Raw genomic sequence first — 121896 nt, 5'->3', positions numbered from 1 at the left:
CCTCCTCTACCCATCCTCTCCTCTACCCATCCTCCCTCCTCCCATCCCCTCCTCTACCCATCCTCTCCTCGACCCATCCTCTCCTCTAACCATTCTCCCTCTACCCATCCTCTCCTCTACCCATCCTCCCTTACCCATACTCTCCTGTACCCATCCCCTCCCTCTACCCAACCCCTCCTCTACCCATCCTCATTCTACCCATCCTCTCCTGTACCCATCCCCTCCTCTACCCATCCTCCCGCTACCCATCCTCTCCTCTACCCATCCTCCCTCTACCCATCCTCCCTCTACCCACCCCCTCCTCTACCCACCCCCTCCTCTACCCATCCTCCCTCTACCCATCCTCCCTCTACCCATCCTCCCTCTACCCACCCCCTCCTCTACCCATCCTCCCTCTACCCATCCTCTCCTTTACCCACCCCCTCCTCTACCCATCCTCCCTCTACCCATCCTCTCCTCTACCCATCCTCCCTCTACCCATCCTCTCCTCTACCCATCCCCTCCTTTACCCATCCTCTCCTCTACCCATCCTCTCCTCTAACCATCCTCCCTCTACCCATCCTCTCCTCTACCCATCCTCCCTCTACCCATCCTCTCCTCTACCCATCCTCTCCTCTACCCATCCTCTCCTCTACCCATCCTCTCCTCTACCCATCGTCCCTCTACCCATCCTCCCTCTACCCATCCCCTCCTCTACCCATCCCCTCCTCTACCCATCCTCCCTCTACCCATCCTCTCCTCTACCCATCCTCCCTCTACCCATCCTCTCCTCTACCCATCCTCCCTCTACCCATCCTCTCTTCTACCCATCCCCTCCTCTACCCATCCTCCCTCTACCCATGCCCTCCTCTACCCATCCCCTCCTCTACCCATCCTCCCTCTACCCATCCTCTCCTCTACCCACCCCCTCCTCTACCCACCCCCTCCTCTACCCACCCCCTCCTCTACCCATCCTCTCCTCTACCCATCCCCTCCTCTACCCATCCCCTCCTCTACCCATCCTCCCTCTACCCATCCTCTCCTCTACCCACCCCCTCCTCTACCCACCCCCTCCTCTACCCACCCCCTCCTCTACCCATCCCCTCCTCTACCCATCCCCTCCTCTACCCATCCTCCCTCTACCCATCCTCCCTCTACCCACCCCCTCCTCTACCCATCCTCCCTCTACCCATCCTCTCCTCTACCCATCCCCTCCTCTACCCATCCTCCCTCTACCCATCCTCTCCTCTACCCATCCTCCCTCTACCCATCCTCTCCTCTACCCATCCTCCCTCTACCCATCCTCTCCTCTACCCATCCCCTCCTCTACCCATCCTCCCTCTACCCATCCCCTCCTCTACCCATGCCCTCCTCTACCCATCCCCTCCTCTACCCATCCCCTCCTCTACCCATTCTCCCTCTACCCATCCTCTCCTCTACCCACCCCCTCCTCTACCCACCCCCTCCTCTACCCATCCTCCCTCTACCCATCCTCTCCTCTACCCATCCCCTCCTCTACCCATCCTCTCCTCTACCCATCCTCCCTCTTCCCATCCCCTCCTCTACCCATCCTCTCCTCGACCCATCCTCTCCTCTAACCATTCTCCCTCTACCCATCCTCTCCTCTACCCATCCTCCCTCTACCCATCCTCTCCTGTACCCATCCCCTCCTCTACCCATCCTCCCACTACCCATCCTCTCCTCTACCCATCCTCCCTCTACCCATCCTCCCTCTACCCACCCCCTCCTCTACCCACCCCCTCCTCTACCCATCCTCCCTCTACCCATCCTCCCTCTACCCATCCTCCCTCTACCCACCCCCTCCTCTACCCATCCTCCCTCTACCCATCCTCTCCTTTACCCACCCCCTCCTCTACCCATCCTCCCTCTACCCATCCTCTCCTCTACCCATCCTCCCTCTACCCATCCTCTCCTCTACCCATCCCCTCCTTTACCCATCCTCTCCTCTACCCATCCTCTCCTCTAACCATCCTCCCTCTACCCATCCTCTCCTCTACCCATCCTCCCTCTACCCATCCTCTCCTCTACCCATCCTCTCCTCTACCCATCCTCTCCTCTACCCATCGTCCCTCTACCCATCCTCCCTCTACCCATCCCATCCCCTCCTCTACCCATCCCCTCCTCTACCCATCCTCCCTCTACCCATCCTCTCCTCTACCCTTCCTCCCTCTACCCATCCTCTCCTCTACCCATCCTCCCTCTACCCATCCTCTCTTCTACCCATCCCCTCCTCTACCCATCCTCCCTCTACCCATCCCCTCCTCTACCCATGCCCTCCTCTACCCATCCCCTCCTCTACCCATCCTCCCTCTACCCATCCTCTCCTCTACCCACCCCCTCCTCTACCCACCCCCTCCTCTACCCACCCCCTCCTCTACCCATCCCCTCCTCTACCCATCCCCTCCTCTACCCATCCTCCCTCTACCCATCCTCTCCTCTACCCACCCCCTCCTCTACCCACCCCCTCCTCTACCCATCCTCCCTCTACCCATCCTCTCCTCTACCCATCCCCTCCTCTACCCATCCTCTCCTCTACACATCCTCCCTCTTCCCATCCCCTCCTCTACCCATCCTCTCCTCGACCCATCCTCTCCTCTAACCATTCTCCCTCTACCCATCCTCTCCTCTACCCATCCTCTCCTCTACCCATCCTCCCTCTACCCACCCCCTCCTCTACCCATCCTCCCTCTACCCATCCGCTCCTCTACCCATCCCCTCCTCTACCCATCCTCCCGCTACCCATCCTCTCCTCTACCCATCCTCCCTCTACCCATCCTCTACTCTACCCATCCCCTCCTTTACCCATCCTCCCTCTACCCATCCTCTCCTCTACCCATCCTCCCTCTACCCATCCTCTCCTCTACCCATCCCCTCCTCTACCCATCCTCTCCTCTACCCATCCTCTCCTCTAACCATCCTCCCTCTACCCATCCTCTCCTCTACCCATCCTCCCTCTACCCATCCTCCCTCTACCCATCCTCCCTCTACCCATCCTCTCCTGTACCCATCCACTCCTCTACCCATCCTCCCTCTACCCATCCTCTCCTCTACCCATCCTCTCCTCTACCCATCCTCTCCTCTACCCATCCTCCCTCTACCCATCCTCCCTCTACCCATCCTCCTCCTCTACCCATCCTCTCCTCTACCCATCCTCTCCTCTACCCATCCTCCCTCTACCCATCCTCTCCTCTACCCATCCTCTCCTCTACCCATCCTCACTCTACCCATCCCCTCCTCTAACCATCCTCTCCTCTACCCATCCCCTCCTCTACCCATCCTCCCTCTACCCATCCTCTCCTCTACCCACCCCCTCCTCTACCCATCCTCCCTCTACCCATCCTCTCCTCTACCCATCCCCTCCTCTACCCATCCTCCCTCTACCCATCCTCTCCTCTACCCATCCTCCCTCTACCCATCCTCTCCTCTACCCATCCCCTCCTCTACCCATCCTCTCCTCTACCCATCCTCTCCTCTAACCATCCTCCCTCTACCCATCCTCTCCTCTACCCATCCTCCCTCTACCCATCCTCTCCTCTACCCATCCTCTCCTCTACCCATCCTCTCCTCTACCCATCCTCCCTCTACCCATCCTCCCTCTACCCATCCCCTCCTCTACCCATCCCCTCCTCTATCCATCCTCCCTCTACCCATCCTCTCCTCTACCCATCCTCCCTCTACCCATCCTCTCCTCTACCCATCCTCCCTCTACCCATCCTCTCCTCTACCCACCCCCTCCTCACCCACCCCCTCCTCTACCCATCCTCCCTCTACCCATCCTCTCTTCTACCCATCCTCCCTCTACCCATCCTCTCCTCTACCCACCCCCTCCTCACCCACCCCCTCCTCTACCCATCCTCCCTCTACCCATCCTCCCTCTACCCATCCTCTCCTCTACCCATCCCCTCCTCTACCCATCCTCTCCTCTACCCATCCCCTCCTCTACCCATCCTCTCCTCTACCCGTCCCCTCCTCTACCCGTCCTCTCCTCGACCCATCCTCTCCTCTACCCATCCTCCCTCTACCCATCCTCCCTCTACCCATCCTCTCCTCTACCCATCCTCCCTCTACCCATCCTCCCTCTACCCATCCTCTCCTCTACCCATCCCCTCCTCTACCCATCCTCCCTCTACCCATCCTCTCCTCTACCCATCCTCCCTCTACCCATCCTCTCCTCTACCCATCCCCTCCTCTACCCATCCTCCCTCTACCCATCCTCTCCTCTACCCATCCTCTCCTCTACCCATCCCCTCCTCTACCCATCCTCCCTCTACCCATCCTCTCCTCTACCCACCCCCTCCTCTACCCACCCCCTCCTCTACCCATCCTCCCTCTACCCATCCTCCCTCTACCCATCCTCTCCTCTACCCATCCTCTCCTCTACCCATCCTCTCCTCTACCCATCCTCTCCTCTACCCATCCCCTCCTCTACCCATCCTCTCCTCTACCCATCCTCTCCTCTACCCATCCTCTCCTCTACCCATCCTCTCCTCTACCCATCCTCCCTCTACCCATCCTCTCCTCTACCCATCCTCCCTCTACCCATCCTCCCTCTACCCACACCCTCCTCTACCCATCCTCCCTCTACCCATCCTCCCTCTACCCATCCTCCCTCTACCCACCCCCTCCTCTACCCATCCTCCCTCTACCCATCCTCTCCTCTACCCATCCCCTCCTCTACCCATCCTCCCTCTACCCATCCTCTCCTCTACCCATCCTCCCTCTACCCATCCTCTCCTCTACCCATCCCCTCCTTTACCCATCCTCTCCTCTACCCATCCTCTCCTCTAACCATCCTCCCTCTACCCATCCTCTCCTCTACCCATCCTCCCTCTACCCATCCTCTCCTCTACCCATCCTCTCCTCTACCCATCCTCTCCTCTACCCATCGTCCCTCTACCCATCCTCCCTCTACCCATCCCCTCCTCTACCCATCCCCTCCTCTACCCATCCTCCCTCTACCCATCCTCTCCTCTACCCATCCTCCCTCTACCCATCCTCTCCTCTACCCATCCCCTCCTCTACCCATCCTCTCCTCTACCCATCCCCTCCTCTACCCATCCTCCCTCTACCCATCCTCTCCTCTACCCATCCCCTCCTCTACCCATCCCCTCCTCTACCCATCCTCCCTCTACCCATCCTCTCCTCTACCCACCCCCTCCTCTACCCATCCTCCCTCTACCCATCCCCTCCTCTACCCATCCCCTCCTCTACCCATCCTCTCCTCTACCCATCCTCTCCTCTACCCATCCCCTCCTCTACCCATCCTCTCCTCTACCCATCCTCCCTCTACCCATCCTCTCCTCTACCCATCCTCTCCTCTACCCATCCTCTCCTCTACCCATCCTCCCTCTACCCATCCTCTCCTCTACCCATCCTCCCTCTACCCATCCCCTCCTCTACCCATCCTCTCCTCTACCCATCCCCTCCTCTACCCATCCCCTCCTCTACCCATCCTCCCTCTACCCATCCTCTCCTCTACCCATCCTCCCTCTACCCATCCTCTCCTCTACCCATCCCCTCCTCTACCCATCCTCCCTCTACCCATCCTCTCCTCTACCCATCCTCCCTCTACCCATCCTCTCCTCTACCCATCCCCTCCTCTACCCATCCCCTCCTCTACCCATCCTCTCCTCTACCCATCCTCTCCTCTACCCATCCTCTCCTCTACCCATCCTCCCTCTACCCATCCTCTCCTCTACCCATCCCCTCCTCTACCCATCCTCTCCTCTACCCATCCTCTCCTCTACCCATCCTCCCTCTACCCATCCTCTCCTCTACCCACCCCCTCCTCTACCCACCCCCTCCTCTACCCATCCTCTCCTCTACCCATCCTCTCCTCTACCCACCCCCTCCTCTACCCATCCTCTCCTCTACCCATCTCTCCCTCTACCCACCCCCTCCTCTACCCATCCTCCCTCTACCCACCCCCTCCTCTACCCATCCTCCCTCTACCCATCCTCTCCTCTACCCATCCCCTCCTCTACCCATCCTCTCCTCTACCCATCCTCTCCTCTACCCATCCTCTCCTCTACCCATCCTCTCCTCTACCCATCCTCCCTCTACCCATCCTCTCCTCTACCCATCCCCTCCTCTACCCATCCTCTCCTCTACCCATCCTCTCCTCTACCCATCCTCTCCTCTACCCATCCCCTCCTCTACCCATCCCCTCCTCTACCCATCCTCCCTCTACCCATCCTCTCCTCTACCCATCCCCTCCTCTACCCATCCTCTCCTCTACCCATCCTCTCCTCTACCCATCCTCTCCTCTACCCATCCTCTCCTCTACCCATCCTCTCCTCTACCCATCCTCTCCTCTACCCATCCCCTCCTCTACCCATCCTCTCCTCTACCCATCCTCTCCTCTACCCATCCTCCCTCTACCCATCCTCTCCTCTACCCATCCTCTCCTCTACCCATCCTCTCCTCTACCCACCCCCTCCTCTACCCATCCTCCCTCTACCCATCCTCTCCTCTACCCATCCCCTCCTCTACCCATCCTCCCTCTACCCATCCTCTCCTCTACCCATCCCCCTCCTCTACCCATCCTCCCTCTACCCATCCGCTCCTCTACCCATCCCCTCCTCTACCCATCCTCCCTCTACCCAGCCTAAAACCCCAGAGAGCAAGCAATGGACAGGCAGCAGCACAGTGGCTACAGTATGCCACTACCAACACTATGACTGTAGGCTATATTTGATTGACTGTAAATGTAATGGTTTTCGGGTAATGTTCGTACCAGACATCAATCTACCGTCTGAAGGGAGTTTGTAACCTACTTACCTGTCCCTAACCCTAACACTTGACCCCATTCTCGTCCTCATTGGTAACTGAATCTAAAGGTAAGCCAGAGGTAAGTCACAATTATGTAAAAAATGTATTCCCAGTGTTGGTTGTCATCGACCAATAAAATGTGACTTTGTTACAGTACAGGGGACATAATTTACTGTACTCAGAGCTGTGATTCAACCTATTTGATTTGTGTGTCATTCGACCAATTCAAAGAGACCTCATGAATCATTCAACATTCCAGAGATGACACCCACCGGGGTGGCCCAATGGCAGGCCCCCGGGGGCGTTTCCTCCAGGCGTAACGTAACGGGAGCACGACGTCGTCCTCCAGCGGAGGAAAACATGACGGACGGCTGACTGGGGACTGGCTCAGGGAAAATAGCAGCTTGGAATTTCACGCCAGGGTTGGAATACTTTTTTGGTCTACATGTTTTGTTACAAGCACAAATCCATCCATCTGTCGTCTTGGAATTGAGTTATAGTAATCTTCACGTAGCTTCTCTTCTCACCGGGGAGGACACCGAATCCTGTTAGCTGGCGGTCCGGATAACTATTTCCGCTGTGTTTTCTATGTTATGATGGCTAGCACTTGCTAGCTGATGGCTGGGACCGCTGCAATGCTAGGTGATCATTAGCCAGATCGATTTTTAGCTCAACAGTTTTAGTGGATATTTAAAGGTAAGTAGCTTTCACACATGTTAGCTACTCCTTTCAGTCATAGCAAGCAGGTAGATAACGAACTTAGATATGCTAGAAGTAGCAACATGGGAATTCCGATTGTTTCGGCGGCTATCTTGCAGACGAGCTAGCTAGCTAAGTGTGCGGTAAACCAGCCCGTTTTAAGTTTCCGCTAGTGCTTTCTGCAAGCTAGCCGAGTAGCATGTTATGGCTAGCTTTTAGGTTTCACGTTCAAGTCCCATTTATTTAGATATTGTCTATCTAATTAGGTAGTTAAGATAACAAGCTAACCATAGCGAGATATCCATCATTGGCTGAAGCCTAGATTGAAAGTAACGTTAGTTAACTACACCTGGAAGTCTCCCCATTCCGTGTCCGTGTGGACCTATCCCAGGTTATCTATTCCTTTCCTTTAGCTAGAATATGTATTCCATTTCTAGCTATCTACTGTTCGCTAACTAGATATGTAACTGTCAAGTATTGTAACTCGAAACGTGACAGATAGTAAGGTTAATCACTGATTGTGCGACATATGTATGTAGCCAGTTGTAGCGGACACCACCAGTGGTGCCAGCTTGTCACTTCTTAGAGTTTTTCAATGGGACTCGGTGTTCTGGAAATCCGCCCACAGTGACGCCAGGGGACAGCCCTGTAACGTTACCTCAGGCTGTTTTCTCTACTGGCTAATCCAGATTTTATATGACACTTTTCGCTAGTTATATTAGTCAAGAAGACTATTTTATTGCCAGGCTATAGTCATCATATGGATCATGTGTTGCTTTGCTAGGTGACAATGGAGCGAGTTATCTGGCCATTTTCTATATTGTTTTGCAAGGATAACGCATGATGGGTCCCGTACAGTTACTGCTCTGGACCAGATGGACCATGGGTCCCGTACAGTTACTGCTCTGGACCAGATGGACCATGGGTCCAGTACATGATTCACCTGCTGATGATTAAACAAATCTAACGGTCTTCTAGCTAAATTGTAATACCGGTAGTATAGTTTCAGATTTAGGACGTGTTCTGGTGTGTTATGGTGTGGTCTACCCCAAGGAATGTAGAGTGGAATGGCCAAATGACGATCCGAGAGCCACAAGCTATGATGACAGTCTTGCGTTTCAGTTGTCGTAATCCAAATAGAGTAGTCTTGCCATAGCGGTCCTAGAACAGTTATTATGATGTGGATTTGCCCATACTGTATGTGTATCTTTTCACCTTTGTCCATGTGTGTGTTGTGACATATAAGCCACAGATCCTGCAGAATTTTGGGTGAGTTCTTTGCAGCAGGCAGCCCCACTGCTCTCCCTCCAACGTTGCTTGTAACTCTGTTCCTTTCTCCTATTTAGGTTTTTCGAGACAAAGGATAAGGAATACCTGGTTTTGTATTATTCTGGAACGTTATTCTTCACTACATTTACCAGCATGCACAGCGTCAGATGTGACAGCCACAGCGGCAGAGATTCCACAAGTCTTCAATGTGTTTTTTCTGGATGTTTTTGAAGGCATGTCGCCGCCACCGCGAGAGAAACCGCTGACTTTGGATTGTACCCCATTTTCTATTTTTCTGATCAAATATTAACTATGTGTCTACGCAGCAACTTGGATTTGTTTGGATACATTTAAACTTTCAAGTGAGTGAGACGGAAATCGACAAAAAGGAAACACCAGCACGGGACAAGTAAAACACAAACGATCCTTTCTTCTAAAGAAATATCATGGCATCTGTGTGGAAAAGATTACAACGTGTGGGGAAACATGCGTCCAAGTTTCAGTTCGTGGCTTCCTATCAGGAGTTGATGGTGGAATCCACGAAGAAATGGTTAGTTGGGACATTGACTACACACACACACACACACCACACACAGGAACGGCTAGTATTGAGTAGTGTTTAGGTAAGCAAATAGACAGTAGAGTTGGGACATAGCCTACAGATATGTTTCAGTAGTAGCATGCCCTGAGCCACAGGCATTCTAACACGCCTAACAGGCCTGCGATCCGGGACAGATGTTAACGTGTTGGAGAATGGCATGACAAAAATGCCTGTCTAGAGAGAGGAGAGGAGAGGAGATGGGAGGAGAGGAGATGAGATGAGAGGAGAGGAGATGAGAGGATAGGAGAGGGGATGAGAGGATAGGAGAGGAGATGGGAGGAGAGGAGAGGAGATGGGAGCGACTGTCAGAACAGTTTATTGTGCTCTGAGGGGTGTGTTTGACTCTCTTCTCCAGAAAGCCTCTCAGAGGGGTGTGTTTGACTCTCTTCTCCAGAAAGCCTCTCAGAGGGGTGTGTTTGACTCTTCTCCAGAAAGCCTCTCAGAGGGGTGTGTTTGACTCTCTTCTCCAGAAAGCCTCTCAGAGGGGTGTGTTTGACTCTCTTCTCCAGAAAGCCTCTCAGAGGGGTGTGTTTGACTCTTCTCCAGAAAGCCTCTCTGAGGGGTGTGTTTGACTCTTCTCCAGAAAGCCTCTCTGGGGGGAGGGGGGTGTCAGAGAGAGATGTGTTTTCCCATGGCTGAAGTCAGTCTCCTCGCCTCTCTCTAAAACCTCCTCACGCCTCTCTCTAAAACCTCCTCTCTCCTCGCCCATCTCTAAAACCTCCTCTCTCCTCGCCCATCTCTAAATTCTCCTCTCTCCTCGCCCATCTCTAAAACCTCCTCTCGCCTCGCCCATCTCTAAAACCTCTCTCCTCGCCCATCTCTAAAATCTCCTCTCTCCTCGCCCATCTCTAAAATCTCCTCTCTCCTCGCCCATCTCTAAAACCTCCTCTCTCCTCGCCCATCTCTAAAACCTCCTCTCTCCTCGCCCACCTCTAAAACCTCTCTCCTCGCCCACCTCTAAAACCTCTCTCCTCGCCCACCTCTAAAACCTCCTCTCTCCTCGCCCACCTCTAAAACCTCCTCTCTCCTCGCCCATCTCTAAAACCTCCTCTCCCCTCGCCCATCTCTAAAACCTCCTCTCGCCTCGCCCATCTCTAAAACCTCCTCTCGCCTCGCCCATCTCTAAAACCTCCTCTCGCCCATCTCTAAAACCTCCTCTCGCCTCGCCCATCTCTAAAACCTCCTCTCGCCCATCTCTAAAACCTCTTCTCGCCCATCTCTAAAACCTCTTCTCGCCCATCTCTAAAACCTCCTCTCGCCTCGCCCCTCTCTAAAACCTCCTCTCGCCTCGCCCCTCTCTAAAACCTCCTCTCGCCTCGCCCCTCTCTAAAACCTCCTCTCGCCTCGCCCCTCTCTAAAATCACATTGGAGGAAAAGATCCCAGGTCAGACAATGAAAGTTTGTCTCAAAAGTATTAAAACAAACCAGCATGCTTTGGCATATTACCTCGACTAACCTGCACCCCCGCACATTGACTCGGTACCTGTACCCCCTGTGTATAGCCTCCACATTGACTCGGTACCGGAACCCCCTGTATATAACCTCCACACTGACTCGGTACGGGTACTCCCTGTATATAACCTCCACACTGACTCGGTACCGGTACCCCCTGTATATAACCTCCACACTGACTCGGTACCTGTACTCCCTGTATATAACCTCCACACTGACTCTGTACCGGTACCCCCTGTATATAGTCTCCACACTGACTCGGTACCTGTACTCCCTGTATATAACCTCCACACTGACTCGGTCCCGGTACACTCTGTATATAGTCTCCACATTGACTCGGTACCGGTACCCCCTGTATATAACCTCCACACTGACTCGGTACTCCCCTGTATATAACCTCTACACTGACTCGGTACCGGTACCCCCTGTATATAACCTCTACACTGACTCGGTACCGGTACCCCTGTATATAGTCTCCACATTCACTCGGTACCGATACCCCCTGTATATAACCTCGTTACCGTTATGTTCATTTCTTGTGTTAGCTATTGATTGGTTAATTTTTTTAAACTTTAGTTTATTTAGTAAGTATTTTAACTATTTTTTTTTAACTGCATTGTTGGTTAAGGGCTTGTAAGTAAGTATTTCACGGTAAGGTCTACTACACCTGTTGTATTCAGCATTTCACGGTAAGGTCTACTACACCTGTTGTATTCAGCATTTCACGGTAAGGTCTACTACACCTGTTGTATTCGGTGCATGTGACTAATTTGGTTATGATATGCCTTCATCTGGGTATTCACTGTAAAGTCCCTCAGTCCGCTTTCAGAGAAAGTCAATCCAGAAATCTAGTCATTTGTTTACCACAGCATTTCCTGTCTCCAAAAGCCACAACCTTTCTCTCAACTCAATTTAAGGGTTTTATTGGCATGGGAAACATATGTTAACATTACCAAAGCAAGTCAAGTAGATAATAAACAATAAAAATTAACAGTAAACATTACACTCACATGCTTCTCTCTCTATCCCCCTCTCTTCTCTCTATCCCCCTCTCTCTTCTCTCTAGCCCCCTCTCTCTCTTCTCTCTAGCCCCCCCTCTAGCCCCCCCCCCCCCCACAGACACACACACAATTAATACAACCACTCCCATCAATTGTTTTTTTTTTTTAAAGCAATGAGGCTGATGCAACAGATCAGAACATTTTAGCTTAAAATGTTGATGAACTATTAGGGTATTTCTTCACATAAGCGCAGCAATGCGTACACGGCAGTAGGCTATAATCGCAGCAATGCGTACACGGCAGCAGGCTATAAGCGCAGCAATGCGTACACGGCAGCAGGCTATAAGCGCAGCAATGCGTACACGGCAGCAGGCTATAAGCGCAGCAATGCGTACACGGCAGCAGGCTATAAGCGCAGCAATGCGTACACGGCAGCAGGCTATAAGCGCAGCAATGCGTACACGGCAGCAGGCTATAAGCGCAGCAATGCGTACACGGCAGCAGGCTATAAGCGCAGAAATGCGTACACGGCAGTAGGCTATAAATGCTCTGTTTCTTGCCTTACTGCACAACCTCAGCTTCATTCACAAGTGATAGTACGTTCCTGTCTCTCTCTGTCTGTCTTCACGGGTCCAAAAAGTTGAACCCGTTCCGAAATAGACCTGGGATTTTCCCACCCTGTGTGCTTACTGTGAGCGAGTGACATGGAGAGGAGGGACGAGAGACACCAATCAACCAAGTTAACTGGCGCACTAGTACACTAATAGCTAGCATAGCTAGGTTATTTATCATCAAATATGATGACATAGTACCTGTCTTGACTGCATCAAACAGGGAGAAGCTAGTTAAGCAAGCTAGCTAGCTAGCTAGCTAGGCTAACTGAGGCTGCCTTGCTCTTTCTCTTCCTACAAACAACAACTCCATTCAGAATATAATGTAGCAGCCTACCTGTTGGCTCTGGGTCGTTGTAGCCTGTCCTTCTCCTTTAACTTTTAATTCCATCTTCCATTGATTAGATATCTCCTAACTTTTGTCACACGGAGCCTCTATGACTGTAGCCCATTGCCGCTTTGAGGACTTCTGATTGGCTAACAACAACAAGCTACACTAGCCACTCTCGTGAAAAGCAAAGACAGCAGCATGATAAGATGTCTCTGTGTCTCTACTGCAGCAGTCGGATTCGGATCTGTACGGGTCCTTCCGGAGAACTCCGTTAAAATTACACCGAGACCTGTAACGGTCAGATCTGACCCGGACCTGTGACATTAAGTAGCATTCTGGAACCGGACCAGCTCGGGTGGATCTATGCTCTCGCCCGCTCGCTCTCTCTCGCTCTCTCTCTCTATCTCCTCTCTCCATCTCCTCTCTGTGTCTTCTCTCTCTCGTATTTGGGTGTCAGTAAGCTGCAGGCTGTTTTTTGAATGTTTCTCTTACTGTGGATGACCTGGAGGTTACATTATACTGGCTCCACTGCACAGGTGGTTGGTGGGATGTGGGAGGACGAGCTCGTCTTAATAACCCATCCAAAGAGTAGAAAGATTACACTATATGATGCCCGTCTCCTTATTAATTCAGCCACTTATCTAACTAGCATGTTAAACCAAATATACATCTGGCCTCTCCAGCTCCTGCTTTCTCCCGTTGTGTTATTTACAGTCACGTGACCGGTGCAACTGTTCTGAGGAACTACGCTAAGCTTCATAATGTATACTGAACAAATATATAAACGAGTTACAGTTCATATGAGGAAATCAGTCAATTTTAAATGAATTTATTAGGCTCTAATCTATGGATTTCACACGACTGGGAATACAGATATGCATCTGTTGGTCACAGATACTTTTTTTAAAAAAAGGTAGGGGTGTGGATCAGAAAACCAGTCAGTATCTGGTGTGACCACCATTTGCCTCATGCAGTGCGACACATCTCCTTCACATAGAGTTGATCAGGCTGTCGATTGTGGCCTGTGGAATGTTGTCCCACTCCTCTTCAATGGCTATGCGAAGTTGCTGGATATTGGCGGGAACTGGAACATGTTGTCGTACGCATCGATCCAGAGCATCCCAAACATGCTCAATGGGTGACATGTCTAGTCAGTATGCAGGCCATGGAAGAACTGGGACGTTTTCAGCTTACAGGGATTGTGTACAGAGCCTTGTGACATAATGTGATGGTGGTGGATGAATGGCACGACAATGGGCCTCAGGATCTCATCACGGTATCTCTGTGCATTCAAATTGCCATCTATAAAATGCAATTATGTTCGTTGTCCGTAGCTTACGCCTGCCCATACTATAACCCCCCGCCACAATGGGGAACTCTGTTCAGAACATTGACATCAGCAAACTGCTCGCCATACAGGTTGTCTGCCATCTGCCCGGTACAGTTGAAACTGGGATTCATCCGTGAAGAGCACACTTTTTCAGCGTGCCAGTTGCCATCGAAGGTGAACATTTCCCCACTGAAATCGCTTACGACGCCGAACTCCAGTCAGGCCAAGACCCTGGTCAGGATGACGAGCACGCAGATGAGCTTCCCTGAGATGGTTTCTGACAGTTTTATAGAAATTCTTCGGTTGTTCAAACCCACAGTTTCATCAGCTGTCCAGGTGCCTGGTCCCAGATAATCTCGCAGGTGAAGAAGCCGGATGTGGAGGTCCTGGGCTAGCGTGGTTACATATGGTTTGCGGTAATGAGGCCGGTTGGACGTACTGTCAAATTCTCTAAAAAGACATTGGAGGTGGCTTATGGTAGAGAAATGAACATTCAATTCTCGGGCAACAGCTCTGGTGGACATTCCTGCAGTCAGCATGCCAATTGCATGCTCCCTCATAACTTGAGACATCTGAGGCATTGTGTTGTGTGACAAAACGGCACATTTTAGAGTAGCCTTTTATTGTCCCCAGCACAAGGTGCACCTGTGTAATGATCATGCTGTTTAATCAGCTTCTTGATATGTCACACCTGTCAGGTGGATGGATTACCTTGGCAAAGGAGAAATGCTCACTAACAAGGATGTAAACGAATTTGTGCACAAAATATGAAAGAAAAAAGTTTTTTGTGCGTATGGAACATTTCTGCAATCCTTTATTTCAGATCATGGGATCAACACTTTATGTTGCATTTTAAATTTTTGTTCAGTGTAAAGTAATGTGACAGGTGAAATGAAGAACACAACCTGCTTTATCTCCTAACCTATTGCACTGCAGGTATTTACTTAAAAAGTAGCTACAAATATTACAATTTATTGAAAAACTTCAAAGAAATACTTTTGACGTTATTTTAATCTTCGGCTGAGGGAGAGACGTGAGGGAGACCGATTTTAAGTGAATGAATAAAGTTTTTGGCTTTGAAATCCGCATATTTTGCATGATGGTTTGCATATTATCACGAACAAAGTACTAGGGTAGTGAATTGATGTTAGTTTCAGCTGTAAGCTAGCAAGGAAAGTTAGCCTACATAGCTGGAAGCTACCGGTATCTTCTGGCATTGTAAAGCTATTCTAGCTCTGTATGGAAATAGTTTTGACAACAGTATTAAGTTTCAACATTTGTACATGACAGGTCACATTATTCACGTGTGTGAACTTCTGTGCAGCATGAGGAGAAGAGAGATCACAATGAAATAAAATTGTATTTGTCACATGTGCCGAATACAACAGTCTCCATCTCTACTGGTCTCTCTACAGACTGCCAGTCTCTACTGGTCTCTCTACAGACTGCCAGTCTCTACTGGTCTCTCTACAGACTGCCAGTCTCTACTGGTCTCTCTACAGACTGCCAGTCTCTACTGGTCTCTCTACAGACTGCCAGTCTCTACTGGTCTCTCTACAGACTGCCAGTCTCTACTGGTCTCTCTACAGACTGCCAGTCTCTACTGGTCTCTCTACAGACTGCCAGTCTCTACTGGTCTCTCTACAGACTGCCAGTCTCTACTGGTCTCTCTACAGACTGCCAGTCTCTACTGGTCTCTCTACAGACTGCCAGTCTCTACTGGTCTCTCTACAGACCGCCAGTCTCTACTGGTCTCTCTACAGACTGCCAGTCTCTACTGGTCTCTCTACAGACCGGCAGTCTGAAGCTCTGCTGTGCCAGAATGGGGCCAATAAAATCGTTTTTTATAGCTGAAGCTCAATAAAAGAGACATTTCCATCCCAGAAGCCAGAGAGTCAGTCAGTGGGAGAGGAGAGGAAGAGACTCAGCAGAAACCATAGTGCCTGTCTCTCTCTCTCAACTTCAATTCAGTTCAAGGGCTTTATTGGCATGGGAAACATACACTACCGTTGAAAAGTTTGGGGTCACTTAGAAATGTCCTTGTTTTTGAATGAAAAGCCCCCCAAAAATTGGCCATTAAAATAACATCAAATTTATCAGAAATAGAGTGTAGACATTGCTAATGTTGTAAATGACTATGTAGCTGGAAACGGCTGATTTATAACGGAATATCTACATAGGCGTACAGAGGCCCATTATCAGCAACCATCACTCCTGTGTTCCAATGGCACATTGTGTTAGCTAATCCAAGTTTATCATTTTAAAAGGCTAATTGATCATTAGAAAACCCTTTTGCAATTATGTTAGCACAGCTGAAAACTGTAGTTCTGATTAAAGAAGCAATAAAACTGGCCTTCTTTAGACTAGTTGAGTATCTGGAGCATCAGCATTTGTGGGTTCGATTACAGACTCAAAATGGCCAGAAACAAAGACCTTTCTTCTGAAACTCGTCAGTCTATTCTTGTTCTGAGAAATTAAGGCTATTCCATGTGAGAAATTGCCAAGAAACTGAAGATCTTGTACAATGCTGTGTACTACTCCCTTCACAGAACAGTGCAAACTTGCTCTAACCAGAATAGAAAGGGGAGTGGGAGGCCCCGGTGCACAACTGATCAAGAGGACAAGTACATTAGTGTCTATTTTGAGAAACAGACGCCTCACAAGTCCTCAACTTGCAGCTTCATGAAATAGTACCCACAAAACACCAGTCTCAACGTCAACAGTGAAGAGGAGACTCTGGGATGCTGGCTTTCAAACTTTTGAACGGTAGTCTATGTTAACATTTTAGGGCTCCCGAGGGGCGCAGCGGTCTAAGGCACTGCATCTCAGTGCAAGAGGCGTCATTACAGTCCCTGGTTAGAATCCAAGCTGTATCACATCCGGCTGTGATTGGGAGTACCATAGGGCGGCACACAATTGGCCCAGCATCCTCCAGGTTTGGCTGGGGTAGGTTGTCTTTGTAAATAAGAATTTGTTCTTAATTGACTTGCCTAGTAAAATAAAGGTTAAATAAAATAAAAATTGCCAAACCAAGTGAAGTAGATGATACACACACACACACACACACACACTGATCAGAGAGGTGCTTGACTCCTCACTGGACACTAATACAGCATCTCAGTGTTGGCTCTGTTTCATCACCACACCTCTTACTGAGTGGTGTGTTGGCTCTATATCTCTGCTGCTGTCTGGGGGTCAAGGTCTAGTTCAGTCCCGTAACACCCGTAAGGCAACATACTCCAGGGTTCCAGACTAACATGTTCCATTGGTGACACCAGACCATGATTTGGTCGCACCAATTTTTTTGTTGTTGCTGCGTCACACAGTAGAAAAGAATCATCTTATGTAATTCAGTGCTTTATTAAAAACTGTGTATTCAATGTTTCATCTAACATGTGGAATGCATGATTCAAGATATTTTTAAGTGGAACCTAATTCAGTGATTGTCATGAATTTTGGGTTGACAATTAGGCTATTTTGTTATATTTTACTGTTGAAGATGCACTATGTAGAAATCTCTCCTCCATTTCCTGTTTGCTAAAATTCTAATAGTTCGGCTAATTTTAAGTTTATATAACAAAACAAGCAAGTATATTGTACCATCTAAAACGCTGTGAAACAATATATTTTCCATAACCCTAAATATTGTATTTTCATCTGTTTTGAAGCCGGTGTACAAAACTGAAAGTAAAAGATGCAAAAACAAAACTTAAGAACGGGAAGCATAGAAATAGGGCATGTAGAACAGATCTACCGCTTCCTAGACTTTGCTTTGAATGAGTGACAGATCTATAACATACATTTCTATGTGAATTTGGTCAGGTCGCTCAAAAAAGTTACACATTTTGTAGCTTTAAAATAGGATACTGAGAATGGGGATGAAATCTAGAAAATAAAACTGAATTCAACAATATTCAAAAAATGTATTGTATTTATTATGGAATCAAACTAAAGGCATTCAAAATTAATTATTTTGCCCAAGTTTATCATAAGACATGAACAGAATGCATCAAGTGATTGGTATTTCCTGCAACTTTCTGAAGAGCCAATGAGAATTCCCCGTCTATATGTGTGGTGCGGTCGTCTACCACTTTGTGTCACCGTTAGCGATGATGCTAATGAATGATCTTCTGGTAGATGGGAAGCCATTCTCATAAACCTTCTCAGTTAAACGTTAACTACAACATAGCCTGTGCTTACATAGCAAAACGATATCATGATTATTTGTATCAATCCAGGGGGGTGTTTGTTTTGCTAACTCTAGCATCACGTATGCTACAAAAACACCTCTTTCTAGGTGCACACTGTAATATAAGGGTAACTACACCCACCCCAAGAAAATGTTGTATATTTTTTTCTCCCAGACCTGAAGTGTTCTCCTGATGTGGTTTATGCTGTTGTGGACTTAGAAAAACAACTACATTGGATGTTCCATTGAAAAGTTTGATTTTGAGATCGAAAACCTTAAAAAAAGAGAGAGAAAAAGGGCCCTATATATACTCAGTTTATTAGGTACACCACCCTGTTCACAAAAATGGTTCACTCCTACAGACAGTGAGTCTGTAGTAGCAGGCAGACAGGCTTTGAGGCATTCAGTTACTGTTCGATTGAACGTTAGAATGGGCAAAACAAGTGACCGAAGTGACTTTGAGCGTGGTATGATTGTCAGGTGCCAGGCTGGCCATAACCAGTATCTCAGAAACGGCCGGCATCCTGGGCTTTTACATTTACGTCATTTAGCAGACGCTCTTATCCAGAGCGACTTACAAATTGGTGCATTCACCTTATGATATCCAGTGGAACAACCACTTTACAATAGTACATCTATATATTTTTTGGGGGGAGGGTGGGGGGGTTAGAAGGATTACTATATCCTATCCCAGGTATTCCTTAAAGAGGTGGGGCTTCAGGTGTCTCCGGAAGGTGGTGATTGACTCCGCTGTCCTGGCGTCGTGAGGGAGCTTGTTCCACCATTGGGGTGCCAGAGCAGTGAACAGTTTTGACTGGGCTGAGCGGGAACTGTGCTTAGGTAGGGGGGCCAGCAGGCCAGAGGTGGATGAACGCAGTGCCCTTCTTTGGGTGTAGGGACTGATCAGAGCCTGAAGGTACGGAGGTGCCGTTCCCCTCACAGCTCCGTAGGCAAGCACCATGGTCTTATAGCGGATGCGAGCTTCAACTGGAAGCCAGTGGAGTGTGCAGAGGAGCGGGGTGACGTGAGAGAACTTGGGAAGGTTGAACACCAGACGGGCTGCGGCGTTCTGGATGAGTTGTAGGGATTTAATGGCACAGGCAGGGAGCCCCGCCAACAGCGAGTTGCAGTAATCCAGACGGGAGATGACAAGTGCCTGGATTAGGACCTGCGCCGCTTCCTGTGTGAGGCAGGGTCGTACTCTGCGAATGTTGTAGAGCATGAACCTACAGGATCGGGTCACCGCCTTGATGTTAGCGGAGAACGACAGGGTGTTGTCCAGGGTCACGCCAAGGCTCTTAGCACTCTGGGAGGAGGACACAATGGAGTTGTCCACCGTGATGGCGAGATCATGGAAAGGGCAGTCCTTCCCCGGGAGGAAGAGCAGCTCCGTCTTGCCGAGGTTCAGCTTGAGGTGGTGATCCGTCATCCACACTGATATGTCTGCCAGACATGCAGAGATGCGATTCACCACCTGGTTATCAGAAGGGGGAAAGGAGAAGATTCATTGTGTGTCGTCTGCGTAGCAGTGATAGGAGCGACCATGTGAGGATATGACAGAGCCAAGTGACTTGGTGACTTTTCACACACGATAGGGTCTAAGGTTTACCAAGAATCTTGCAACAACAACAAAAAATATCCAGTCACATGCAGTCCTGTGGGGTGAAAACAGCTTGTTGATGACAGCGGTCCAAGCAGAATGGCTAGAATTGTGCAGCTAACAGACGGGCCACAAACAGGCAAATAACAGCCAGTACAACATCTCGGAACGCACAACTCATTGGTCCTTGTCATGGCTGGGCGTTCCACTCCTATCAGCTAAAAACAAGAAGTGACTCCAGTGGGCAGGCCATCACCAACACTGGAGGAGTGACTCCAGTGGGCAGGCCATCACCAACACTGGAGGAGTGACTCCAGTGGGCAGGCCATCACCAACACTGGAGGAGTGACTCCAGTGGGCAGGCCATCACCAACACTGGAGGAGTGACTCCAGTGGGCAGGCCATCACCAACACTGGAGGAGTGACTCCAGTGGGCAGGCCATCACCAACACTGGAGGAGTGACTCCAGTGGGCAGGCCATCACCAACACTGGAGGAGTGACTCCAGTGGGCAGGCCATCACCAACACTGGAGGAGTGACTCCAGTGGGCAGGCCATCACCAACACTGGAGGAGTGGAAACACATGGTCTGGTCTGACGAATCCTGGATCCTGTTGCGTCATGCTGATGGCAGAGTCAGGATCTGGCTTCCTGCCTGGTGTCTACTGTACAGGCTGGTGGTGGTGGTGTAATGCTGTGGGGAATGTTCTCCTGGCACACGTTAGCTCCCTTCATACCAATTGAGAAACGTTGGAACGCCACACCTTGTAGAGTCCATGCCCTGAAGAATTCAGGCTGTTCTGGAGGCAAAGGGGGGGGTACCTAATGAATATAACTTATAAATGCCTCATGACCTTAGTTCAACTGTCGTACCCCATCAGCACCAAATATACAAGCTTGTTTACTCCAATAGAGGGAGGGAGGGGGAGAGAGAGTTATAGTATGGATGGGATGATGCAGGAGGATGCGTTTACATCTTCCTCCCCCAACCTTCCTATCTCACGTCCCTATACATTTACATCTACCTCCCCCAACCTTCCTACCTCTCTTCCCTATACATTTACATCTACCTCCCCCAACCTTCCTACCTCTCTTCCCTATACATTTACATCTACCTCCCCCAACCTTCCTACCTCTCTTCCCTATACATTTACATCTACCTCCCCCAACCTTCCTACCTCTCTTCCCTATACATTTACATCTACCTCCCCAACCTTCCTACCTCTCGTCCCTATACATTTACATCTACCTCCCCAACCTTCCTACCTCTCTTCCCTATACATTTACATCTACCTCCCCCAACCTTCCTACCTCTCTTCCCTATACATTTACATCTACCTCCCCAACCTTCCTACCTCTCTTCCCTATACATTTACATCTACCTCCCCCAACCTTCCTACCTCTCTTCCCTATACATTTACATCTACCTCCCCAACCTTCCTACCTCTCTTCCCTATACATTTACATCTACCTCCCCCAACCTTCCTACCTCTCTTCCCTATACATTTACATCTACCTCCCCCAACCTTCCTACCTCTCTTCCCTATACATTTACATCTACCTCCCCCAACCTTCCTACCTCTCTTCCCTATACATTTACATCTACCTCCCCCAACCTTCCTACCTCTCTTCCCTATACATTTACATCTACCTCCCCCAACCTTCCTACCTCTCTTCCCTATACATTTACATCTACCTCCCCAACCTTCCTACCTCTCTTCCCTATACATTTACATCTACCTCCCCAACCTTCCTACCTCTCTTCCCTATACATTTACATCTACCTCCCCCAACCTTCCTACCTCTCTTCCTATACATTTACATCTACCTCCCCAACCTTCCTACCTCTCTTCCCTATACATTTACATCTACCTCCCCAACCTTCCTACCTCTCTTCCCTATACATTTACATCTACCTCCCCAACCTTCCTACCTCTCTTCCCTATACATTTACATCTACCTCCCCCAACCTTCCTACCTCTCTTCCCTATACATTTACATCTACCTCCCCAACCTTCCTACCTCTCTTCCCTATACATTTACATCTACCTCCCCAACCTTCCTACCTCTCTTCCCTATACATTTACATCTACCTCCCCAACCTTCCTACCTCTCTTCCCTATACATTTACATCTACCTCCCCCAACCTTCCTACCTCTCTTCCTATACATTTACATCTACCTCCCCAACCTCCTACCTCTCTTCCCTATACATTTACATCTACCTCCCCAACCTTCCTACCTCTCTTCCCTATACATTTACATCTACCTCCCCCAACCTTCCTACCTCTCTTCCCTATACATTTACATCTACCTCCCCAACCTTCCTACCTCTCTTCCCTATACATTTACATCTACCTCCCCAACCTTCCTACCTCTCTTCCTATACATTTACATCTACCTCCCAACCTTCCTACCTCTCTTCCCTAACATTTACATCTACCTCCCCCAACCTTCCTACCTCTCTTCCCTATACATTTACATCTACCTCCCCAACCTTCCTACCTCTCTTCCCTATACATTTACATCTACCTCCCCCAACCTTCCTACCTCTCTTCCCTATACATTTACATCTACCTCCCCCAACCTTCCTACCTCTCTTCCCTATACATTTACATCTACCTCCCCCAACCTTCCTACCTCTCTTCCCTATACATTTACATCTACCTCCCCCAACCTTCCTACCTCTCGTCCCTATACATTACATCTACCTCCCCCAACCTTCCTACCTCTCGTCCCTATACATTTACATCTACCTCCCCCAACCTTCCTACCTCTCTTCCCTATACATTTACATCTACCTCCCCCAACCTTCCTACCTCTCTTCCCTATACATTTACATCTACCTCCCCAACCTTCCTACCTCTCTTCCTATACATTTACATCTACCTCCCCAACCTTCCTACCTCTCTTCCTATACATTTACATCTACCTCCCCCAACCTTCCTACCTCTCTTCCCTATACATTTACATCTACCTCCCCCAACCTTCCTACCTCTCTTCCCTATACATTTACATCTACCTCCCCAACCTTCCTACCTCTCTTCCCTATACATTTACATCTACCTCCCCAACCTTCCTACCTCTCTTCCCTATACATTTACATCTACCTCCCCAACCTTCCTACCTCTCTTCCCTATACATTTACATCTACCTCCCCCAACCTTCCTACCTCTCTTCCCTATACATTTACATCTACCTCCCCCAACCTTCCTACCTCTCTTCCCTATACATTTACATCTACCTCCCCCAACCTTCCTACCTCTCTTCCCTATACATTTACATCTACCTCCCCCAACCTTCCTACCTCTCTTCCCTATACATTTACATCTACCTCCCCAACCTTCCTACCTCTCTTCCCTATACATTTACATCTACCTCCCCAACCTTCCTACCTCTGTTCCCTATACATTTACATCTACCTCCCCCAACCTTCCTACCTCTCTTCCCTATACATTTACATCTACCTCCCCCAACCTTCCTACCTCTCTTCCCTATACATTTACATCTACCTCCCCCAACCTTCCTACCTCTCTTCCCTATACATTTACATCTACCTCCCCAACCTTCCTACCTCTCTTCCCTATACATTTCAGCCTTTCTCTCTAACCCCTTCTCTCTCTTCCCCCCTCTCTCTCTCTCTCTCTCTCTACCCTGCCTCTCTCTAACCCTCTCTCTCTCTCTTCCCCGCCTCTCTCTCTCTACCCCTCTCTCTACCCCGCCTCTCTCTCTCTCTCTCTCTCTCTCTCTCTCTCTCTCTCTGTTCCCTCTCTCTCTCTCTCTGTACCCCCCTCTCTCTACCTCCCACCAACCTTCCTATCTTCCAACCTCTCTTCCCTATACATTTCAGTCTCTCTCTCAAATCAATTTAAATGTAAGGGCTTTATTGGCATGGAAAACATATGTTAACATTGCTAAAGCAAGTAATGTAGATAAGAAACAAATAGTTTAAATACAAAATGATTAAACATAAATATTGGTTATATTTACATTGGTGTTTGTTCTTCACTGGTTGACCTTTTCTTGTGGCAACAGGTCACAAGTCTTGCTGCTGTGATGTCACACTGTGTGTGGTATTTCACCCAGTAGATATGGGAGTTTATCAAAAATGGGTTTGTTTTCAAATTCTTTGTGAATCTGAGGGAAATATGTGTCTCTAATATGGTCATACATTTGGCAGGTTAGGAAGTGCAGCTCAGTTTCCACCTCATTTTGTGGGCAGTGTGCACATAGCCTGTCTTCTCTTGAGAGCCAGGTCTGCCTACGGCGGCCTATCTCAATAGCAAGGCTATGCTCAGTGAGTCTGTTCATAGTCAAAGCTTTCCTTAAGTTTGGGTCAGTCACAGTGGTCAGGTATTCTGCCACTGTCTACTCTCTGTTTAGGGACAAATAGCATTCTAGTTTGCTCTGTTTTTTTGTTAATTCTTTCCAATGTGTCAAGTAATTATATTTTAGTTTTCTCATGATTTGGTTGGGTCTAATTGTGTTGCTGTCCCAGGGCTCTGTGGGGTGTGTTTGTGAACAGAGCCCCAGGACCAGCTTGCTTAGGGGACTCTTCTCCAGGTTCATCTCTCTGTAGGTGATGGCTTTGTTATGGAAGGTTTGGGAATCACTTCCTTTTAGGTGGTTGAATAATTTAACGGCTCTTTTCTGGATTTTGATAATTAGCGAGTATCGGCCTAATTCTGCTCTGCATGCATTATTTGGTGTTTTATGTTGTACACGGAGGATATTTTTTGTAAAATTCTGCAAGTCTCAGTTGGTGTTTGTCCCATTTTGTGAATTCTTGGTTGGTGAGCGGACCCCAGACCTCACAACCATAAAGGGCAATGGGTTCTATAACTGATTCAAGTATTTATAGCCAGATCCTAATTGGTATGTCAAATTTTATGTTCCTTTTGATGGCATAGAAGGGCCTTCTTGCCTTGTCTCTCAGATCGTTCACAGCTTTGTGGAAGTTACATGTGGTGCTGATGTTTAGGCCGAGGTATGTATAGTTTTTTGTGTGCTCTAGGGCAACGGTGTCTAGATGGAATTTGTATTTGTGGTCCTGGCAACTGGACCTTTTTTGGAACACCATTATTTTATCTCTCTACCTCACCACCCCATCCATCCTCCCTTTGAGATTCATTTCCCTACATTCAGCCTCTCTCTACTTCACCTCCCCCCTCTCTCTCTCTCATTCTACCTCACGCCCCTCTCTCTCTCTCATTCTACCTCACTCCCTCTCTCTCTCTACCTCACTCCCCCTCTCTCTCTCTCTCTCTCTCTCTCTCTCTCTCTCTCTCTCTCTCTCTCTCACTCCCCCCCTCTCTCTCTCTCTCACTCCCCCCCTCTCTCTCTCTCTCTCTCTCTACCCCACTCCCCCTCTCTCTCTCTACCTCATTCCCCCCCTCTCTCTCTACCTCACTCTCTCTCTCTCTCTCTCTCTCTACCTCACTCCCCCCTCTCTCTCTACCTCACTCCCCCCCCTCTCTCTCTCTCTCTCTCTCTACCTCACTCCCCCTCTCTTTCTCTCTCTCTACCTCACTCCCCCTCTCTTTCTCTCTCTCTACCTCACTCCCCCTCTCTTTCTCTCTCTCTACCTCACTCCCCCTCTCTCTCTCTCTCTCTCTCTCTCTCCCTCTCTCTCTCTCTACCTCACTCCCCCTCTCTCTCTCTCTCTCTCTCTCTCTCTCTACCCCTCACTCCCCCTCTCTCTCTCTCTCTACCCCTCACTCCCCCTCTCTCTCTCTGTCTCTCTCTCTCTACCTCTCTCCCCCCTCTCTCTCTCTCTCTACCTCTCCCCACTCTCTCGCTCTACCTCACTCCCCCTCTCTCTACCTCACTCCCCCTCTCTCTCTCTACCTCTCTCCCCCTCTCTCTCTACCTCTCTCCCCCTCTCTCTCTACCTCTCTCTCTCTCTCTCTCTCTCTCTCTCTACCTCACTCCCTCTCTCTCTCTACCCCTCACTCCCCCCTCTCTCTCTCTCTCTCTCTCTCTACCCCTCACTCCCCCTCTCTCTCTCTCTCTCTCTCTCTCTCACTCCCCCTCTCTCTCTCTACCTCTCACTCCCCCTCTCTCTCTCTCTCTACCTCTCTCCCCCTCTCTCTCTTTCTCTCTACCTATCTCCGCCCTCTCTCTCTCTCTCTCTCTACCTCTCTCCCCCCTCTCTCTCTCTCTACCTCTCCCCCCTCTCTCTCTCTACCTCTCCCCTCTCTCTCTCTCTCTACCTCTCTCCCCCTCTCTCTCTACCTCACTCCCCCTCTCTCTCTCTCTACCTCTCTCCCCCTCTCTCTCTCTACCTCTCTCCCCCTCTCTCTCTCTACCTCACTCCCCCTCTCTCTCTCTCTACCTCACTCCCCCTCTCTCTCTCTCTACCTCTCTCCCCCTCTCTCTCTACCTCACTCCCCCTCTCTCTCTCGCTCTACCTCACTCCCCCTCTCTCTCTCGCTCTACCTCACTCCCCCTCTCTCTCTCTCACTCCCCCTCTCTCTCTCTCACTCCCCGCTCTCTCTCTCTCTACCTCTCTCCCCCTCTCTTTCTCTCTCTACCTCACTCCCCCTCTCTCTCTCTCTCTACCTCACTCCCCCTCTCTCTCTCTCTCTCTCTCTCTACCTCACTCCCCCTCTCTCTCTACCTCACTCCCCCTCTCTCTCTCTCTACCTCACTCCCCCTCTCTCTCTCTACCTCTCTCCCCCTCTCTCTCTCTCTCTCTACCTCACTCCCCCTCTCCCTCTCTCTCGCTCTACCTCACTCCCCCTCTCTCTCTACCTCTCTCTACCTCACTCCCCCTCTCTCTCTCTCTCTACCTCTCTCTCTCTCTCTCTCTCTCTCTCTACCTCACTCCCCCTCTCTCTCTCTCTCTCTCTCTCTACCCCTCTCTCTCTCTCTCTCTCTACCCCTCTCTCTCTCTCTCTCTACCTCACTCCCCCTCTCTCTCTCTCTCTCTACCCCTCTCTCTCTCTACCCCTCTCTCTCTCTCTCTCTCTCTACCTCACTCCCTCTCTCTCTCTCACTCCCCCTCTCTCTCTCTCACTCCCCGCTCTCTCTCTCTCTACCTCACTCCCCCTCTCTCTCTCTCTCTCTCTCTACCTCACTCCCCCTCTCTTTCTACCTCACTCCCCCTCTCTCTCTCTCTACCTCACTCCCCCTCTCTCTCTCTCTCTCTCTCTCTCTCTACCTCACTCCCCCTCTCTCTCTACCTCACTCCCCCTCTCTCTCTACCTCACTCCCCCTCTCTCTCTCTCTACCTCACTCCCCCTCTCTCTCTCTACCTCACTCCCCCTCTCTCTCTACCTACCTCACTCCCCCTCTCTCTCTCTCTACCTACCTCACTCCCCCTCTCTCTCTCTCTCTCTCTACCTCACCCCTCTCTCTCTACCTCACTCCCTCTCTCTCTACCTCACTCCCCCTCTCTCTCTCTCTACCTCACTCCCCCTCTCTCTCTCTCTACCTCACTCCCTCTCTCTCTCTCTCTCTCTTTCTCTCTACCTCACTCCCCCTCTCTCTCTCTCTACCTCAATCCCCCTCTCTCTCTCTCTCTCTCTCTCTCTACCTCACTCCCCCTCTCTCTCTCTACCTCACTTCCCCTCTCTCTCTCTCTACCTCACTCCCCCTCTCTCTCTCTACCTCACCCCCCCAACTTCCTCCCTTCTAAATTCTCTTCCTGTTCCTCTCTTTCTGTGACACACACAAAGAACTGTAATATAATATCTGAAGTACTTCCTCTGAGAGTACAGATAGTTAACTATGGTATCCTGTCACGCCCTCCACTTCCAAGTTACCACATCCTGTGTGTCTGCTTGTCTGCTGAGTGTATACTCCTAGAGATCTCTGAGCCCCTGCTCTCCCCCCCCCTCTCTCTCTCTCTCTCTCTCTCTCTCTCTCTCTCTCATCCTCTCTCTCTCATCCCCTCTCTCATCCCCTCTCTTTCTCTAATCCTCTCTCTCTGTTTTCTCCTTCTCTGTTGTGTAAAAATGGGGAAGTTCTGCTTTGATTCATGTGGTGCAGGAGAGGCATAGAGGAGTGGGTATTTGTGTGTCTTCATGTCAGTGTGTGTCTATCACAATGCTACACACACACACCTCCTGAATCCCCTGAAGGTATGGATAGTTTTCTGTCCCCCAGAATTAATCTGATAATGAAGAGACTTTTCACTGTCGGATATATGCCTTTCATACAAAGACCGAAATCACACTAATTTACCAAGCCTGCTTCTTGTTGCCTGCTTCTTGTGTCCAGCTTCTTGTTGCCTGCTTCTTGGTATATCTGAAAGGGGGAGGGGGTAAAAAAACATGGCCAATTTAAAAGCCACCTGAAGACCTGGTCATGAATCTGCCATTTTCACAGACCCAGTAACCAAAATACAGGTATCAGGTCTGTGTGAATGGTTCTCTACAGGTATCAGGTCTGTGTGAATGGTTCTCTACAGGTATCAGGTCTGTGTGAATGGTTCTCTACAGGTATCAGGTCTGTGTGAATGGTTCTCTACAGGTATCAGGTCTGTGTGAATGGTTCTCTGTAGGTATCAGGTCTGTGTGAATGGTTCTCTAGGTATCAGGTCTGTGTGAATGGTTCTCTACAGGTATCAGGTCTGTGTGAATGGTTCTCTACAGGTATCAGGTCTGTGTGAATGGTTCTCTACAGGTATCAGGTCTGTGTGAATGGTTCTCTACAGGTATCAGGTCTGTGTGAATGGTTCTCTACAGGTATCAGGTCTGTGTGAATGGTTCTCTGACAGGTATCAGGTCTGTGTGAATGGTTCTCTACAGGTATCAGGTCTGTGTGAATGGTTCTCTACAGGTATCAGGTCTGTGTGAATGGTTCTCTACAGGTATCAGGTCTGTGTGAATGGTTCTCTACAGGTATCAGGTCTGTGTGAATGGTTCTCTACAGGTATCAGGTCTGTGTGAATGGTTCTCTGTAGGTATCAGGTCTGTGTGAATGGTTCTCTACAGGTATCAGGTCTGTGTGAATGGTTCTCTACAGGTATCAGGTCTGTGTGAATGGTTCTCTACAGGTATCAGGTCTGTGTGAATGGTTCTCTACAGGTATCAGGTCTGTGTGAATGGTTCTCTACAGGTATCAGGTCTGTGTGAATGGTTCTCTACAGGTATCAGGTCTGTGTGAATGGTTCTCTACAGGTATCAGGTCTGTGTGAATGGTTCTCTACAGGTATCAGGTCTGTGTGAATGGTTCTCTGTAGGTATCAGGTCTGTGTGAATGGTTCTCTACAGGTATCAGGTCTGTGTGAATGGTTCTCTACAGGTATCAGGTCTGTGTGAATGGTTCTCTACAGGTATCAGGTCTGTGTGAATGGTTCTCTACAGGTATCAGGTCTGTGTGAATGGTTCTCTACAGGTATCAGGTGTGTGTGAATGGTTCTCTACAGGTATCAGGTGTGTGTGAATGGTTCTCTACAGGTATCAGGTGTGTGTGAATGGTTCTCTACAGGTATCAGGTCTGTGTGAATGGTTCTCTACAGGTATCAGGTCTGTGTGAATGGTTCTCTACAGGTATCAGGTCTGTGTGAATGGTTCTCTACAGGTATCAGGTCTGTGTGAATGGTTCTCTACAGGTATCAGGTCTGTGTGAATGGTTCTCTACAGGTATCAGGTCTGTGTGAATGGTTCTCTGTAGGTATCAGGTCTGTGTGAATGGTTCTCTACAGGTATCAGGTCTGTGTGAATGGTTCTCTACAGGTATCAGGTCTGTGTGAATGGTTCTCTACAGGTATCAGGTCTGTGTGAATGGTTCTCTGTAGGTATCAGGTCTGTGTGAATGGTTCTCTGTAGGTATCAGGTCTGTGTGAATGGTTCTCTGTAGGTATCAGGTCTGTGTGAATGGTTCTCTACAGGTATCAGGTCTGTGTGAATGGTTCTCTACAGGTATCAGGTCTGTGTGAATGGTTCTCTACAGGTATCAGGTCTGTGTGAATGGTTCTCTACAGGTATCAGGTCTGTGTGAATGGTTCTCTACAGGTACATTCATTAACACTTCCATTGTTTAACACCTCCCTAATTTAAACTACAACAGCCCCTATGGTTTATCCCCCCAGTTTACCACTGATATGTATAAATGGGGTCTACCTTTAAATAAGTGGTGTGTGTGTATTAATGAGGAACTGTGTGTGTGTGTGTGTGTGTATTCATGAGGGACAGTGTGTGTGTTGAGGGACTGTGTGTGTGTGTATTCATGAGGGACAGTGTGTGTATTAGTGTTGAGGGACTGTGTGTGTGTGTATTAGTGATGAGGGTCAGTGTGTGTATTAGTGATGAGGGTCAGTGTGTGTATTAGTGATGAGGGTCAGTGTGTGTATTAGTGATGAGGGTCAGTGTGTGTGTGTGTGTGTGTATTAGTGATGAGGGTCAGTGTGTGTGTGTATTAGTGATGAGGCTCAGTGTGTGTGTGTATTAGTGATGAGGGTCAGTGTGTGTATTAGTGATGAGGGTCAGTGTGTGTGCTAGTGATGAGGGTCAGTGTGTGTATTAGTGATGAGGCTCAGTGTGTGTATTAGTGTTGAGGGACTGTGTGTGTGTGTATTAGTGATGAGGGTCAGTGTGTGTATTAGTGATGAGGGTCAGTGTGTGTGTGTGTATTAGTGTTGAGGGACTGTGTGTGTGTGTGTGTATTAGTGATGAGGGTCAGTGTGTGTATTAGTGATGAGGGTCAGTGTGTGTATGTGTGTATTAGTGATGAGGCTCAGTGTGTGTATTAGTGATGAGGGTCAGTGTGTCTATTAGTGATGAGGGTCAGTGTGTGTGTATTAGTGATGAGGGTCAGTGTGTGTATTAGTGATGAGGGTCAGTGTGTGTATTAGTGATGAGGGTCAGTGTGTGTATTAGTGATGAGGGTCAGTGTGTGTGCTAGTGATGAGGGTCAGTGTGTGTGTGTGTGTGTGTATTAGTGATGAGGCTCAGTGTGTGTATTAGTGATGAGGGTCAGTGTGTGTATTAGTGATGAGGGTCAGTGTGTGTATTAGTGATGAGGGTCAGTGTGTGTATTAGTGATGAGGGTCAGTGTGTGTGTGTATTAGTGTTGAGGGACTGTGTGTGTGTGTATTAGTGATGAGGGTCAGTGTGTGTGTGTGAGTATTAGTGATGAGGCTCAGTGTGTGTATTAGTGATGAGGGTCAGTGTGTGTATTAGTGATGAGGGTCTGTGTGTGTGTGTGTATTAGTGTTGAGGGACTGTGTGTGTGTGTATTAGTGATGAGGGTCAGTGTGTGTATTAGTGATGAGGGTCAGTGTGTGTGTGTGTATTAGTGTTGAGGGACTGTGTGTGTGTGTGTATTAGTGATGAGGGTCAGTGTGTGTATTAGTGATGAGGGTCAGTGTGTGTATGTGTGTATTAGTGATGAGGCTCAGTGTGTGTATTAGTGATGAGGGTCAGTGTGTCTATTAGTGATGAGGGTCAGTGTGTGTGTATTAGTGATGAGGGTCAGTGTGTGTATTAGTGATGAGGGTCAGTGTGTGTATTAGTGATGAGGGTCAGTGTGTGTATTAGTGATGAGGGTCAGTGTGTGTGCTAGTGATGAGGGTCAGTGTGTGTGTGTGTGTGTGTGTGTGTATTAGTGATGAGGCTCAGTGTGTGTATTAGTGATGAGGGTCAGTGTGTGTATTAGTGATGAGGGTCAGTGTGTGTGTGTATTAGTGTTGAGGGACTGTGTGTGTGTGTATTAGTGATGAGGGTCAGTGTGTGTGTGTGAGTATTAGTGATGAGGGTCAGTGTGTGTATTAGTGATGAGGGTCAGTGTGTGTGTGTGTATTAGTGATGAGGGTCAGTGTGTGTGTGTATTAGTGATGAGGGTCAGTGTGTGTATTAGTGATGAGGGTCAGTGTGTGTGTGTATTAGTGATGAGGGTCAGTGTGTGTATTAGTGATGAGGGTCAGTGTGTGTATTAGTGATGAGGGTCAGTGTGTGTGTATTAGTGATGAGGGTCAGTGTGTGTGTATTAGTGATGAGGGTCAGTGTGTGTGTATTAGTGATGAGGGTCAGTGTGTGTGTATTAGTGATGAGGGTCAGTGTGTGTATTAGTGATGAGGGTCAGTGTGTGTGTGTATTAGTGATGAGGGTCAGTGTGTGTGTGTATTAGTGATGAGGGTCAGTGTGTGTATTAGTGATGAGGGTCAGTGTGTGTGTTAGTGATGAGGGTCAGTGTGTGTGTGTGTATTAGTGTTGAGGGACTGTGTGTGTGTGTGTATTAGTGATGAGGGTCAGTGTGTGTATTAGTGATGAGGGTCAGTGTGTGTATTAGTGTTGAGGGACTGTGTGTGTGTGTATTAGTGATGAGGGTCAGTGTGTGTATTAGTGATGAGGGTCAGTGTGTGTGTGTGTATTAGTGTTGAGGGACTGTGTGTGTGTGTGTATTAGTGATGAGGGTCAGTGTGTGTATTAGTGATGAGGGTCAGTGTGTGTATGTGTGTATTAGTGATGAGGCTCAGTGTGTGTATTAGTGATGAGGGTCAGTGTGTCTATTAGTGATGAGGGTCAGTGTGTGTGTATTAGTGATGAGGGTCAGTGTGTGTATTAGTGATGAGGGTCAGTGTGTGTATTAGTGATGAGGGTCAGTGTGTGTATTAGTGATGAGGGTCAGTGTGTGTGCTAGTGATGAGGGTCAGTGTGTGTGTGTGTGTGTGTATTAGTGATGAGGCTCAGTGTGTGTATTAGTGATGAGGGTCAGTGTGTGTATTAGTGATGAGGGTCAGTGTGTGTATTAGTGATGAGGGTCAGTGTGTGTGTATTAGTGTTGAGGGACTGTGTGTGTGTGTATTAGTGATGAGGGTCAGTGTGTGTGTGTGAGTATTAGTGATGAGGCTCAGTGTGTGTATTAGTGATGAGGGTCAGTGTGTGTATTAGTGTTGAGGGACTGTGTGTGTGTGTATTAGTGATGAGGGTCAGTGTGTGTATTAGTGATGAGGGTCAGTGTGTGTGTGTGTATTAGTGTTGAGGGACTGTGTGTGTGTGTGTATTAGTGATGAGGGTCAGTGTGTGTATTAGTGATGAGGGTCAGTGTGTGTATGTGTGTATTAGTGATGAGGCTCAGTGTGTGTATTAGTGATGAGGGTCAGTGTGTCTATTAGTGATGAGGGTCAGTGTGTGTGTATTAGTGATGAGGGTCAGTGTGTGTATTAGTGATGAGGGTCAGTGTGTGTATTAGTGATGAGGGTCAGTGTGTGTGCTAGTGATGAGGGTCAGTGTGTGTGTGTGTATTAGTGATGAGGCTCAGTGTGTGTATTAGTGATGAGGGTCAGTGTGTGTATTAGTGATGAGGGTCAGTGTGTGTGTGTATTAGTGTTGAGGGACTGTGTGTGTGTGTATTAGTGATGAGGGTCAGTGTGTGTGTGTGAGTATTAGTGATGAGGCTCAGTGTGTGTATTAGTGATGAGGGTCAGTGTGTGTGTGTATTAGTGATGAGGGTCAGTGTGTGTGTGTATTAGTGATGAGGGTCAGTGTGTGTATTAGTGATGAGGGTCAGTGTGTGTGTGTATTAGTGATGAGGGTCAGTGTGTGTGTGTATTAGTGATGAGGGTCAGTGTGTGTATTAGTGATGAGGGTCAGTGTGTGTGTATTAGTGATGAGGGTCAGTGTGTGTGTATTAGTGATGAGGGTCAGTGTGTGTGTATTAGTGATGAGGGTCAGTGTGTGTATTAGTGATGAGGGTCAGTGTGTGTGTATTAGTGATGAGGGTCAGTGTGTGTGTGTATTAGTGATGAGGGTCAGTGTGTGTATTAGTGATGAGGGTCAGTGTGTGTGTTAGTGATGAGGGTCAGTGTGTGTGCTAGTGATGAGGGTCAGTGTGTGTGTGTGAGTATTAGTGATGAGGCTCAGTGTGTGTATTAGTGATGAGGGTCAGTGTGTGTGTGTGTATTAGTGATGAGGGTCAGTGTGTGTATTAGTGATGAGGGTCAGTGTGTGTGTGTATTAGTGATGAGGGTCAGTGTGTGTGTATTAGTGATGAGGGTCAGTGTGTGTGTTAGTGATGAGGGTCCGTGTGTGTATTAGTGATGAGGGTCAGTGTGTGTGTGTGTGTGTATTAGTGATGAGGGTCAGTGTGTGTGTGTGTGTGTATTAGTGATGAGGCTCAGTGTGTGTGTGTGTGTATTAGTGATGAGGGTCAGTGTGTGTATTAGTGATGAGGGTCAGTGTGTGTGCTAGTGATGAGGGTCAGTGTGTGTGTGTGTGTATTAGTGATGAGGCTCAGTGTGTGTGTGTGTGTGTGTGTGTGTGTATTAGTGATGAGGGTCAGTGTGTGTGTTAGTGATGAGGGTCAGTGTGTGTGTTAGTGATGAGGGTCAGTGTGTGTGTTAGTGATGAGGGTCAGTGTGTGTGCTAGTGATGAGGGTCAGTGTGTGTATGTGTGTATTAGTGATGAGGCTCAGTGTGTGTATTAGTGATGAGGCTCAGTGTGTGTGTTAGTGATGAGGGTCAGTGTGTGTATTAGTGATGAGGCTCAGTGTGTGTGTTAGTGATGAGGGTCAGTGTGTGTGTATTAGTGATGAGGGTCAGTGTGTGTATTAGTGATGAGGCTCAGTGTGTGTGTTAGTGATGAGGGTCAGTGTGTGTATTAGTGATGAGGGTCAGTGTGTGTGCTAGTGATGAGGGTCAGTGTGTGTGTGTGTGTGTGTATTAGTGATGAGGCTCAGTGTGTGTGTGTATTAGTGATGAGGGTCAGTGTGTGTGCTAGTGATGAGGGTCAGTGTGTGTGTGTGTGTATTAGTGATGAGGCTCAGTGTGTGTATTAGTGATGAGGGTCAGTGTGTGTATTAGTGATGAGGGTCAGTGTGTGTATTAGTGATGAGGGTCAGTGTGTGTGCTAGTGATGAGGGTCAGTGTGTGTGTGTGTGTATTAGTGATGAGGCTCAGTGTGTGTATTAGTGATGAGGGTCAGTGTGTGTATTAGTGATGAGGGTCAGTGTGTGTGTATTAGTGATGAGGGTCAGTGTGTGTGTGTGTGTATTAGTGATGAGGGTCAGTGTGTGTGTGTGTGTGTGTGTGTGTGTGTGTGTGTGTGTGTGTGTGTGTGTGTGTGTGTGTGTGTGTGTGTGTGTGTGTGTGTGTGTGTGTGTATTAGTGATGAGGGTCAGTGTGTGTGTATTAGTGATGAGGGTCAGTGTGTGTGTGTATTAGTGATGAGGGTCAGTGTGTGTGTGTATTAGTGATGAGGGTCAGTGTGTGTGTTAGTGATGAGGGTCAGTGTGTGTGTTAGTGATGAGGGTCAGTGTGTGTGTTAGTGATGAGGGTCAGTGTGTGTGTGTGTGTATTAGTGATGAGGGTCAGTGTGTGTGTATTAGTGATGAGGGTCAGTGTGTGTATTAGTGATGAGGGTCAGTGTGTGTGTGTATTAGTGATGAGGGTCTGTGTGTGTGTGTGTGTGTGTGTGTGTGTGTGTGTGTGTGTGTATTAGTGATGAGGGTCAGTGTGTGTATTAGTGTTGAGGGTCAGTGTGTGTATTAGTGATGAGGGTCAGTGTGTGTGTATTAGTGATGAGGGTCAGTGTGTGTATTAGTGATGAGGTTCAGTGTGTGTATTAGTGATGAGGGTCAGTGTGTGTGTATTAGTGATGAGGGTCAGTGTGTGTGTTAGTGATGAGGGTCAGTGTGTGTGTTAGTGATGAGGGTCAGTGTGTGTATTAGTGATGAGGGTCAGTGTGTGTATTAGTGATGAGGGTCAGTGTGTGTATTAGTGATGAGGGTCAGTGTGTGTGTTAGTGATGAGGGTCAGTGTGTGTGTTAGTGATGAGGGTCAGTGTGTGTGTGTTAGTGATGAGGGTCAGTGTGTGTATACACTACTGTTCAAAAGTTTGGGGTCACTTAGAAATGTCCTTGATTTTGAAAGAAAAGCACATTTTTTATCCATTAAAATAACATCAAATTGATCAGAAATGCAGTGTAGACATTGTTAATGTAGTCAGAATAAACAGCGCAAACTGTCTCTAACCAGAATAGAAAGAGTGGGAGGCCCCGGTGCACAACTGAGCAAGACGACAAGTACATTAGAATGTCTATTTTGAGAAACAGATACCTCACAAGTCCTCAACTGGCAGCTTCATTAAATAGTACCCGCAAAACACCAGGTCTCAACGTCAACAGTGAAGAGGCGACTCTGGGATGCTGGCCTTCTAGGCAGAGTTGCAAAGACAAAGCCATATCTCAGACTGGCCAATAAAAAGAAAAGATTAAGATGGGCAAAAGAACACAGACAGTGGACAGAGGAACTCTGCCTAGAAGACTCTTCACTGTTGATGTTGACACTGGTGTACGCCTATGTAGATATTCCATTAAAAATCAGAAGAAGAAGGCCTGCATCCCAGAGTCTCCTCTTCACTGTTGACGTTGAGGCTGGTGTTTTGCAGTAGGGATGCTTCAATTAAGTAATTGTTGTGATTCAACGAGTGGAGACTCATTTTCATGCAATTTTTTTCATTAAAAAATACTGCATCAGATCTAATTTTATTGGTCATATACATATTTAACAGATGTTATTGCAGGTGTAGCGAAATGATTGTAAAGATCTCTTGGACAAAAACGTCAATTAATGACTGATTTCTTGAGCTAGATTAATTCTGACTATTTTGAGGAAGTGTATACTGGCTACGGTGTCTCAAAATGGACAAACAGTACTATTGCTGCTTTTCAAGCGATGGTCTTCTAAGGGAGTATGAGAGAAACTCATCTAGAAATCAAGCGATCGTAGTTGGATGGTCAGAGGATGAATGGTGAGAATTGTACACTGTGTACAGCACAGCCTGGGGGTCGGACGTGACCTCTCTCTCTCTCTCTCTCTCTCTCTCATATGACATGCCTTCTGTCTTGTGACAATAGCTTCTCTATGTGGGGCCTTCGCTTGCAGTCGCCCTATTCTCTTTCTCTCTCTGTTTTTATTTCTCTGTCACTCTGTCTGTTCTCTCAGTCCCCCTAGACTCCTCCTGAGGTATGCCCCCACACACAGACACACCCATCATACCTGTTCATTGACTCGTTTAAAGTAGGCTGGTATATGGTATTACCGGAAGTGCACACAAGGGACACTCTTTGTGTTTTTGCACAAAACAATTTAGGCGGGGGGTGCCCGAACCCCAAAATGTTATAAATATACAGTACCAGTGGACGGTTTGGACACACCTAAGTATTCCAGGGTTTTTCTTTATTTTTACTATTTTCTACATTGTAGAATAATAGTGAAGACATCAAAACTATGAAATAACACATGGAATCATGTAGTAACCAAATCCAAATATATTTTATATTTGAGATTCTTCAAAGTATCCACCCTTTGCACACTCTTGGAATTCTCTCAACCAGCTTCATGAGGCAGTCACCTGGAATGCATTTCAATTAACAGGTGTGCCTTGTTAAAAGTACATTTGTGGAATTTCTTTCCTTAACCTCCCTGGGCAAGTCCCACCTAGTCAACAGCCAGTGGAATCGCGTGGCGTGAAATACAAATACCTCAAAAATGCTCTAACTTCAATTTCTCAAACATATGACTATTTTACACCATTTTAAAGACTCTCGTTAATCTAACCACATTGTCCGATTTCAAAAAGGCTTTACAGCGAAAGCAAAACATTAGATTATGTCAGGAGAGTACCCTGCCAAAAATAATCACAGACATTTTCAAAGCAAGCATATATGTCACAAAAACCAAAACCACAGCTAAATGCAGCACTAACCTTTGATGATCTTCATCAGATGACACTCCTAGGACATTATGTTATACAATACATGCATGTTTTGTTCAATCAAGTTCATATTTATATCAAAAAACAGCTTTTTACATTAGCATGTGATGTTCAGAACTAGCATACCCACCGCAAACTTCCGGTGAATTTACTAAATTACTCACGATTAACGTTCACAAAATACATAACAATTATTTTAAGAATTATAGATACAGAACTCCTTTATGCAATCGCGGTGTCAGATTTGAAAATAGCTTTTCGGGGAAAGCACATTTTGCAATATTCTGAGTACATAGCCCGGCCATCACGGCTAGCGAATTTGACACCCACCAAGTTTGGCCGTCACCAAACTCAGATTTACTATAAGAAAAATTGGATTACCTTTGCTGTTCTTCGTCAGAATGCACTCCCAGGACTTCTACTTCAACAACAAATGTTGTTTTGGTTCCAAATAATCCATAGTTATATTCAAATACCTCCGTTTTGTTCGTGCGTTCAGGTCAGTATCCGAAGGGTGACGCGCGAGCGCATTTCGTGACAAAAAAATTCAAAATATTCCATTACCGTACTTCGAAGCATGTCAAACGCTGTTTAAAATCCATTTTTATGCTATTTTTCTTGTAAAATAGCGATAATATTCCAACCGGGCGACGTTGTATTCATTCAAAGGCTGAAAGAAAAAAAATGGAGAATTCACATGAGCGCGCATCTCCAGTGTCACTGTTCCCAGCCTGACCCCTCACAAAATCTCCTGCTGTTTTTTGCCCAGAGACTGGAGAGACGTCATTCCACTTTCTGGCACCTTCTGAGAGCCAATGGAAGCCTTAGAAAATGTCACGTTACAGCAGAGATGCTGTATTTTCGATAGAGATGCCACAGAAGGACAACAAATTGTCAGACAGGGCACTTCCTGTATGGAATCTTCTCAGGTTTTGGCCTGCCATATGAGTTCTGTTATACTCACAGACACCATTCAAACAGTTTTAGAAACTTTAGAGTGTTTTCTATCCAAATCTACTAATTATATGCATATTCTCGTTTCTGGGCAAGAGTAGTAACCAGTTTAAATCGGGTACGTTTTTTTTATCCGGCCGTGCAAATACTGCCCCCTAGCCCCAACAGGTTAATGTGTTTGAGCCAATCAGTTGTTGTGACAAGGTAGGGGGGTATACAGAAGATAGCCCTATTTGGTAAAAGACCAAGTCCATATTATGGCAAGAACAGCTCAAATAAGCAAAGAGAAACGGCAGTCCATCATTACTTTAAGACATGAAGGTCAGTCAATACGAAAAATTTCAAGAACTTTGAACGTTTTTTCAAGTGCAGTCGCTCAAACCATCAAGCACTCTGATGAAGCTGGCTCTCACGAAGACCGTCACAGGAAAGGGAGACTCAGAGTTACTTCTGCTGCAGAGGATAAGTTCATTAGAGTTACCAGTCTCAGAAATTGCAGCCCAAATAAATGCTTCACAGAGTTTAAGTAACAGACACATCTCAACATCAACTGTTCAGAGGAGACTGCCGTGTCTTTGTGAGACACCGAGTAGGTGAATGCATGTGTGTTTCCCAGCGTGAAGCCTGGAGGAGGAGGTGTAATGGTGTAGTGGTGCTTTCCTTGAGACACTGTCTATGATTTATTTAGAATTCAAGGCACACTTAACCAGAATAGTTACCACAGCGTTTCGCAGCGATACACCATCCCATCTGGTTTGGGCTTAGTGGGACTATCATTTCAGTTTCAACAGGACAAACACACCTCCCAGGCTGTGTTAGGGCTATTTGACCAAGAAGGAGAGTGATGGAGTGCTGCATCAGATGATCTGGCCTCCACAATCACCAGACCTCAAACCAATTGAGATGGTTTGGGATGAGTTGGACTGCAGAGTGAAGGAAAAGCAGCCAACAAGTGCTCCCACATTGATTGATTGAATCATGGAAAGACGATGCTACTGGACACACAAGTCAAACTTGTGTTCTTTCCGTTATTAAATCTGTAATCTGTGATGTGATCATCTCCAGACTGTCCTCTTCTCATCCCTCCTCCAGACTGTCCTCTTCTCATCCCTCCTCCTTCCTCCACACTGTCCTCTTCTCATCCCTCCTCCTTCCTCCACACTGTCCTCTTCTCCTTCCTCCACACTGTCCTCTTCTCATCCCTCCTCCTTCCTCCACACTGTCCTCTTCTCATCCCTCCTCCTTCCTCCACACGGTCCTCTTCTCATCCCTCCTCCTTCCTCCACACGGTCCTCTTCTCATCCGTCCTCCTTCCTCCACACGGTCCTCTTCTCATCCCTCCTCTGTCCTCCACACGGTCCTCTTCTCCTTCCTCCACACTGTCCTCTTCTCATCCCTCCTCCTTCCTCCACACTGTCCTCTTCTCATCCCTCCTCTGTCCTCCACACTGTCCTCTTCTCATCCCTCCTCCTTCCTCCACACGGTCCTCTTCTCATCCCTCCTCCTTCCTCCACACTGTCCTCTTCTCATCCCTCCTCTGTCCTCCACACTGTCCTCTTCTCATCCCTCCTCCTTCCTCCACACGGTCCTCTTCTCATCCCTCCTCCTTCCTCCACACGGTCCTCTTCTCATCCCTCCTCTGTCCTCCACACGGTCCTCTTCTCATCCCTCCTCTGTCCTCCACACTGTCCTCTTCTCATCCCTCCTCCTTCCTCCACACTGTCCTCTTCTCATCCCTCCTTCCTCCACACGGTCCTCTTCTCATCCGTCCTCCAGACTGTCCTCTTCTCATCCCTCCTCCTTCCTCCTCACTGTCCTCTTCTCATCCCTCCTCCTTCCTCCACACTGTCCTCTTCTCCTTCCTCCACACTGTCCTCTTCTCATCCCTCCTCCTTCCTCCTCACTGTCCTCTTCTCATCCCTCCTCCTTCCTCCACACGGTCCTCTTCTCCTTCCTCCACACTGTCCTCTTCTCATCCCTCCTCCTTCCTCCACACTGTCCTCTTCTCATCCCTCCTCTGTCCTCAACACTGTCCTCTTCTCATCCCTCCTCCTTCCTCCACACTGTCCTCTTCTCATCCCTCCTCTGTCCTCCACACGGTCCTCTTCTCATCCCTCCTCTGTCCTCCACACGGTCCTCTTCTCATCCCTCCTCCTTCCTCCACACGGTTCTCTTCTCATCCCTCCTCCTTCCTCCACACGGTCCTCTTCTCATCCCTCCTCTGTCCTCCACACTGTCCTCTTCTCATCCCTCCTCCTTCCTCCACACGGTCCTCTTCTCATCCCTCATCCCTCCTCCTTCCTCCACACGGTCCTCTTCTCATCCGTCCTCCACACGGTCCTCTTCTCATCCCTCCTCTGTCCTCCACACGGTCCTCTTCTCATCCCTCCTCTGTCCTCCACACTGTCCTCTTCTCATCCCTCCTCCTTCCTCCACACGGTCCTCTTCTCATCCCTCCTCCTTCCTCCACACGGTCCTCTTCTCATCCGTCCTCCACACTGTCCTCTTCTCATCCCTCCTCCTTCCTCTGTTCTTTTCCAGGCAACCAGACAAGCTGGTAGTGGTGTGGACGCGCAGGAGCCGACGGAAATCCTCCAAGGTGTGTGGTGTGTGTGGTGGTTGTGTGTTTGTACTGTTAGTTTTGTCTTGGTAGCACTTTAGGCTGTTTAGTTGGACTTGGTCGTAGGAAGTAGGAAGTAGGCTAAATCACTGGAGATGTATAGTCTACAGCTTTCTATAATATTTCTTCAGAGTTTACCTGTTGGTCTGCACCTTGGCAACCGTTTGGGTCTCTACCCTTCATGGGTTTTTGTCTGTGTAAATGTTTGATGTTATATTTTGTGATTTTAAAGTGTATATGTTGTGTTTTCGGTCTCCCTCTGTCTCTCTCTTAATTCAATTAAAATGGCTTTATTGACATGAGTAACATATGTTAACATTGCCAAAGCAAGTGAAATAGATAATAAACAAAATAGAAATAATCAGAAATGTACTGTAAACATTACACTCACAAAATATTATGGCTATATACAATGTTGTGAAAATAGTTAAAATAGAAAAGGTAAAATAAATAAACACTCACTCTCTCCCCAGGCTCACAGTTGGCAGCCAGGCATCAAGAACCCCTACCGAGGAGTAGTGGTGTGGCCTGTACCAGAAAACGTAGAAATCACTGTCACACTCTTCAAGGTAACGTGTGTGTGTGTGAGAGACTGTTCCTTCAACATGCTGATCTCTTGCTGACAGGCTAGCCTGGTGTTGAAGCAAAAAGGTACACATCTAATCTGTCACTGCTCTAGGCTGAAATGTAACACGCAGTAGTCAGGGCCTGTATTCAGGTTGTGTAACACGCAGTAGTCAGGGCCTTTATTCATGTTGTGTAACACGTAGTAGTCAGGGCCTGTATTCAGGTTGTGTAACACGCAGTAGTCAGGGCATGTATTCATAAGGTTGTGTAACACGTAGTAGTCAGGGCCTGTATTCAGGTTGTGTAACACGTAGTAGTCAGGGCCTGTATTCATAAGGTTGTGTAACACGCAGTAGTCAGGGCCTGTATTCAGGTTGTGTAACACGCAGTAGTCAGGGCCTGTATTCAGGTTGTGTAACACGCAGTAGTCAGGGCCTGTATTCATAAGGTTGTGTAACACGCAGTACTCAGGGCCTGTATTCATAAGGTTGTGTAACACGTAGTAGTCAGGGCCTGTATTCATAAGGTTGTGTAACACGTAGTAGTCAGGGCCTGTATTCATAAGGTTGTGTAACACGCAGTACTCAGGGCCTGTATTCATGTTGTGTAACACGCAGTACTCAGGGCCTGTATTCATGTTGTGTAACATGTAGTAGTCAGGGCCTGTATTCAGGTTGTGTAACATGCAGTACTCAGGGCCTGTATTCATGTTGTGTAACACGCAGTACTCAGGGCCTGTATTCATGTTGTGTAACACGCAGTACTCAGGGCCTGTATTCATGTTGTGTAACACGCAGTAGTCAGGGCCTGTGTTCATGTTGTGTAACACGTAGTAGTCAGGGCCTGTATTCAGGTTGTGTAACACGCAGTAGTCAGGGCCTGTATTCAGGTTGTGTAACACGTAGTAGTCAGGGCCTGTATTCAGGTTGTGTAACACGCAGTAATCAGGGCCTGTATTCATGTTGTGTAACACGCAGTAGTCAGGGCCTGTATTCATAAGGTTGTGTAACACGCAGTAGTCAGGGCCTGTATTCATAAGGTTGTGTAACACACAGTAGTCAGGGCCTGTATTCATAAGGTTGTGTAACACGCAGTAGTCAGGGCATGTATTCATGTTGTGTAACACGCAGTAGTCAGGGCCTGTATTCATGCTGTGTAACACACAGTAGTCAGGGTCTGTATTCATAAGGTTGTGTAACACGCAGTAGTCAGGGCCTGTATTCAGGTTGTGTAACACTTAGTAGTCAGGGCCTGTGTTCATGTTCTGTAACACGTTGTAGTCAGGGCCTGTATTCATGTTCTGTAACACGTTGTAGTCAGGGCCTGTATTCATAAGGTTGTGTAACACATAGTAGTCAGGGCCTGTATTCATAAGGTTGTGTAACACGCAGTAGTCAGGGCCTGTATTCAGGTTGTGTAACACGCAGTAGTCAGGGCCTGTATTCATAAGGTTGTGTAACACGCAGTACTCAGGGCCTGTATTCATAAGGTTGTGTAACACGTAGTAGTCAGGGCCTGTATTCAGGTTGTGTAACACGTAGTAGTCAGGGCCTGTATTCAGGTTGTGTAACACGTAGTAGTCAGGGCCTGTATTCAGGTTGTGTAACACGTAGTAGTCAGGGCCTGTATTCAGGTTGTGTAACACGTAGTAGTCAGGGCCTGTATTCAGGTTGTGTAACACATAGTAGTCAGGGCCTGTATTCAGGTTGTGTAACACGCAGTAGTCAGGGCCTGTATTCAGGTTGTGTAACACGTAGTAGTCAGGGCCTGTATTCAGGTTGTGTAACACGCAGTAGTCAGGGCCTGTATTCAGGTTGTGTAACACGCAGTAGTCAGGGCCTGTATTCAGGTTGTGTAACACGTAGTAGTCAGGGCCTGTATTCAGGTTGTGTAACACGCAGTAGTCAGGGCCTGTATTCAGGTTGTGTAACACGCAGTAGTCAGGGCCTGTATTCAGATTGTGTAACACGCAGTTGTCAGGGCCTGTATTCAGGTTGTGTAACATGCAGTAGTCAGGGCCTGTATTCAGGTTGTGTAACATGTAGTAGTCAGGGCCTGTATTCAGGTTGTATAACACGCAGTAGTCAGGGCCTGTATTCAGGTTGTGTAACACATAGTATTCAGGGCCTGTATTCAGGTTGTGTAACACGCAGTAGTCAGGGCCTGTATTCATGTTGTGTAACACGTAGTAGTCAGGGCCTGTATTCATGTTGTGTAACACGCAGTAGTCAGGGCCTGTATTCATGTTGTGTAACACGTAGTAGGCAGGGCCTGTATTCATGTTGTGTAACACGCAGTAGTCAGGTAGATGTCCTAACCGACTTGCCAAAACTATAGTTTGTTAACAAGAAATTTGTGGAGTGGTTGAAAAACGAGTTTTAATGAATCCAACCTAAAGTTTATGTAAACTTCCCACTTCAACTGTATGTGTGTTGACTGAATATAACCAAGTGATGTCTGCTAAATAGTTAGGTTTCTCTAGAAATAAATCATTCTAAATAACAAGAATGGCCTTTTTCTTGCTCACTCTAGGTTAAATTAACCTCATCTCAAAAATATTGTTACTTTTTAAACAAAGCGATTATTATTATTAATTCATTTAGAATGATATTAAAGCCCTTTAGATATTCTCAGATATTCTCACAGATCCTAACAGAAAAAGACCCTTAGATATTAATTTAGTCCTCCAATCCTCTAAATGTAATTATTGGCGGAGAGTCACGTCATTGAAAAACATATTTGTAGATATACTGTAGGCCTACCATAGGCGGAATGAGTATTAGTTACACTACAATTAGGGTGTGGAAATGTTATGCCCCTTAGATATGAATTTACAATCCTCCAATCCTCTTATGCGTAGCCTACTCCTGACCATCACGTTGTACAGCGCCATATTTTATATTCCATCCTAATGGAAATATTATATTATTAATTGTTAATACAATATACAATATACAATATATACAATACAATATTAATTGTTTTTCGTTTTTTCTCGGAATAGAAACACCATAATATGAATCAAATGAATTATGCCAAATTTCTTAAAATCAATCCCATGTGCTATGTTATTACAAAAAAGGTTTTAAATTATCTAGTAATGCCAATATGGGAGACTATCAAATGCTTCTCAAAGATGCCTTCTGGTGGTCATTAACTTGCATTAATGTGAAAATGGCTGACAATTAAATAACGTGCCATAGAATGCTGCAGCAGCCCGCAAGGTGTGCTGCAGTATGACGCAACTTTTAAAGGAGGAACCACTGTATGCTGCCCAGTCAGACTGAGTGCATATAGATTCCATTACTACCCTTTACTCTCCTCCAACTCACTACCATCCTTCCATCCCATTCATCCCATCACTTTGAGGACAGGCCTAATGGTGTGTGTGTGTGTGTGGGACCTAGTGGTTTGAGTGTCCTCTCCCCCTGAGCCCTTCTGCTCTAAATGACTCAGTTTCATCTCACATCAGCATCCAAACGTCATTTGACAGACAGCCTGGATGTCTAATAGATCTGGAAAAGGCACATATGAGACTGGTTTCCAAGTAGCCTGATAGACCAGACGGTGATAGCTAGGTAGTTTCCCAGTAGCCTGTTAGACCAGACGGGGATAGCTAGGTAGTTTCCCAGTAGCCTGTTAGACCAGACGGGGATAGCTAGGTAGTTTCCCAGTAGCCTGATAGACCAGACGGTGATAGCTAGGTAGTTTCCCAGTAGCCTGATAGACCAGACGGTGATATCTAGGTAGTTTCCCAGTAGCCTGATAGACCAGACGGTGATATCTAGGTAGTTTCCCAGTAGCCTGATAGACCAGACGGTGATAGCTAGGTAGTTACCCAGTAGCCTGATAGACCAGACGGTGATAGCTAGGTAGTTTCCCAGTAGCCTGATAGACCAGACGGTGATAGCTAGGTAGTTTCCCAGTAGCCTGATAGACCAGACGGTGATAGCTAGGTAGTTTCCCAGTAGCCTGATAGACCAGACGGTGATATCTAGGTAGTTTCCCAGTAGCCTGTTAGACTAGACGGTGATAGATAGGTAGTTTCCCAGTAGCCTGTTAGACTAGACGGTGATAGCTAGGTAGTTTCCCAGTAGCCTGATAGACCAGACGGTGATAGCTAGGTAGTTACCCAGTAGCCCGATAGACCAGACGGTGATAGCTAGGTAGTTTCCCAGTAGCCTGATAGACCAGACGGTGATAGCTAGGTAGTTACCCAGTAGCCTGTTAGACCAGACGGTGATAGCTAGGTAGTTACCCAGTAGCCCGATAGACCAGACGGTGATAGCTAGGTAGTTTCCCAGTAGCCTGATAGACCAGACGGTGATAGCTAGGTAGTTACCCAGTAGCCTGTTAGACCAGACGGTGATAGCTAGGTAGTTTCCCAGTAGCCTGATAGACCAGACGGTGATATCTAGGTAGTTTCCCAGTAGCCTGATAGACCAGACGGTGATAGCTAGGTAGTTTCCCAGTAGCCTGATAGACCAGACGGTGATAGCTAGGTAGTTTCCCAGTAGCCTGATAGACCAGACGGTGATATCTAGGTAGTTTCCCAGTAGCCTGATAGACCAGACGGTGATAGCTAGGTAGTTTCCCAGTAGCCTGATAGACCAGACGGTGATAGCTAGGTAGTTTCCCAGTAGCCTGATAGACCAGACGGTGATAGCTAGGTAGTTACCCAGTAGCCTGTTAGACCAGACGGTGATAGCTAGGTAGTTTCCCAGTAGCCTGTTAGACCAGACGGTGATAGCTAGGTAGCTAACGCTAATGATGTACCGTCTGGGAGAATGGAATGGAATTACTTTCTCTCAGGACCTCCGCAAGGAATGTTGAATAATATGACATTTGGACATAAACTCTAATTGTTGTCTGGGTGGGTGGATCCTTATTCAGCTGGGTCTTCTGAGATGACATATCCACAGCAAAGTATTATTAAAGACCTTTCAAAACACTGGTTGTGAGTTCAGATTTCTATCACCTGAAACATGTAAACAGATGCAGGCGAAGCATGAATACTAGACCAGATACACTACGTTAGACCAGCCAGTGATAACTATCAGGCATATTAAGCTTAGTCTTGGACTATAAAGAAGGTATTTCATTGGAGGATCTTTGTTGAGAATGTATTTTTTTTGTCCTGGACTAGTTGGTTCTATGTCTAGAAAACTGCCACCTTTCTGTGTTAACTAGCCGATCGATACAACATTGAACGTTTCTAAAGTTCAATACTCAGTGCATTCGTAAAGTATTCAGATCTCTTGACTTTTTCCACATTTTGTTACGTTACATCCTTATTCCAAAATGGATTAAATCGTTTTTTTCCCCCCTCATCAATCTATACATAATACCCCATAATGACAAAGCAATAACAGGTTTTCTGATTTATTTTGCAAATGTATGAAAAAAATGACTGAAATATCACATTTACCTGTTGGAAGGTAAACCTTTGCCCCAGTCTGAGGTCCTTAGCGCTCTGGAGCAGGTTTTCTTCAAGGATTTCTTTGTTCTTTGCTCTGTTCATCTTTCCCTCGATCCTGACTAGTCTCTGCCGCTGAAAAACATATTCACAGCATGATGCTGCCACCACCATGCTTCACCGTAGGGATGGTGCCAGGTTTCCTCCAGATGTGATGCTTGACATTCAGGCCAAAGAGTTGAATCTTGGTTTCATCAGACCAGAGAATCTTGTTTCTCAAGGCCTGAGAGTCCTTTAGGTGCCTTTTGGCAAACTCCAAGTGGGCTGTCATGTGCCTTTTACTGAGGAGTGGCTTCCGTCTGGCCACTCTACCATAAAGGCCGAATTGGTGGAGTGCTACAGAGATGGTTCTCCTTCTGGAAGGTTCTCCCATCTCCACAGAGGAACTCTGGAGCTCTGTCAGAGTGACCATCAGGTTCTTGATCACCTCCCTGACCAAGGTCCTTCTCCCCAGATTGCTCAGTTTGGCCGGGCGGGCAGCTCTAGGAAGAGTCTTGGTGGTTCCAAACTTCTTCCATTTAAGAATGATGGAGGCCACTGTGTTCTTGGGGACCTTCAATGCTACAGACATTCTTTGGTACCCTTCCCCAGATCTGTGCCTTGACACAATCCTGACTCGGAACTCTACAGACAATTCCTTCGACCTCATGGCTTGGTTTTTGCTCTGGCATGCACGGTCAACTGTGGGGCCTTATATAGACAGGTGTGTGCCTTTCCAAATCATGTCCAATCAATTGAATTTACCACAGATGGACTCCAATCAAGTTGTAGATACATCTCAAGGATGATCAATGGAAACAGGATGCAATTTCGAGTGTCATAGCAAAGGGTCTGAATAGTAAATAAGGTATTTCTGTTTCTAATTTTTAATACATTTGTAAAAAAAAATAAACAAAAATAAAAGGTTTGTCATTAAGGGGTATTGTGTGTAGATTGATAAGGTAATAAGGTTGTAAGGTAACAAACTGTGGAAAAGGAAGGGGTCTGAATACTTCCATGTTGTTTTCTCTCCTAGGACCCCCACGCAGAGGAGTTTGAAGACAAGGAGTGGACGTTTGTCATAGAAAATGTGAGTACACATTACCTCTCCCCTCACTTATGCTGGACTGGGCTATATGGACTGGGCTATATGGACTGGACTGGGCTATATGGGCTGGGCTATATGGGCTGGACTGGGTTATATGGACTGGGCTATATGGACTGGACTGGGCTATATGGGCTGGGCTATATGGACTGAGCTATATGGACTGGACTGGGCTATATGGGCTGGGCTATATGGACTGGGCTGGGCTATATGGACTGGGCTATATGGACTGGGCTATATGGACTGGGCTGGACTGGGCTATATGGGCTGGGCTATATGGGCTGGGCTATATGGACTGGGCTATATGGACTGGGCTATATGGACTGGACTGGGCTATATGGGCTGGGCTATATGGGCTGGGCTATATGGGCTGGGCTATATGGGCTGGGCTATATGGACTGGGCTATATGGACTGGGCTGGACTGGGCTATATGGACTGGACTGGGCTATATGGACTGGGCTATATGGACTGGACTGGGCTATATGGGCTGGGCTATATGGACTGGGCTATATGGACTGGGCTATATGGGTTAGACAGGGTTATGTGGGCTGGACAGGGCTGGGCTCGTCTGGGCTGGACAGGGTTATATGGACAGGGCAGGGCTATATGGGCTGGACAGGGTTATATGGACAGATCTGGGCTATATGGGCTGGACAGGGTTATATGGGCTGGACAGGGTTATATGGACAGGTCTGGGCTATATGGGCTGGACAGGGTTATATGGGCTGGGCTGGGCTCGTCTGGGCTGGACAGGGTTATATGGGCTGGACTGGGCTATATGGGCTGGACAGGGTTATATGGGCTGGACAGGGTTATATGGACAGGGCTGGGCTCATCTGGGCTGGACAGGTTATATGGACAGGTCTGGGCTATATGGGCTGGACTGGGTTATATGGACAGGTCTGGGCTATATGGGCTGGACTGGGTTATATGGACAGGTCTGGGCTATATGGGCTGGACAGGGTTATATGGGCTGGACAGGGTTATATGGGCTGGACAGGGTTATATGGGCTGGACAGAGTTATATGGGCAGGGCTGGGCTATATGGGCAGGGCTGGGCTATATGGGCAGGGCTGGGTTATATGGGCAGGGCTGGGTTATATGGGCAGGGCTGGGCTATATGGACAGGGCTGGGCTATATGGACAGGGCTGGGCTATATGGACAGGGCTGGGTTATATGGGCAGGGCTGGGTTATATGGGCAGGGCTGGGCTATATGGGCAGGGCTGGGTTATATGGACAGGGCTGGGTTATATGGACAGGGCTGGGTTATATGGACTGGGTTATATGGACAGGTCTGGGCTATATGGGCTGGACAGGGTTATATGGGCTGGACAGGGTTATATGGGCAGGGCTGGGCTATATGGGCAGGGCTGGGCTATATGGGCAGGGCTGGGCTATATGGGCAGGGCTGGGTTATATGGGCAGGGATGGGTTATATGGATAGGGCTGGGTTATATGGACAGGGCTAGGCTATATGGGCAGGGCTGGGCTATATGGACAGGGCTGGGTTATATGGACAGGGCTGGGCTATATGGACAGGGTTATATGGGCAGGGCTGGGCTATATGGGCAGGACAGGGTTATATGGGCAGGGCTGGGTTATATGGACAGGGCTGGGTTATATGGACAGGGCTGGGTTATATGGACAGGGCTGGGTTATATGGACAGGGCTGGGCTATATGGGCTGGACTGGTCTGGCATTTAGATGTTCACATGCTGCCATCCAGTGGTCAGCCTCAGATATCATTTTCAGTCCTTCAGTAAAAACATTCAGTGCTTCTCCATTGACAGGGAATGAAGTGGTATTAGGAATATCATGTGAGTGTTTGGCATAGGACACTCATACCTTTACTGTGTGTTCAAAGAATGAGTACACCTTGGGGAATTCAGTCTCAGGTTGGGGAATCCAGAGCATGCTTCTAGTGCTGAGTCAAAGGTCCCGTCCTTACTTTCACCAGTCTGAGCATCACTGTGTGCAACCCCTGGCACGGGACCTTTATATTGTGTTTTCCACTGGGAGGGAAATAACAGATGGGGAGGAGACTCCTGGGTAGCACCAAGCCAGTCCACTTGTATCTCTCCAAAAATGTCTCTCCCTTTCTCTCTTTCCCCATGTACCCCTCTCTCCCTCCCCTCATCTCCCCTCTCTCCCTCTCTCTCTCCCCTCTCTTCCTCTCTCTTCCTCTCTCTCTCCCCTCTCTTCCTCTCTTCCTCTCTCTCTCCCCTTCCTCTCTCTCTCTCCCCTCCCCTCATCTCCCTTCTCTTCCTCTCTCTCTCTCCCCTTCCCCCTCCCCTCATCTCCCTTCTCTTCCTCTCTCTCTCTCCCCTTCCCCCTCCCCTCATCTCCCTTCTCTTCCTCTCTCTCTCTCCCCTTCCCCCTCCCCTCATCTCCCTTCTCTTCCTCTCTCTCTCTCCCCTTCCCCCTTCCCTCATCTCCTCTCTCTTCCTCTCTCTCCCCTTCCTCTCTCTCTCTCTCTCTCTCTCTCTCTCTCTCCCCTTCCCCCTTCCCCCCTCTCTTCCTCTCTCTCTCTCCCCTTCCCCCTTCCCCCCTCTCTTCCTCTCTCTCTCGCCTTTCCCCTTCCCTCATCTCCCCTATCTTCCTCTCTCCCTCTCTCTCTCCCCTCTTCCTCTCTCCCGTCTCTTCCTCTCTCTCCCCTTCTCTTCCTTTCTCTCTCTCTAATCTACCTCACTCTCCCTTCTCTCTCCCTGCATCTCCCCATCTCTTACTTCCTTGTTCCCATCTCTTGCTCCCTCGTTCCCCCTCTCTTCCTCTCTCTCTACCTCCATTTCCCCCTCATCTCCCCATCTCTTCCTCTCCCCCTCATCTCTTCCCCCCTCTCCCTCCTCTACCTCATCTTCCTCTCTCTCCCTCCCATGCCTTCCCCAATAGCATCATCATCTGATCTCTATAAAAGAGCTGTTTCACATGTTAGTTCTGCTTGTGATCCGTTCCTGTGAAGCTCAGAGATAAATATCCCTGACGCGTCTCATTTAATGGGTCTTACAGAAGAACATGGACATGTCAGTAGTGGCATGAAACACACGGCTGAAAAGAGAGAATGTTGTTTTGTTTTGGGAGAACAGGACAAGGTGGTCTCTTGGTGAAGGATTGAGAAGGAACTGAATGTATTGCAAAGGTGAAAGTACAAAAACATGGTTGTGTGTAAGGGGGAGAGGGGTGGAGGGAGAGGGAGGGGGAGAGGGGTGGTGGGAGGTAGAGGAAGAGAGAGAAAGGGACCTCTATGGTTGTGAGGTCTGGGGTCCACTCACTAACCAAGAATTCACTAAATGGGACAAAAACACAATTGAAACTGCATGCAGACATATACAGAGGTAGAGAGTTGTGGGGAGGGAGGGAGAGGTATGTAGAGAGGGAGGGGGAGGTATGTAGAGAGGGAGGGAGAGGTATGTAGAGAGGGAGGGGGAGGTATGTAGAGAGGGAGGGGGAGGTATGTAGAGAGGGAGGGGGAGGTATGTAGAGAGGGAGGGAGAGGTATGTAGAGAGGGAGGGGGAGGTATGTAGAGAGGGAGGGAGAGGTATGTAGAGAGGGAGGGGGAGGTATGTAGAGAGGGAGGGGGAGGTATGTAGAGAGGGAGGGGGAGGTATGTAGAGAGGGAGGGGGAGGTATGTAGAGAGGGAGGTATGTAGAGAGGGAGGGGGAGGTATGTAGAGAGGGAGGGGGAGGTATGTAGAGAGGGAGGGGGAGGTATGTAGAGAGGGAGGGGGAGGTATGTAGAGAGGGAGGGGAGGTATGTAGAGAGAGAGGGAGAGGGATGGAGAGGGGGATGGAGAGAGGTATAGAGAGAGAGAGAGGGATGGAGAGAGAGGGATGGAGAGAGCTATAGGGAGGGGGAGAGAGGGAGAGGTATGTAGGGAGGGAGGGGGGGAGAGGTATGTAGAGAGGGAGAGGGATGGAGAGAGGTATAGAGAGAGGGAGGTAGAGGGGGTTATGTAGAGGTAGAGGGGTGTGTGTAGAGGTAGAGGGGGTTATGTGGGGGTGTGTAGAGGTAGAGGGGGTTGTGCGGAGGTAGAGGGGGTTATGTGGGGGTGTGTAGAGGTAGAGGGGGTTATGTGGGGGTGTGTAGAGGTAGAGGGGGTTGTGCGGAGGTAGAGGGGGTTGTGCGGAGGTAGAGGGGGTTATGTGGGGGTGTGTAGAGGTAGAGGGGGTTATGTGGGGGTGTGTAGAGGTAGAGGGGGGGTTGTGCAGAGGTAGAGGGGGGGGGTTGTGCAGAGGTAGAGGGGGGGGGGTTGTGCAGAGGTAGAGGGGGTTGTGCAGAGGTAGAGGGGGTTGTGCAGAGGTAGAGGGGGTTGTGCAGAGGTAGAGGGGGTTGTGCAGAGGTAGAGGGGGTTGTGCAGAGGTAGAGGGGGTTGTGCAGAGGTAGGAGGGGTTGTGCAGAGGTAGGGGGGGTTGTGCAGAGGTAGAGGGGGTTGTGCAGAGGTAGAGGGGGGGTTGTGCAGAGGTAGAGGGGGGGTTGTGCAGAGGTAGAGGGGGGGTTGTGCAGAGGTAGAGGGGGGGTTGTGCAGAGGTAGAGGGGGGGTTGTGCAGAGGTAGAGGGGGTTGTGCAGCGGTAGAGGGGGGGTTATTCAGACAGAGGGGGGTTATGCAGAGGTAGAGGGGGGTTTATATATATATATTAAAAAAAAAAACATTTAACCTCCCAATCACGGCCGGTTGTGATGCAGCCTGAAGAGAGGTGTAGCGAGGGGTAGTGAGGCAGAGAGAACAAGCTGTCTGTTTAGGTAGGCTGGAGGTCAACGGACAGACAACAGATGGATTTATTCTGGATAGAAAGACAAGACAAGGCTGTGGAGCTGGGAGAAAGACCCGGACTGGAGGGGAGAGAGGGAGGGGAGGGGAGAGAGGGAGGGAGGGGGGGAGGACGGGGAGAGGGAGGGGGGGAGAGAGGACGGAGGGAGGGGGGGAGAGGACGGGAGGGAGGGGGGGAGAGAGGACGGGAGGGAGGGGAGGAGGGAGAGAGGGGTGGGGAATAAAGAAGAGAAGGAAAAACAGAGAGAGAGAAAGAAAGGGGGATACGGTGAAGATGTGGAAGTGAAGAGGTTGAGAGGACGTTGTTCCAAGTGAGACTAACATCAAAGACCTCCGGACTGACTGTCGGACTGACTGACTGACGGACGGACTGACTGACTGACTGACTGACTGACTGACTGACTGACTGACTGACTGACTGACTGACTGACTGACTGACTGACGGACGGACGGACGGACGGACGGACGGACGGACGGACTGACGGACTGACGGACTGACGGACTGACGGACTGACGGACTGACTGACTGACTGACTGACTGACTGACTGACTGACTGACTGACTGACTGACTGACTGACTGACTGACTGACTGACTGACTGACTGACTGACTGACTGACTGACTGACTGACTGACTGACTGACTGACTGACTGACTGACTGACTGACTGACTGACGGACTGACGGACTGACGGACGGACGGACGGACGGACGGACGGACGGACGGACGGACGGACGGACGGACGGACTGAATTTTGTTGGATTGATGCTGTTACTGTTTAGTTTCTACATACTTATTTTTTAACATCGCTTGGTTTGAACAGAACTGACTGTTGTCAAATTGGTAGAAAACCATGAAACATTATTCTGACGGACGGACGGACGGACGGACTGACGGACTGACGGACTGACTGAACGAACTAGTTGGCAGCAGATTGCTCAGCTTGGGGGGGGGGTTTGTGTGCCACATTCTGACTGTTTGTCCTCGTTTGACAAAGCAGATGGTCTTCAGTGTCTTCAGCCAGCTGCTATGGAGCCAGCCAGATAGCTGCTATGGAGCCAGATAGCTGCTATGGAGCCAGATAGCTGCTATGGAGCCAGATAGCTGCTATGGAGCCAGATAGCTGCTATGGAGCCAGATAGCTGCCAGACGGTTCACCCTACGTATCGTTAGGAACAGAACTAAATCCATCAGTAAATTGTTAGGATGGGAATTAAAGCTGTAAACTAAATTAGCTCTGTGAACATCCTGTTATATGTTAGGACGATGAAGGAACGTTTCCACGTTGAATTCTTACTTTGCGTCTCCCTTTACTCGGTTACACATCTTTTTCTACCTACAAACTTGTGTCAGGAATGTGGCATCTGCAAAGCACATGAACCAAACGTAGCTGGTGGGAGTTAACTAGTCAGTCCAGCGACTCCAGACCAGACGTTTTGAAGCTTCCGGTTTGTTTTCCAAAATAAAAGTCTACAACTTGTTTGACAGCAGCGTTCACTAACGGCGTTATGCCAGTAGATGGCGCAGTAGAGGCTTGGACCTTCAGGAAATGACTTGTGTGAGAATGATGAAGGGACTCCTGACTGGCTCTGCGGTCTGAGACACGGCATCTCAGTGGTAGAGGAGTCACTACAGACCCTGGTTCCATTCCAGGCTGTATCACAGTGGTCTGAGACACTGCATCTCAGTGCTAGAGGCGTCACTACAGACCCTGGTTCCATTCCAGGCTGTATCACAGTGGTCTGAGACACTGCATCTCAGTGCTAGAGGCGTCACTACAGACCCTGGTTCCATTCCAGGCTGTATCACAGTGGTCTGAGACACTGCATCTCAGTGCTAGAGGCGTCACTACAGACCCTGGTTCCATTCCAGGCTGTATCACAGTGGTCTGAGACACTGCATCTCAGTGCTAGAGGAGTCACTACAGACCCTGGTTCCATTCCAGGCTGTATCACAGCGGTCTGAGACACGGCATCTCCGTGGTAGAGGAGTCACTACAGACCCTGGTTCCATTCCAGGCTGTATCACAACTGGCCGTGATTGGGAGTCCCATAGGGTGGCGTACAATTGGCCCAGCGTTGTCCGGGTTTGGCCGGGCTAGGCCGTCATTGTAAATAAGAATTTGTTCTTATCTGACTTGCCTAGTTAAAGGTTAAATTAGATGTTTTTATAAAAGACAGAAGAACTTTGTCTAGAATAACTGCCTGAGCTGCAAAATAGAAAGTCAATATGATTTAGACTAGGTCTATTCTGCTGTCTAAATAGGTCTATTCCGCTATCTAAATGGGCCTATTCCGCTATCTAAATAGGCCTATTCCGCTATCTAAATAGGTCTATTCCGCTGTCTAAATGGGCCTATTCCGCTGTCTAAATGGGCCTATTCCGCTATCTAAATGGGCCTATTCCGCTATCTAAATGGGCCTATTCCGCTATCTAAATGGGCCTATTCCGCTATCTAAATCGGCCATGCTGTTGTGTGTTATGTAACATATAATTGTCTGATTTATGTTTATAGCCGAGTGGGGCTACTGTAGTGATCATGTAACATAATGAATCAGACAGTATAAATAAACACACACTGATTTAAATAAACACACACTGATTTAAATAAACACACACTGATTTAAATAAACACACACTGATTTAAATGAACACACTGATTTAAATGAACACACACTGATTTAAATGAACACACACTGATTTAAATGAACATATTGATTTAAATAAACACACTGATTTAAATAAACACACGGATGAGACTGTTCTATTCTCTTTGATTTAGTTCCTATTGCAACTCAGACAAATGACTGAATGGAAGACTGACTGACTGACTGAACTGACTGAAAGGAAGACTGACTGACTGACTGACTGACTGACTGAACTGACTGAATGGAAGACTGACTGACTGACTGAACTGACTGAATGGAAGACATACTGACTGACTGAACTGACTGATGGGAAGACATACTGACTGACTGACTGAACTGACTGAATGGAAGACATACTGACTGAACTGAACTGACTGAAGGGAAGACATACTGGCTGACTGACTGAACTGACTGAATGGAAGACATACTGACTGAACTGACTGATGGGAAGACATACTGACTGACTGAACTGACTGAAGGGAAGACATACTGACTGAACTGACTGATGGGAAGACATACTGACTGAACTGACTGATGGGAAGACATACTGACTGACTGAACTGACTGATGGGAAGACTGACTGAACTGAACTGACTGATGGGAAGACATACTGACTGAACTGAACTGACTGAATGGAAGACTGACTGAACTGAACTGACTGATGGGAAGACATACTGACTGAACTGAACTGACTGAATGGAAGACTGACTGACTGAACTGAACTGACTGAAGGGAAGACATACTGACTGAACTGAACTGACTGATGGGAAGACTGACTGACGGAACTGACTGAATGGAAAACATACTGACTGACTGAACTGACTGAAGGGAAGCCATACTGACTGAACTGACTGAAGGGAAGACTGACTGACTGAACTGACTGAAGGGAAGACATACTGACTGAAGGGAAGACTGACTGACTGAACTGACTGAAGGGAAGACTGACTGACTGAACTGGCTGATGGGAAGACATACTGACTGACTGAACTGACTAAAGGGAAGACATACTGACTGAACTGAACTGACTGAAGGGAAGACATACTGACTGAACTGACTGAATGGAAGACATACTGACTGAACTGAACTGACTGATGGGAAAACTGACTGAACTGACTGATGGGAAGACATACTGACTGACTGAACTGACTGAAGGGAAGACATACTGACTGAAGGCAAGACTGACTGACTGAACTGGCTGATGGGAAGACATACTGACTGACTGAACTGACTAAAGGGAAGACATACTGACTGAACTGACTGAATGGAAGACATACTGACTGAACTGACTGAATGGAAGACATACTGACTGAACTGACTGAATGGAAGACATACTGACTGAACTGAACTGACTGAATGGAAGACATACTGACTGAACTGACTGAATGGAAGACATACTGACTGAACTGACTGAATGGAAGACATACTGACTGAACTGACTGAATGGAAGACATACTGACTGAACTGACTGAATGGAAGACATACTGACTGAACTGAACTGACTGAATGGAAGACATACTGACTGAAGGCAAGACTGACTGACTGAACTGGCTGATGGGAAGACATACTGACTGACTGAACTGACTAAAGGGAAGACATACTGACTGAACTGACTGAATGGAAGACATACTGACTGAACTGACTGAATGGAAGACATACTGACTGAACTGACTGAATGGAAGACATACTGACTGAACTGAACTGACTGAATGGAAGACATACTGACTGAACTGACTGAATGGAAGACATACTGACTGAACTGACTGAATGGAAGACATACTGACTGAACTGACTGAATGGAAGACATACTGACTGAACTGACTGAATGGAAGACATACTGACTGAACTGAACTGACTGAATGGAAGACATACTGACTGAACTGAACTGACTGAATGGAAGACATACTGACTGAAGGCAAGACTGACTGACTGAACTGGCTGATGGGAAGACATACTGACTGACTGAACTGACTAAAGGGAAGACATACTGACTGAACTGACTGAATGGAAGACATACTGACTGAACTGACTGAAGGGAAGACATACTGACTAACTGAACTGGCTGAAGGGAAGACTGACTAACTGAACTGGCTGAAGGGAAGACGGACTGACTGAACTGGCTGAAGGGAAGACGGACTGACTGAACTGGCTGAATGGAAGACTGACTGACTGACTGAACTGGCTGAATGGAAGACTGACTGACTGAACTGACTGACTGAACTGGTTGAATAGAAGACTGTCTGACTGAACTGGCTGAATGGAAGACTGACTGTCTGACTGAACTGGCTGAATGGAAGACTGACTGACTGACTGAACTGGCTGAATGGAAGACTGACTGACTGACTGACTGAACTGGTTGAATAGAAGACTGACTGACTGAACTGGCTGAAGGGAAGACTGACTGACTGACTAACTGACTGACTGACTGACTGACTGACTGACTGACTGACTGACTGACTGAAGGGAAGACTGACTGACTGACTGAACTGAACTGACTGAAGGGAAAACTGACTGACTGAACTGGCTGAATGGAGGACTGACTGACTGACTGAACTAACTGAAGGGAAGACTAACTGACTGAATGGAAGACTGCCTGAATGGAAGACTGAATGGAAGACTGACTGACTGACTGAACTGGCTGAATGGAAGACTGACTGACTGACTGAACTGGCTGAAGGGAAGACTGACTGACTGACTGAACTGACTGAAGGGAAGACTGACTGACTGACTGACTGACTGACTGAAGGGAAGACTGACTGACTGAACTGGCTGAATGGAAGACTGACTGACTGACTGAACTGACTGAAGGGAAGACTGACTGACTGAACTGGCTGAATGGAAGACTGACTGACTGCCTGAACTGACTGAAGGGAAGACTGACTGACTGAACTGACTGAATGGAAGACATACTGACTGAACTGAACTGACTGAATGGAAGACTGACTGAACTGACTGATGGGAAGACATACTGACTAACTGACTGAAGGGAAGACATACTGACTGAACTGAACTGACTGAAGGGAAGACATACTGACTAACTGACTGAAGGGAAGACATACTGACTGAACTGACTGAATGGAAGACTGACTGACTGACTGACTGACTGACTGACTGACTGACTGAACTGACTGAATGGAAGACTGACTGACTGACTGACCTGACTGAAGGGAAAACTGACTGACTGAACTGGCTGAATGGAAGACTGACTGACTGACTGAACTGACTGAAGGGAAGACTGACTGACTGAACTGGCTGAATGGAAGACTGACTGACTGACTGACTGAACTGACTGAATGGAAGACATACTGACTGAACTGAACTGACTGAATGGAAGACTGACTGAACTGACTGATGGGAAGACATACTGACTGAACTGAACTGACTGAAGGGAAGACATACTGACTGAACTGAACTGACTGAAGGGAAGACATACTGACTAACTGACTGAAGGGAAGACATACTGACTGAACTGACTGAATGGAAGACATACTGACTGAACTGACTGAATGGAAGACTGACTGACTGACTGACTGACTGACTGACTGACTGACTGACTGACTGACTGACTGACTGAATGGAAGACTGACTGACTGACTGACTGAACTGACTGAATGGAAGACTGACTGACTGACTGACTGACTGACTGAACTGGCTGAATGGAAGACTGACTGACTGAACTGGCGGAAGGGAAGACTGACTGACTGACTGAACTGACTGAAGGGAAGACTGACTGACTGAACTGACTGAATGGAAGACTGACTGACTGACTGACTGACTGACTGACTGACTGACTGACTGACTGAACTGACTGAATGGAAGACTGACTGACTGACTGACTGACTGACTGACTGACTGACTGACTGAACTGACTGAATGGAAGACTGACTGACTGACTGACTGACTGACTGACTGACTGACTGACTGAATGGAAGACTGACTGAACTGGCTGAATGGAAGACTGACTGAACTGGCTGAAGGGAAGACTGACTGACTGACTGAACTGGCTGAAGGGAAGACTGACTGACTGAACTGACTTGAAGGGAAGACTGACTGACTGAACTGACTTGAAGGGAAGACTGACTGACTGAACTGGCTGAAGGGAAGACTGACTGACTGAACTGGCTGAAGGGAAGACTGACTGACTGAACTGGCTGAAGGGAAGACTGACTGAACTGGCTGAAGGGAAGACTGACTGACTGACTGAACTGACTGAAGGGAAGACTGACTGACTGAACTGACTGAAGGGAAGACTGACTGACTGAAGGGAAGACTGACTGACTGGACTGACTGAAGGGAAGACATACTGACTTACTGAAGGGAAGACATACTGACTTACTGAAGGGAAGACTGACTGAACTGACTGAAGGGAAGACTGACTGACTGAACTGGCTGAAGGGAAGACTGACTGACTGAACTGGCTGAAGGGAAGACTGACTGACTGAAGGGAAGACTGACTGACTGAACTGACTGAAAAGGGAATTAAATGATCAGATATGTTGTTAAGTTAAAAGCATCATGCATGCTGTGCATTTTATTTGTCTAGTAGCCAATAGGCCGACACCAATGTGTTACTATGTGATATCAGACCTCAAGAGACCAATCAGAGCAGAGATCTGGTTCCCTTTACTTCCATTAGACAGTCATTCTGTCCTCAGACACCAGAGGGCAGTACAACATAGACACTAATACACTCACACTGCATCGTCTGACCAGGACTCAGTGTGTGTGTGTCACTGTGTGTGTGTGTGTCACTGTGTGTGTGTCACTATGTGTGTGTGTGCCACTGTGTGTGTGTGTGTGTGTGTCACTGTGTGTGTGTGTGTGTGTGTGTGTGTGTGTGTGTGTCACTGTGTGTGTGTGTGTGTGTGTCACTGTGTGTGTGTGTGTGTGTGTGTGTGTGTGTGTGTGTGTGTGTGTGTGTGTGTGTGTGTGTGTGTGTGTGTGTCACTGTGTGTGTGTCACTGTGTGTGTGTCCTATCTGTGTGTGTGTCCTATCTGTGTGTGTGTCCTATCTGTGTGTGTGTCCTATCTGTGTGTGTGTCCTATCTGTGTGTGTGTTCTGTCTGTGTAGACCAGGGCAGTCTACTCTAAAATCAGAACCCGCTATCTGGGTTAGTTCATATATATATTTCGTTCCATGAATGAATGCAGCCAGGGAGATAGAAGGAGAAAGAGGAGGAGGACGAGAGAAGAGAAGAGGAGAGGTGAGTTTTCCTGACCCCTCATCAGAGAGGAGAGGAGAAAGGGAAGAATAAGCTATTGTCCTCCCCCTCTGAGATGATGAAATTCCAGATCCCTCGCTCTGACCGAGACGTGGTTTAATCTGGAGGCCCTCCACTCTTAATCCCCCGTCTGTCTGTCCAATTATCATCGCCGCTCCCAGATTGGATTTTGTCATTGAAAATGGCAGTGTCAAACGGCACCTTTCTCTATCTATCACCCACTTTCTCTGCACCTCTCTCTTTCTCTCTCTTCTCTCTCTCTCTCTCTCTCTCTCGCTCGCTCTCTCTCTCTCTCTCTCCCTTCCTCTCTCTCTCTTCCTCTCTCACTTCCTCTCTCTCTCTTCTCTCTCTCTCTCTCTCTCTTCCTCTCTCACTTCCTCTCTCTTCTCTCTCTCTCTCTTCCTCTCTCTCACTTCCTCTCTCTCTTCCCCTCTCTCACTTCCTCTCTCTCACTTCCTCTCTCTCACTTCCTCTCTCTCTCACTTTCTCGCCCTCTCACTTTCTTGCTCTCTCACTTACTCTCTCTCTTTCTCTCTCTCTCTCTCTCTCTCTCTCTCTCTCTCTTTTTCTCTCTCTCTCTATTTTCAATTCAATTCAATTTGCTTTATTTGCATGACGTAACAATGTACATATTGCCAAAGCTTATTTTGGATATTTACAATATATATAAAATAAATAATAATAATAAGAATAATAATAATAATAATAAAAAAGAGAATGAAAATGGTCAACGGGACAACAGTAACAACAAAATAACCAGACATTCAACAATAACAATAAGCATACAGTAGAGGACATGTGCAGGTTGGATTTTGTCATTGAAAATGGCAGTGTCAAACAGCACCTTTCTCTCTCTCTCTCTCTCTCTCTCTCTCTCTCTCTCTCTCTCTCTCTCTCTGTGCTGCTCACATAATCAGGACTAGAGGAAGAAGAGAAGTGTCAGAAACGGTAAATTACTGTTCAGTAGTATCTCTAAATTGCATGCTAGTCGTCCCTTTCACCTAGCTTCAAACGGACCCGTATTATCAAAAGGTGGGCAAATTGAGGGGTCAAAAGATTTAAGGGGTATTTTTGACGGCAGGCATTGTGCTGCGTGGTTCTATTGTGTGTGTGTGTGTGTGTGTGTGTGTTCTAGATTTAGCTGCTAAGCGTTTGAGTATTACCCAAAGCAGGAGATGGGATCTCCTTTTCAAAGCCTTGGGGACAGTTCACACACATCCTGAGGAACACAATAAGACCAGAGCCGTAGTCTGTTAACGCTCAGTATCAGTACATTTTCTAGCTTGTTTTACTGTTAACTTTGTTTCAGAATACACCATATTATCTCTCTCTCCCTTTCTCTCTCCCCCCCGCACCCCATTGTGGTCTCTCTCTCCCTTCCCCCCCGCACCCCATTGTGGTCTCTCTCTCTCTCTCTCTCTCTCTCTTTCTCCCTCCCCCCTGCACTCCATTGTGGTCTCTCTCTCTCTCTCTGTGAAGTGAACTCCGGTCTCTCTCTGTGAAGTGAACTCCGGTCTCTCTCTGTGAAGTGAACTCCGGTCTCTCTCTGTGAAGTGAACTCCGGTCTCTCTCTCTGTGAAGTGAACTCCGGTCTCTCTCTCTGTGAAGTGAACTCCGGTCTCTCTCTCTGTGAAGTGAACTCCGGTCTCTCTCTGTGTGAAGTGAACTCCGGTCTCTCTCTCTGTGAAGTGAACTCCGGTCTCTCTCTCTGTGAAGTGAACTCCGGTCTCTCTCTGTGAAGTGAACTCCGGTCTCTCCCTCTGTGACGTAAACTCCGGTCTCTCTCTCTGTGAAGTGAACTCCGGTCTCTCTCTGTGTGAAGTGAACTCCGGTCTCTCTCTCTGTGAAGTGAACTCCGGTCTCTCTCTGTGTGAAGTGAACTCCGGTCTCTCTCTCTGTGAAGTGAACTCCGGTCTCTCTCTGTGTGAAGTGAACTCCGGTCTCTCTCTGTGTGAAGTGAACTCCGGTCTCTCTCTCTGTGAAGTGAACTCCGGTCTCTCTCTGTGTGAAGTGAACTCCGGTCTCTCTCTCTGTGAAGTGAACTCCGGTCTCTCTCTGTGTGAAGTGAACTCCGGTCTCTCTCTGTGAAGTGAACTCCGGTCTCTCTCTGTGTGAAGTGAACTCCGGTCTCTCTCTCTGTGAAGTGAACTCCGGTCTCTCTCTGTGTGAAGTGAACTCCGGTCTCTCTCTCTGTGAAGTGAACTCCGGTCTCTCTCTGTGTGAAGTGAACTCCGGTCTCTCTCTGTGAAGTGAACTCCGGTCTCTCTCTGTGTGAAGTGAACTCCGGTCTCTCTCTCTGTGAAGTGAACTCCGGTCTCTCTCTGTGTGAAGTGAACTCCGGTCTCTCTCTCTGTGAAGTGAACTCCGGTCTCTCTCTCTGTGAAGTGAACTCCGGTCTCTCTCTGTGAAGTGAACTCCGGTCTCTCCCTCTGTGACGTAAACTCCGGTCTCTCTCTCTGTGAAGTGAACTCCGGTCTCTCTCTGTGTGAAGTGAACTCCGGTCTCTCTCTCTGTGAAGTGAACTCCGGTCTCTCTCTGTGTGAAGTGAACTCCGGTCTCTCTCTCTGTGAAGTGAACTCCGGTCTCTCTCTGTGTGAAGTGAACTCCGGTCTCTCTCTGTGTGAAGTGAACTCCGGTCTCTCTCTCTGTGAAGTGAACTCCGGTCTCTCTCTGTGTGAAGTGAACTCCGGTCTCTCTCTCTGTGAAGTGAACTCCGGTCTCTCTCTGTGTGAAGTGAACTCCGGTCTCTCTCTGTGAAGTGAACTCCGGTCTCTCTCTGTGTGAAGTGAACTCCGGTCTCTCTCTCTGTGAAGTGAACTCCGGTCTCTCTCTGTGTGAAGTGAACTCCGGTCTCTCTCTCTGTGAAGTGAACTCCGGTCTCTCTCTGTGTGAAGTGAACTCCGGTCTCTCTCTGTGAAGTGAACTCCGGTCTCTCTCTGTGTGAAGTGAACTCCGGTCTCTCTCTGTGTGAAGTGAACTCCGGTCTCTCTCTCTGTGAAGTGAACTCCGGTCTCTCTCTGTGTGAAGTGAACTCCGGTCTCTCTCTCTGTGAAGTGAACTCCGGTCTCTCTCTGTGTGAAGTGAACTCCGGTCTCTCTCTGTGAAGTGAACTCCGGTCTCTCTCTGTGTGAAGTGAACTCCGGTCTCTCTCTCTGTGAAGTGAACTCCGGTCTCTCTCTCTGTGAAGTGAACTCCGGTCTCTCTCTCTGTGAAGTGAACTCCGGTCTCTCTCTGTGTGAAGTGAACTCCGGTCTCTCTCTCTGTGAAGTGAACTCCGGTCTCTCTCTCTGTGAAGTGAACTCCGGTCTCTCTCTCTGTGAAGTGAACTCCGGTCTCTCTCTCTGTGAAGTGACCTCCTGTTATTTGTGAACCTCTTCCACTCCATATCCCCCCCTACACACACACACACACACACACACACACACACTGTATCCTGTCCTCAGTATTGTCCCCAGGGTTGTGGTGCGCATCCCTCCTGCTAGAAGACATTACGTAGGCCAGTGTGTGTGTGTGTGTGTCATTACGTAGGCCAGTGTGTGTGTGTGTGTGTGTCATTACGTAGGCCAGTGTGTGTGTGTGTGTCATTACATAGGCCAGTGTGTGTGTGTGTGTGTGTCATTACATAGGCCAGTGTGTGTGTGTGTGTGTGTGTGTGTGTGGTGTGTGTGTGTGTGTGTCATTACGTAGGCCAGTGTGTGTGTGTGTGTCATTACGTAGGCCAGTGGGTGTGTGTGTGTGTGTGTGTCATTACGTAGGCCAGTGGGTGTGTGTGTGTGTGTGTGTGTCATTACGTAGGCCAGTGGGTTGTGTGAGATGAGTGGGCCAGTGGGCCTCGTGGAAGAAAAACACAATTATTTCAGCCTCTGGCTATTCACGCAAAGGTGACAAAAGCTGGTATGAAGTATGAAATCCCCAAAGTTTTCCTCGTTCGACAAATTGGGATTAATTTGAGCTTCTGGTGTGTTTTTTTAAAAGTTAGAACCGCACCTCTCTGTGTGTGTGTGTGTGTGTGTGTGTGTGTGTGTGTGTCTGGCCAAAACCGTTCCAACATAAGCCCAATGCGTTTCTATTGGCTTATATTGGACCTTAGCTTGTCGCCTGCCTTCCTGCCTTTGGGACAACGACTCCCATTGTTCGAGCAGAGACATGAGAATCTCGCCATTACTTATAGATCTCTGGCGAAGAGCGTGAGCCAGCGTGAGGGAGAGAGAGAGGAGGAGGAAGGCAGGCCAGCGTGTGGGAGAGAAGGAAGGCAGGCCAGGGTGAGAGAGAGAGAGAGGAGAAGGAAGGCAGGCCAGCGTGAGAGAGAGAGAGAGAGAGAGGAGAAGGAAGACAGGCCAGCGTGAGAGAGAGAGAGAGGAGAAGGAAGGCAGGCCAGCGTGAGAGAGAGAGAGAGGAGAAGGAAGGCAGGCCAGCGTGAGAGAGAGAGAGAGGAGAAGGAAGGCAGGCCAGCGTGAGAGAGAGAGAGAGAGAGAGGAGAAGGAAGGCAGGCCAGCGTGTGGGAGAGAGAGAGAGGAGAAGGAAGGCAGGCCAGCGTGTGGGAGAGAGAGAGAGAGAGGAGGAGGAGGAAGGCAGGCCAGGGTGAGGGAGAGAGAGAGAGGAGGAAGGCAGGCCAGCGTGAGAGAGAGAGAGGAGGAGGCCAACGTGAGAGAGGAGGCAGGCAGGCCAGTGTGAGGGAGAGGAGGCAAACAGGCCAGCGTGAGGGAGAGAGAGAGAGAGAAAGAGAGAGAGGAGGAGGCAGGCAGGCCAGCACGAGGGAGGGAGGGAGAGGTGGCGGCAGGAGGTGGCGGCAGGAGGTGGCGGCAGGCAGGCCAGCGCGAGGGAGGGAGGGAGGGAGGGAGACAGACCAGGGCGAAGGTGAGTGAGGAGCTGAGACAAGGCAAGAAGGCCCTTCTATGCCATCAAAAGGAACATAAAATTTGACATACCAATTAGGATCTGGCTATAAATACTTGAATCAGTTATAGAACCCATTGCCCTTTATGGTTGTGAGGTCTGGGGTCCGCTCACCAACCAAGAATTCACAAAATGGGACAAACACCAACTGAGACTTGCAGAATTTTACAAAAAATATCCTCCGTGTACAACATAAAACACCAAATAATGCATGCAGAGCAGAATTAGGCCGATACTCGCTAATTATCAAAATCCAGAAAAGAGCCGTTAAATTATTCAACCACCTAAAAGGAAGTGATTCCCAAACCTTCCATAACAAAGCCATCACCTACAGAGAGATGAACCTGGAGAAGAGTCCCCTAAGCAAGCTGGTCCTGGGGCTCTGTTCACAAACACACCCCACAGAGCCCTGGGACAGCAACACAATTAGACCCAACCAAATCATGAGAAAACTAAAATATAATTACTTGACACATTGGAAAGAATTAACAAAAAAACAGAGCAAACTAGAATGCTATTTGTCCCTAAACAGAGAGTAGACAGTGGCAGAATACCTGACCACTGTGACTGACCCAAACTTAAGGAAAGCTTTGACTATGAACAGACTCACTGAGCATAGCCTTGCTATTGAGAAAGGCCTCCATAGGCAGACCTGGCTCTCAAGAGAAGACAGGCTATGTGCACACTGCCCACAAAATGAGGTGGAAACTGAGCTGCACTTCCTAACCTGCCAAATGTATGACCATATTAGAGACACATATTTCCGTCAGATTCACAAAGAATTTGAAAACAAACCCATTTTTGATAAACTCCCATATCTACTGGGTGAAATACCACACACAGTGTGACATCACAGCAGCAAGACTTGTGACCTGTTGACACAAGAAAAGGTCAACCAGTGAAGAAAATACAACCCATATTTGTTTATTTATTTTCCCTTTTGTACTTTAACTGTTTGCACATAATATGACATTTGAAATGTCTTTATTATTTTGGAATTTCTGAGTGTAATGTTTAATGTTCATGTTTGTTTATTTCACTCTTGTATATTATCTACTTCACTTGCTTTGGCAATGTTAACATATGTTTCCCATGCCAGCACGAGGGAGGGAGGGAGAGAGAGAGAGAGAGAGAGAGGAAGGGCGGGCAGAAAGAAAGTTTTGGTAATCTGTATCTCTCAATGTCTTGTCCTGCATGCCTCGCAAATTAACGAAAGTAGCATGAAGTTCTCCTCTTCCTCTCTGTTTTTATTTAAATGACACGAGGCCCCAGGCCTTTGTAGCCTATCGTCTACTTCGACTTTAACACGGGAAATAATAGGTCTTGTGATAACTGCACTGTCATTGACATTTTGTGGGATTTTTCTTTAACGTTAAGGATCCCATCTTCGTTTTAAGGTTTAAACGTTCAGACCTCTAGAGAGGTGTGTGTGTGTGTGTGTTATAAGGTGGGCATATCCAGATGATTTGGGCTGAGGTTGGGGCCGTCACATCAGGTGTGTGTGGTACTGCTGTCCCAACCTCCATAATGGAGATGGCCAGCAGCTTGTCGTCTTAAAGAAAGGAAATGAGTTCTGTCTGGTTTGTTCAGCCGTTCCTATGTGGGGAAAGAATGGGTTTATGGGATTAACACTGAAAATAAGGTCTGAGATGAACACAGGTTTAGGAGATGTTCTTATGAGATACTATCAGTCAGTTAACATGACCTTCATGAATTATGAAGCCTTTGTGTTTGTTTTGATTACAGAAATAAGTGATGTTAGCTGATAGATTTCCTCATAGAACAAAACGGATGAGATCTCCTAAGCCTGTGTTTACCACATACCATATTTGAGTTGTTTATTAAAATATAATCCCCATAGGGATGTTTTGGCCAAAGAGCCATGGCAGAGCTGTGCCTATAAAATATACCATTACTAGTGCTCTCAGGTATACAGCTCTTTAATCTACAGGGACTCTCTCTGTTTCTCCACTTCTCCACTTCTTCCACTCCGCCTCAATGTCACACCCATATTCTCTATCTCTCTCTTTCTCTCTCTCTATTACCCGATACTTCCTGTATATAGCCATGTTATTACCCGATACTTCCTGTATATAGCCATGCTATTACCCGATACTTCCTGTATGTAGCCATGCTATTACCCGATACTTCCTGTATATAGACATGGTATGTTTACTCACTATTGTTATTCATTATTCACTGTGTATTTATTCCTTGTCACTATTCTTTAAAATAAATGTATCTTAAACTCTGCGTTGTTGGAAAAGGGCCCGTAAGTAAACAAGCCTTTCACTGTTGGTCTGCACCTGTTAGGAAGCGTTTAACAAATAACATGAGTTGTTTTATTTGTTGTTTTTGTTTGTCTTTGCCCTTGTCTGTCTGTCTCTCTGTGTGTGTGTGTGTGTGTTTTTATTGTGTGTGTGTGTGTGTGTGTGTGTGTGTGTGTGTGTGTGTGTGTGTGTGTGTGTGTGTGTGTGTGTGTGTGTGTGCACTGTGTCTCTCGGTGGCCCAGGGCCTTCCCTTGACCTTGTCTTTCATCTCCTCTGTGTGAGTCCTTGGAGCCCGCTGTGCACCCGTCACAGCCACCTCCACAGCAGATGTCACACGATCAGACACACACACACACTCTCCCTCTCTAAAGACACCCTAAACAGGACAGAAACAGTCTTTGTTTGGTCTCTGCCTGGGGACGCAGGTCTCCATATAAAATAAATAAACATGAAAACAGTAGTGTCAGCTGGGATACTTGTTAATCCTCAACAACAGCCTTGATCTAGATACAGCTGGGGGGTCGTTGCTGCAGGTCCACATTGTCTCCTCCATTGTGGAGTCTCAAGATGATTTAAAATGTCAAAAATGGGGAGTTTGTATTGTATATGTATTTATTATGGATCCCCATTAGTTCCTGGCAAAGCAGCAGCTACTCTTCCTGGGGTTTATTATGGATCCCCATTAGTTCCTGCCAAGGCAGCAGCTACTCTTCCTGGGGTTTATTATGGATCCCCAGTAGTTCCTGCCAAGGCAGCAGCTACTCTTCCTGGGGTTTATTATGGATCCCCAGTAGTTCCTGCCAATGCAGCAGCTACTCTTCCTGGGGTTTATTATGGATCCCCATTAGTTCCTGCCAAGGCAGCAGCTACTCTTCCTGGGGTTTATTATGGATCCCCATTAGTTCCTGCCAAGGCAGCAGCTACTCTTCCTGGGGTCCAAACAAGGTTAAGGCGGGCGGTTAGCTAGAGTGTGTGTGTGTGTGTGTCAGGCTGGGGACAGTAGAAGTAACATGAGAGTAGAACTGGATGTTTTAAGCCCCAGTCAGAGAGAGAGGTCCTAACACACTTCACAAAGTGAAACACAATGTGGACTTTGACAGGGTCAACCACAGGCTCAACATCCTGGTCACCATTTATTTAGGAACTCTGTTTCTCTGACTGGGGCTTGTGTCAGTCTTAAAACATCCAGTTCAACTCTCATGTTACTTCTACTGTCCCCAGCCTGACCCCCACACACACACACACACACACAGCTCCTCTCCCTGGTTTATCCTCTGGGTCAGCTCCTCTCCTTGGTTTATCCTCTGGGTCAGCTCCTCTCCCTGGTTTATCCTCTGGGTCAGCTCCTCTCCCTGGTTTATCCTCTGGGTCAGCTCCTCTCCCTGGTTTATCCTCTGGGTCTGCTCCTCTCCCTGGTTTACCCTCTGGGTCAGCTCCTCTCCTTGGTTTATCCTCTGGGTCAGCTCTTCTCCTTGGTTTATCCTCTGGGTCAGCTCCTCTCCTTGGTTTATCCTCTGGGTCAGCTCCTCTCCTTGGCATGACCTCTGGGCCAGGGCACTCTAAACCTCCTCTGCCAACTAGAACTAAATCGGTTCAGAGGACAATGGTCAGTTAGTCAATTATCCCTACATGATCCTTACATTATCTCTACATGATCCTTACATTATACCAACATGATCCTTACATTATCCCCACATGATCCATACATTATCCCTTCATGATCCTTACATTATCCCCACATGATCCATACATTATCCCTTCATGATCCTTACATTATCCCTTCATGAGCCTTACATTATCCCCACGTGATCCTTACATTATCCCTTCATGATCCTTACATTATCCCTACATGATCCTTACATTATCCCTAGACGTTTTTCTCTTTGTACCTCTTTCTCTCTTTATACAACTTCTCCTCTCTGTCTCTGAATGATGTTTGATGAGAGCCAGATTCTCCTCTCTCTCTCTGTCTTATCAGGGACATATCAGAATGCACAGTTGAAGTCGGAGGTTTACATACACCTTAGCCAAATACATTTAAACTCAGTTTTTCACAATTCCTGACATTTAATCCTAGTAAAAATTCCCTGTCTTAGGTCAGTTAGGATCACCACTTTATTTTAAGAATGTGAAACATCAGAATAATAGTAGAGAGAATGATTTATTTCAGCTTTTATTTCTTTCATCACATTCCCAGTGGGTCAGAAGTTTACATACACTCGATTAGTATTTGGTAGCATTGCCTTTAAATTGTTTAACTTGGGTCAAACGTTTCGGGTAGCCTTCCACAAGCTTCCCACAATAAGTTGGGTGAATTTTGGCCCATCCCTCCTGACAGAGCTGGTGTAACTGAGTCAGGTTTGTAGGCCTCCTTGCTCGCACACGCTTTTTCAGTTCTGCCCACCAATTTTCTATAGGATTGAGGTCAAGGCTATGTGATGGCCACTCCAATACCTTTACTTTGTTGTCCTTAAGCCATTTTGCCACAACTTTGGAAGTATGCGTGGGGTCATTGTCCATTTGGAAGACCCATTTGCGACCAAGCTTTAACTTCCTGACTGATGTCTTCAGATGTTGCTTCAATATATCCACATAATTTCCTACCTCATGATGCCATCTATTTTGTGAAGTGCACCAGTTCCTCCTGCAGCAAAGCACCCCCACAACATGATGCTGCCAACCCCATGCTTCACGGTTGGGATGGTGTTCTTCGGCTTGCAAGCCTCCCCCTTTTTCCTCCAAACATAATGATGGTCATTATGGCCAAACAGTTCTATTTTTGTTTCATCAGACCAGAGGACATTGAAAAACGAGTTTTAATGACTCCAACCTAAGTGTATGTAAACTTGCCACTTCAACTGTATGTGCCACTTGGGGCTCCCGAGTGGCACAGCGATCTAAGGCACTGCATCTTGGTGATAGAGGTGTCACTACAGACACCCTGGTTCGAATCCAGGCTGTATCACAACTGGCCGTGATTGGGAGTCCCATAGGGTGGCGCACAATTGGCCCAGCGTCGTCCGAATCAGAATGTATGGTGTTTGATAAGAGACAAATTCTCCTCTCTGTGTTATCAGAGACGTATCAGAATGTATGGTGTTTGATAAGACATCCAGCCAACTTGACACAACTGTAGGAAGCATTGGAGTCAACATGGACCAGCATCCCTGTGGAACACTTTAGACACCTTGTAGAGTCCATGACCTGATGAATTGAGGCTGTTCTGAGGGCAAAAGGAGGCGCAACTCAATATTCTGCAATATTTTCAATAGGTGCTTCTAATGTTTTCTCCACTCAGTGTATATCTGCCATGGTACAGGTGTCTCCTTCAACCAGTAGGTGTTCCTAATGTTTTGTCCACTCCGTGTATATCTGCCATGGTACAGGTGTCTCCTTCAACCAGTAGGTGTTCCTAATGTTTTGTCCACTCCGTGTATATCTGCCATGGTACAGGTGTCTCCTTCAACCAGTAGGTGTTCCTAATGTTTTGTCCACTCAGTGTATATCTGCCATGGTACAGGTGTCTCCTTCAACCAGTAGGTGTTCCTAATGTTTTGTCCACTCAGTGTATATCTGCCGTGGTACAGGTGTCTTCTTCAACCAGTAGGTGTTCCTAATGTTTCGTCCACTCAGTGTATATCTGCCGTGGTACAGGTGTCTTCTTCAACCATCACTCTGTGTGTTTCATACTACCAGGAGTCACTCTGTGTGTTTCATACTACCAGGAGTCACTCTGTGTGTTTCATACTACCAGGAGTCACTCTGTGTGTTTCATACTACCAGGAATCACTCTGTGTGTTTCATACTACCAGGAGTCACTCTGTGTTTCATACTACCAGGAATCACTCTGTGTGTTTCATACTACCAGGAATCACTCTGTGTGTTTCAGACTACCAGGAGTCACTCTGTGTGTTTCATACTACCAGGAATCACTCTGTGTGTTTCATACTACCAGGAGTCACTCTGTGTGTTTCATACTACCAGGAATCACTCTGTGTGTTTCATACTACCAGGAGTCACTCTGTGTGTTTCATACTACCAGGAATCACTCTGTGTGTTTCATACTACCAGGAGTCACTCTGTGTGTTTCATACTACCAGGAATCACTCTGTGTGTTTCATACTACCAGGAATCACTCTGTGTGTTTCATACTACCAGGAGTCACTCTGTGTGTTTCATACTACCAGGAGTCACTCTGTGTGTTTCATACTACCAGGAGTCACTCTGTGTTTCATACTACCAGGAATCACTCTGTGTGTTTCATACTACCAGGAATCACTCTGTGTGTTTCATACTACCAGGAGTCACTCTGTGTGTTTCATACTACCAGGAGTCACTCTGTGTGTTTCATACTACCAGGAGTCACTCTGTGTGTTTCATACTACCAGGAGTCACTCTGTGTGTTTCATACTACCAGGAGTCACTCTGTGTTTCATACTACCAGGAATCACTCTGTGTGTTTCATACTACCAGGAGTCACTCTGTGTGTTTCATACTACCAGGAGTCACTCTGTGTTTCATACTACCAGGAATCACTCTGTGTGTTTCATACTACCAGGAATCACTCTGTGTTTCATACTACCAGGAATCACTCTGTGTGTTTCATACTACCAGGAGTCACTCTGTGTGTTTCATACTACCAGGAATCACTCTGTGTTTCATACTACCAGGAATCACTCTGTGTGTTTCATACTACCAGGAATCACTCTGACCCTGATTTAGCCCATTGCAGTAGAGTTCAGTCAGACATCTCTGATGTCATCGCCCCTAGTGCCTCACGTGGCGCCAACACTCACCTGTCCTTTACCTGTATGATCTTATCCCTCTGTTCCTCTCCTCCTCCTCATAATCCTCCTCTTTATCCCTTCTCACTGTCAGGTGAGGGGCTGGGTGGTAGGTGGGTCAGGTGAGAGGAGAGCAGTGATTGGCTCTCTGTAGAACGGTGGTTAGCTGTAATCTCTGAGTCAGGTATTTTGTTGGCCTGGTGCGTCTTAAGATGGCTGCCCAAGATGGAGACAGACTCTGTGGCGTAAACGCTAAACATCCCCAACACACAAATCCCCCTGTTTACACACAAGCCTGACCCGCCACACAGACTGTGTGTGTTGTGTGTGCTCGTGATACAGGGTGTGTGTAGACGGGCTGGGGGGGGGGGGCTTGGTGTGGGAATGCTTTTTTTGAGTATGTGGGTGGGGTCGGGGGTGGATGGTAGACTGAGCAGGGGGGGTGATGGTAGACTGAGCAGGGGGGGGTGATGGTAGACTGAGCAGGGGGGGGTGATGGTAGACTGAGCAGGGGGGGGGATGGTAGACTGAGCAGGGGGGGATGGTAGACTGAGCAGGGGGGGTGGTAGACTGAGCTGGGGGGGGGGGGTGGTAGACTGAGCAGGGGGGGTGGATGGTAGACTGAGCAGGGGGGGATGGTAGACTGAGCGGGGGGGGGTGGTAGACTGAGCTGGGGGGGGGGGTGGATGGTAGACTGAGCAGGGGGGGTGGATGGTAGACTGAGCAGGGGGGGTGGATGGTAGACTGAGCGGGGGGGATGGATGGTAGACTGAGCAGGGGGTGGGTGGATGGTAGACTGAGCAGGGGGGGGTGATGGTAGACTGAGCAGGGGGGGATGGTAGACTGAGCAGGGGGGGTGGTAGACTGAGCTGGGGGGGGGGGTGGTAGACTGAGCAGGGGGGGTGGATGGTAGACTGAGCAGGGGGGGATGGTAGACTGAGCGGGGGGGGTGGTAGACTGAGCTGGGGGGGGGGGGTGGATGGTAGACTGAGCAGGGGGGGTGGATGGTAGACTGAGCAGGGGGGGTGGATGGTAGACTGAGCGGGGGGGATGGATGGTAGACTGAGCAGGGGGTGGGTGGATGGTAGACTGAGCAGGGGGGGTGGATGGTAGACTGAGCAGGGGGGGGTGGATGGTAGACTGAGCAGGGGGGGGTGGATGGTAGACTGAGCAGGGGGGGTGGATGGTAGACTGAGCAGGGGGGGGGTGGATGGTGCCCTGAGCGGGGGGGATGGTAGACTGAGCAGGGGGGGTGGATGGTAGACTGAGCAGGGGGGGGGGGTGGATGGTAGACTGAGCAGGGGGGGGGGGGGTGGATGGTAGACTGAGCACGGGGGGGGGTGGATGGTAGACTGAGCAGGGGGGGGTGGATGGTAGACTGAGCAGGGGGGGGGGATGGTAGACTGAGCAGGGGGGGTGGATGGTAGACTGAGCAGGGGGGGTGGATGGTAGACTGAGCAGGGGGGGGGTGGATGGTAGACTGAGCGGGGGGGGGAGGGTGGATGGTAGACTGAGCAGGGGGGGGGTGGATGGTAGACTGAGCAGGGGGGGTGATGGTAGACTGAGCAGGGGGGGTGATGGTAGACTGAGCAGGGGGGGTGGTAGACTGAGCAGGGGGGGGGTGGATGGTAGACTGAGCAGGGGGGGTGGTAGACTGAGCAGGGGGGGTGGATGGTAGACTGAGCAGGGGGGGGTGGATGGTAGACTGAGCGGGGGGGTGGATGGTAGACTGAGCGGGGGGGGTGGTAGACTGAGAGGGGGGGGGGGTGGATGGTAGACTGAGCAGGGGGGGTGGATGGTAGACTGAACAGGGGGGGTGGATGGTAGACTGAGCGGGGGGGGGGGGGGATGGTAGACTGAGCGGGGGGGGTGGATGGTAGACTGAGCGGGGGAGGGTGGATGGTAGACTGAGCAGGAGGGGGTGGATGGTAGACTGAGCAGGAGGGGGTGGATGGTAGACTGAGCAGGAGGGGGTGGATGGTAGACTGAGCAGGAGGGGGTGGATGGTAGACTGAGCAGGGGGGGTGGATGGTAGACTGAGCAGGGGGGGGATGGATGGTAGACAAAGCGGGGGGGGGGGGGGGGGGTGGATGGTAGACTGAGCAGGCGGGGGGTGGATGGTAGACTGAGCGGGGGGGTGGATGGTAGACTGAGCAGGAGGGGGTGGATGGTAGACTGAGCAGGGGGGGGATGGTAGACTGAGCAGGGGGGGGGATGGTAGACTGAGCAGGGGGGGGATGGTAGACTGAGCAGGGGGGGGATGGTAGACTGAGCAGGGGGGGATGGTAGACTGAGCGGGGGAGGGGGTGGATGGTAGACTGAGCAGGGGGGGGATGGTAGACTGAGCAGGGGGGGGGGGATGGTAGACTGAGCGGGGGAGGGGGTGGATGGTAGACTGAGCGGGGGAGGGGGTGGATGGTAGACTGAGCAGGGGGGGGATGGTAGACTGAGCGGGGGGGTGGTCCCAGTGAAGGAACGTTCAAATCAAATTTATTTATATAGCCCTTCGTACATCAGCTGATATTCTCAAAGTGCTGTACAGAAACCCAGCCTAAAACCCCAAACAGCAAGCAAAGCATGTGAAAGAAGCACGGTGGCTAGGAAAAACTCCCTAGGAAAAACTCCCTAGAAAGGCCAAAAACCTAGGAAGAAACCTAGAGAGGAACCAGGCTATGAGGGGTGGCCAGTCCTCTTCTGGCTGTGCAGGGTGGATATTATAACAGAACATGGTCAAGATGTTAAAATGTTCATAAATGACCAGCATGGTCAAATAATAATAATCATAGTAGTTGTCGAGGGTGCAACAAGCACGTCCGGTGAACAGGTCAGGGTTCCATAGCCGCAGGCAGAACAGTTGAAACTGGAGCAGCAGCACGGCCAGGTGGACTGGGGACAGCAAGGAGTCATCATACCAGGTAGTCCTGAGGCATGGTCCTAGGGCTCAGGTCCTCCGAGAGAAAGACAGAAAGAGAGAAAGAGAGAATTAGAGAGAGCATATTTAAATACACACAGGACACCGGATAAGACAAGAGAAATACTCCAGATGTAACAGACTGACCCTAGCCCCCCGACACATAAACTACTGCAGCATAAATACTGGAGGCTGAGACAGGAGGGATCAGAAGACACTGTGGCCCCATCCGATGATACCCCCGGACAGGGCCAAACAGGCAGGATATAACCCCACCCACTTTGCCAAAGCACAGCCCCCACAGCACTAGAGGGATGTCTCCAACCACCAACTTACCGTCCTAAGACAAGGCCGAGTATAGCCCACAACGATCTCCGCCATGGCACAACCCAAGGGGGGGGCGCCAACCCAGACAGGAAGACCACGTCAGTGACTCAACCCACTCAAGTGACGCACCCCTCCCATGGATGGCATGGAAGAACACCAGTAGGCCAGTGACTCAGCTCCTGTAAAAGGGTTAGAGGCAGAGAATCCCAGTGGAAAGAGGGGAACCGGCAAGGCAGAGACAGCAAGGGCGGTTCGTTGCTCCAGCCTTTCCGTTCACCTTCACACTCCTGGGCCAGACTATACTTAATCATAGGACCTACTGAAGAGATAAGTCTTCAGTAAAGACTTAAAGGTTGAGACTGAGTCTGCGTCTCTCACATTGGTAGGCAGACCATTCCATAAAAATGGAGCTCTATAGAAGAAAGCCCTACCTCCAGCCGTTTGCTTAGAAATTCTAGGGACAATTAGGAGGCCTGCGTCTTGTGACCGTAGCGTACGTGTAGGTATGTACGGCAGGACCAAATCGGAAAGATAGGTAGGAGCAAGCCCATGTAATGCTTTGTAGGTTAGCAGTAAAACCTTGAAATCAGCCCTTGCCTTAACAGGAAGCCAGTGTAGGGAGGCTAGCACTGGAGTAATATGATCAAATTTTTTGGTTCTAGTCAGGATTCTAGCAGCCGTATTTAGCACTAACTGAAGTTTATTTAGTGCTTTATCCGGGTAGCCGGAAAGTAGAGCATTGCAGTAGTCCAGCCTAGAAGTGACAAAAGCATGGATTAATTTTTCTGCGTCATTTTTGGACAGAAAATTTCTGATTTTTGCAATGTTACGTAGATGGAAAAAAGCTGTCCTTGAAACAGTCTTGATATGTTCTTCAAAAGAGAGATCAGGGTCCAGAGTAACGCCGAGGTCCTTCACAGTTTTATTTGAGACGACTGTACAACCATCCAGATTAATTGTCAGATTCAACAGAAGATCTCTTTGTTTCTTGCGACCTAGAACAAGCATCTCTGTTTTGTCCGAGTTTAAAAGTAGAAAGTTTGCAGCCATCCACTTCTTTATGTCTGAAACACAGGCTTCTAGCGAGGGCAATTTTGGGGCTTCACCATGTTTCATTGAAATGTACAGCTGTGTGTCGTCCGCATAGCAGTGAAATTTAACATTATGTTTTCGAATGACATCCCCAAGAGGTAAAATATATAGTGAAAACAATAGTGGTCCTAAAACGGAACCTTGAGGAACACCGAAATTTACAATTGATTTGTCAGAGGACAAACCATTCACAGAGACAAGCTGATATCTTTCCGACAGATAAGATCTAAACCAGGCCAGAACTTGTCCATGTAGACCAATTTGGGTTTCCAATCTCTCCAAAAGAATGTGGTGATCGATGGTATCAAAAGCGGCACTAAGATCTAGGAGCACGAGGACAGATGCAGAGCCTCGGTCTGACGTCATTAAAAGGTCATTTACCACCTTCACAAGTGCAGTCTCAGTGCTATGATGGGGTCTAAAACCAGACTGAAGCGTTTCGTATACATTGTTTGTCTTCAGGAAGGCAGTGAGTTGCTGTGCAACAGCTTTTTCTAAAATTTGAGAGGAATGGAAGATTCGATATAGGCCGATAGTTTTTTATAATTTCTGGATCAAGATTCGGCTTTTTCAAGAGGCTTTATTACTGCCACTTTTAGCGAGCTTGGTACACATCCGGTGGATAGAGAGCCGTTTATTATGTTCAACATAGGAGGGCCAAGCACAGGAAGCAGCTCTTTCAGTAGTTTAGTTGGAATAGGGTCCAGTATGCAGCTTGAGGGTTTGGAGGCCATGATTATTTTCATCATTGCGTCAAGAGATATAGTACTAAAACACTTTAGTATTTCCCTTGATCCTAGGTCCTGGCAGAGTTGTGTAGACTCAGGACAATGGAGCTTTGGAGGATTACCCAGATTTAAAGAGGAGTCTGTAATTTGCTTTCTAATGATCATGATCTTTTCCTCAAAGAAGTTCATAAATGTATTACTGCTGAAGTGAAAGCCATCCTCCATTTGCGAAGGCTGCTTTTTAGTTAGCTTTGCGACAGTATCAAAAAGACAATTCGGTGTGTGTGTGTGTGTGTGTTAAGATGGCAGTAAATAGGGTCTAATGCTCCACACTGATAGTTACACTGATGCCTGATCACACTAACACACTGTGAGGATGACTCACAACACAGAGCTTATGAAGGACAGGGGTTAGGAGTGTCTGTGTTTATTCTGTACACCTTTTGAGAGGCATATAGCCTCTTTCTAAACTCTTTGCCATCTTAACACACACACGCACACACACACACACACACACACACACACACACACAGAGAGAGAGAGAGACACAGACCTTGTTGAGAATGAGAATGTTAATATCATAGTTTGTCCTCTGCCATCTTAAGAGCTCCTTTAGTAAATCAGCTTGTTCTGGATTAAACTCATATCATCGTTGTCATTTCTGATGTTAAACCTTAAACCCCAGATATTATACTGCAGATGGTAAACCCCAGATATTATACTGCAGATGGTAAACCTTAAACCCCAGATATGATACTGCAGATGTTAAACCTTAAACCCCAGATATTATACTGCAGATGGTAAACCCCAGATATTATACTGCAGATGGTAAACCTTAAACCCCAGATATTATACTGCAGATGTTAAACCCCAGATATTATACTGCAGATGTTAAACCCCAGATATTATACTGCAGATGGTAAACCACAGATATTATACTGCAGATGGTAAACCCCAGATATTATACTGCAGATGGTAAACCCCAGATATTATACTGCAGATGGTAAACCCCAGATATTATACTGCAGATGGTAAACCCCAGATATTATACTGCAGATGGTAAACCTTAAACCCCAGATATTATACTGCAGATGGTAAACCCCAGATATTATACTGCAGATGGTAAACCCCAGATGTTATACTGCAGATGGTAAACCCCAGATATTATACTGCAGATGGTAAACCCCAGATGTTATACTGCACATGGTAAACCCCAGATATTATAATGCAGATGGTAAACCTTAAACCACAGATATTATACTGCAGATGGTAAACCCCAAATATTATACTGCAGATGGTAAACCCCAGATATTATACTGCAGATGTTAAACCTTAAACCCCAGATATTATACTGCAGATGTTAAACCTTAAACCCCAGATATTATACTGCAGATGGTAAACCCCAGATATTATACTGCAGATGTTAAACCTTAAACCCCAGATATTATACTGCAGATGTTAAACCCCAGATATTATACTGCAGATGGTAAACCCCAGATATTATACTGCAGATGGTAAACCCCAGATATTATACTGCAGATGGTAAACCCCAGATATTATACTGCAGATGTTAAACCCCAGATATTATACTGCAGATGGTAAACCCCAGATATTATACTGCAGATGGTAAACCTTAAACCCCAGATATTATACTGCAGATGGTAAACCCCAGATATTATATTGCAGATGGTAAACCTTAAACCCCAGATATTATACTGCAGATGGTAAACCCCAGATATTATACTGCAGATGGTAAACCTTAAACCCCAGATATTATACTGCAGATGGTAAACCCCAGATATTATACTGCTGATGGTAAACCTTAAACCCCAGATATTATACTGCAGATGTTAAACCACAGATAAACACTGAAACAAACAGACTTAAAGGCTGAATCATGTGTCTGTTCATCACTGGATGTAAAGCTACAGTTGGAGGAGATGAGATGAGGTGTGTGTGTGTGTGTGTGTGTGTGTGTGTGTGTGTGTGTGTGTGTGTGTGTGTGTGTGTGTGTGTGTGTGTGTGTGTGTGTGTGTGTGTGTGTGTGTGTGTGTGTGTGTGTGAGACATGTTCAAATCAGGGATCTTGTAATGAAGTTTGTGTTCTGTGTTCCTCAATGTCAACCTGTCAGACCCATTCTAATGGGTGTTGGAGCTTGGGTGGTCGATCCCCTTGACTCCCTTCCTACCTCGCTCCTCTTACCCACTCCCTGTAGTCACATGTCTGCCGTCTCCAGTCTCTCCAGAGCTGTGCACCATCAGCAGTTCTCTTCCAGGGTCCATTACCTCAGCACTGCCCTCAATTTACACTTATTACAAATACTAGTCTGGGTTAAACCAGGTTCTCAGGATCAATGATCCCTCGTCTAGCCTCTCCTCTCGCTCTCTCTCTCTCATTCTCTCTCGCTCTCTCCCTCATTCTCTCTCGCTCTCTCCCTCATTCTCGCTCTCTCCATCTCTCTCTCTCTCCATCTCTCTCTCTCTCTCCATCTCTCTCTCTCTCATTGTCTCATTCTCGCTCTCTCCCTCATTCTCGCTCTCTCCATCACTCTCTCTCTCTCTCTCTCTCTCTCTCTCATTGTCTCTCGCTCTCTCTCTTGTCGTGTCTTTGGGGTACCATTAAACTGAAGACATGTTTATCAATTAACTCCCTGTAATTATTATCACGCGATTAAACTGATTAATCGTTTAATTGTAATTAACTAGGAGATCGGGGCACCAAGGAAAATATTCAGATTACAAAGCTATAATTTTCCTAATATAACTTTCCTATATTATAACATTATATATTATATTCTATTATAGTATAGGCCGATTATCTTCTGGTTTAAATGGTGTATTTTACCTCGCGTCCAGTCTCATTCCAAACGTCGTAAATTGTTGTATCTGCACGAACCCAGTCTTTACTAAGAGTCATCCATACATCAATTGTCTTAAAATCATTTATTTACTAAACTAAGTAATTCACATAAAGTATACAAACAGTAATTATCATCACAAAGAATTGGTAGGGTAATGTGGGCTAAAACAGGCATGGCTGGTCTGTTAGACAATGGGTCATAAACGGTCAGCTGAGGAGGTACACAGAGTTCATTAATATTAACAATTGACAATTGAACGCTCACTCATTTGAGAACAATTGCAATCAATATATATTTACGCTCAGTGTGTCGTCGGGATCCTTGTTGGAGCGTCGTTCTGTTGGAGAGTTCTCTCTCTCTCTCTCTCTCGGTTAGAATGGATCTTTCAAAGCGACATTCATTAATGTCGTCATAGAATGGATGTTTCGTTGGTCTTCGCGTTCAATGATATCATTTCTAGCTGCAGACTATTAATTAATATCAAAGACTTGTTCTTATTCTGTCAGTATCAATAGTCTAAAAGTTAACCACGTGGTATAGTTCACTTTCAGTAGAGTACTTGGATGGTCAAACCTATTGGCCAACTCGCAATGGAGTGGAGGCCGGGTCTGTTAGACTAGTAAGTCAGGGGGGGTTTTATAGTGAACATAGAACATGACGCCTGGTCCTGTCTGTGTCCCTGGGGGCGTGCCGATGACTGAGTTAAGCTTGGTACAGGAATACAATTCTATCACATTAATATCAGTACATAGCATCTCAATGTCTTACAAAAGCTTCATCCTTATTAATACATTCTATACAACCATGTGGATGCAACTCTCATCACTGAGGCTATTATATAAACAGTTTTATGGTAATATGGCTATATTGTCTCTTCTGAATATCACAAAATTGTACCAAGCGGACCAGTTCGTAGCTGGATTCTTCACCAATCTTCCATACCTTCTCCAGAACACAAATGTCGCTTGGCTCCCCAATTCTGTGAGTTGGAAGAATTTCCTGTGTCTCTCTATGGGCCATGTGGCAAGAGATTCTCCTGGAATGTTACCACTCCTTCCCACAGGGACTGGGTGGGGGAAGGTCGGTTGGGGGATGTTGCAAGGGGGGAGGGGGTCAACTGTCCTCCCTGTACTCAAAGAGGCCAACGTCATGACACTCTCATTCTCTCTCTCTCATTCTCTTTCCATTTCTCTCTCTCTCTCTCTCTCTCTCTGAATTCTGATTTCTTTATTGGCATGGTGTAACAATGTACATATTGCGAAAGCGTACTTTGGATATTAATTGATTCATTTACAATATTAACATAATTGAAATAATAATAATACATTTGTCAACAGGACAATCAGTAACAACAGTAATCAGTGGTAAAAATAACCATACAATGAACAATAACATAGAGGACAGGTGCAGGTTGGTCTGTCAGACACTGTCCCTCATATGGCAGGCAGCAATGTAGTGCGCTGCCAAGCCACAGCTCTCTGCGTCCTCCCCCAACAGGACGGGCAGTCTATCCTCATCAGAGAGGTCTTTGAAACCTTGAATACGAGTTTCAAATTTGGGGAAATGACACTACCGTAATTTCCGGACTATTAAGCGCACCTGAATATAAGCCGCACCCACTGAATTTAATTGTTGTTTTTTTTTTACATAAATAAGCCGCGCATGTCTATAAGCCGCAGGTGCCTACCGGTACATTGAAACAAATGAACTTTACACAGGCTTTAACGAAACACGGCTTGTAACAAAAATAAATAGGCTTTAACGAAACACGGCTTGTAACAAAAAATAAAAAATTTGCAGTAAGCTTTAGTTGTCTTTTTGCACCGAGTCAATTCCTCACGCTGCTGTTTCCAACGTCTTATCATCGACTCATTAAGACCAAGCTCCCGTGCAGCAGCTCTATTTCCTTTTCCAACAGCCAGATCAATCGCCTTCAACTTGAAAGCTGCATCATATGCATTTCTTCGTGTCTTTGCCATGATGAGGGTGACAAAATGACTATCGTAATAAGTTTGAGAGCGCTCGATTTAATCTAAACAGTAAACAAAAAAGTTGTTTGACCTTAACCCGTTTGGCAATTTCATTGGTCTAATGAAAGCTTCATGCCGCCAAAAAACTGAGCACGTCACAGAATGTGTTTTTTTGGAGAAGAAAAAATTGAAAGGGGGAAAATCCATATATTAGCCGCATCATTGTTTAAGCCGCGAGGTTCAAAGCCTGGGAAAAAAGTTGCGGCTTATAGTCCGGAATTTACGGTAATTGTTTTATTTTTTTATACATTTTATCAGGAAATGCAGCTCCGTCTCAGGTTCTGCTGTTGTGCAGTGGTTGCACAGCCTTTCCTCTACAGGGAGCCAGGTTTTCCTGTGTCTACTCTTCTCAATGGCAAGGCTGTGCTCACTGAGCCTGTACTTTGTCAAGGTTTTTCTAAGGTTTTGATCAGTAACCATGGTCAAATAGTTAGCCACGGTGTACTGTTGATTTAGAGCCAGATAGCTTTGCATTGTGCTTGTGTTTCCCAATAGGTCATGTAGTTTTGATTGTGTTGTAATTTGGTTTATTCTGATTGATTGGATGTTCTGGTCCTGAGGCTTCAGTGTGTTAGTAGAACAGGTTAGTGAACTCAGCCCCAGGACCAGCTGGAGGAGGGTCCTGAGGCTTCAGTGTGTTAGTAGAACAGGTTAGTGAACTCAGCCCCAGGACCAGCTGGATGAGGGTCCTGAGGTTTCAGTGTGTTAGTAGAACAGGTTTGTGAACTCAGCCCCAGGACCAGCTGGATGAGGGTCCTGAGGTTTCAGTGTGTTAGAAGAACAGGTTAGTGAACTCAGCCCCAGGACCAGCTGGATGAGGGGCCTCTATGATTTCTCAGCTCTTGGCATTGCAGGGCTTGGTCATGATATGAGAGTAGAGGTCGACCGATTATGATTTTTCAATGCCGATACCGATTATTGGATGACCAAAAACGCCGATACCGATTAATCGGCAGATTTTATTTATTTATTTATTTATTTATTTATTTATTTATTTATTTATACTACTGATAATTACAACAATACTGAATGAACACTTATTTTAACTTAATATAATACATCAATAAAATCAATTTAGCCTCAAATAAATAATGAAACAGGTTCAATTTGGTTTAAATAATGCAAAACAAAGTGTTAGAGAAGAAAGTAAAAGTGCAATATGTGCCATGTAAAAAAGCTAATGTTTAAGTGCCTTGCTCAGAACATGTGAAAGCTGGTGGTTCCTTTTAACATGAGTCTTCAATATTCCCAGGTAAGTTTTAGGTTGTAGTTATTATAGGAATTATAGGACTATTTCTCTCTATACGATTTGTATATCATATACCTTTGACTATTGGATGTTCTTATAGGCACTTTAGTATTGCCAGTGTAACAGTATAGCTTCCGTCCCTCTCCTCACTCCTACCTGGGCTTGAACCAGGAACACATCGACAACAGCCACCCTCGAAGCAGCGTTACCCATGTAGAGCAAGGGGAACAACTACACCAAGTCTCAGAGCGAGTGACGTTTGAAACGCTATTAGCACGCACCCCGCTAACTAGCTAGCCATTTCATATCGGTTACAGAAGCCTAATCTTGGGAGTTGACAGGCTTGAAGGGGTGGGTATAATTTGTGGAACGTTCCAACAGGAATCTGTTCCAAAAAACGTAAAGTAAAAGGTTGCCAACCAACTACGCATGCAAAGTAGCAACGCATACAAACCTAGCTAACTAGCTGCCGAATAGGCATCAACTCACCACGTAGCTTATTCTTAATGTTTGTCCATAGACAACCAGAGTGAGGACAGACATTTTTCGGAATAAACGTGATGAGTGAAAAACGCAATGAAATAGACCACTCACTACCCGGTATCTTATTCTGCCGCTATACAACTTTGTATGCGTTGTTTTTTGTCAACCTTGTTATTTACGAAGTTTTTGGAATAGATTCCTGAGTTATTGTCCAATTGATCCAATTATTAGTTGGCTGCTACTACAGTTAGCTAGTAACGTTAGCAAACCCGTTTTTCAGTTTTAGGAGAGAAAAAAATAATGCAGATTATACCCACCCGGTTTGAAGTCATAAACAGCTTGAAACACAGCGAAGAGCTGCTGGCAAAACGCACGAAAGTGCTGTCTGAATGAATGCTTACAAGTTATGTTATGTCAATGTTATGTCATAATTACGTAAAATTCTGGCAAATTAGTTCTCAACGAGCCAGGCGGCCCAAACTGTTGCATATACCCTGACTCTGCGTGCAATGAACGCTAGAGATGTGACACAATTTCATGTTAGCAGGCAATATTAACTAAATATGTAGGTTTAAAAATATATACTTGTGTATTGATTTTAAAGAAAGGCATTGATGTTTAGGGTTAGGTACATTGGTGCAACGACAGTGCTTTTTTCACAAATGCGCTTGTTAAATCAACACCGTTTGGTGAAATAGGCTGTGATTTAATGATACAATGATAAATTAACAGGCACAGCATCGATTATATGCAACGCAGGACACGTTAGATAAACAAGTAATATCATCAACCATGTGTAGTTAACTAGTGATTATGTTAAGATTGATAGTTTTTTATAAGATAAGTTTAATGCTAGCTAGCAACTTACCTTGGCTTCTTGCTGCCCTCGCTCAACAGGTAGTCAGCCTGCCATGCAGGCTCCTCGTGCGTTGGATTGGATTAGTAACCGGAAGTTTGCAAAAACGAATCCCTGAATCCCCCCTTAACCCCGTTCCTAGGCCGTCATTGAAAATAAGAATGTGTTCTTAATCTGACTTGCCTAGTTAAATAAAGGTGTAAAAAAAAAAAATCTTCAAAAAAAGGTCCCCCAATTTAAAAAAAACAATAATCGGCAAATCGGTGGCCAAAAATACCGATTACTGAATGTTATGGAAACTTGAAATCGGCCCCAATTAATCGGCCATTCCGATTAATCGGTCAACCTCTATATGAGAGGCTCACTGTATTTAAATGATTCCAAAACGTAATGTGATGATAAACCTTCCATCCTGGTCTGCTGTGTTACTATGGTAAATGTGAGGTTGTGATATCCACCCCTGCGGCCTTGCTAAGGGTTAATAATTGATCCCAGATCTCTGGGAGTATTACCTGACAGGGACTATGTGTGTATCACTATCGGCCATGCTATTGGACCTTTTTTATGATGGTCACCGATGGCAGCAGGCGGTTAAAAAGCTCTCTCTCTGTCTCTCTCTCGTTCTCTCTCTCTCGTTCTCTCTCTCTTGTTCTCTCTCTCTCTCTCTCTCTCTCTCTCGTTCTCTCTCTCTCGTTCTCTCTCTCGTTCTCTCTCTCTCTCTCTCTCTCGTTCTCTCTCTCGTAGAATAGTGCAGTGGCAGGTCTTTTGGTACAGTAATTTATTTTCCCATTAGCCCCTTCTCTGAAGATGGTGCTCCTGGGTCTGAGGGGCTGGCTAGGGCGATAGAGAGAACAGAGGAGAGGAGAGGGCCCTGGACACACTGATAAGACCCGGAGAGGAGGAGGGAGAGGAAGGGAGGGAGGGGGAGAGATGGAGGAAGTGTCTGAATGCCTTTACAGGCATACTAAATAGTATGTGAAAAAAGAACCTTCTATAGTGTGTGATATTTTGAAAATAGTACTCTGAATGTGTAACGCTGGATTGTGTTGACTCCTGCCATTCGTTCATTTTGCTAAAGAGCGTCGGTTTATCCCATTATCAGTTGTCAAACACGAGTCAGAAAAGACAATTGAATTATATTAGACCCAACACCAAAATGAGTGTGCAGTTTTAAGTATGTAGTATGCTACTATGGGTATTCTGATACGGCTTGAGGAGAAGAGTTGGAGGGAGGGAGGGAGGGGGAGGGAGAGAGAGGGAGGACGCAAGGGAGAGGGGGAGGGAGGGAGAGATGGAGGGGGGGAGTCTAATATTAGTGCATGGTGTTTCTGCATGGTGTTTCTTCTCCAGCAGTCAGCCAGTCTGCCACAGCAGATTGGTCCAGCAGATGAGCTGACCACAGCACAGACTTGGGCCTCTTCCTGTGATGTTGTTTAGGAGGTTGTTGGTTCATACCTCTCACAGACTGAGGGACCATCAGAGTTGGTGAATCTCTCCTCTCACAGACTGAGGGACCATCAGAGTTGGTGAATCTCTCCTCTCACAGACTGAGGGACCATCAGAGTTGGTGAATCTCTCCTCTCACAGACTGAGGGACCATCAGAGTTGGTGAATCTCTCCTCTCACAGACTGAGGGACCATCAGAGTTGGTGAATCTCTCCTCTCACAGACTGAGGGACCATCAGAGGTGGTGAATCTCTCCTCTCACAGAGTGAGGGACCATCAGAGGTGGTGAATCTCTCCTCTCACAGAGTGAGGGACCATCAGAGGTGGTGAATCTCTCCTCTCACAGAGTGAGGGACCATCAGAGGTGGTGAATCTCTCCTCTCACAGAGTGAGGGACCATCAGAGGTGGTGAATCTCTCCTCTCACAGAGTGAGGGACCATCAGAGGTGGTGAATCTCTCCTCTCACAGAGTGAGGGACCATCAGAGGTGGTGAATCTCTCCTCTCACAGACTGAGGGACCATCAGAGGTGGTGAATCTCTCCTCTCACAGAGTGAGGGACCATCAGAGGTGGTGAATCTCTCCTCTCACAGAGTGAGGGACCATCAGAGGGGGTGAATCTCTCCTCTCAGAGAGTGAGGGACCATCAGAGGTGGTGAATCTCTCCTCTCAGAGAGTGAGGGACCATCAGAGGTGGTGAATCTCTCCTCTCACAGAGTGAGGGACCATCAGAGGTGGTGAATCTCTCCTCTCACAGAGTGAGGGACCATCAGAGTTGGTGAATCTCTCCTCTCAGAGAGTGAGGGACCATCAGGGGTGGTGAATCTCTCCTCTCACAGAGTGAGGGACCATCAGAGGTGGTGAATCTCAGCGTGAGGGAGCGTCAGTGGTGACACAGACACTTATTTACTCATCCCATGTTCTGTCTCTTTCGGTTGTTGATGGAACATCAGCACACATTGGAGTCAGTCTTGATCAATAGGAAATATTGACCAGCACCTTTGTTGTGATTACAAACCAGTTGACTTTGAGCCTGTGTTAAAAGCCCATTAGTTGATTGTTAAGGAAGACACACACACACACACACACACACACACACACACACACACACACACACACACACACACACACACCATGCTTCTTCAGCACTTATCCTAATGAATCTATTCCTTGGTGACAAAATCCATCCTCTCCCCTCTACCTCCCTCTCCTCTTTTCCTGTCCCATTGGTGTTTTAGGAGGGGTGTACAGCGGGCCCCCGGCCCCCCCTCTGCCCTGACCCCGGCCCCCCCACTAGGGGACCGGCTGGGGATCGATACTGGGACAGCTGGCTGGCATTAGGGGACCTACCCTATGGGCCCCACTACCCTATAACAGACACTACACACTACCCTAACAGACACTACACACTACCCTAACAGACACTACCCTAACAGACACTACACACTACCCTATAACAGACACTACACACTACCCTAACAGACACTACCCACTACCCTAACAGACACTACACACTACCCTAACAGACACTACCCTAACAGACACTACCCACTACCCTAACAGACACTACCCTAACAGACACTACACACTACCCTAACAGACACTACCCACTACCCTAACAGACACTACCCTAACAGACACTACACACTACCCTAACAGACACTACCCACTACCCTAACAGACACTACCCACTACCCTAACAGACACTACACACTACCCTAACAGACACTACACACTACCCTAACAGACACTACCCACTACCCTAACAGACACTACACACTACCCTAACAGACACTACCCTAACAGACACTACCCACTACCCTAACAGACACTACACACTACCCTAACAGACACTACCCACTACCCTAACAGACACTACCCTAACAGACACTACCCACTACCCTAACAGACACTACTCACTACCCTAACAGACACTACCCACTACCATAACAGACACTACACACTACCCTAACAGACACTACACACTACCCTAACAGACACTACCCACTACCCTAACAGACACTTCCCTAACAGACACTACCCACTACCCTAACAGACACTACACACTACCCTAACAGACACTACCCTAACAGACACTACCCACTACCCTAACATACACTACATACTACCCTAACAGACACTACCCACTACCCTAACAGACACTACCCTAACAGACACTACCCTAACAGACACTACCCACTACCCTAACAGACACTACCCACTACCCTAACAGACACTACCCTAACAGACACTACCCTAACAGACACTACCCACTACCCTAACAGACACTTCCCTAACAGACACTACACACTTCCCTAACAGACACTACACACTACCCTAACAGACACTACACACTACCCTAACAGACACTACCCACTACCCTAACAGACACTACCCTAACAGACACTACCCTAACAGACACTACCCACTACCCTAACAGACACTACACACTACCCTAACAGACACTACCCTAACAGACACTACCCACTACCCTAACAGACACTACCCACTACCCTAACAGACACTACACACTACCCTAACAGACACTACACACTACCCTAACAGACACTACACACTACCCTAACAGACACTACACACTACCCTAACAGACACTACACACTACCCTAACAGACACTACCCTAACAGACACTACCCACTACCCTAACAGACACTACACACTACCCTAACAGACACTACACACTACCCTAACAGACACTACCCACTACCTTAACAGACACTACCCACTACCCTAACAGACACTACCCACTACCCTAACAGACACTACCCACTACCCTAACAGACACTACACACTACCCTAACAGACACTACCCACTACCCTAACAGACACTACCCTAACAGACACTACCCTAACAGACACTACACACTACCCTAACAGACACTACACACTACCCTAACAGAGACTACCCTAACAGACACTACACACTACCCTAACAGACACTACACACTACCCTAACAGACACTACACACTACCCTAACAGACACTACCCTAACAGACACTACCCACTACCCTAACAGACACTACCCACTACCCTAACAGACACTACCCTAACAGAGACTACCCTAACAGACACTACACACTACCCTAACAGACACTACACACTACCCTAACAGACACTACCCACTACCCTAACAGACACTACCCTAACAGACACTACACACTACCCTAACAGACACTACCCACTACCCTAACAGACACTACCCACTACCCTAACAGACACTACACACTACCCTAACAGACACTACACACTACCCTAACAGACACTACCCACTACCCTAACAGACACTACACACTACCCTAACAGACACTACCCTAACAGACACTACCCACTACCCTAACAGACACTACACACTACCCTAACAGACACTACCCACTACCCTAACAGACACTACCCTAACAGACACTACCCACTACCCTAACAGACACTACTCACTACCCTAACAGACACTACCCACTACCATAACAGACACTACACACTACCCTAACAGACACTACACACTACCCTAACAGACACTACCCACTACCCTAACAGACACTTCCCTAACAGACACTACCCACTACCCTAACAGACACTACACACTACCCTAACAGACACTACCCTAACAGACACTACCCACTACCCTAACATACACTACATACTACCCTAACAGACACTACCCACTACCCTAACAGACACTACCCTAACAGACACTACCCTAACAGACACTACCCACTACCCTAACAGACACTACCCACTACCCTAACAGACACTACCCTAACAGACACTACCCTAACAGACACTACCCTAACAGACACTACCCACTACCCTAACAGACACTTCCCTAACAGACACTACACACTTCCCTAACAGACACTACACACTACCCTAACAGACACTACCCTAACAGACACTACCCTAACAGACACTACCCACTACCCTAACAGACACTACACACTACCCTAACAGACACTACCCTAACAGACACTACCCACTACCCTAACAGACACTACACACTACCCTAACAGACACTACACACTACCCTAACAGACACTACACACTACCCTAACAGACACTACACACTACCCTAACAGACACTACACACTACCCTAACAGACACTACCCTAACAGACACTACCCACTACCCTAACAGACACTACACACTACCCTAACAGACACTACACACTACCCTAACAGACACTACCCACTACCTTAACAGACACTACCCACTACCCTAACAGACACTACCCACTACCCTAACAGACACTACCCACTACCCTAACAGACACTACCCACTACCCTAACAGACACTACCCACTACCCTAACAGACACTACCCTAACAGACACTACCCTAACAGACACTACACACTACCCTAACAGACACTACACACTACCCTAACAGAGACTACCCTAACAGACACTACACACTACCCTAACAGACACTACACACTACCCTAACAGACACTACACACTACCCTAACAGACACTACCCTAACAGACACTACCCACTACCCTAACAGACACTACCCACTACCCTAACAGACACTACCCTAACAGAGACTACCCTAACAGACACTACACACTACCCTAACAGACACTACACACTACCCTAACAGACACTACACACTACCCTAACAGACACTACCCTAACAGACACTACACACTACCCTAACAGACACTACACACTACCCTAACAGACACTACCCACTACCCTAACAGACTCTACCCCTGTAACAGACTCTACCCCTGTAACAGACTCTACCCCTGTAACAGACTCTACCCCTGTAACAGACTCTACCCATGAGCGTCTGCTAAATGACTCACTACTGTACACTGCAGTACAGTGTCAAGCAACATGGTCTGACTGAGGTAGTTTAGTGGGAAGCTGCACTACAGTATCAAGCAACATGGTCTGAGGTAGTTTAGTAGGAAGCTGCAGTACAGGATCAAGCAACATGGTCTGACTGAGGTAGTTTAGTAGGAAGCTGCAGTACAGTATCAAGCAACATGGTCTGACTGAGGTAGTTTAGTAGGAAGCTGCAGTACACTCTCAAGCAACATGGTCTGACTGAGGTAGTTTAGTGGGAAGCTGCAGTACACTCTCAAGCAACATGATCTGACTGAGGTAGTTTAGTAGGAAGCTGCAGTTCAGTATCAAGCAACATGGTCTGACTGAGGTAGTTTAGTGGGAAGCTGCAGTTCAGTATTAAGCAACATGGTCTAAGGTAGTTTTGTAGGAAGCTGCAGTTCAGTATCAAGCAACATGGTCTGACTGAGGTAGTTTAGTGGGAAGCTGCAGTACAGCATCAAGCAACATGGTCTGACTGAGGTAGTTTAGTGGGAAGCTGCAGTACAGTATCAAGCAACATGGTCTGAGGTAGTTTAGTAGGAAGCTGCAGTACAGGATCAAGCAACATGGTCTGACTGAGGTAGTTTAGTGGGAAGCTGCAGTACAGCATCAAGCAACATGGTCTGATTGAGGTAGTTTAGTGGGAAGCTGCAGTACACTCTCAAGCAACATGATCTGACTGAGGTAGTTTAGTGGGAAGCTGCAGTACAGTATCAAGCAACATGGTCTGACTGAGGTAGTTTAGTGGGAAGCTGCAGTACAGTATCAAGCAACATGGTCTGAGGTAGTTTAGTGGGAAGCTGCAGTACAGTATCAAGCAACATGATCTGACTGAGGTAGTTTAGTGGGAAGCTGCAGTACAGTATCAAGCAACATGGTCTGACTGAGGTAGTTTTGTAGGAAGTTGCGGTGCATCACCAAGCAACATGGTCTGACTGAGGTAGTTTAGTAGGAAGCTGCAGTACAGTATCAAGCAACATGGTCTGACTGAGGTAGTTTAGTAGGAAGCTGCAGTACAGTATCAAGCAACATGGTCTGACTGAGGTAGTTTAGTAGGAAGCTGCAGTACGGGATCAAGCAACATGGTCTGAGGTAGTTTAGTGGGAAGCTGCAGTACAGTATCAAGCAACTTGATCTGACTGAGGTAGTTTAGTGGGAAGCTGCAGTACAGTATCAAGCAACATGGTCTGACTGAGGTAGTTTAGTGGGAAGCTGCAGTACAGTGTCAAGCAACATGGTCTGACTGAGTTAGTTTAGTGGGAAGCTGCAGTACAGGATCAAGCAACATGGTCTGTGGTAGTTCAGTAGGAAGCTGCAGTACAGTATCAAGCAACTTGATCTGACTGAGGTAGTTTAGTGGGAAGCTGCAGTACAGTATCAAGCAACATGGTCTGACTGAGGTAGTTTAGTGGGAAGCTGCAGTACAGTATCAAGCAACATGGTCTGACTGAGGTAGTTTAGTAGGAAGCTGCAGTACAGTATCAAGCAACATGGTCTGACTGAGGTAGTTTAGTGGGAAGCTGCAGTACACTCTCAAGCAACATGATCTGACTGAGGTACTTTAGTGGGAAGCTGCAGTACAGTATCAAGCAACATGATCTGACTGAGGTAGTTTAGTAGGAAGCTGCAGTTCAGTATCAAGCAACATGGTCTGACTGAGGTAGTTTAGTAGGAAGCTGCAGTTCATTATCAAGCAACATGGTCTGACTGAGGTAGTTTAGTAGGAAGCTGCAGTACAATATCAAGCAACATGGTCTGACTGAGGTAGTTTAGTGGGAAGCTGCAGTACAGTATCAAGCAACATGGTCTGACTGAGGTAGTTTAGTAGGAAGCTGCAGTACAGTATCAAGCAACATGGTCTGACTGAGGTAGTTTAGTAGGAAGCTGCAGTACAGTATCAAGCAACATGGTCTGACTGAGGTAGTTTAGTGGGAAGCTGCGGTGCAGTATCAAGCAACATGGTCTGTGGTAGTTCAGTAGGAAGCTGCAGTACAGTATCAAGCAACATGGTCTGAGGTAGTTTAGTAGGAAGCTGCAGTAACACATATTAACAGCTAGGGGGAAGCATACAGCCACCCCAGACCCTTCTCTCCCTCTATCTCTCTCCTCTATCTCGCTCTCTTTCGCACTCTCCCACTATCTCTCTCCTCCTCTATCTCTTTCTCCCCCCTCTCTTGCTCTCTCCCCTCCCCCTCTTTCTCTCCCCTCTCTCTTTCTCTCTCTCCCCCTCCCCCCGCTATCTCTCCCTCTTGCTCCCTCTTACCTTCCTCTCTCTCATTTCAATTTCAATTGAAGGGCTTTATTGGCATGGGAAACATATGTTTACATTGCCAAAGCAAGTCAAATAGATAATAAACAAAAGTGAAATAAACAATAAAAAGTTTACAGTAAACATTATTCTCTCTCTCCCTCTCTCTCTCCCTGACCTCTCCTCTGTTCTCTCTCTCTCTCCCTCTCTCTCTCTCTCCCTGACCTCTCCTCTGTTCTCTCTCTCCCTCTCTCTCTCCCTGACCTCTCCTCTGTTCTCTCTCTCTCTCCCTCTCTCTCTCTCTCCCTGACCTCTCCTCTGTTCTCTCTCTCTCTCTCTCTCTCTCTCCAGACACCACTCAGGTATTTAGTCATTCCAGCAGCTCCAATGAGAGCCAATGTATTCATAGTTGTAATATCTGCTTGTAATAAATTAAAATACTTTATTGTACTCTCCTTTCATTTTACACAGTCACATCAACCTCTCTGACCCCCTAATTGTGTGTGTGTGCGTGCGTGTTTGCGTGTGCACACCTGTCTGTGTGTGTGTGTGTGTGTGCGTGCGTGTTTGCGTGTGCACACCTGTCTGTGTGTGTGTGTGTGTGTGTGCGTGCGTGTTTGCGTGTGCACACCTGTCTGTGTGTGTGTGTGTGTGCGTGCGTGTTTGCGTGTGCACACCTGTCTGTGTGTGTGTGTGTGTGCGTGCGTGTTTGCGTGTGCACACCTGTCTGTGTGTGTGTGTGTGTGCGTGCGTGTTTGCGTGTGCACACCTGTCTGTGTGTGTGTGTGTGTTTCGCCGTCTCAGACCCCCTAATCTCTCTCTCTTCCTGATTGACAAGCGCCATCTGGGGACAACAGCACCATGTTTATTGTTCTCCTCCCGACTCGAGTCTGTTAAACCGTTATTATTATTCTCCCTCACAATCATTTACATATTGTCAAGTATTTCCATTCTGAGAGGGCCCCTGTACGACCACGTTCCATACCAAATCCCCTTCTTAAGTGTTTGATGCATTTGGAAAATTCATTCTTAAAGTATCTACATGCACTATTAGCTCAGTATAATGGGGATGGCCTAATCTGGAAGATGATAAGGAAGGAGAGGAGAGGAGAGGGGCTTTCTGAGGCTCTAGTATTCTTCAGGGGGATGACATGATGCACTAGTATTTCCAGACAGGGACGATTCAACCAGGCTCAAATGTCAACACAAATGTCAAGTGGCTGCGTGGCTTGACGAATGCCTTTTTCTAATCGTTCCTGTGAGATGGGGAAGGGCAGGAGGGATGGATGGAAGGGAGAGGGGAGGTGGGCAGGAGGGAAGGGAGGTGGGCAGGAGGGATGGATGGAAGGGAGAGGGGAGGTGGGCAGGAGGGATGGATGGAAGGGAGAGGGGAGGTGGGCAGGAGGGATGGATGGAAGGGAGAGGGGAGGTGGGCAGGAGGGATGGGAGAGGGGAGGTGGACATGGAGGGATGGGAGAGGGGAGGTGGGCAGGAGGGATGGGAGAGAGGAGGTGGGCAGGAGGGATGGATGGAAGGGAGGGAGAGCGAGGGAGAGGAGAAAGGGAGAGCGTGCGAGGGAGAGGAGAAAGGGAGAGTGAGGGAGGGAGAGGAGAAAGGGAGAGCGAGGGAGGGAGAGGAGAAAGGGAGAGCGAGGGAGGGAGAGGAGAAAGGGAGAGTGAGGGAGGGAGAGGAGAAAGGGAGAGCGAGCAAGGGAGAGCGAGGGAGGGAGAGGAGAAAGGGAGAGCGAGGGAGGGAGAGGAGAAAGGGAGAGCGAGGGAGGGAGAGGAGAAAGGGAGAGCGAGGGAGGGAGAGGAGAAAGGGAGAGCGAGGGAGGGAGAGCGAGGGAGGGAGAGGAGAAAGGGAGAGCGAGGGAGGGAGAGGAGAAAGGGAGAGCGAGGGAGGGAGAGGAGAAAGGGAGAGCGAGGGAGGGAGAGGAGAAAGGGAGAGCGAGCGAGGGAGAGGAGAAAGGGAGAGCGAGGGAGAGCGAGGGAGAGGAGAAAGGGAGAGCGAGGGAGAGGAGAAAGGGAGAGCGAGGGAGAGCGAGGGAGAGGAGAAAGGGAGAGCGAGAGAAGAAAGGGAGAGCGAGAGAAGAAAGGGAGAGCGAGCGAGAGGAGAAAGGGAGAGGCGAGTCAAGTATCTTCCTCGTGTAGGTGTGTGTGAAGACAGCCAACAGCAGTGATATAAAGAGCTCATATCAGATCATCTCCTTTGTGTGTGGTCTATGTATGTGTTGCTCTACACATGGTGTGATGTGTGAGAGGAGAGAGGGAGAGGAGAAAGGGAGAGAGAGCGAGGGAGAGGAGAAGGGGAGAGAGAGAGAGCGAGGGAGAGGGAAATGGAGGACTTGTTCGGTACTGTACCCAGAAGAGCTTGACTCTTTAGGGCCTGTTCTGCTGCCTAAAGGACTGGGGGGGTTCTACTGCTTTTTGAATAGCATATAGGCTGTGTGTGTGTGTGTGTGTGTGTGTGTGTGTGTGTGTGTGTGTGTGTGTGTGTGTGTGTGTGTGTGTGTGTGTGTGTGTGTGTGTTGTCTGAGTGTGTTTGTTAGTCTTTCTGTTTAATTTAGCCTGTGACGGTATAGCAGACTAAAAGACAGGAGAAGTCCAGGATATTAACTGCTGCAGACAAACCTCAAACACTGAAACACACACACTGCACACTGGCATGGAATAGAGGCCTGCAATTGGCTACAATATGTTATGTGGAGAGACAGACTGAGATGGAGAGTAGAGAGACAGACAGTGAGATGGAGAGTAGAGAGACAGACAGTGAGATGGAGAGTAGAGAGACAGACAGTGAGATGGAGGGAGAGAGAGATGAAGAGAGACAGACGGTGAGATGGAGAGTAGAGAGACAGACAGTGAGATGGAGAGAGATGAAGAGACAGACAGACTGAGATGAAGAGAGAAGGCAGAATGGCCCGGGTGTCGTATCAACACAGTGAGGCAGCATGGAGGTCCTCTGTTCTCTGTTCTCACCTAGAGGAGAGACTAGATGTATCAGTGTTTTACACCTAGAGGAGAGACTAGATGTATCAGTGTTTTACACCTAGAGGAGGGGAGACTAGATGTATTAGTGTTTTACACCTAGAGGAGAGACTAGATGTATCAGTGTTTTACACCTAGAGGAGAGACTAGATGTATCAGTGTTTTACACCTAGAGGAGGGGAGACTAGATGTATCAGTGTTTTACACCTAGAGGAGAGACTAGATGTATCAGTGTTTTACACCTAGAGGAGAGACTAGATGTATCAGTGTTTTACACCTAGAGGAGAGAGAGAGTATATGTATCAGTGTTTTACACCTAGAGGAGGAGAGACTAGATGTATCAGTGTTTTACACCTAGAGGAGGAGAGACTAGATGTATCAGTGTTTTACACCTAGAGGAGAGAGAGACTAGATGTATCAGTGTTTTACACCTAGAGGAGGAGAGACTAGATGTATCAGTGTTTTACACCTAGAGGAGGAGAGACTAGATGTATCAGTGTTTTACACCTAGAGGAGGGGAGACTAGATGTATCAGTGTTTTACACCTAGAGGAGGGGAGACTAGATGTATCAGTGTTTTACACCTAGAGGAGAGAGAGACTAGATGTATCAGTGTTTTACACCTAGAGGAGGAGAGACTAGATGTATCAGTGTTTTACACCTAGAGGAGAGAGAGACTAGATGTATCAGTGTTTTACACCTAGAGGAGGAGAGACTAGATGTATCAGTGTTTTACACCTAGAGGAGGGGAGACTAGATGTATCAGTGTTTTACACCTAGAGGAGAGAGAGACTAGATGTATCAGTGTTTTACACCTAGAGGAGGAGAGACTAGATGTATCAGTGTTTTACACCTAGAGGAGGAGAGACTAGATGTATCAGTGTTTTACACCTAGAGGAGAGACTAGATGTATCAGTGTTTTACACCTAGAGGAGAGACTAGATGTATCTAGAGTAACGGCAGAAGAAAGGAATAGAGAGTGATTGTGATTTCTGCTGCCGTCCTCCTGCCGTCCACAATACAAACAGGGCTGTAATACCAGTCTCAGTGTGTAATACCGGTCTCAGTGTGTAATACCGGTCTCAGTGTGTAATACCGGTCTCAGTGTGTAATACCGGTCTCAGTGTGTAATACCGGTCTCAGTGTGTAATACCGGTCTCAGTGTGTAATACCGGTCTCAGTGTGTAATACCGGTCTCAGTGTGTAATACCGGTCTCAGTGTGTAATACCGGTCTCAGTGTGTAATACCGGTCTCAGTGTGTAATACCGGTCTCAGTGTGTAATACCGGTCTCAGCGTGTAATACCGGTCTCAGTGTGTAATGCCCGGTCTCAGTGTGTAATGCCCGGTCTCAGTGTGTAATGCCCGGTCTCAGCGTGTAATGCCCGGTCTCAGTGTGTAATGCCCGGTCTCAGCGTGTAACGCCCGGCCTCTGCGTGTAACGCCCGGCCTCTGTATAGCACCAGTCAGCTAGAGGAATCAACCCCTAGTCACCCGGCTTCAGAATGAGAATATCTCTCATTCAATGGATCCATATTCTCTCCAGCATTCTCTCTCTCTCTCTCTCTCTCTCTCTCTCTCTCTCTCTCTCTCTCTCTCTCTCTCTCTCTCTCTCTCTCTCTCTCTCTCTCTCTCTCCCTCTATGCTCTCTCTCCCTCTTTCTGTGTTCTTTCTCTCTCCCTCTCTCTCTTTCTATGCTCTCTCTCTCCTCGGTCCCTTTGATAAAGCCAATTGCTATTTTGTATGAGCTTGCTGTCACACAGCCAGTTAAAACAGCGCCAGCTCCTTTGTTGTGCAGGGTAACCAGGGAGCAGCAGTGTGTGACCCTCTTAACCCTTCAGAGAACCATGTCACTGCACACAAATAAACTCCAGAACATCAGTTCAGATCAGCTTCTATTGCTGCTGTTGTCTGACCTGCTGCTGTTGCCTGGCCTGCTGCTGTTGTCTGACCTGTTGCTGTTGTCTGCTTCTGTTGTCTGACCTGCTGCTGTTGTCTGACCTGCTGCTGTTGTCTGACCTGCTGCTGTTGCCTTGCCTGCTGCTGTTGCCTGGCCTGCTGCTGTTGCCTGGCCTGCTGCTGTTGCCTGGCCTGCTGCTGTTGCCTGACCTGCTGCTGTTGCCTGGCCTGCTGCTGTTGCCTGGCCTGCTGCTGTTGCCTGGCCTGCTGCTGTTGCCTGCTTCTGATGTCTGACCTGCTGCTGTTGTCTGACCTGCTGCTGTTGTCTGCTTCTGTTGTCTGACCTGCTGCTGTTGCCTGGCCTGCTGCTGTTGTCTGCTGCTGTTGCCTGGCCTGCTGCTGTTGCCTGGCCTGCTGCTGTTGCCTGGCCTGCTGCTGTTGCCTGACCTGCTGCTGTTGCCTGGCCTGCTGCTGTTGCCTGACCTGCTGCTGTTGTCTGCTTCTGATGTCTGACCTGCTGCTGTTGTCTGACCTGCTGCTGTTGTCTGCTTCTGTTGTCTGACCTGCTGCTGTTGCCTGGCCTGCTGCTGTTGCCTGGCCTGCTGCTGTTGCCTGGCCTGCTGCTGTTGCCTGGCCTGCTGCTGTTGCCTGACCTGCTGCTGTTGCCTGACCTGCTGCTGTTGCCTGGCCTGCTGCTGTTGCCTGGCCTGCCACCACAGAAAATACCACTGTATTTATTTATGAAGGAGAGAGAGAAATAGAGGGGTGGGGGAGACAAGGAGTGAGAGAGGGGAGGAGAAAGAGAAAGCCAGGGAGAGAGAGGAGGAGAGGGAAGGAGTGAGAAAGGGGAGGAGAAAGAGAGAGCCAGGGAGAGAGAGGTGTTGGGGGAGAGGGAAGGAGTGAGAGAGGGGAGGAGAAAGAGAGAGCCAGGGAGAGAGAGGATGAGGGAGAGAGGTGTTGGGGGAGAGGGAAGGAGTGAGAGAGGGGAGGAGAAAGAGAGAGACAGGGAGAGAGGTGGTGGTGGGGGAGAGAGGTGGTGGTGGGGGAGGGAAGGAAGAGAAATGAAGATGGAGAGAGGGAAGGAGAGAGTTAATCCCAGGGTGTTATCTATCTGGTGGTGGCTGGATGTGAAACACACACACACATAAACACACATAAACACACACACACACACACACACACACACACACACACACACACACACACACACACATAAACACACACACACACACACACACACATACATACATACATAAACACACACATAAACACACACATAAACACACACAAAAAAACGCATGCACCCACGGAAACATACAACTTAACACTCACACACACACGTGCACATTTTGTTTCCTCAGCAGCCGCCGCATGAAGGACACTATGCTTATAGACAGGAGAATAGTACTCTCTCTCTCTGTCCGTCTCTCTCTGTCCGTCTCTCTCTCTGGTCCATCTCTCCCTTCCTCTCTGTCACCCTCTCTCTGGTCCGTCTCTCTCTCTGGTCCATCTCTCCCTTCCTCTCTGTCCGTCTCTCTCTCTCTCTCTCTCTCTCTCTGGTCCATCTCTCCCTTCCTCTCTGTCACCCTCTCTCTCTCTCTCTCTCTCTCTGGTCCATCTCTCCCTTCCTCTCTGTCACCCTCTCTCTCTCTCTCTCTCTCTGGTCCATCTCTCCCTTCCTCTCTGTCACCCTCTCTCTGTCCGTCTCTCTCTCTGGTCCATCTCTCCCTTCCTCTCTGTCCGTCTCTCTCTGTCCGTCTCTCTCTCTGGTCCATCTCTCCCTTCCTCTCTGTCACCCTCTCTCTGTCCGTCTCTCTCTCTGGTCCATCTCTCCCTTCCTCTCTGTCCGTCTCTCTCTCTCTCTCTCTCTCTCTCTCTGGTCCATCTCTCCCTTCCTCTCTGTCACCCTCTCTCTGTCCGTCTCTCTCTCTGGTCCATCTCTCCCTTCCTCTCTGTCACCCTCTCTCTGTCCGTCTCTCTCTCTGGTCCATCTCTCCCTTCCTCTCTGTCACCCTCTCTCTGTCCGTCTCTCTCTCTGTCCATCTCTCCCTTTTTCCCTCTTCATTTTTTCTCTGTTTCTCTTCCTCTCACCACTCCCTGTTTAATACCACTATAGACAGGTCATGATATTCCCTGTTTAATACCACTATAGACAGGTCGTGATATTCCCTGTTTAATAACACACTATAGACAGGTCATGATATTCCCTGTTTAATACCACTATAGACAGGTCGTGATATTCCCTGTTTAATAACACTATAGACAGGTCATGATATTCCCTGTTTAATACCACTATAGACAGGTCATGATATTCCCTGTTTAATACCACTATAGACAGGTCATGATATTCCCTGTTTAATACCATTATAGACAGGTCGTGATATTCCCTGTTTAATACCACTATAGACAGGTCATGATATTCCCTGTTTAATACCACTATAGACAGGTCATGATATTCCCTGTTTAATACCACTATAGACAGGTCATGATATTCCCTGTTTAATACCACTATAGACAGGTCATGATATTCCCTGTTTAATACCACTATAGACAGGTCATGATATTCCCTGTTTAATACCACTATAGACAGGTCATGATATTCCCTGTTTAATACCACTATAGACAGGTCATGATATTCCCTGTTTAATACCACTATAGACAGGTCATGATATTCCCTGTTTACTACCACTCTATAGACAGGTCATGATATTCCCTGTTTAATACCACTATAGACAGGTCATGATATTCCCTATTTAATACCACTATAGACAGGTCATGATATTCCCTGTTTAATACCACTCTATAGACAGGTCATGATATTCCCTGTTTAATAACACTCTATAGACAGGTCATGATATTCCCTGTTTAATAACACTATAGACAGGTCATGATATTCCCTGTTTAATACCACTATAGACAGGTCATGATATTCCCTGTTTAATACCACTATAGACAGGTCATGATATTCCCTGTTTAATACCACTATAGACAGGTCATGATATTCCCTGTTTAATACCACTATAGACAGGTCATGATATTCCCTGTTTAATAACACTCTATAGACAGGTCGTGATATTCCCTGTTTAATAACACTATAGACAGGTCATGATATTCCCTGTTTAATACCACTATAGACAGGTCATGATATTCCCTGTTTAATACCACTATAGACAGGTCATGATATTCCCTGTTTAATACCACTATAGACAGGTCATGATATTCCCTGTTTAATACCACTATAGACAGGTCATGATATTCCCTGTTTAATACCACTATAGACAGGTCATGATATTCCCTGTTTAATACCACTATAGACAGGTCATGATATTCCCTGTTTAATACCACTATAGACAGGTCATGATATTCCCTGTTTAATACCACTATAGACAGGTCATGATATTCCCTGTTTAATACCACTATAGACAGGTCATGATATTCCCTGTTTAATACCACTATAGACAGGTCATGATATTCCCTGTTTAATACCACTATAGACAGGTCATGATATTCCCTGTTTAATACCACTCTATAGACAGGTCATGATATTCCCTGTTTAATACCACTATAGACAGGTCGTGATATTCGCTGTTTAATACCACTATAGACAGGTTGTGATATTCGCTGTTTAATACCACTATAGACAGGTCATGATATTCCCTGTTTAATAACACTCTATAGACAGGTCGTGATATTCCCTGTTTAATACCACTATAGACAGGTCATGATATTCCCTGTTTAATACCACTATAGACAGGTCGTGATATTCCCTGTTTAATACCACTATAGACAGGTCGTGATATTCCCTGTTTAATACCACTATAGACAGGTCGTGATATTCCCTGTTTAATAACACTCTATAGACAGGTCGTGATATTCCCTGTTTAATACCATTATAGACAGGTCGTGATATTCCCTGTTTAATACCACTATAGACAGGTCGTGATATTCCCTGTTTAATACCACTATAGACAGGTCGTGATATTCCCTGTTTAATACCACTATAGACAGGTCGTGATATTCCCTGTGAAATAACACTCTATAGACAGGTCATGATATTCCCTGTTTAATACCACTATAGACAGCTCATGATATTCCCTGTTTAATACCACTATAGACAGCTCATGATATTCCCTGTTTAATAACACTCTATAGACAGGTCGTGATATTCCCTGTTTAATACCACTATAGACAAGTCATGATATTCCCTGTTTAATAACACTCTATAGACAGGTCGTGATATTCCCTGTTTAATAACACTCTATAGACAGGTCGTGATATTCCCTGTTTAATACCACTATAGACAGGTCATGATATTCCCTGTTTAATAACACACTATAGACAGGTCATGATATTCCCTGTTTAATACCACTATAGACAGGTCATGATATTCCCTGTTTAATAACAGTCTATAGACAGGTCGTGATATTCCCTGTTTAATAACACTCTATAGACAGGTTGTGATATTCCCTGTTTAATACCACTATAGACAGGTCATGATATTCCCTGTTTAATACCCCTATAGACAGTTCATGATATTCCCTGTTTAATACCACTATAGACAGGTCGTGATATTCCCTGTTTAATAACACTCTATAGACAGGTCGTGATATTCCCTGTTTAATAACACTCTATAGACAGGTTGTGATATTCCCTGTTTAATACCACTATAGACAGGTCATGATATTCCCTGTTTAATAACACTCTATAGACAGGTCGTGATATTCCCTGTTTAATAACACTCTATAGACAGGTCGTGATATTCCCTGTTTAATACCACTATAGACAGGTCGTGATATTCCCTGTTTAATAACACTCTATAGACAGGTCGTGATATTCCCTGTTTAATACCACTATAGACAGGTCGTGATATTCCCTGTTTAATAACACTATAGACAGGTCGTGATATTCCCTGTTTAATACCACTATAGACAGGTCGTGATATTCCCTGTTTAATACCACTATAGACAGGTCATGATATTCCCTGTTTAATACCACTATAGACAGGTCATGATATTCCCTGTTTAATACCACTATAGACAGGTCATGATATTCCCTGTTTAATACCACTATAGACAGGTCATGATATTCCCTGTTTAATACCATTATAGACAGGTCATGATATTCCCTGTTTAATACCACTATAGACAGGTCATGATATTCCCTGTTTAATACCATTATAGACAGGTCATGATATTCCCTGTTTAATACCACTATAGACAGGTCATGATATTCCCTGTTTAATACCACTATAGACAGGTCATGATATTCCCTGTTTAATACCACTATAGACAGGTCGTGATATTCCCTGTTTAATACCACTATAGACAGGTCATGATATTCCCTGTTTAATACCACTATAGACAGGTCATGATATTCCCTGTTTAATACCACTATAGACAGGTCATGATATTCCCTGTTTAATACCACTATAGACAGGTCATGATATTCCCTGTTTAATAACACTCTATAGACAGGTCGTGATATTCCCTGTTTAATAACACTCTATAGACAGGTCATGATATTCCCTGTTTAATAACACTCTATAGACAGGTCATGATATTCCCTGTTTAATAACACTCTATAGACAGGTCATGATATTCCCTGTTTAATACCACTATAGACAGGTCATGATATTCCCTGTTTAATACCACTATAGACAGGTCATGATATTCCCTGTTTAATACCATTATAGACAGGTCATGATATTCCCTGTTTAATACCACTATAGACAGGTCATGATATTCCCTGTTTAATAACACTCTATAGACAGGTCGTGATATTCCCTGTTTAATAACACTCTATAGACAGGTCATGATATTCCCTGTTTAATAACACTCTATAGACAGGTCATGATATTCCCTGTTTAATAACACTCTATAGACAGGTCATGATATTCCCTGTTTAATACCACTATAGACAGGTCATGATATTCCCTGTTTAATACCACTATAGACAGGTCATGATATTCCCTGTTTAATAACACTCTATAGACAGGTCGTGATATTCCCTGTTTAATAACACTCTATAGACAGGTTGTGATATTCCCTGTTTAATACCACTATAGACAGGTCATGATATTCCCTGTTTAATAACACTCTATAGACAGGTCGTGATATTCCCTGTTTAATAACACTCTATAGACAGGTTGTGATATTCCCTGTTTAATACCACTATAGACAGGTCATGATATTCCCTGTTTAATAACACTCTATAGACAGGTCGTGATATTCCCTGTTTAATAACACTCTATAGACAGGTCGTGATATTCCCTGTTTAATACCACTATAGACAGGTCATGGTATTCCCTGTTTAATACCACTATAGACAGGTTGTGATATTCCCTGTTTAATACCACTATAGACAGGTCATGATATTCCCTGTTTAATAACACTCTATAGACAGGTCGTGATATTCCCTGTTTAATAACACTCTATAGACAGGTCGTGATATTCCCTGTTTAATACCACTATAGACAGGTCGTGATATTCCCTGTTTAATAACACTCTATAGACAGGTCGTGATATTCCCTGTTTAATACCACTATAGACAGGTCGTGATATTCCCTGTTTAATAACACTATAGACAGGTCGTGATATTCCCTGTTTAATACCACTATAGACAGGTCATGATATTCCCTGTTTAATACCACTATAGACAGGTCATGATATTCCCTGTTTAATACCACTATAGACAGGTCGTGATATTCCCTGTTTAATACCACTATAGACAGGTCATGATATTCCCTGTTTAATACCACTATAGACAGGTCATGATATTCCCTGTTTAATACCACTATAGACAGGTCGTGATATTCCCTGTTTAATACCACTATAGACAGGTCATGATATTCCCTGTTTAATACCACTATAGACAGGTCATGATATTCCCTGTTTAATACCACTATAGACAGGTCATGATATTCCCTGTTTAATACCACTCTATAGACAGGTCATGATATTCCCTGTTTAATAACACTATAGACAGGTCATGATATTCCCTGTTTAATACCACTATAGACAGGTCGTGATATTCCCTGTTTAATACCACTATAGACAGGTCGTGATATTCCCTGTTTAATACCACTATAGACAGGTCATGATATTCCCTGTTTAATACCACTATAGACAGGTCATGATATTCCCTGTTTAATACCACTATAGACAGGTCATGATATTCCCTGTTTAATACCACTATAGACAGGTCATGATATTCCCTGTTTAATACCATTATAGACAGGTCATGATATTCCCTGTTTAATACCACTATAGACAGGTCGTGATATTCCCTGTTTAATAACACTATAGACAGGTCGTGATATTCCCTGTACATCATGAGACTTGATGTGTTACATGGTTTTACAGTAGGTGTGAGTTGGGCCTTTCTCCCCTGTGAGATTCTTGTCTGCTATGAGAGAGAGAGAGAGAGAGATGTTGGCCTGTACAAAATGGCTGTATGTCGTGGATTCTCTTTGTTAGATTTATCATAAATAAAATCTGTCTGTCTGTCTGTCTGTCTGTCTGTCTGTCTGTCTGTCTGTCTGTCTGTCTGTCTGTCTGTCTCAGTGACGAGGACATGCAGAGCCTGGCCAGCCTGATGAGTATGAAGCAGGCCGATATCGGCAACCTGGATGACTTTGAGGAGGAGGACGAGGAGAATGAGGAGAACAGGGCCAACCAGGAGGAGAAGGCTGCTAAAATCACAGGTGAGTGGTCACACCTGTATTTGTTAAGGAGACCAGAAGAAGCTGCTGAGATCACAGATGAATTGCAGCAAATCTCCCCTCCAATGTAAAAGGTCATCTGACCTCAGTGAGACTTCCTGCTTCAGTGTTCATGTCTGTAGGTGTATGGGATGTGTTCATGTTTATGGGTGTATGGGTTGTGTTCATGTTTATGGGTGTATGGGATGTGTTCATGTCTGTGTGTGTATGGGATGTGTTCATGGTTATGGGCGTATGGGATGTGTATATGTCTGTGGGTATATGGGATGTGTTCATGTTTATGGGTATATGGGATGTGTACATGTCTGTGGGTGTATGGGATGTGTTCATGTTTATGGGATGTGTTCATGTCTGTGTGTGTATGGGATGTGTTCATGTTTATGGGTGTATGGGATGTGTATGGGATGTGTTCATGTTTATGGGTGTATGGGTTGTGTTTATGGGTGTATGGGATGTGTTCATGTCTGTGTGTGTATGGGATGTGTACATGTCTGTGTGTGTGTATGGGATGTGTTCATGGTTATGGGTGTATGGGATGTGTATATGTCTGTGGGTATATGGGATGTGTTCATGTTTATGGGTATATGGGATGTGTACATGTCTGTGGGTGTATGGGATGTGTTCATGTCTGTGTGTGTATGGGATGTGTTCATGTTTATGGGTGTATGGGATGTGTTCATGTCTGTGTGTGTATGGGATGTGTACATGTCTGTGTGTGTATGGGATGTGTTCATGGTTATTGGTGTATGGGATGTGTATATGTCTGTGGGTATATGGGATGTGTTCATGTTTATGGGTATATGGGATGTGTTCATGTTTATGGGTGTATGGGATGTGTATATGTCTGTGGGTATATGGGATGTGTTCATGTCTGTGGGTATACTGGATGTGTTCATCTTTATGGGTATATGGGATGTGTACATGTCTGTGGGTGTATGGGATGTGTTCATGTTTATGGGTGTATGGGATGTGTACATGTCTGTGTGTGTATGGGATGTGTTCATGTTTATGGGTGTATGGGATGTGTACATGTCTGTGGGTGTATGGGATGTGTTCATGTTTATGGGATGTGTTCATGTCTGTGGGTGTATGGGATGTGTTCATGTTTATGGGTGTATGGGATGTGTACATGTCTGGGTGTATGGGATGTGTTCATGTTTATGAGTATATGGGATGTGTTCATGTTTATGGGTGTATGGGATGTGTTCATGTTTATGGGATGTGTTCATGTCTGTGGGTGTATGGGATGTGTTCATGTCTGTGGGTGTATGGGATGTGTTCATGTTTATGGGTGTATGGGATGTGTTCATCTCTCCCTCCCTCCCTCCCAATCTTCCATCCCTCCTTCCATCCCTCCAGGCATCCCTCTCTCCCTCCCTCCATCCTTCTCTCCCTCATCTCTCCCTCCCTCCATCCCTCTCTCCCTCCCTCCATCCCTCTCTCCCTCCTTCCATCCCTTTCTCCCTCCATCCCTCCCTCCCTCCAACCCTCTCTCTCTCCCTCCTTCTCTCCCTCCATCTATCCGTACATACTCCAGATCACACTGTGACTAATAAATGGGAGCTGCTGAGTTCTGCTTTGTTTAATCTGACTTCACAAAACATAGGCTCTTTACATTAAACTGTGTGTTTCTCCTCTTCCTGTCCCTCTCCGCTCAACGTACATAAATATACATTGGGTGCCTATAGCTGCACGCCACTGGTCATATGCATACGGGCGTAAGTCTTCGTCATAGTGGCGGTTGTACTATCTGTAGGTAACCCTCATGGTCATTCCCTTAGTCCAGGGTTTCCCAAACTCAGTCCTCTGGACCCCAGGGGGTGCAGGTTTTGGTTTTAGCCCCTAACACTACACAGCTGATTCTAATAATCAACTAATCATAGATCTTTAATTATTTCAATCAGCTGTGTAGTGGTAGGGCTAAAACCAAAACCTGCACCCCTTGGGGTCAGAGGACCGAGTTTGGAAAATGCTTCCTTTGTCCCTAGGTTGTACATAACAAAGGTTAAGACAAGAGGATAGTAGTATCCCACAACTATTATCCCACAACTCTTTGAAAAATGTTGAAGAATTCTAAACAATGGGTTCAGCAATGCTAGTTAGCGTCGACGCTAGTCCCATTAATATATTAAAAAAAATTCAAAAGCTTTCTTGTGGAATTATTTTTATTCTAACCTGGGTATCTTCAACCTAGATCAGTCCCAGGATGCTAGCTAGCCTAGCTAGTAACTTGTAGTGGCAAATATGGTAGCATAGCGCTAGCATGACTAACTATAGATGCTAGTTAACCTAGCTTGTAGCGGTAAATACGGTAGCATAGCGCTAGCATGACTAACTAAAGATGCTAGTTAGTCTAGCTAGTAACTTGTAGCGGCAGATACGGTAGCATAGTGCTAGCATTTCTAACAAACGATGCTAGCTAGTAGCTGCAGTTATATGTACTGTCAGTGAATATACACTTTGGACAGTGCAGAAAAACATTTTAATTTGTCTTTATAGTCCAGCATTTTGGTTTTGAGGTCAAATTATTCATATGATTGGACAGTACAGAATGCCATCTTTTTATTTAAGGTTATTTTCATATACACTACCAGTCCAAAGTTTTAGAACACCTACTCATTCAAGGGTTTTTCTTTATTTTTACTATTTCCTACATTGTAGAATAATAGTCAAGACATCAAAACTATGAAATAACACATATGGAATCATGTAGTAACCAAAAAAGTGTTAAACAAATCAAAATATATGTTATATTTGAGATTCTTCAAATAGCCACCCTTTGCCTTCATGACAGCTTTGCACACTTTTGACCAGTAGTGTATATATTTTTATTTATTTCAATGTAACCTTTGTTTAACTACGTAAGTCAGTTAAGAATAAATTATTGTATACAGTTGAAGTCGGAAGTTTACATACACCTTAGCCAAATACATTTAAACTCAGTTTTTCACAATTCCTGACATTTAATCCTAGTAAAAATTCCCTGTCTTAGGTCAGTTAGGATCACCACTTTATTTTAAGAATGTGAAATGTCAGAATAATAGTAGAGTGATTTATTTCAGCTTTTATTTTTTTCATCCACATTCCCAGTGGGTCAGAAGTTTAAATACACTCAATTAGTATTTGGTAGCATTGCCTTTAAATTGTTTAACTTGGGTCAGACGCTTCGTGGAGCCTTCCACAAGCTTCCCACAATAAATTGGGTGAATTTTGTCCCATTCCTCCTGACAGAGCTGGTGTAACTGAGTCAGGTTTGTAGGCCTCCTTGCTCGAACACGCTTTTTCAGTTCTACCCACAAATGTTCTATAGGATTGAGGTCAGGGCTTTGTGATGGCACCCCAATACCTTGACTTTGTTGTCCTTAAGCCATTTTGCCATAACTTTAGAAGTATGCTTGGGGTCATTGTCCACTTGGAAGACCCATTTGCAACCAAGCTTAAACTTCCTGTAACGGTTGTCGTCGGGAATGGAGGACCAAAACGCAGCGGGTTGTATACTCATCTTCTTTTAATAGGATTAAGAAGGAAAACCAAACAAACACGTATACAAAAATCACAAAAAAGAACGAAGAACTCACGAACAACAAAACAGTCTTGTCAGGCTCACACAGGCAAAACAAGAAACAATCTCCCACAAACACTAAACCAAACACATACCCATATATAGGACTCCCAATCAGAGGCAACGAGAAAACACCTGCCTCCAATTGGGAGTCCAACCCCAATAAACCAGACATAGAAATACAAAAGACCAGAGACCACATAGAAATACAAACATAGAACATTACCCAAAAACCCAGAAATAATAAATCAAACGCCCTACTAAATAAACCACCACCCCGAACCACATAAAACAAATACCCTCTGCCACGTCCTGACCAAACTACAATAACAAATAACCCTTATACTGGTCAGGACGTGACACATCCTGACTGATGTCTTGAGATGTTGCTTCAATATATCCACATAATTTTATTTCCTCATGATGCCATCTATTTTGTGAAGTGCACCAGTCCGTCCTGCAGCTATGCACCCCCACAACATGATGCTGCCATCCCCGTGCTTCACGGTTGCGATGGTTTTCTTCGGCTTGCAAGCCTCCCCCTTTTTCCTCCAAACATAACGATGGTCATTATGGCAAACAGTTCTATTTTTGTTTCAGCAGACCAGAGGACATTTCTCCAAAAAGTACGATCTTTGTCCTCATGTGCAGTTGCAAACTGTAGTCTGGCTTTTTTATGGCGGTTTTGGAGCAGTGGCTTCTTCCTTGCTGAGCGGCCTTTCAGGTTATGTCAATATAGGACTCGTTTTACTATGGATATAGATACTTTTGTACCTGTTTTCTCCACCATCTTCACAAGGTCCTTTGCTGTTGTTCTGGGATTGATTTGCACTTTTCGCACCAAAGTACACTCATCTCTAGGAGACAGAATGCGTCTCCTTCCTGAGCAGTATGACGGCTGCGTGGTCCCATGGTGTTTATACTTGCGTACTATTGTTTGTACAGATGAACGTGGTACCTTCAGGCATTTGGAAATTGCTCCCAAGGCTGAAACAGACTTGTGGAGGTCTACAATTTATTGGCTGATTTCTTTTGATTTTCCCATGATGTCAAGCAAAGAGGCACTGAGTTTGAAGGTAGGCCTTGAAATACATCCACAGGTACACCTCCAATTGACTCAAATGATGTCAATTAGCCTATCAGAAGCTTCTAAAGCCATGATTACATTTTCTGGAATTTTCCAAGCTGTTTAAAGGCACAGTCAACTTGGTGTATGTAAACTTCTGACCCACTGGAATTGTGATACAGTGAATTATAAGTGAAATAATCTGTCTGTAAACAATTGTTGGAAAAATTACTTGTGTCATGCACAAAGTAGATGTCCTAACTCACTTGCCAAAACTATAGTTTGTTAATAAGAAATGTGTGGAGTGATTGAAAAATGAGTTTTAATGACTCCAACCTAAGTGTATGTAAACTTCTGACTTCAACTGTATCTGGTTTAGAAATGAGGGCACTATGTATCTAGTCGCCCCCTGCAGATACCTCTACTGTCTATGAACATACACTGCTCAAAAAAATAAAGGGAACACTTAACCAACACAATGTAACTCCAAGTCAATCACACTTCTGTGAATTCAAACTGTCCACTTAGGAAGCAACACTGATTGACAATACATTTCACATGCTGTTGTGCAAATGGAATAGACAACAGGTGGAAATTATAGGCAATTAGCTAGACACCCCCAATAAAGGAGTGGTTCGGCAGGTGGTGACCACAGACCACTTCTCAGTTCCTATGCTTCCTGGCTGATGTTTTGGTCACTTTTGAATGCTGGCGGTGCTTTCACTCTAGTGGTAGCATGAGACGGAGTCTACAACCCACACAAGTGGCTCAGGTAGTGCAGCTCATCCAGGATGGCACATCAATGCGAGCTGTGGCAAGAAGGTTTGCTGTGTCTGTCAGCGTAGTATCCAGAGCATGGAGGCGCTACCAGGAGACAGGCCAGTACATCAGGAGACGTGGAGGAGGCCGTAGGAGGGCAACAACCCAGCAGCAGGACCGCTACCTCCGCCTTTGTGCAAGGAGGAGCAGGAGGAGCACTGCCAGAGCCTTGCAAAATGACCTCCAGCAGGCCACAAATGTGCATGTGTCTGCTCAAACGGTCAGAAACAGACTCCATGAGGGTGGTATGAGGGCCCGACGTCCACAGGTGGGGGTTGTGCTTACAGCCCAACACCGTGCAGGACGTTTGGCATTTGCCAGAGAACACCAAGATTGGCAAATTCGCCACTGGCGCCCTGTGCTCTTCACAGATGAAAGCAGGTTCACACTGAGCACATGTGACAGACGTGACAGAGTCTGGAGACGCCGTGGAGAACGTTCTGCTGCCTGCAACATTCTCCAGCATGACCGGTTTGGCGGTGGGTCAGTCATGGTGTGGGGTGGCATTTCTTTGGGGGGCCGCACAGCCCTCCATGTGCTCGCCAGAGGTAGCCTGACTGCCATTAGGTACCGAGATGAGATCCTCAGACCCCTTGTGAGACCATATGCTGGTGCGGTTGGCCCAGGGTTCCTCCTAATGCAAGACAATGCTAGACCTCATGTGGCTGAAGTGTGTCAGCAGTTCCTGCAAGAGGAAGGCATTGATGCTGTGGACTGGCCCTCCCGTTCCCCAGACCTGAATCCAATTTAGCACATCTGGGACATCATGTCTCGCTCCATCCACCAACGCCACGTTGCACCACAGACTGTCCAGGAGTTGGCGGATGCTTTAGTCCAGGTCTGGGAGGAGATCCCTCAGGAGACCATCTGCCACCTCATCAGGAGCATGCCCAGGCGTTGTAGGGAGGTCATACAGGCACGTGGAGGCCCCACATACTACTGAGCCTCATTTCGACTTGTTTTAAGGACATTACATCAAAGTTGGATCAGCCTGTAGTGTGATTTTCCACTTTAATTTTGAGTGTGACTCCAAATCCAGACCTCCATGGGTTGATAAATTGGATTTCCATTGATTATTTTTGTGTGATTTTGTTGTCAGCACATTCAAATATGTAAAGAAAAAAGTATTTAATAAGATTATTTATTTCATTCAGATCTAGGATGTGTTGTTTAAGTGTTCCCTTTATTTTTTTGAGCAGTATATGTCTGCTTTTAGCCTTGACATATGTACTGAATAAAAATAGAAACGCAACGAAGTGTTAGTCCTATGTTTCATCAGTTGAAATAACTGATTCCAGATATTTTCCATTCGCACAAAAAGCATTTTTCTCTCTAATTTTGTGCACAAATTTGTTTGCAATCCTGTTAGTGAGCGTTTCTCATTTGCCAAGATAATTATCCACCTGACGTGTGGCATATCAAGAAGCTGATTAAACAGCATTATCATTACATAGGTGCACCTTGTGCTGGGGACAATAAAAGGCCACTCTAAAAATGTGCCGTTTTGTCATACAACACAATGCCACAATGTCTCAAGTTTTGAGGGAGCATGCAATTGGCATGCTGACTGTAGGAATGTCCACCAGAGCTTTTGCCAGAGAATTGAATGTTAATTTTTCTACCATAAGCCGCCTCCAACGTTGTTTTAGAGAATTTGGCAGTATGTCCAACCGGCCTTACGACCGCAGACCACGTGTAACCATGCCAGCCCAGGACCTCCACATCTGGCTTCTTCAGCTGCGGGACCGTCTGAGACCAGCCACCCGGACAGCTGATGAAACTCAGTGTTTCTCCCTGTAATAAATCCCTTTTGAGGGGAAAAACTCATTCTGATTGGCTGTGCCCCTGCCATGGCTGCGCCCCTGCCCAGTCATGTGAAATCCATAGATTAGGGCCTATTGAATTCATATCAGTTGACTGATTTCCTCATATGAACTTTAACTCAGTGAAACCGCTGAAGTTGTTGCTTGTTGTGTTTTTATATTTGTGTTCAGTACATGTGTGTATTAGCTGTGCTAGCAAGGCAAAGTGAACAGTGTTCTATTAATAGTGTATATGCATTCTCTTATTCTTAACATGTACAGTATGTGCTAACAATGACTTTGTGAATATATATGTGCTCTCTTAACCTTCTACATATGGCTAGGTATATTCAATATCAAACACACACACACACAGACACAGGACTGTGAATATATGTTGTCACTAAGCCCAGCGTTGCTACCCAAAGCTAACCCATCTATGTTCTGTCATATACAGGTAACTGCCAAAATAATGGAAACACTTGAGTAAATGAGGGATATAAAGTATATTGAAAACAGGTGTGGTTCCTGAGTTAATTAAGCAATTAACATCCCATCATGTATAAAAATGCTGGGCAGGCCATTATTTTGTCTACCATGGCTATGTCCCCTGTAGGATGACAATGCTCCCATCCACAGGACACGGGGGATCACTGAATGGTTTGATGAAAACGTTGTTTACCATATGCCATGGCCGTCTCAGTCACCAGATCTCAACCCAGTTAAGCACTTATAGGAGATTCTGGGGCATCGCCTGAGACAGTGTTTTCCAACACCATCAGCAAAACACCACATGATGGAATTCCTTGTGGAATAATGGTGTTGCATTCCTATATAGTTCCAGACACTTGTAGAATCTATGCCAAGGCACATTGAGGCTGTTCTGGCTCCTGGTGACCCACCGCCCTATTAAGACATTCTATGTTGGTGTTTCCTTTATTTTGGCAGTTACTTGTATATGTAGTCTCTTAGCCTTTACATTAATGTGCTGCCTAACACATATATATCCTCTCTGAATATATGTGAATATATGTAGTCTCTTAGCCTTTACATTAATGTGCTACCTAACACATATATATCCTCTCTGAATATATGTAGTCTCTTAGCCTTTACATTAATGTGCTGCCTAACACATATATATCCTCTCTGAATATATGTGAATATATGTAGTCTCTTAGCCTTTACATTAATGTGCTACCTAACACATATATATCCTCTCTGAATATATGTAGTCTCTTAGCCTTTACATTAATGTGCTGCCTAACACATATATATCCTCTCTGAATATATGTGAATATATGTAGTCTCTTAGCCTTTACATTAATGTGCTACCTAACACATATATATCCTCTCTGAATATATGTAGTCTCTTAGCCTTCAACATATGATATTCTACTACCTAACCTAACACATATAACCTCTGTGAATATATGTGTGTATTGTATGTTTTCTCTCTGCTCACTGCTGTCCTCCCTTCCTGCTCTCTGGCCTGGTTGTTTTCAGAGATGGTAAACCAGCTCAATGCTCTCAGCTGCTTAGCCGGAGATCCTGAAGACTACTTCCTAAAGCTGGCTAGTAAAACACCAAGCAGCGCTCAGTCTCCCTCCCAAGGTCTTTCTGTTTTCAACTTTCAACCTTTTCTCTTTTTCTTTCTCACTCGTTCTCACTGTCTCGTTCTGTTGTTCTGTCCCTTTTTGTCTTGTTCTTTCTAACTCTCGTTTCTCTCTCTCCTGCTCTAGCTTGCTCTCTCTCTCTCTACTGCCCTAGCCCTCTCTCCCTCTACTGCCCTAGCCCTCTCTCCCTCTACTGCCCTAGCTCTCTCTCTACTGCCCTAGCCCTCCCTCTACTGCCCTAGCCCTCTCTCCCTCTACTGCCCTAGCTCTCTCTCTACTGCCCTAGCCCTCTCTCCCTCTACTGCCCTAGCTCTCTCTCCCTCTACTGCCCTAGCTCTCTCTCTACTGCCCTAGCCCTCTCTCCCTCTACTGCCCTAGCCCTCTCTCCCTCTACTGCCCTAGCTCTCTCTCTACTGCCCTAGCCCTCTCTCCCTCTACTGCCCTAGCTCTCTCTCTACTGCCCTAGCCCTCTCTCCCTCTACTGCCCTAGCTCTCTCTCTACTGCCCTAGCCCTCTCTCCCTCTACTGCCCTAGCTCTCTCTCTACTGCCCTAGCCCTCTCTCCCTCTACTGCCCTAGCTCTCCTTCTACTGCCCTAGCTCTCTCTCTCTCTACTGCCCTAGCTCTCCCTCTACTGCCCTAGCTCTCTCTCTCTCTACTGCCCTAGCCCTCTCTCCCTCTACTGCCCTAGCTCTCTCTCTCTCTACTGCCCTAGCCCTCTCTCCCTCTACTGCCCTAGCTCTCTCTCTCTCTACTGCCCTAGCCCTCTCTCCCTCTACTGCCCTAGCTCTCCTTCTACTGCCCTAGCTCTCCTTCTACTGCCCTAGCTCTCTCTCTGCTGCCCTAGCTCGCTCTCTACTGCCCTAGCCCTTACTCTCTACTGCCCTAGCTCTCTCTCTACTGCCCTAGCTCTCTCCTGCCCTAGCCCTTACTCTCTCCTGCCCTAGCCCTTACTATCTACTGCCCTAGCTCTTTCTCTCTACTGCCCTAGCCCTTACTCTCTACTGCCCTAGCTCTCTCTCTACTGGCCTATCCCTTACTCTCTACTGCCCTAGCTCTATCTCTACTGCCCTAGCTCTATCTCTACTGCCCTAGCTCTATCTCTACTGCCCTAGCTCTCTCTCTACTGCCCAAGCCCTTACTCTCTACTGCCCTAGCTCTCTCTCTACTGGCCTAGCCCTTACTCTCTACTGCCCTAGCTCTTTCTCTCTACTGCCCTAGCTGTCTTTCTACTGCCCTAGCTGTCTTTCTACTGCCCTAGCTGTCTTTCTACTGCCCTAGCTCTCTCTCTCTACTGCCCTAGCACTCTCTCAACTGTTCTCTCTCTACTCCACTCTCTCTCTCTCTCTCTTCTGCCCTCTCTCGCTCTCTCTCTACTGCCCGCTCTCTCTCTACTGCCCTCTCTCGCTCTCTCTCTACTACCTTCTCTCGCTCTCTCTCTACTGCCCTGTCTCGTTCTCTACTGCCCTCTCTCGCTCTCTCTCTACTGCCCTCTCTCGCTCTCTCTCTACTGCCCTCTCTCTCTCTCTCTCTACTGCCCTCTCTCGCTCTCTCTCTACTGCTCTCTCTACTGCCCTGTCTCGTTCTCTACTGCCCTCTCTCGCTCTCTCTCTACTACCCTCTCTTGCTCTCTCTCTACTGCCCTCTCTCGCTCTCTCTCTACTGCCCTCTCTCGCTCTCTCTCTACTGCCCTCTCTCTCTCTACTGCCCTCTCTCTCTCTCTACTGCCCCCTCTCTTGCTCGATCTCTACTGCCCCCTCTCTCTCGATCTCTACTGCCCCCTCTCTCTCTCTCTACTGCCCTCTCTCGCTCTCTCTCTACTGCCCTCTCTCGCTCTCTCTCTACTGCCCTCTCTCGCTCTCTCTACTCCCTCTCTCGCTCTCTCTCTACTGCCCTCTCTCTCTCTACTGCCCTCTCTCGCTCTCTCTACTCCCTCTCTCGCTCTCTCTCTACTGCCCTCTCTCTCTCTACTGCCCTCTCTCGCTCTCTCTCTACTGCCCTCTCTCGCTCTCTCTACTCCCTCTCTCGCTCTCTCTCTACTGCCCTCTCTCTCTCTACTGCCCTCTCTCGCTCTCTCTACTCCCTCTCTCGCTCTCTCTCTACTGCCCTCTCTCTCTCTACTGCCCTCTCTCGCTCTCTCTCTACTGCCCTCTCTCGCTTTCTATTGCCCTCTCTCTCTCTACTGCCCTCTCTCTCTCTACTGCCCTCTCTCGCTCTCTCTCTACTGCCCTCTCTCGCTCTCTCTCTATTGCCCTCTCTCGCTCTCTCTCTACTACCCTCTCTCGCTCTCTCTCTATTGCCCTCTCTCGCTCTCTCTCTACTGCCCTCTCTCGCTCTCTCTCTACTGCCCTCTCTCTCTCTACTGCCCTCTCTCGCTCTCTCTCTACTGCCCTCTCTCGCTCTCTCTCTATTGCCCTCTCTCGCTCTCTCTCTACTGCCCTCTCTCGCTCTCTCTCTATTGCCCTCTCTCGCTCTCTCTCTACTACCCTCTCTCGCTCTCTCTCTATTGCCCTCTCTCGCTCTCTCTCTACTGCCCTCTCTCGCTCTCTCTCTACTGCCCTCTCTCTCTCTACTGCCCTCTCTCGCTCTCTCTCTACTGCCCTCTCTCGCTCTCTCTCTACTGCCCTCTCTCGCTCTCTCTCTACTGCCCCCTCTCTCTCTCTCTACTGCCCCCTCTCTCTCTCTCTCTACTGCCCCCTCTCTCTCTCTCTTTCTACTGCCCTCTCTCTCTCTCTACTACCCCCCCCCCCCCCTCTCTCTCTCTCTCTCTCTCTCTCTCTCTCTCTGTACCATTGGTGACGTGGTCGTGTTGCCTGGTGTTCCCGTGTTGTACTTCAGATTACGTTTAGTACATTGGTTGGTTTTCATTGGCTGTTTTTCTGTCCTTTTTCAGTTTGCCCTCTTGGTGTCCAAGCCCCTGAACCCTGAACCTCCCCCTTTTGTCTGCAATTTGTAGTGAACCAATGACCAGTCATATTCCTCGTCTATGGTGTTGCTTTGTCACCATAGAGAAAAGAACACACACATACACACACACAATGCTGCTGCCACTTGTGACAATGATGGCCTAATATGGCCCAGAATGCAGCAGGAGAAATACCACACCTTATCAGCTACTACCACTTCACTACGTATACACACACACACACACACACACCTACACACACACACTCTCTCACACACACGCTCGTCATCTCACTCACTCTGTGCATAGACTTTCTCACGCTCACATACCGCATTCAGAAGCACACACAGTTACCATTTTGTTTCTCACACACTGTTGAGACACGGACACACACACAACCTAGACAGGCATTGTTGTCTTGATGATGAAGAAGATGAATCTCTGAGCTCTGTAGCGACTCCCAGCCTGCACTAGTGGTTTCTCATGGCAACCCGGTTCCATCATTCTCTGTTGAATTCCACCGCTGGACTGCTACTGTAGTGAAACTGGACAGGGATGGACAGGCATTAACCAGTCACCTTTTACCAGAAGGAAGGAATACTTCTGGAAACCAAATGAACTTGAGTGGTTCACTCCAAAGTGCAGATTCTTTGTATCTTTTTATTTCTGGATGTTTGTCTTCATTTTTGACCCTTTCATCAGGGTTGGTTGTGAAGGTGTTTATCTCAACTCATTTTCTTTCGCTAGTTTGAACTATTTTCCTTTTTTTTGTTGTTAATTTGTTCTTTCGTTCCTGCATTGTTTTGGTTCCCATGGCGACAGAGCTGATCAGTAAGCTGAACTTCCTGGAGGAGGATCAGGACACGCCACCTGCCCTCTGCTCCAATCCCTTTGAAGATCCAGCTGATGATGTTGATGACCCCTCCCACCTGGAACACACCAATCACTTCAACCCGTTCGGTGACCCGGATGATGGTGGTAGGCATGACCTTTGACCTCTATCTACCTGTTCTGTCTCTCTCTACCTCTACTTCCTGTCTCTCTCTGTCTATCTCTCTCTGTACTGTATGTCTACCTGTCTGTAAGGGATTAGGGGTTTTAGCAGTTTGATTTACACTGCATGGTCAAAAGTATGTGGACACCTGCTCGTTGAACATTCATTCCAAAATCAGGGGCATAAATATGGAACTGGTCCCCTCTTTGCTGCTATAACAGCCTCCACTCTTCTGGGAAGGCTTTCCACTAGATGTTGGAACAATGCTGCGGGGACTTGCTTCCATTCAGCCACAACAGCATTAGTGAGGTCGGGTACTGATGATAGCTCGCAGTCGGCGTTCCAATTCATCCCAAAAGGTGTTTGATGGGGTTGAGGTCAGGCTCTGTGCAGGCCAGTCAAGTTCTTCCACACCCATTTTGACAAACCATTTCTGTATGAACCTCACTTTGTGCACGGGGGCATTGTCATGCTGAAACAGGAAATATCCTTCCCCAAACTGTTGCCACAAAGTTGGAAGCACAGAATTGTCTAGAATGTCATTGTATGCTGTAGCGTTAAGATTTCCCTTCTCTGGAACTAAGGGGCCTGAACCATGAAAAACAGCCCCAGACCATTATTCTTCCTTCAGCAAACTTTACAGTTGGCACTATGCATTAGGACAGAGGTGTCCACATAATGTTGGTGTACATTATTATGGGGTCAACATCAAAGACTGATTTATTATCCTTTATGAGGTTTTATATTGTGTTTTCTATCCAAGTTTAATGACATAGTTGTTGAAAGATGTATTTTATTGTTCTGAGGTTGTTTATAAAGTGCCTGCCATACTAAATATTACCCTTTTGCTGCTGTCGAGATGTCAAGAAATGTCACGCAGCATTGTGAATCCTGTGTGTTTATGTATTCTGTCAGTAAAGCAGAAGACTGTCTGACAGACAGACAGCTAAGATAATATTGACCCGTCTCTCTTTCTCTCGCCCTATCTCTCCATCTCGCTCACCCTCTCATTCTTTCGCTGTCTCTCTCTCGCCCTCTCTCTCTCTCGCTGTCTCTCTCTCTTCTCTGTTTCTCTCTCTCTCTCTGTCTCTCTCTCTCTCTCTGTCTTTTTCTGTCTCTGTCTTTCTCTTTCTCTGTCTTATCCTCTCTCTTGTCTTTCTTTCTCTGTCTCTCTCTCTCTCTCTCTCGCTGTCTCTCTCTCTTCTCTGTTTCTCTCTCTCGCTGTCTCTCTCTCTTCTCTGTTTCTCTCTCTCGCTGTCTCTCTCTTCTTTGTCTTTGTCTTTTTCTGTCTCTGTCTTTCTCTCTCTCTCTTATCCTCTCTCTGTCTTTCTCTCTCTGTCTTTCTCTCTCTCTCTTTCTCTCTCTGTCTCTGTCTCTCTGACCATAGTAGACAGACATGACTCTCTGTCTCTGTCTCTCTGACCATAGTAGACAGACATGACTCTCTGTCTCTGTCTCTCTGACCATAGTAGACAGACATGACTCTCTGTCTCTCTGACCATATTAGACAGACATGACTCTCTGTCTCTGTCTCTCTGACCATAGTAGACAGACATGACTCTCTGTCTCTGTCTCTCTGACCATATTAGACAGACATGACTCTCTGTCTCTCTCTCTCTGACCATAGTAGACAGACATGACTCTCTGTCTCTGTCTCTCTGACCATAGTAGACAGACATGACTCTCTGTCTCTGTCTCTCTGACCATAGTAGACAGACATGACTCTCTGTCTCTGTCTCTCTGACCATAGTAGACAGACATGACTCTCTGTCTCTGTCTCTCTGACCATAGTAGACAGACATGACTCTCTGTCTCTGTCTCTCTGACCATATTAGACAGACATGACTCTCTGTCTCTGTCTCTCTGACCATAGTAGACAGACATGACTCTCTGTCTCTGTCTCTCTGACCATAGTAGACAGACATGACTCTCTGTCTCTGTCTCTCTGACCATAGTAGACAGACATGACTCTCTGTCTCTGTCTCTCTGACCATAGTAGACAGACATGACTCTCTGTCTCTGTCTCTCTGACCATAGTAGACAGACATGACTCTCTGTCTCTGTCTCTCTGACCATAGTAGACAGACATGACTCTCTGTCTCTGTCTCTCTGACCATAGTAGACAGACATGACTCTCTGTCTCTGTCTCTCTGACCATAGTAGACAGACATGACTCTCTGTCTCTGTCTCTCTGACCATAGTAGACAGACATGACTCTCTGTCTCTGTCTCTCTGACCATAGTAGACAGACATGACTCTCTGTCTCTCTGACCATAGTAGACAGACATGACTCTCTGTCTCTCTGACCATAGTAGACAGACATGACTCTCTGTCTCTGTCTCTCTGACCATAGTAGACAGACATGACTCTCTGTCTCTGTCTCTCTGACCATAGTAGACAGACATGACTCTCTGTCTCTCTGACCATAGTAGACAGACATGACTCTCTGTCTCTCTCTCTCTGACCATAGTAGACAGACATGACTCTCTGTCTCTGTCTCTCTGACCATAGTAGACAGACATGACTCTCTGTCTCTGTCTCTCTGACCATAGTAGACAGACATGACTCTCTGTCTCTGTCTCTTTCCTTCATCAGAGTGTGAGGAGGGTTCAGCCCTGAGTGACAAGCCTCTTGTTTTATCTTACAGGATGTT

General features: G+C 47.0%; 2 protein-coding genes across 2 annotated transcripts in view; both read left to right on the top strand.

Annotated features, from left to right (window-relative positions):
- The first annotated feature begins 7100 nt into the window (after nt 1–7100).
- On the top strand, nt 7101–48370 carry LOC145877434 (EH domain-binding protein 1-like). The gene is made up of 5 exons (XM_082972911.1): nt 7101–7467; nt 8817–9289; nt 41012–41069; nt 41564–41659; nt 48149–48370. Exons 2-5 carry the CDS (start codon nt 9186–9188, stop codon nt 48368–48370), a joined length of 480 nt encoding a protein of 159 aa, XP_082829037.1. The 5' UTR covers nt 7101–7467; nt 8817–9185.
- A 57927-nt stretch (nt 48371–106297) lies between these two features.
- The window catches only part of LOC145877433 (EH domain-binding protein 1-like), a 15998-nt gene continuing 399 nt past the window's right edge, over nt 106298–121896 (top strand). Inside the window, exons 1-3 of the mRNA XM_082972902.1 lie at nt 106298–106465; nt 115236–115343; nt 119072–119227. Of these exons, the coding sequence (XP_082829028.1) occupies nt 106336–106465; nt 115236–115343; nt 119072–119227 (394 nt within the window). The 5' untranslated portion in view covers nt 106298–106335. The remainder of the gene's footprint in view (nt 106466–115235; nt 115344–119071; nt 119228–121896) is intronic.

This window comes from Salmo salar, chromosome 01, assembly GCF_965601325.2.
Source record: "Salmo salar chromosome 01, fSalSal1, whole genome shotgun sequence".
Taxonomy (NCBI): domain Eukaryota; kingdom Metazoa; phylum Chordata; class Actinopteri; order Salmoniformes; family Salmonidae; genus Salmo; species Salmo salar.
This window is presented reverse-complemented; position numbering and strand designations above follow the sequence as displayed.

Bases quoted from the DNA above. Each gene is read 5' to 3' on its own strand.
- LOC145877434 (XM_082972911.1), top strand. From the start codon at position 9,186: ATGGCATCTGTGTGGAAAAGATTACAACGTGTGGGGAAACATGCGTCC. The intron at 41,070-41,563 runs GTGTGTGGTGTG...CTCTCTCCCCAG, and splicing joins GCCGACGGAAATCCTCCAAG to GCTCACAGTTGGCAGCCAGG. The intron at 41,660-48,148 runs GTAACGTGTGTG...TTTCTCTCCTAG, and splicing joins TCACTGTCACACTCTTCAAG to GACCCCCACGCAGAGGAGTT.